Raw genomic sequence first — 141,835 nt, 5'->3', positions numbered from 1 at the left:
AGGCTTATATAGACAGCAAATCGATCTGATTGGCTGTGGCTAGACATGTGGGTAACAGGGCTGACATGGAATTATCTGATTGGCTGTTGACCAGATAAAGAGATTAAAGATTCCTGACATCACATAGCTTCTGACATCACATAGCATCTTACCAGTTGAAACTGGATGCTGGTTACATCAGTTCAAAACAGACGCTTGACCTCACGGTCATGACACAAACATAACCCTTGCATGACCCTAGTCATGACAGTAAGCATAACCCTTGCATGACCCTATTCATGACAGTAAACATAACCCTTGCATGACTCTAGTCATGACAGCACGCATAACCCTTGCATGACCCTAGTCATGACAGTAAACATAACCCTTGCATGACCCTAGTCATGACAGTAAACATAACCCTTGCATGACCCTAGTCATGACTATGCTGTGTACTGTATATAAAATCCCAAGTAAATGTATGCTTTTTTTTTTGTATCCTATGTACATACTAGTATATTGTTAAATAAGTACACGGATAGTTATTTATAAAGAACTAAATTGCACTGCCACCTGGTATAGATTGTCATAAAAAAATAAAAATAAATAAAATGGCTGGAGGGAAAAAAAAAAGCTATAGCAGTCACGTGAAAATAATATCTCTCCACATAACATTAAATCACTATTTAACCAACATTCACACAAAAGCATGTGTCCAGTGTCCATAAATGTATTTATAGTGTTGATATTATGAGTGAAAACCGCCACCCACTATTCCTTTAAATAGTGCAGCCCATGTCAATTTTTTGCTGCAGACCGCTAAAAATGTACGGTGGGTTGCAAATGGCCCCTTGGCCGTAGTTTGGACATCAAATCTTTTAAAATATGCTGACAGTTTGATGTGGATTTTTTTTTTAAACGACATATGTGGTTATATTGTCCAACTTTAAGGACGCAGCGTTGCCTCGTGCATGTTGAGCACTGTTTTGCAGAGCAGCCCCTTCAACAGCGCCGGCTGCGCAGTGCGGTCGCGCAACTCAAATAAACTCCAACACACACAATCTCAAGTCCTGGCTGCAGCTGAGGAGTGGAAAAGTCCGGGAATGGTTTCCCCAGCTGTGAGGCCGAGCCAAGCTGCGTCGCTCTCGTAATGTGGGGGTTTGCGGCTTGCCGGGCGACATCAAATAGCGTTGGCGTAAGATGGGAATCAAACTTGCGAGACAGACAGCGACGGCGCGAACTGCGGCGCTCTAATTGCTGACGAAGATGACAAGCCCAAAACCCAACATGGCAACGCTTTAGTGAGGGTGGTCCCATCGGAAAAAAATAGAGCCCTCCACCCATCTTCGTCTTCTTCTGTGGTAGTCTATGAATACACACAACCACACATTATGGCTTCCTGCTAGATGATGGTTTCATTCTTGGACCGTCGTTGATGTAAATGCAGATGCGCGCCCCACACGGCTCTTTCTTTTTCCCTCTTCTGAAAAAGCCTCTGGATTTTCCCCCGACCGTGTCTGTTAATCCCTCTCCATGATAGCTCCCACATTTGCTCTCTGAAAGATGCTTGCGCATTCCCTGTGACTGCTTAACAATGCTAACGGCACACACAAACATTCCTCTTGGTTCATAACCACATTCAAGTATTCTATGATCGGCTCCCACATGGGGGGGAAAAAAAAATTGGGCTTTGTCTTTGGAAACTGCTCGAACATGACACTGAGCTTCAACAGTGCTCGATCAGCAGACCTCCACCAAGGCCATATATCAAACTAGAGGTTTATTTTATTTTTTATTTTTTATTTTTTTTTTAAGTAGCAGCTTTACAGATGCCATATGTGCATCACGGTTATAGTTTTGGTATTTTCATTATCATATATACAAAGCGGGAGAGAGCGATTGCATGAGTGTTTTTTTTTTTTCTGTAAAAGAATATTTACTTGAAAAAGAAAACTACAGTAGTAAAATTTTTGAGCTCATAGATTCTTACAAGGAATGTTTTGAGGACATTTTACCAATTTATTAAAAAAAAAAAAAAAAAGTTACTCAAGCGAACCAACTTTTGACCATCAGTTTGGGAGACAGCCACTCTACCACCTGAGCCACGCCCTGCATTGCTCGAAGGGATGTAACAATAATGACAATATTGTGATATCGCAACATGAAAATGGCCACAATATCGTCGTCGCTGTGTCACGATATTAGAAGAAGCACATATGTTAAAAAAAAAGGTGAGGTTGTATTCAATTTGTGTCGTGAAAGCACTCTCTGGAGGTTAGTTTATTAGTACAGTTTAATTTTAACTAGGAATATTTTGGCCACTGTGGCGGTCATCTTATATAAATCAGTCATACCAACAAACATTTTTATTTTATTTTTTTGCAATCTCCCCACAATATCATGATATTTATCGCATCGAAATGTTTGGATGACGTTACATGCCTAATTGTTGAGACAAAATGAGACCAAAACTATTGGAGGTAGCAAGGATTCCACCTGACACCATCAATATACGAACACACAGCAGGAGCGGCATGGCTCAGGAGGTAGAGTGGCTTGTAAAATGTACTCAAAACTCTCCTTGTAAAAAAATTTTTTGCAAATAAATGTTCTACATATGTTTAGAATTTTACTTCCTGTTTCAATCACATCGTATCACCAGAATCGTCATATTTATCATCATCGACTGTGGTCCCGCCCATCCTTCCTGGACATGAGGTCAGGTCAGGAAGACCAGAAACAAAAGGATGAGCTCGCCCTTTAAGTACCTCCCTTCTCTCAAAATGTCTCCTCTCGTGAACAGCCAGTAATCGTGAGCCAGTTTCGGCTGGGCTATGTGTCGGAAGTCATCCGCGTCATAGGATCATTTCGAGCAAAAAAAAATCAACAAAAACAACATCATGGAGCACAAAGAAAAAGTTAGAAATCACTGAGACTTACGTGTGACCTTACGCGACCTTGTTTTGTTGGAAAGAGGCGCATCCATCCAGTCAGGAAGAAAAGACTGTGGAGTCAAAGCTAAAAGAAGATGTCACGTGAGCTTAATGTAAACAATCAACTGTCATTATTTACAATCGTTCTAATTTGTGTTGAACTGTCACTTACCTCACTTCAACTTGTGTGCAGTTCAGTTTGTTCGTTCACCGGAGATTCCCGCCTGCTTCTTGACCCGGCACAGGACGGATGGATTGGAAGACACATGGATGGATGACTATGTCATTTGTAGGTGTTAAATGGGTGAATGATTGGGTCAAGGGGTCATAGGTTGAATGCATGATAAATCAAACTGGATGATTAATAGGGGTGTGCGTCCCCTATAAAAGGCAATTTGATATGTATCCTGATAAATGATTAAATTCAGTAAGATTACAATTTGGGTGAAATATGTATGAATTAAACCAAAACAAAAGCGAACTCCAAAAGGTAAGCAAAGAAAGACATTGGGAATACAAGGCAAAAAAAAAAAAAAAAAAAACGGCAACATGACGGGGTGAAAACAACAATGAATCAACAAGGACAGAGGGGAGACAAGAGACTAAATACACACACTAATTGACACAATTAGACACCGCTGGTACCGAGACACAAGTGGCAGAGGATGCTGATTGGCTGACACATGAGGAAGGGCAAGCACATGACAATGCTTGACAAGACGAGGGGACAAAATCTAATTAAACCAAAATGAAACCTGAGCCCAGACAAAAGTAACAAAATCAACCCAAACAGAACCCAAACCATGACAACGTACGTGTTCAAAATGAATGAGCCGATTCAGTTCAGTTCAATCGAAACCAATTTTCAGACAGACTCCAAATCTGTTTTGGTTGCACCTCGTTTGATTAATAAGTTATGGACAGGTCATGAGTGGATGACTTGATGTATAATTGATGGGTGATAAACAATAACAAATGGTTTAATTATTGATGATGGATGATAAGGCAAGTGAGGGGATGAATGGATGAAAAATAGGTAATGATGGGTGGATGGTTAAAGAGATTAACCAATGAGAGGAGAAAAATCTCTAGTTAGATGAATAAAATACAGATGGACCAACAAATAGATAAAAGGCATGAGTGGACTAATGGACACTTGGTGGACATATGGATGAATGAATGAATAATGAATGAGGAACAACAGATTGATATGTGCTACCTAAATGGATGGATGGATGGATTGGATGACCCAACCATGAATGGAAGAGAGGACGTCTTGTGTATAAGATGAAAGAAACACAAACACGTATAAAAACATGCAGTCGATGACAGAGTAGTGCGAGAGTAAACTGGAGATACAAGACGAATGAAAGCAAACCTCAATGTATGCACTGAAGGAAGGAGGGAGGAGAGAAGTGAGAGGATGAGGAAGGGAGGGCGTAGGGAAGAAGGGGTGTGACTTCCAGCCTGCCGACGTCAACTCTTGAGGCAAGACGGGAAAAAAAACAAAACGGCTGCGATGGTGCGCGCTGTGCGGAGCGAGAGCGGCTCGGGGAAGTTTGTCAACCAGGACTTTGACTTCCAAACAAAACTAAAGCTAAATGTCATGTTTGCACTTCATATTTGGATCAACTGAAGCCTCCAAAGTCCTCCTGGTAAGTCTGCTTGACGACATCGGTCTGGTTTTCATTTGAAACTCTGATGCGGCTGGATGGTAAACCTTCAAAGCTTTCTGCATGCAAACAGGAAGTGGAAAAACTGTATCTGAGTGGAAGCATCACTTCTCTCGGCAGACTCCAAAACGATGGATCCTCACATCTACCTGCACTACAACTACACGGGCAAGCTGGAGCACCGGGCCAGCGCGGGCGCCGGCGCCGGAACGGGCACCCCGGACACCAAGACCCTCCTGTTCCTGGCGGTGTGCGGCTTCATCGTGCTGGAGAACCTGACGGTGCTGGTGGCCATCTGGCGGAACCAGCGCTTCCACAACCGCATGTACTTCTTCATCGGCAACCTGGCGCTGTGCGACATGCTGGCCGGCGTGGCCTACCTGGTCAACCTGCTCCTGTCCGGGGAGAGGACCCTGCACCTGTCGCCCGCCCTTTGGTTCGTGCGCGAGGGCAGCATGTTCGTGGCGTTGGGCGCCTCCGTCTTCAGCCTGCTGGCCATCGCCATCGAGCGCCACCTAACCATGATCAAAATGAGGCCCTACGATGCCAACAAGAACTACCGGGTCTTCCTTCTCATCGGTGCGTGCTGGTTGATCGCCGTCTCCTTCGGGGCGCTTCCCATCCTGGGCTGGAACTGTCTCGGCGACCTCCCCGACTGCTCCACCGTGCTGCCGCTGTACTCCAAGAAGTACGTGGCCTTCTGCATCACCGTCTTCATGGCGCTGCTCCTGGCCATGTCGCTGCTTTACGCCCGCATCTACGTCTTGGTCAAGTCCAGCAGCCGCAAGGTGAGCAAGCACAGCAATTCGGAGCACGCCATGTCGCTGCTGCGCACCGTCATCATCGTGGTGGGCGTCTTCATCGCCTGCTGGACGCCCATCTTCGTGCTGCTCCTGGTGGACGTGGCGTGCGGCCAGCGCCGACGCTGTCCCATCCTGTACAAGGCCGACTGGTTCATCGGCTTGGCCGTGCTCAACTCGGCCATGAATCCCATCATATACACGCTGGCCAGCCGCGAGATGCGAAGGGCCTTCCTGGGTTTGGCTTGCTGTCTTTGCCGCCGGGGGAAAACGTCGACGCCGGGCAGCGGGAACAGGCAATGTCTGGAGGCTAGCCGTAGCCGGAGCAAGTCGTGGAGCAGCCAGAACAACCACAATCACAACCAGCAGGGCAGCAGGGAGGCAGGGCCGGACGTGGAGGCGGACTCTGGACCCGGGAAGGTGTCGGTGGTTGCGGGGACGAGCGGGGTTGATGTTGACAACTTCCTCCAGAATGACGGGGCTGAGTGAGAGGTGGTCTTCACGCTAAGAATGGACTACAACATACAACGACATCTTGACTGTGAGGCACATCATGTCCAAATCAGTCTAAGCAATGCACCATCTTGACCTGGGACAGTTGGAAACTGGACCTTTTTTCTAAGTCCCAGAATGGGTTCTGGGGCACTTCGATAGGAAACAGATTCACAAACAACTTTCACTACATGGTTAAAGTGACCCAATTCTGATTTCTCTCTCTACAAAAAGAAAAAAGAAAAACTATCAAAATCAGACATTTATATATCAGAATTAGGTTACAATCCTGTGGGGATTCAAATAATTCCCAGTCCAAGTAATTTGAAGTATATGTCATTGGGTGAACACTATGGTAAATAAAAAATAAAAAAATGCATGCAAGCAAATCACAAACCTGATAACCCGGGTCCGTATCAGGTCTTAGTCTTAGTGGATTAAAAACAGATGAAGCAGATTCTTGCCCAGGTAACTGCAGTGTAAACAGGATTGATCTGGATTAAAAACAGATATTAAGCAGATTCTTGCCCAGGTAACTGCAGTGTAAATGGGATTGATCTGGATTAAAAACAGATATTAAGCAGATTCTTGCCCAGGTAACTGCAGTGTAAATGGGATTGATCTGGATTAAAAACAGATATGAAGCATTCTTCCCCAGGTAACTGCAGTGTAAATGGGATTAATCTGGATTAAAAACATATGAAGCATATTCTTGCCCAGCTAGCTGCAGAGTAAACAGGATTGATCTGGATTCAAAAGAGATATAAAGCAGATTCTTTCCCAGGTAACTGAAGTATAAACGGGATTGATCTGGATTAAAAATGGATATGAGGCAGATTCTGGTCCAGGTAACTGCAGTGTAAACGGGATTGACTAGATCCAGATGTGAGTCACTGAAAACATCATAACCAGACATTCACAGATCAGAATTAAGTTTCGATCCTTACTGAGTCAAATAATTTGCAGTAAAGTGATTGCAGTATAAATGGACAGATATAAATATAACACATAAATAACAAATATAGTCATTGGGTGTTATCAAACAGTAGAGGCAAAATGCATGCAATCAGATCATAAGATACCCACCGATCTGAATCAGGCTTTAGTTTTATTGGATTAAAAACAGATATGAGATTTTTGCCAATGTGACTGCAGCGTAAACGCGATTAATCCAGTCACTGAAAAGTACCTCGGGTGAAAATCAGACCTGGATCAGACACAGATAAAAATCTGATATGATTCAGAAGTGTCTGCAGTGGAAAGAGAAATTATATAGCCTATGATTGCAAGTCAGCAAAGAATGGGAAGGGCGTAAAACACTGTTTACCCCAGATCAGAACCGGGTTGGAATTGCGTGCAGATAAAAATTAAATGCAGTCCTACATTGTTATCAGTTTGCTCCGGTAACCACAATCCTAATGTAGCATTATCGTCGTGATTGTTTGAAACAACCACAGCTTATTTATGATACTCGTTCTGCACTAATTATGACCTTGTACATCTCCACAGCATCATGCTTGAATTAAAGGAGCGACAGAATGGTAAGCCATGACTATTGGTGCGAGGGTGCCACCTGCTGGTTATTGAAGTAAATCCTCTTTAATGCTGCACATTTTTCTGTGGATAATTTTTTTTTTTTTTGTAAACAAATTTATCTATTTAACTTTAAAAGCATGAAGCTACACCCTTGACAGGTATGTGTGTTTTTACGTGCATATGAAGACAAAACAGTGGCTATTACCTCATGTGGCCAGCAGAGGTCACAAATCCTCCTTGTGATGCATCCAGGGCCAGCCTTAAAATTCTTCTTTATGGAAGATACTCTTCAAAATAAACTTCACCTGACTTACAATGCGGTCATGGAGAACTTATGTCCCAAAGAAAAAAAAACAAAAAAACAATTACATATACATTGCATTAAAAAAAAAAAAAAAAAAAAAATTAAGACAATCAATGAAATAAACAAATAAAAAAAGTGTAACTTTTTGAAAATTTTTACTAAAAATATATTACTATTAAAAATAGCATAACAAATACAAAAATATATATGCAACGTAAATCACTTTAAAATAGCATAATAAATACAAATTACAACAAATGCAAAAACAATTTACAGATAAAAGGTATATGTATACTAAAAATATAATTAACATTTAAATAGGGGACTAAATCAAATAAAACTATGTAAATAAAATATAAATGCATTTAAACCTACACATAAAAAAACAGTAAAAAGTAAAAAAAATAATAATACATCAAAGTTTCAAAAGTAAATGAAAATTACTGTAGTGGAATTTAAGAAATAACTATAAATAAATATTTTTTTTAAAATGAGAAATTAAATGGTACATGAAATGAAAACATACATAATTAGAATTTAAAATAGGGGGGTTTTTTTGTCTGTAAAAATAAATTGAATAATTAAAGAAGGAAGTACAAATGGTGTTAATCATATTTTTCAAACCAAAAGCAATCTGAATTATTAATTTAAGTTTCTTTTTTTAAGATGAATATACTATACTAGAAAGCAGAGGTTCTACACATTCACGGTTTTATTGCCAACAGTCATACAGAATAATGTGAAACCATACAACCAAAATATTAATCTGTAAACATCATCTGGACTTTTTGTTTTTATGTCCTCGTTTCTTTCGCTTTATCCATTTACTGTTCCAAAAAATAGTGACCTCTGTGTGATTCTAGTTGTATAATGCGGGGAAAATAAACATTACATTTATACTCCATGTATATACCGTAATAACAATAATAAGAGAAGGAGTGAGGTGTCAAGCAGCAACACGCAGCAGGGCCAAAACACGAGAGCTCCACAAGTGGAGAACAGGCATGCTCCATATTGAACATCACCTATTGCACTTTCAAGGGGGGAAAAAAACACACACAAAAAACATCCAGTAGTTTGTACAAAGAAAAGGCACGTTTTCATCAACTGAAAGCCCCACTAAAGAATGACATGTTCTATTATTTGCCTCTGGTTTTGTCTCGGGATTAAAATAACTTGGGGGGGAAAACACACAAAAAAACACACAAAAAAAAACACAGGAATCCATTTTTCTGAATTCTAAACAAGTTTCAAAGTTGGACACTTTTTACAAAACAAAACTGCAGGCCAGTCTGTAAAGGGTTTAAAAAAAATAAAATAAAAAAAATAAAATAATAAAAAAAGTCTACACACCCCTTTTCAAATGCCAATTTTTTTAGATAAAAAATGAGACCAAGGTAAACTATTCCACTCTTGATTTGACGTGCTTGTTTTAAAATCTTTTTTGAGAAAGGAAGTGAAAATAAGCAATACCATTGCAAGAAGTGCAACGTGGCTGTGTTCAGAATTAACCAATCAGATCAGCGCATACTTGCCACCATATAAACTCCTTTCACCCCCCCCCAAAAAAATAAAAATACATCTGATAATTAAGAAAAGTGTCCAACGTTGACAATTATCCCCAAAACTTCCCAAGTTAAACTTGCCGCGGATTGTTTCCAGGTTTTCCCAACAGCAGCCGATTCTATTGAATGGATGTATTAAGTGACAACACAGTGCAGCAAAATACAAAATACAGGCATCACATTGCATTGGTCTCATCAAAACCCACTGAAACGCATGCCAATTTTGGTTAGACTGCACTTGAACGCACCCCGTTCACTTGCCATTAATAACGGGTTGAGAGAGAATGACGTTTTTTGCTACTATTGTGAAGAAATGAGGCTAAATTCGAGTAGAAATTCACCGAGAGGAGGCCCTGCTTCTTTTTCTTCCGTCTTTGGTGACAAAGCAAAATGACGTCTCATCCAACGCTGCGATTGTGCTATTCACATGGGGGGCAGTAAAAAATAGTCACAACTTAGTCGTGTTCAAAACAATAAGATCAAAGCCACTCCGAACCAATCACTAACAGCTACAAAAGAATCCAAATCGTGCAAATCAAAGCGGGGTTATTTTACAGTGTTAGCGCACACAAGCTGAAAGGGCATCGACGACATCACTTTAAGAAGTCATGCAAGAAAGTATTAGGGCCTTGCAACGGAAGTATTGGAAAAGAAAAAAAAAAAAAGTGGTGAAAAAAATAGAAAAAAAATAATTTGTTAGAGAGAATTAAGTGGAATTTTTCTGTTAAAAAAAAAACAAAAAAACTTGAGAATTGAATGAGAATTGGTGTAATTTTATGTAATCATTTATGCAACATGAGAATAAAGTCATAAAAAAAGTTTCATGAAGGAAAAAAATTTTATGAAGGAAAAAATAAATTCATAGAAGAAAAATAGAAAAAACAGAATATTACATTGATTAATTTTAAATACATACCGCATAAATAAAGTGGTAGCATTTTGACTACATATCAAAGAAAGTCTTCACTTCATGAGTATACATGAGACTTTCTGAAAATGGCATGACTTCATAAAGACTGTTAATATTACAACTTTTTTCCTCATTTTAAAAATATATTTTACGGTTTCAGTGTGGCCCCGCAAGGAAACAATTTGAACTTATCTTTCAAGCCACGGACAACACTATTAGGGATGCGTGTTGGCATTCCGACGACGACAAAGCTGATTTTTCCTCCGCGAGAATCAGCTTTTGTGTTTGGGGCTCCGGCATTTTGTTTGTTTTTGTTTGTCAGTAAAAATGTGGTTGTGCTTGGCGGACAAAAAGTAACTTTTGTAGCTTTCGTACTCTTAAAATATTCTGGTCCACACCTCGTCGAGGTTTGATTTGTTTAAATAAACTACAAGTATCATATCGTTTAAAACAACAAATCAATATATCATGGGTGTCCTATACTGTGTCTTCGCAAAAATATAGCATTTCAGTCGTCACGATAAAATAACAGTTCTATAATAAATATTCTTTTCTTTTTTCCCTGCGTCACCCAAGCGCTATAGACTTTTTTTTCTTTCTTTTTTTAAGCATCTTCCCTCACGCTTCAAGTTTCTGAGTCGGTAGGAAAGAAAGTTCGAGAGCTTCCCGTTTCCGTGTGGCGGTCGCAGGGTCATTGCTTCCATACGACCGGTTGCAGCAGACATAGTTCGCTCCCCGCAGACACGATTGGCAGGTTGTTGTCACGGTGATGGCCAATCAGGTGGCTAATGCTGTCGAACACGTGATCTTTCGTCCGAACCTTTAAAACGGAAAGAACGAGATTAGTTTTGGCGGGAGACAGCACGGTAGCAAATCATTAGCAAGTCTGACAATATATATATATTTTTTATAATAATAATAATAATAATAATGATGATAATAATAATTAATAATAATAATAATAAGAAGAAGAAGAAATAATAATAATAATAATTTTTAATATTATTAGTAGTAGTTGTAATAGTATTCTATTATATAATATATAATATGATTATAAATTATCATTCTTTTAATAATAATTCTTATAATATTGATTATTATTATTAAAATAATAAACAACAACAACAACAATAATAATAAAAATATTATTATTATTATTATTATTATAAATATATTATATACCAATTATTATAATTATAATGAATATATTATATAATAATAATTATTATATAATAATTGTAAAAATAAAAAACATATAATTACTATAATTCTAAATATTATATAATAATAATAAGACGGAATAATAATAATAATAATAATAATAATAATAATAATAAACGCTTTTTTTCTGGATACTAATATGTGACTGCTTTGACAGCAGTCACATAATAACATTAATAGTAATAATTATTATAATTCTAATAATTAATAATAATAATAGTAACAACAACCACAACAACAACAACAATGATAATAAAATAATAATAAAAATTATCATAATAATTACAATAATTATTATCCAGAAACCACACACACATCCCTACAACACGTTTTGTTGTTGTTGTTGCGCGTGTGATCCTCACCGTGCCTTCAGGGTCCACCAGCAACAGATGCTTGGCGATCCCGTTGTGCATGCCGGTCAGCACGTACGAGCCCGGGTTGGTGGCGCTCTTGCGCACCAGGAAGTCGCCGTCATCGCGCAGCAGCTTTTCGGCGTCCCGCCGGCTCATCTTGCCGCGGTACCACGCCTGGCCCTCCAGCTCCTCCTGGGCCCGGAAAGCGATGGAGCGCGCCAGCAACGGGCTGGCGTTGTCCACCGACGTCGCCTTGTGCAGGGCCGACACCTGCGAGGGCGCTTGCGGCTGCGACTGGATGGCATCCTCGAAGGGTTCTGCTCGATATTCATTCAAAAACAATTTTATTACTATTTTTAGTTACAAAAATGTGTAGGTGTCTCAAACAGTGTATTTTATGGAAAACAGACTTACAATAATTGCAAAAGATTGTAATATCATTTTTTTTTTGCATTGTTCTGCCAGAAAAAAATTGAGGTACACACAAGCTTCAGTTAGTCGGTCAAGTTAACTGGCGGGAATTTTTTTTTTTTTGTAATTAATGTAGTGTGGAACCTTGGTTCACAAACACCAACAAATCCGTCAGTTAAATCTACTTAAACAGTGGTTACAAAAAAGGATTTGAAAGCATTTACTTTTAGGGGTGGGTTTAAAAAAAAAAAAAAACAATAATAAAATAAATAAATAAAAAATAAAATTACAATTTTTTATCGATTTTAATATTTTTCCCCCCATAAATTTATAAGTAAATAGAATTTTAAAAGCCTTTTTTTTTTTTGTATCTTATCGTTTTTCTTAAATTAGTATTTTAGATATAGTATTTTCTTAGATTTATGAAAGACCTTACTTATTGCACTTTAAGACATTACAGAATCCTTTTCATTTATATTCATTATTGAATTAGAATTATGAAAATATTTCCATCTCATCTTTGTTGATGTCAATGTTTGTGTAACACTTAAGTGATTATAACGTGTTACTTTAATTAATAAACTACATCATTTAACCAGTTACTTCCTCCGCAAAATTAAATGTGGAATTTAATGTTAAAATTGAATTAAACTGAACTCTTGCGAATCAAAATCTAATGGATTGAGGAAATCAGAATCGAAACCCAGCCCTATTTACTCTATTGGCATCTTTTGAATATTTATTCATTCATATTAATCACTGATAGGATGACACCAGCAAATCAGAAATGCTAACGTGCACCAAGACGTACTTACTCATGTCAAAGAGATCCGTGGAAGGATTCTCCCTCGCCGCGGTCGCCGTGCCCTTGGTCACGTGCTCCGCCTCGGCCTGCAGCGCCGCCAGGACCTGCTCGTCGATCTGCTGGGTGTTCATGTAAGTGGGCATCTCTCTCGCCTTTGTCATCGGACTGCTCTCGCTGCTTATATCCAAGGACCCTGGAGAGGAACAGTCAGCAATCGGTAAAATAGAAATGCACGGCTGACTATAAAGTGGTCCACCAGGTATCACGATGGCATTGCTACGCCATTATCTACAAGATTTACATTAACATCCAATATTTCAGAATGAAAAAGTGGAGGAAATACAAGCACAATTACCGAGGCAGTTTGTTTCTTTACATATCAACTGAGTAAAAGTGTTTTCAAATGTTTCTACCTTGTTGTATGAAGATAGACTTTCTCTCCTTTGGCCAGTTTTCTCCACAATGCCGCCCTTGGTAATATGTCTGATCCACAGAGTTCGATCCCGTCTAAAGGCAGTCAGACAATCTGCATTCTAGTACGTCTCCAACTGTTGCTCTGCAATTGGAGTTAATGCTCCTACGTGACACACCTGGCTTCCGTCTGAGGGCGCATTCTGATTGGTCAGCCGCGTGTCGATGAAGCCTCCAGGGGGCGGCATCTTCCCGGGGATGTTGTTGTAGTACGGATGCTCCGCGGACTCTTCGTCCTCCTCCGTCCACGGCAACTCCTCCACGTTGAACACCCTGCACGCAAGCGCACACTTGTATCAGTCCGTGCTGTACTTAATTGAAGTGCATCTCTTTTACTTAAAAGAGGAGTACACACAAATACGCACTTGATGCCAAATGTTTTGTTAAAGCCGATAGTTTGAAAAATGAACCGTCTGTGTGGATAAATTTTTACTATTACCAAAAATGAGTAGTCCCCCAAGCAGGGATGTAACGATAACAGCAATATCATGATATTGCGATATTAAAACAGCCACAATATATCGTCGTCGTCATTTCATGATATTAAATTAAAAGCAACACATCTGTTAAAAAAAAAAAAAAAAAAAAAAAGGCCGGTTGGTTTCTATTTGTGCAGTTCTAGCACCCTCTGGTGGCCAATTGTTTCGTGCAGTTGACTTTTCACAAGGCATGTTTTGCCCTTCTATGTTTAAAATCCGCGCTAATGGTCAGATGAAGGGACACATAATATGCTTGTGAACCGAGTCAATATGTGGAGGTACTCAATGTGTGCGTGCATTCGCAAGTAAGTGACTCAATATTAGATTTTGGGTTGTTTATATGCATTGCTGTAATGTACAAACGCACAATATTGTGTGTATTTTTTTAGTATGAGCTTTTTTTTTTTCTTTTTACAATATTGTGACTTTTTTTGTATCGCCAACCTCCCCACAATATTGTGATAATTATTGTATCGTGACCTTCATATCATGATAAAATTCTATAGTAATGTTTGGATATTGAAGTGCTCTCCCCCACCTGCACAAAATTTGCCTTTTAAGATGTGTAGCGATGAGCACAACTTGAGCGTTCATACTGCAGATGCATCAGATACATATCGGATTTAAATCCACATATGAAATAGATATGAGTCCAATTTGAAAAACATCTGAATTGTTACATTAAAAAAAATAAAAATACTCATGACATACGGGGGGAAAAAAAAAATGGTAATGACCTGGCATTATGAACACAAAAGGACTCACCTGTCATGCTTGCTGGAAGGACACTGCATGTACTGCTGGAAGCGAAGGTCGAAGGCCTGGCCGATGGTGCTGATGACATCCTGGGCCAGCCCGTCTGAGCACTCCAGGATGTGGCACGCTAGAGAGACAACAGGATCAGACATTAAGGTCCAAATCCACTAAGAACGCAAAAATTGCTGTGCATTTGCACCCACAGTTTGCTCCAGTCACATTCACAAAGTATGTTGCTTACTTGTGTTGATACGTCATGCCTTGCACATTGCAAAATTACATTTCAATCAGGATTTGTTATTAGATTATTGGTGAAATTACATTATTTGGTTTTATTCCGTTTTTGATTAAGTTAAAGGCAAATTTGAAAACATTCACGAGGTTATTACATTATAAGGTCTACAACCCTGGACAAAATGATAATAATGGAGTAATGAAATGGTTGAAGGACTTAATTCATACCTCTTCTGTTAACAGGATCCTTTGCCACATACGCCACAAAGTCTGTTGTGTCCTGAAAGAAGGACAGAATAATTGTAAGAAGTGTATTATAAAAAAAGATGCACTTCAGCGTATGAGATACTTACAGGGTCTCCACCGGATGCGAAGGAGATGGACTGCATGTGATGATTGGCTATGATCTGCACAATAAAATGATACAGCAGGGAAAGACATTTTCATATTGCTTATAAACAGCGCGTGACTATGATTCAAATAACTTTAAAAAAGAAAAAAGAAAACGCTGGTTGAGATGACTGCTGGGGACGTAGCTACTAAGTAACCTTGTGACAAATCAGACTATAATTTTCAAAAGGAGGAATGTCCAGAGACAAAGTCGTACTGTATGGACAGTTTGATAGTCAGCAGGTTGGATTTTACAATGCATTCATTTGCTTGGTTAGTGATGCTGGGACAAGAAGCTCTTCAATTTTTACTACTCATATTTGGGAACGTGCGGCCACCAACTTATCAAAACTTACTTATTTTCACCTACAGGACATTAATTTTCAAATCGGATGAAGCCATGTTCTCATGGTTACGACTGTTAGGCCTTGGCAGAGGTCGGCACACGATTAGACTGCACCATTTTAGCATCTTAGTTAAAGCTTCTAATAATCTGTGTTGTATTTTTTTCCCAATATCTTTTCCAACTTTGTAAATAACTGTAGGCGGAAGCAACTGTGTAAAACAAGCCGCGCTGATCAGGAAAAGGAACAACCGGGGAGAACATGCAAACTCCACCCAGGAAGGCCGGAGCCTGGACTCGAACCCGAGTCCTCAGAACTGGCAGGCGGACACGCTAAACACTCATCTAACATACCACCCTTCTTCCAGCATATAAAACTCAAGTGTCTGGAACCCATCATGCGATTTTTAAAAATCATGGTGTATTGTACTCAAATTTAAGTGGCCATTTCACACTCAGCATTCTGAGAGAATCATTTTTGAGAAATCCTGTCACGTTGCTAATTACAGAGGCATAAATATGGCCAACCTCTTGTTGCCGGGCTTACTTGTTTGCAGTCCAGCGTCATGAGGTTGAGGCTACTGGTGGAGATGTTCAAGGTGATAGACATGCCGGCAAACTGCAGATTGCTCTTCCCCAGGATGCTGGACAGAGCTTTGGATGGAGGCTGCCACACAACAAGAATTCAATTAGAAAAAAACAACCTTTAGAAGCGTGTTGCGGTGACATGGCAAACATTTTACATGAGAACAGAACTTGAAAAATATCACAAATATCTAAAAAACTATTGTTCAAAGGCAGACAACGCCCATCTGAAGTTGTTGATGAAGAGAAGCCTGGATAAAATTAGCCAAAAGTGATCCGGAGAGCTCCGACAGATGACGTCCACAGCCCAAATAACGTGAATTAAATGTGAAATAACATGAAATAGAGCAACTACTATTGTTTTGTTTTTTGTTTTTGTCTCCACGAACATTGGAACGAGCACTACACAGTGCAGGCCGACGCTTCGTTTCAGACAGCGTGTGCTATGTGAGTCATTCAGCAATGAATGCAGCACGGGATGTCGCATGCCATCCCTACGCTCACGTGCACGTGCACAGACGGACACACGGCGCTGGCACGTCTCATCATTTTTCTGCTCTCGTTATCATGACATGTTATCTGGACAGGAAGGATGAGAGGAAGGTAACGGGCAGGGGCCACGATGCTATAAATAGACTCGAAATGAATATCTAATGATGTTTGTTTTTTTTCACCAACATTCATATACATACGTGACTCTGCCTCCTTTTTCCACGGCTTGTTACTTTTTGCCTTCCTCAGTGCATCCGTTCTTTCCCTTCCCCGCTCCTCTTTTTGCCTTCCACAGTCTCACTTCTCATCTTCCTCAGCGTCTCAATTCTTGCCCTGTTCATCATCCCTCTCCACAAACCTGCCCCACCCCCTCTTTGCTGCTGACCCCGCCCTCTGTGTCATTGTGTACTCCTACGTACCTTTCGCTTCCGCAGCGCTGCTTTGGTCCCCGGAACAGCCTCACAAACCAAGCTAATGGCCTCCCTGGAGGGATGGAGAGACAATGGAAAATAATATGAATACTATGGAATAATAATAACTACTTTTCTCAGATACCAGTACGAGTACTCAATTCTTCTGTAGTCCCCAATGCTGATACAAAGGGCCAATGCGCCTACTTTTGATACGTAAAAATGTCTCCCCCAAAAAAGTGACAGATACTTTTAAAGTACCTATATGTCCCAATAAAGCATTTTCCTTAAATTTGCACAAAAATAATAGCAACTTACTATTTTTCAAAATTTCTAATTCATGACCGTAAAACGGCCACAAGAGGGCAGAATATGAATACGAATAATGAAGAAAAAGAAGTGGATGGACCATTCTAGAAATGAACGATCTGACAAGTGTGTGGCCTTGCCAGCTGACATCGATGCAAGTGAACCAGAAAAGTGGACACGACACAAAGCGAATCATCAACTTGTGGTTCAATAGCTGCACAGATATAAATAGAGGCGTGCACAACATTGCATGAAAACAAAACAGGACTTGAAAAGGTTCTAATCGCAACTAGACTGGTGAAGACATGCCTCAATGTACAGTACAGAGATGTGGAATTACAGGTTAAAGTGAATACAATTAAAACGTGGACTTACCTTGTTATTTGAGATCGTGTGGTGAAATCTAAAGATCTCATTGACCGCAGCACTTCAATGCAACCCAGATACTGGAAAGATTGAACAGAAAGTCGTTACAAAATTTTACATCAAATTCAGTTAGTGAGAGCATAAGTGTTATGTTTTACCTTTGGTTATTTTGCATTATTTTCAGGATGTTGTTTTAACATATGGAGGACCAAGAAGGCCAAAATAAAAAAATAAAAATAGGATATAAAAATATAATTCAAAAAATGAATAAATTAATATACATATATACATAAATAGTAAAAATTCAAGACACAAATAAAAATGAGACTCAAAATGAAAAATATACATATAAAAATAAATGTGGAAATAAGGACAAAAATATATAGATTTAAATATCAACAAATAAATAAAAATGCTCTGCTCTAGTATTTATTAACACAGACCTGAAATTCAAAATTTCAAAGTTGCCAACTGTATGAAGGGAACTAGTTTCCATCGTCTCTTACTTTGTGTACTAACTTGTTTTATATCGATGGCCTCGAAGTATTTTCCTTACAAATATTTGCTGTAATTTTAACTTCATCACTGTCTTAATGATAAACTACGAAAAGTTACGTACAACAGCATCTACAGTATATTGAATTCCGCAGTGTTAGTACGCCTCATGAGATCCTCCTGTAATCCTCTTCATTAGCAGCCACCTACTCACAAAGAGCACAGACTGGGAACACTTTGTGCTGATGAGGAGCGTTGCATTCATCGTCGGGTTTGTAAACAAAAACATTTCCGCCTCCCCTCGCTGCTTAAGTTGGCTAAATGCTCAGGATATAAGATCATTTTTGAAAAGATGCGGCCAGAAGATGGTCAAGTGTTGACGACAGTTTTCATTTCGTTTTGGCTTTTGTTTTTTTAATTCAGTTGCCGTAGTTTTCATTCATTTGTAGAGCAGATTTATTCATTTTTTTTGTTTAGTTTTTTTTTTTTTTATGTAATTTTTGTCACTGTGCCATTTGTACAAATGCATTTACATTAGATCCAAGTGTTATATGTCAACGCTATGGCCAAAGGTGAGTTATTTTTCAAAGTTTGGGTCTGCTTAGCGGAACTGAGCTGTTAAAGGGATTCATTGATGTGCATGTTGTGGATGACATCGACGTCCATTGAGACTAATGGCACATGATGGGTGAGGGGGCGACCATGTGATGCTAATTTGAAGCGACGTTGAACTCACAGGACCGAAAGCCCACAACGGTAGCCGCGTTCATTGACGCAGACTGGCCTTAATATGGTTAATGTGACACGGCACACAGACACTTTGTGTGACAACTTGTCACTGTTCTCTCATGCTGCCTTACGCACATTAAAACAAGAGGATTTCAGTGTAAAAAAAATAATAATAAAAATATTTCTATTCATTTCACACATCGGCATCATCAGTCCTGCCGGTGACTCATTGCCGGCATGATGACATTCACAGCTCGGCACCAACGTGTGCTTCTTTCGAATGATGCATGCTTGGCGTTGACATGAGATGCTGTCTTTTTTTTTTTTTCTTTCTTTTTTAACCCCTGCTGTTAGAGCCACAGCCCACAGGGGAATACAGATGTCGTCGGCATGGTTACAAAACCACTACACAGAGGGCGAGTGCAAATGTGGCGAAGATATCATCCACAGATGACCTTCTGCAGGAGGCTTTCCTCATATGGTGCTGATGATGGTCAACCAGGTGTACTGGTGGGGATGTTCAATGCCACTTTTTCAGTCTAATATGCTGGTACTCGATTCAAGTAGTCACCGATACAAAGTACCAATACCACTAGAGTCAGACTATTTTTCTCAAAGCCAATACCAAAACCAATTATTAGTAGTCAAGGAGGCTGATAACCAATATGTGGACTCGATGTTCATTTTCACTAAAAGGAAAAATATTGGTGGCAAAATTTGTACACCTTAAGGGTGTAGTCGGCCTTTTGCCCCAACGTAGCTGAACATGACTGACTGGACATGTAAAAAGAAAAAAGAATGAGAAATGGATGCATGGATGTTACATTCACCACCTACCTTAACGATGTACGTCACTCCTGGCCCAGAGATCTTCTCACTGTTGTGCAGCCACCCTCTGAAATGTTTGCCCACCGGGCCACCGCAGCCAGGGTTCCAGTCCTCGCCGGCGGGCGGAAGTTCATCCAGCCTGCTCTTCTTGCTCATGCCCGCGGCAGGCTCCGGCGTCGACAGGCAGGCTGCCGCCCCTGGTGTCGTCACTCCGGGGCCCGACCCCGAGTTGCCGCCGCCGCCGCCCTGTAGCTTGGCCACCGCCAGGTCCTTGACCGCCGAGGGCAGACCCTTGATGCCGAGCAAGCTGCCCGAGTTGCTGAACTTCAGGTTGGACACCTTGTTGATCAGGGCGCACAGGGGCGTACCGCCATCGTCCGAGTGGTCGTGGCCGGCAGCGGCGGCGGGGGCGCCGGGAGCGTTGGACTGGACGTCGGCCGGGGGCGCGTAAGGCGTCTCGGGGCTGGCCGACACCTTGGGGTTCATGGACAGGCCGTGGACGATGTCATCGACGGACGTCACCGACTCATTCCTGAAGCGGTTGTATTTGGTGCGGTGAAGCATACCCTTCGCCTCTGCTCTCTCACAGCGCCTCAAGCGACACGCACCGCCCGCCTCCTTGCCGCGATGATTACCCACTCCTGTAACATGGCAGCAGCAGACGTAGCGACGGTGGTGGTGGGAAACGTTGCAGAGCAATCGCAGGCCACCTTTCTCGATTCCTGATCGGTAAAATCCGGCGTGTCAATCCAGTCAGGAGACAAAAACACAGCGGAAATCCATGTAGGAGGCAGAGGAGGATGGAGAGGTCGTTGTTGTGGTTTCCAGTGGTGATGCTTCAGCTGCTGCTGACAGCAACAAGCATGATGAGGATTTCGAGCCTCCCAAAAAAACAACGGAAAAATCCACAAACTGCGTGGAAGGTGATGGCGACGGAATCGAACTGGCTGTTTCCTTCCTGCCGGCTCAGAGCTGGAGCATGACTCACTGATGTGAGAAAACCTTCTCGACAAAAGGCTTGCTGAACACTGCAAATCACTTCCTGTTGGAGGGAGGGCAGCACGGGGGGGCAACTCCCACTTACAGCACTCTAGCAACAATCAGTTTGTTAAATCTCAAACTGTTTAATGTAATTGAGTTTATATCATTTATATGAATGTAGTTGCAGTATTTAATATTTATTTAATTGCAAAAATATATTTTCAATTGAGTAACGTGAGGTAGTTTGATTATCTATTGGTAATGGTTTCAATTCATTACAAAAAAATTGATAATATATTTTTTTTCATTATTCTTCTGAGGCGAACGGTGCAGTGAAACTATCTGCGATTCAAAATGCTCGCTTCCGAGGGCGTAAAATGCAGTTAAAAGAACAGAATTCAACTCAACTATATTTGTCAGCCATTTCAAAACAGAGAATTAAATCCATCACCAACATCAAATCCCCATCATAATCATAAATATGAAGTTGAACACTAGGAGCTTAAACAAGGCAACTACAGCGATGTGGACGATGCATCCCAAATAAACCCGCTATGGACGTCATCTTCCTCAGCCGAAGATGAGTCAATGAAGAGGAAAAAGCGCAAAAGCAGAGTCTCCTTAAGAGCGGTGCCGCTGCTGCTGCTGATGATGATGATGAAACATCCGCGGTCGCCGTGGCAGCGGGGAAGAAAGCGCTCAGCGCCGCACTCACGCACACAAACACAGACCATTCATGTCAAAAATGTCCTCTCGCCTTCTAGAACGGGAGCGAGCGACGCTCATTCATGAGCAGCTTCCGCTCTCGCTCACTCTGCTGCATTTCGCACTGCAGTCTCCCTCCCTAACATAGCAAATATAGAAGACAGGAGCGGAAAAAAATGCCTTTTCCCCTCAGAAACAAAGGCAAAACAAAAAAAAAGAGCTAATTTGAAAAATCACAAAAAGAGCGAGGGCTGGGAGGGTCAAAAGGCAACGCTTATAGTCCTGGCTGTGAATGAAAGAGCAGGTTGGCATACCAACATTTCTGTGAATGGAAGCAAGGCCGCTCCGCTGTGCTGCTGCTGCTGCTGCTGCTGCTACTGCAAGGCAATCCCTCGGGACGGTGTGCTCCCGTCCAATGAGCGGTCGGCTGGATGACTCATTCAGGGAAGGCTTGCAGGATAGTGGGAGAAACCATTCCCGGGCAGAGCAGGTGAAACGGTCATTTTTCACTCTTTATGAAAAAACACAAAAAACAAGTATTAACTCAAGAAACACAAACATCAGATTACACGTCTTCATCTTCTTCAAAGATGCTTGCATTATAAAAACCTAGAAATCATCCATGCTAGAGTAATGGTAAAACTACATCCCCTTCTCCCTTCCACAATGATCTTTCCTTTAACCAGTATTATTAGCTCACTGTTTTCAATTGAACATTCAAGAGAACATTTAATTCTAAATCTACTGGGTGGGTGTGCGGGAACAGAAGAGCACATGCTGACTTGTGGATTTTCAATTAAAAGTTACCATTTTTATCTTCAAGCATGTCTTCTTGCTATTCAAAACACAAATATTACTAATGTTTGGGTATTGAAATATTTATTGATTTCAATGTCACTGCGTGTAAATGGATTTTCAGTGTCAAAAAAATTTGGTGACCGCCTGCCTGCTCTGGTGGAATATTAATGAACAAACCAAAATGAGCCGAAACTGCATAGAATCTTGGTCGTGTGCTATCATGCCTGTACTGTAATGGCTGAACATACTCAGGAACAATTCTGAACAGCCAGGCCTTTCTGATATTTACGCAATTGCCTCACCAAGCCTGGTCATCGAGGGTATTAGGTTCTATCAGGTTCTAGATGTTTCCGTCCTCCAACGCATCTGGTTCTAAAGATCGGGACGTTTATCAGGCTTCTGCAGAGCTGCCTGATGAGCTGATTATAGGAATCAGATGTGTTGGAGTACGCAAACATATACAAAGCTGAAAGACTCCGGGGCCTCTGCCATTGGGGAAGCCTGCTTTACACGGTGAAAACAAATGGCGTCTTGTTTTGCTTTTGCCTATGACATGCATACAAACAAGGCAGATTGTTACAGTAGTCAAACTCAGGACATTTTTAAAAATAAAATAATCCTCACAAACAATCCAAACTAACTCCAGTGCATTTCAATGAAGAGTGTCCTTTCACTAACTAGAATGTGCCAACATTTTGATTCGTGATGTAAACTCGGAATTGTCCATTTAATAGATTATATACACAGTGAGCTTCAATGAATGTATCATAGCCCGTGTGAGTGAATTGGGTTAAAAGAATGCAATCACAGGGTACAAAACAAATCGATTTTTAAATTATAAAAGGCTTTGCCACATTTATTGACTTCATTTTTAAAAAATATATCTACCACCATTTCAAAAAGTACGCTCGAAATATTACGGATATTATGGTGACACGGTAGGGGGGGGGGGGGGGGGGGGGGGGGCGACAAAAAACAAAACAAAACTGATGATGACCGGAAGTGTTTACGGAGCCCCCAAGGTATAGTAGAGAAATTTGCGTTCCCTCGCAAAAAAAAAAAGAAAGAAAAAAGAAAAAGAAAAAAGGCGTTATCTCGCAATCTTTGTGAGAGAACGCCGTTTTTTTATTTATTTTATTTGAGAGGGAACGCACTATTTGCGAAAGAACGCAAAGGTTGTTGTTTTTTCCCCCATGTCACCAGGGCTCCGTAAATAATGTTCTTCTACAATAAAATTATCTGACATATATCATCTTTGTGACACAACCCATAAAGTTTAGCTGAAGATATTTAAAAACAAACAAAAAAAGATTAGCGGCGCCGTCCTCACCTGTTTTGACACGAAACAGCCATGTAAAACTCCTTGGCAGCATGTGACATCAATTATCCAATCATGTGTCATGCTGATTCTAAACAAGATGGCGGCTCATTCTCGCATTTTCCGATGGCCTTTATCCATAATTGATTTCAAATATAGACTCCTAAATTATTATTTACCAGCAATAGGAAAAAGACTTTATAGCTGAAAAATGAACGATTGACTAAGAACAATTAAATGGGAATTGGGAAGCTGAAATTTTATGCAAAGAAAGCAACAAATGGCAACACAAGCGCCTGAGTGGAGAAAAACAACCTCAGAGTTCTGAGGTTGGGTGTTTCAATTTGTTTCCTCCACATTACTGTGTAGAGTTGAAGAAAAAAAAATGTTCTTGAGTGTGAATGGTTAAATGGCAGAAGGAAGGATGCATGAATTAAACAGGTGAAAAGGAATGAAAAGATCCCTCTTCGACTTCAAATGTAGTAAAATGACAAATGTCAAGTCGTCTCTCTTTTTGTCCCGCTCTGTCCAACCTATAATACTAAGTAGTTGTTGTTCTATATCTGGACACCAGAGGGAGGCAGAGTAGCATTACACAGAGTGCGAACAACAACGGAAAAAGGGCACCAAGTAGCACAAATTGGTTTCCTTTATTCCCGCATTCAAGACATATGGCTATGTTGGAGAAATAAGACCAAAAGCAAACGGTAAAAGGAAGTGAGTAACAACGTTGAATTAATTTAAACTGCCACTTTTGAATGCTGCTGCTTTTTTTTTTCTCAATGCAGCATTATCACACCAAACAAGCTCCATAGAGCCTCATGTCCTCCATTTTTGTAGTCCCGGTGCGTCCATCGCCAGTCTCTTATCCACTTTCCCTCACGTACCCCAAAAATAGGCCTTTAACTGGGACCTCCAGGCTTTCTAGTCCCCCTAAAAACTGAAAGAAAAAGAGGCATTGCTTCCTGTGCCTCCAATTATGAAGTGATGCTTTGGTTTTGGCAGCATTCAGTGGCCATCACAGCTTTCCTGTGGCGTGGACACAGAAGAGGTAGAATGAGGGGTCGAAACGAGAAACGCAGAAAAAATGGACATCCTGCAAATGTTTTTGCTTCCTGAGCATTGCAACTTATCCGCTAAACTATTCCAGCGAGGCTCATGGCAAAATGCTAAAATCATGCTGAGACTCGCTAACAAGCAATGCAATAGAGAACAAAGTACTGTATTTACTTTTGACTATAAGGAGGCAGCTTGTGTCCAAGAGCAGACTAAGGACACAAAGTGAAAATTTAGTGGATCCAAAGATTACAGCACCCGGAGGTAAGGTGCAGCTAAGTTAGCATACATTTTGATTATTGTCATCAGAGGGATTTATTAAGATGGTGTAGGTCTCAGCATCACAAACAAGATTTTATTTATAGCGAGACTAAGGGCAATTTCAGCCAAGTGGAGACTCTGGAGTGTAAATAAATTGCAGCATCCAAAGTTACTGTCCCTTATATTTACAGTGCACATTTGATATATGTTGCCAGATTTTATCCAAGAGGAGACTAAGGACTGCTGCAGCAATGTGGAAATGTTGGAGCGTAATACGCAGCAGAGGTAAGGTCTCGTGAAGCAAAGTTGAAACTGCTATATGAGAAGGTAGCATCCAGAACTCTTCTGCATTTGATTCTCTGGATTAAGATTATTATTATTTGTTTTTCCCCCTCCAAGAAGAAGCAATGTGGAGATTGTGGAACATACATCAACTTAGAAGTTGCAAGTCTTCTCCATGGAAGGAGCCATATTTTGTCCTAAATTGCTACTGCAGCAATTTGGAGATTATGGAGTAAGATGAGTACCTAAGAAAAATAATGTGAGCATGTATATTTAGTTTTGTCATTTGTTGACAATCAGAAGTGTGATGATTCAATTCTCCTGTATTTCCTTTTCGGCATAAGCAGCCAGATTTTATTGAAGGAGACTAAGGGCCGCTGCAGCAAAGTAGAGACTGCGTATATGTACTTTTGTCATTTCTACCCATGCATCCTCTGATGGCACGAGGTGCGAGTCCCTTGTACTTAATTGATCCCATGGCCGTGGCAGCAATGTGGAGACTGTGGAGCATAATCACAAAGTACTACTGAACGATTTAGAAAAATAATCTAATTGCATTTTGTCCGTTAATATTGCGATTTATTATGCAATTAACAAACAGATCATTAATGAATCTCTATTATCTTATTTATTAGACATTGGTTTTATAGGTTAGAGTCATGCTAAAATAAAGGCAAATGAACCATAAATTATTGGAGAATAAATACGCATTTCCTCCTCAACACAATTAGCCAAATGGGGTTAAAAGAGTAGATGATTAGCAATGACAAATTAAAAATCCAGCTGGTTAAGTGCCAGGTTAGAAAAATAAGCCACTTGTTGCACCTACCCAGGACTTCTCCCATCTTTTTAGCAGCTGCTCATGCTGCGTGAGCGCACTCCTCCATTGGTTCAAATCCCTGGACGGAGCGCTCTCCTCATCTGTCGAACAACCAACAATCTCATAGCACACCAGCCGTGACACAGCGCCGCCGTCGGGCAAAAAAAAGGTACCTCCGACGGCGAGGTGGAGGTCCACCTGCGACGCGTCGCTCCCCGCGCCGGCCTGGGCCACGCAGCCGTAACGGGCGTCCCGGAGCAAAGGCCCGGTTCGGAGCCGGCTGCTCACAAGTACCGTGTTCCCGACCAGCGGGAGGCGGTACTCTGTTACGGCCGTGTCGGCGCTGCGCCCATTTATGAGCCAGTCAACGTGGGTGTCGCTAGGACCTGAGGGACACAAGCGGACTTTTTTATGTTGACCCAATTATTACTGGTTACTTTTGTTCAGTGTCCCATGACTCCCCCGCTCATTCGCGATTTTCTACTCGCGGACGTACTGTTAGGAGGTACATTTACGCAATTACTGTACTGTATCTAGGAGACCTAGATAATCTTAAAGATGATTTAAAATTCGTGAAGGAACAGCAAACGAAGATGGCCCAAGCTGATTTTCTCACTCTCTGATTTAACCAAACAGGAACTATTTCTTCAACCACAAAATTCACTCAACAGTTTAGTCATTAGTCGACATTAAGCAAATGTGCAAATGTGAAACATAGTTTTTTGCTTTTTACAAATTATTTGTTAGGGCTGTGAAGAAGTTGAGATTGGATTCACATTACCCACTTTTGACTAGACAATTGGAATTAATCAAATATTTTTGCATTTACCAAGGTTATAATAGTTCTGTATTTTTCGTTTGTTTTTACTTTTTTTTTTTTTTTTTTTTAAATTCAATACATTTTGTTGTTTAACAGTGGTTTTGTTAGTTTTTCTTTTTCGCTAATGCTTTCAGTTTTCTAAAAGTTTTAGTGTCGTTTTTTTTTATAGAGCATAGAGTGAAAGACATTTTAAAAAAAAAAGTAATATTAAAGTAGTTTGTAATAATTCGCCATAAAATAATTTCATCAATTTATTTTCCATTTGCTATTAATCCAATGTGTTGTGACTTGCTGATACATGTCCAAGGATCAAGTGAATGAGGCATCTTCACAAACCACTTCACTGTTCCACATCTAATATGGCTGCGGCTTCGACGTACCTATGATGGCGTCTATAAATATCGTTTATGATGATTCAGTACTTGCCGACAATTGTTACAAAAGGTGTAATTCAAGTTTATTGACTGCTAGCGGCAGTGCTGCAAGAATATAATACGATAGCATCAAACATATAAGTATGTTTGTCGGGTATTAACATTTGGGCTCCAATTGGACTGGCCCCGAGCAACCCCCGAAATTCCCGATTGGGATGTCCCTGCATGGTAGTCAGAGTTGTTTTCAGAGGTTTACGTCTGTGTTATTGGACTAGAGGTTCCACTGTATTTACCATACAACACTGGGTGAACGACATTGTCACAGAATGCTTGTTATACAGCAGAACAAACAGGGTTAGGTATTAAACCCACAAGGTCTCCTCAACTATTTTCTGTTATTCTGACCAAACCAGCAAATTAAAAAAAGCAAACAAGCCAGTGTTAGACACATTTGACACCTTTTATTTGTCTCCCTATACCTACCTACTGACAAGCTCCATTTATTTACATGTTTTCCCCCCCCCCATATATACACACACAAATATCTTGACAGGTTTGCAGGCACAAAAACGGCCCAGTTGGCATAGTGGGATGTAACACAGTGAGCCTACCATAGATAAAAAATAAAATAAAATAAAAATACCACTGCACCCCTTCTCGGACATTCAAAGTCGGCGTGTCAGCTCCTTCTCACAGTACTTCAAAAGTTGAAGAGCTCACAGCATAGGCCACAAGGTTAGTCAGGCCATGCAAAGGAAGTCCAGACACAAATGAGCAGCAGAGTTAGAGGTGGGGGGGTTTGGTGGGCGGGGGCACATAACTCACCCAGGGCCAAACAGAAGAGTAGGAAGGCCTCGTGGGCGTGAAGCCCCCACGCCTGGTCCTTCAGTAGGGGGGGCAACAGTCTCACTTTCGCCTCCATGTGAGGCTTCACGGAGGAAGAGGAGGAAGTGAAAGTAGAGGATGGGAAGACAGATGAAGAGGCTGTGAAGGCAGGAAGGAAATGGTGGGGAAAGGGAGGCGATTAAAGTAAATTGAGGAACACAGGACACGAGAGATGTGCAAGAGACAGAATGGATGCTGGAAAAAACAATAAATAAAATTCACCTTAAATACCAATTTCGCGCAAATATGGATGACCCAAAAAAGTTTCAGTTAGTGGATAAAGAGTGGATTATTGAGAACAAGTGATAACAGCAAACAATGTGGCAGTAAAACTGGAGAAATTCCTCTCAACACACGAGTGATTTGATTTGTGCGATAGATTTCCATTCCATCAGCCATCGTCCCCCTCCCGAGAATCAAGCCGGGCTGCAGCTTGCTGAGCAAAACCTTCCCTGAGAATTGTTGAAGTCCATCGGCCCAGGATGCAGACAACAAAACGAGACTAAACAAAAACGATGACTTACTCAGCCTGTACAAAGAAAACTGAGTCCAATTTGGAAAACATTCACGTAACTTACCAATTTGGTAAACAATGTTTCCAATTTGGAATTTGGGAATGAGCTTTTCTTGCTGGACCAAAGCTAAAACGGGGTACACACATACACATACCGACAATGGGGATAAATTAAGAGTATTTTTCCTCCCCTGGATCAGTGAGCAAATGTCCGATTGGATAAAGGTTATCGATTAACCTCTAGTGTGATGTGAGGTGTGTTAAGACGAGTGATATTTCTGCCCGATTCGCTCGGAAGATCCAACAATAATAAATGTTAAACCTGTGCAATATTTACAATCACATATCATCAAGACACTGACACCTGATTGCAACATCAAATGAAATAACTGCCAATTAGCTGTTGGTGGACACAAATAGAGGAGCAACTGGTTGTGTTGAGTGTTTGCATTAAGTCATTCACCATAATAAAAATGAAAGCTTTCTAGAAAATGTAGCATTGAGCCTATTACCGTTTGTATTTTCAAGCAACGTGGATACCCTGTGGCACTGTACTGCCTCTCCAAGGTCAGTTTTGGTACTACAAAAGGCACCTGGTTTGTTTTGAGAAGACCTTGGTGCAAATATTGTGCTGTGTTGGTCAACTGGAACTGTATTAAGAGCAGTAAGAACACGCATGGTCATGTATTGGGTTTCTCACCTTTTCAAAATTAGTTGAGTAAAATCGGTACATGTGTATGTACTAGGGTTGCAAAATACTGCGTTGGAAATATTTAATGGGAGTTAACGGGAATAAACCAGGAATTGACAAAAGTGAAGGTTGACTCTTAGTAGGAACTTATATATAGTTCAGACATAAAAAAATTGAAGTATATTTTATCATAAACCTGACTTAAACAACATTTCATTAGCTTTGCAATGATTAATCGACAACTAATCAATTATCAACATATTCCGATAATTAATTACTATCATTAAATGCACAAAGTCCTCAGAATTTTGGCCTTTCCACTATAAATATTCTCAGATTTCTGTATTCCTCCATGAAAGCAGATTTATTACAGTATCGTTGTGTTGAATCAAAATCACTTGCAAAAATCAGCTTTTACTTTGGAAAACAAGGAATTATATATCTGACATGTTACAGACTGGTATTTGAATATAGGGATGAAAATTAAACTTTTTTTTTAAATCATATTCATTGATTAATTGACAAAATAATCAACATATTAATTGAAACGCAAGTGGGACCTTGACTTGTGAGTTTTTCAAGATCTGTCGAGCACCAGCTTTCTATATGCTGATGTGAGCGGGCAATCAAAAAAAAAAAAAAAAAAAAAAGCTATCAAATTACTGTCATGCACTCGCATGTGGGCAAGGAAACCTACAGGGATCCATTTTGTATCGCTGCCTACTTTTATGATACCTTTCCATGAAAATACCCTCAGATTCCAGTTAATTCCCATAACTCCCACGGAAAGTTGGAAATTTTGAATATTTAAAAAATTCTCCATCTTCAAGGCGGGGTCTTCTGTTTTCACTCAGGAAAATACACTTTATAAATACAGGATGTATACCCATGAACTCCTTCTCAATCGACACCTCTGGGCTTCTGTTAATGTGTGGTGGTGATTTTTTCCATAACCCCCACCCCCCACATCCTGTATTTATAAAGTGCATTTTCCTGAGTGAAAAAGGAAGACCCTAGCCTTTAAATTCCAACGGAAACTTTCTGGCAACCCTAGTATAGATACCCCGCTTTAGAGGACGCAACAGCTTCCTGAACACAAAAAGTCAAAAGACGACGTGCACCTTCCATTTTGTTTCTAGCAATAAGGCTCGTCGGCATCAGCGAACTGGATGGACTGGGAGTCGCAGTCCACGTCGAAGGGTTTCTGCGGGGACGGGCTTTCGTCGCCGAAGTCGTGAGAGGGCACGCGCCCGTTGCTGCACTCGGGCTCCGTCTCGTAGCCGGTATCGCGCAGCGCGCGTAGGTTCTGGCTGCTGTTCTGCGCCGGCCGCTCCATGGCGGCGACTTTGCCTGACACGGCCGGCGCCTCCATGAGGCCCGCTTCGCAGGCGCTGTACTCGGGCCCGACGGCCTCGCTTTTCTTGTGCGAGCCCAAGAGGGCCGCCCGCAGCCGCAGGCATGGAGCCGGGAGGTACCGCATGTAGCAGTTGTAGGCCACGGCGGCCACGAAGAGGACGAAGAAGAGCAAGAAGAGGAGGAGGAGGGCCATGGCGTTGCCGCGCTGCAAGTACTCCGCCTCCGGGGGGACGTGTTGCTCGGTGGGCTGATCGGTGCTGCCGCTCGGGGTTAGCGATGAGCGGGGCGGGGACGTGAGCTGCACGGCGGCGGTGAAATTGGGCGGAGCGAGAGCTGATGTTAGCGCTCGGTCAGCTTTACCTTCCACGCCGTGCGTGATCTCCTGGCTCTGGCGGGTGGTTGCGGCTTGCCGGACGTCAAGGGTCAGGATGTATCCGGCCAGGAGGCGAGTGAAGTTCTTCCCGACGGCGGCGGCGAACTCCACGGACCAGCACTCGTAGCGGCCCTGGTCCTCGGCGGCCACGCTGTAGATGAGCAGCCCGTTCTCTCGGACGAAGTGGAAGCGCGAGGCCTCGGTGAGGAGCGAGCCGTTGGATCGCCACGACACGTGCGCCGCGTTGGAGCGCACCAGGCACGGCAGCTCGGCGGAGCTTCCAGGCTTCACCGAAACACGTTGGTACTCCTTCAGGGGCACAACGGGAGCTACCAAAGGAAACGTGATGTTACTTTATAGTCACAATTTTAAGGTCTGGAAGGGTAAATGAACCTCCCTGCTGCTGTGCAGAAAATCTTTTCTTCCTCATGGAAGGGCGTAAAAAATAACTGAGAAGCACTGCTCTAGCTATATGACTAAATATTGCAACTATTCTAGCTTCATGGCTTTAAATCTACAAAAAAATTCTTCTAAATTTACTGCTATCTCCGCCCACAATGATGACATCGTTTTTTTCAATATATATTTTAATACAGGAAATACAACTTGATTCTTGTAACTTTAGAAATTTTTATTCCAAAATTGTTAATATATAACTTAATGACTATGTAAATAAAATACCACTTTATGTAGTTATTATTACAACTATTCTAGCATTTCCCACAATTTTAGTACCCCAGTATTATTTTTATTACTACATCTAATCCCCCCCAAAATAATGCATCATGATCGATGAATGGGCTTTTTATCTTTTATGGCATCTTACCTTTAGGACATATGTCTGCATCGCCACTCAAGCTCTGAATTAGTCTCCTGGAAGGAAAAAACAAACAAACCTTTTTATTTAAAAAACAAAACAAAAAAACAATAGGCACAAATGTAACGCCAGAAAAAAAACAGAGTCAACAGTGAGCAATATTTAAAGCTTATGTGTTGGTTGAAATACCTGAGCTGCTGTCTAGCCGTGTCAGAGATTTTGACGCAGAGAGCAGTGCGAGGGTCCCAGGCACAGTATGGGTCTCGGGCCAGTATACAGTCATCACAGGACTGGTAGCTGCTGCAGAACGCTGTGGGCGACTGAACAACGCCCGAATCGGAACCAGCGTACAGCGATTGCATCTGTGAGGAGGGGGTGAGAATCCCATTTTTTTTTCTCTGACGTGAAAAGGAAGCAACTAGGTGACGGAAGTGTTTAATATATGACAATATTAACCTCGGATGACAACACCAAGTTTTTGATGGGCTCGGAGTTCTTCAGCAGCTGGATTTCCTCAACCATATGGACCTCTCCACCGAGGACCACTGACTTGTGGAGGACCCCCTTATCTAAAGTGACGAGATCGTAATTAGCGTGGCCTGGCTCACATTCTGGGAAATGTGTTACCTATTGACTCTAAATGTTTCATGTTTTGTACCCGTTCCGGTGAACATGACATCGAAGATGCTCCCGTCGAGGGCGTGGACCCGCTCCACGACGACCTGCGTGTAGTTGACGTCCTTGGTGATGAGGCGGGGCCTGTTGCCCATGGGCAGGACGGGGTCTTCCAGCAGGGGGTGGTCCTTGACAAATTGCAGGGTCTTGTCGGGGAGGTGCAGCGAGCTGGTGATGTTCTGCTGCCGCATGCGGCTGTTGATACACTAAAAGAGCATACAGAGATGTTTTGAAATCAGGAGGAAATACTGTATTACGGAAAATTGGGTTGTATTTGTTGGATAGAAATAGTTGGCTCTCTGGAGTGTCTGCCCAAGTGTCTGAAAAGCTTCTAAAACAGTGTCTGACTTCTTTGACACTTCACTTCAGATAAGACCTGTCCTACTCCACATAATGGGGCTACTTTCGTCAAGAAATTTACATTGTGTCTTTAAAATCATAAATACTTGATGTATATTATGAACTTACTGCGCCAGGGCGTGGTGACGGAGTGACGCCATTGTAGCGAATCCACTTAGTATGGGACTGCTCCACAGTGGCCTTCTGCATGTACTTGCCCTTGGAGAAGAGCTCATCCACGGTGGACATGTTGTAGGCGCATACAGCCGACAGACCAACATTTCCCCTTTGGAGACAAGATGGAGGGTTCAATTATAGAGACGTAATCATACAGTTGATGTTAGTATAAGAAAAGCAATATAAAAAATGCAATATTAGATTAATTGAAGACTAAATTTTCCATAGGTGTGACTGTGAATGCTTGCTCTCACAAAATGGATGGAGAGATGATATTCAAATGTGATGTAAACAAATGCGACTGACCACTGGGAGGTGAAGACCCCGTAGATGACCGTGTCCCTCAAGTGCGCACCCTTCAGGATGAAGACATCATGCACCACGTTGAAGACAAAGTTGAGTTCGGGCATGGAGCACACCAGCTTGGCTTTCAGGAAGGACGTCCACTTCTTTTGCAACGTCCTCTGACCTCCCTGGTCACCCTGCGTCAAAGATCAACAGAGATGAGCTTGGGGAAAAGAGATTTACGATGACGCTGCTCAGAGGGCTATGATGAATGACACACCCACCTTACAAACACGCGCCACCCTTGGAATGAGCAGATTGCCAAAGAACTCGTACTCCACGGATACTTCGGTGAAGAAGTAGTAGATTTTGTCGTCCTCGCCATCTGCAGGGTTCTCCCCTTCCCTGATCACGTCAGCGAAAACAAAACTGGGCTCTGCAGAAAACATGTCGGGAAGGACACGGATAAGGTTGAGTAAAGTTTCGTTCTTGAGTTGCAGTTTTGAAGAAAACATCTCACAGATGTGTTTTGACAGCGTAAAATTTAAGTAAGGCCATTGTCATGATACTTAAGACCTTTAAGGGAGGATGTAGGCCTAATGAAAGAAAGTGTTTGGAACGTGCACATATCAACATTTATTCACACAAACAATAAAAACTACCCAATGACTGATATTATAATTTCACTTTGAAAAGTGGATTTGAATATATTTGAGTAAGGATAACGGAGGCCTTCATATTGGAAAATCAAATGCTAGATCCACCAATGATCCACCATCCATTGTTTACTGTTAAGAAATGTTGACAGATCACTTTTTTCAGGGAGCTCACCATTGAGCCATGATGTGGAATACTCCGTCCTCAGCAGGTATTGTGATGGAGAGTATTTCGAAATAATGGGCTCGCTACCTAAGAAGTTATAAGCTGTCCCAGAGTACAGCTCTCCATCTGATGAAAAAAAAGGGATTTTATTTCTGTGGGAGGATTATCAATTATGAACATGTCTTTTCACGTAAAAGGGTCCTTAACTCACCAACCATGACGGTGGTAAAGCTTTGCGAGGGATCGAAGGAGCACTTCCCCCTGCCGTCTTCTGCTCGACCTTCCAATGAAAAGTCAGCCAAAGTCTAAAAAAGAACAATATCAAGATGCATAAAAAAAAAAAAAAAACATTTTTGGGAGAAGGCGGGGTTAAGGCCTACAACCGCTACCAACTGCTTTTCACCAGGATGACTGACAAATTTGGTGAGTAAATGAGTATGGCAAAGCACTCAAAATGCATAGAATATAGAAAGTTTATATCTAATAAAAACAAAAGCAAAAAAAAAAAAAAACTAAATACAAAGTAAAGGAACTCAATCACAAAAATAAAAGTAATAGTAATAGCTGCAAGTTGTGATGAACAGACACGTGTACCCACTCTTTCATTGCAAATCCGCAAAAAGGATCAAACTTTGATGACAAGCAATGTCAGTCAGAATTGGGAAAATTTGGAGTTTGTCAAAGTACAAGCCCTCCAATTTGCATAAAATGGCTACTTTTAAACAAAATGGATGCCTCCCTGCTTAAAATTGGACATGGCCCTTGAGATTTTTTTTGTGCATCCTGCTACGATCAATATGTCCAACCAATTATGTGTCGATCGGCTAACTGCCGCTATTTTTTTTACAACTTTCCAGAGAGGTGTTAATGAGTGACTTTTGAGCAAAAATGTGAAAAAAGGTAGCAAACAACTCACCAAATAATCACACTGCGGTTGAAAGGCATGTGTACCACAGACATAGAGCCGCTTGTCGTCGACCACCTGCAGCACTCGGATGTAGTTCAGACAGTCGGTCTATTTCCCAACAGAGACGCGTGGATTGAAATACATTGCATATTCTTTGCAGTACAGTGAGGGGTGCCTTGACTTATGAGTCTTATTCGTTCCTTGAACAAGCACGAGATTCATTATACTCGTGTATCAAATTAATGTTCTCCAAATGAATTGAAATGTCGTAACTACACTCTCCTCCCCAAAAATGCACCACCATTTTTTAAAATTGCCTTTAAATCCTCATACTGTATGTGGGCAAACAGAATTGTAGCTGTCTCACCTCCTTCGATTTTCCTTTAAGAGTGCACATGGCTATGGGGGTCTCGCCAACTTGCCACAGAACCTTGAACAGAGCAATTTTTAAAAAGTTTAAATACAAAACAAAATTTTTCTTCATACTGTATGTATTAAAACTGTCTGTATGGCCGGACAGAAGATTATGGTGAAAATGATCTTTGGAAACGATCAACCCCTCTCTATCCATGCACATGGGCACAATAAATGATGACAAATTTCCATCATACCTTGTTGTTTCGGATGGTCACATTCTTCTTGCTCAGCTCAAAGATGGCCTCCCGGGCGCCCACATAGAGTGCGTCCCGTTCGTCGCTAAGCAGCAGCGTGGAGTAGTTGAAGATGCCTGGCTCAGAGAATTCCATCAGCTCCAAGTCTGAGCACAGGAACCACAAAATTACACTGAAAAATAATCAGGTTTTGCTTTTTCTTTGGCTTTTTGTGTTTCCTGGGAAGTCTTGAAATTCCGGGCAGTAACACAGCTTTTAGATCTAAAAATCAAATCTAAACCATGACAGTAACATCCTGGTGGGTCGCTAGGCAACAGCCTTTACATACTCTATACGTTGATTGACACCACCGGTCCCAAAACAAATAAAAATGGATGAATTGCATCAGGAAGCCATCCAGTGCACTTGTGGTGATCCCTGACTGGGAAAATCTGATTGCTTGACTGCAGCTTTAACTTTCCATCAATAGAGGGCGGCAATAGACTGTGAAACAGTGATGAGTAGTTTGAACAGAACATGTACAGGTAGACTGCACTGTGTTGATGCAGCAACATGGTGACAGCGAAGCTTCAGGACAAAAAAAAATAATAAAAAAAATATATATAAATAAAAAAAATAAAAAAAGTCTGTTAACCTTTTTTGTGATTGACTTATCCAGCTTTTTTTCCGAGCCCTAACTGAAGTGTTAAGAAGTTAAAATGTTAAAAATTACTGATCCATTTTGATAAAGGTATTGTAATGACCACAGATTGACACTAGAATTGATTAAATCACTTCATATTACTTATTAATTTGCTGGATTTATGGAGAGTCATTGAATTTTGCTGCATTGATCTGCCCAGCACAAGACAAGACAAACACTTGAAACTTTTGCCATTTAACATCACCCATCTGTTAATAAAAGGATCAGATTGGTAGCCCAAAGCTATTGGACAAACATTCTGTGACGCCAGTGAAGGAGGTGTCCTGGAAGGTGACCAAATTATCTCAAACATCACTGCTTCAAGACAAAGCAGCTGGCTTCCTGTGTATTTCCAGGTGTTTTTTTTTTGTTTTTTTTGTCTAGTATGCGAAATGGGCAAAATGACCTTGAAATAGCTCCTCCAAAGTCAGCAATCCTGGCTAATCAGTGACAAAGTCAACAATAAATAATAATAATAACAACAATAATAACAATAATAGCTTAGTAAGGAAAATGTACTCTAAAAGGTCAAAGGTTTATATTTTTCCCCCTTGCTTGTATGGGTTCAGGTTATTTTCGCTTAAGACATAAACACAATGCACAGACAACATATAAAAATAGTTTTTCTGTCAGCAGGAAACACAAAAAAAGTTCTGTCAGACAAGTTGCTGACCAATTTATCACAGTGAGAAAAGATCAGCGTGTATTTTCTTTGTCAGTGCAAAGCCGTCCTTGTGGTCTGACTCCCAACATCGGGTTCTGACAAGATAAACAGTTATTTACAGGGAATTACATGCTGAACCATCAATTAAAACATGATGTAGGGTGGACAGTCCAGACACCAAGGAAGGCTACTATGCTCACTATGCAACTGCTTCACACTTCAAGTGCCTTCTATTGTGACTTTTCTAGGCATTGTGACAAAGAACTACCAGACTGTGCTTACTCATGAAAAAAAAAAAAATGACTCAAGTCGCATGCATATGCACAATCACACAGTCTGGAGCACTTGTTTGGCTCCTCATGGTGCCCGCATACTCCAAAAATGGAATGTGTACAATACAGTGATTTCCGAGCTATCCGGATGGATGGGGATTGAGCCACTGCTGTAAATAGCGAGCAACCATGAGAACTGCACCCCCAAAAAGAATTTGGAAAACTCTTAAAACAGAGAATCATAAAGCATCAACACCATGCATCTAGCATGCACACAAGCATGAACCCATGTTACATGAACTGAATTAGTATATTATTAACAGAAATAAACCATTCTTCACATGAGGCTCATCAACTGCAATAGCTAGCAAAATATTCTAAATAACAGATATCACACAGGCACGACAAATGTGCACACTAGCACTTTACACCAACCATTAAACCATTAAAATCACCCTTTTCCCTTTAAACACAAGAATAAAAGTTACTGGCACATTGTAATGGGAAAGTTGACTAAATCAACTATTAAAAGTGATAGGGAAGCAGGTGAAGGTATATTCAAGGTTTGCAAAGTGCCAACTATCAGGACTTGGACATTTCAAACGCAGATGAAAAACATAATCAATGAACTAAACCCAACAAGATTCCACTAGATGGCACCAAAATAATTATTTCTTTGACATTGGTATGGCACAAAAACAGAAATTTAATTTAGTCAGCTCATCAGGAAGCTATGTAGAAGCTTGATAATGATCTTGATCATTGAATCGAGGACCAGGATTCCCTACCCCAGTGAAATAGCGAATTGGCAGACAGAAACAGGAGCTCAGAACATTCGCAAAGACTATAATGAGTTCAGCTACGTTAGCGCATCAGTATCACTACATTACTTCAACTATATTTACATTTGCTAGACTGACCATCATGGAGTTGGACGACCAGGAACAATCATTTCCATGGTCTTCTGTTGACTTATTGAAAGTGACGCACCATTTTGTCTCGAAAATGAGAAAATGATCAATGATGTCTTAGTTTCAAAAGTATAAAGTTGAAATATGAGGATAAAGTCATACAATTATAAGAGCTGTTTTTAAAGAGAAAAAAAACAATATGAAGACTTTTTTTGTTTTAATTTTGTTTTACTTGGCTTTGTGCTCCACTAATTTATAATTGTATATTTTTTCTCTTTTTGGTACAGCCTTAATAGTTGCGTGGATGTGCCTTTTCAAAAGGATTACTTTTTTTTTTTTTTTTTTTAAGGTTGACTAGTGCTAATACACAAAAATGAAATACGTGTGTTTCGAAAGGACTCACCTTGGTGTCTCCAGGAAGTTCGGGGCACAGCATGGGGTCCATGGGTGGACACCTCCAGGAGCAGTCCCAGGAAGACACTCAGCACGCCATACCCCATGTTGGACTCCGACAACTTCGGAACGGTGAAGTTTCCTCTGCAAAACACAACGGTGAAAGTGAGACAAATGCGGTCGCAAGCCAAAATATATTTCACAATTCAGACGAGGTGAAGAAAGAGGAGGAAGACGTGCTTGCAGGCTTATCTTCTCACGCGCCGTTAACCAAAAATGGGATGAGAACACAAAACCACTTCCCTACTGAAATGTGTCATGACTGATTCAGTCTCATGTTGCTTGTCACATGCAGTTGAAGAAATTCAATGCAACTGTAAATGTTAAATGGCATAGACTAGAGATAATAGTTTTGATTTAAACTCTAAAAGATGTCAATTTAACATGATCATTATTGCGGCTATTGGACAAAGTGGCGGACAGCTGCACTACACACAGAGATACCACTTTTGGTTCATGTTGTAATTTCAAGTACTGTTACATGGTGGTTGTTTGATGCCATCTGAAAATCTGGGGGTGTGGGGCGACTTAAAAGATTAAGTAGAAATATTAAAATAAATCCCCAACTCTGTTCTCAATCTCGGTTCTGGCCAAGCGTGCCTTCCAATGGCTGCATGTATAAATCTTCAGGTCAAGTTTTACAAGAATCTGACGCGGCCTGAGACGAGATTAACGAAAGTTGGATTTACTTTATCGCTCAAAGTGATCAACTGACATAATTCCATCCCAAGTGCTTCCAATTTCTTTGGTCAATCATGTGACGGGAAAGCTGCATAACTTGACTTTTGTGTGTTGATGCTACATGCTAGGCTAGCAGAACTCACTTTTCCTCACTGTCGGTGGCACCCTAGTCTTCACACGACATCACATCAACAAATATTGTGACGAACACAGAGGGTAGGTGACTTGTGCACTTATTCACAAACAGAGGGTAAAGTGATCCGGACAAAAGCGGGTTATTCTTGTTTTTCCACAACACCATTAAAAGATACCCACAGCAAACGAGTGAGTCAGCCACATGAAGGTAGAGATAACAGGTTATCAGGTGTCTTGTGAGAAGAGGACACATATGGTAGGTTTTAGCAGTTACCTTGTTAAGAGAGTTTATTGTGGACATGTCAATGTGATCTCCAGCAAAAACGACTTAAAAGGATAAAAACAATGACATTCGCCCATTTGTCTACAGACTATTTGTGTTTTCACGTTCCTAAATGCTATTATGTTTTTAAAATTTGTTTAAACACAATGAATTCTCCGAAACGCTTTTATAAAAACAAAGAACCAAAGCAATACTGTTTCTATCCACTTTCATTTTGTCTTATGTTCCATTTGTCTGCCCCTAAATCATAATAATAGCAAACATATTAGGCTTCTCTGGTATTGGAACAAACCAGAACAAATAATCCATTGTCTATTGTGGCTGAGAAGGACCAAGTTCTTGTCTCGTCCCCCCCAACCCCGTTTCCATTTACACAAAATGTTTACATTAATGCAAAACAATGTGGTTTTGGTTAGTTGCTTACAGATGAATGTTTGCATTTTCAGGTATTTTCAACACAGCAAAGCAGTTTTACACCGAAAATGGATTTTTCACGTCAGTTGTTCATTTGCGAATGTTAGCAATTTCAGGGTTATTAAAAATATATATATATAAAATAAAAAAAAAGTGAAAATGGTCTAAAGGAGTTTGTGATATGAAAACTTTTTTTGGATGAAAACACAGACTTTGCCATTATTTTTTTCAACAGTACATTTGTTACGTTGGTCTTCTGGTATTAGAGCAATCGAGAACAAATGATCCATTGTATGTTGTGACCCAAAAGGACCATAAAGGCTAATTCTAAATATAGGTTAGTCATTACTTTTAATAACTAGGGTGTTGATGGCAGGAGGGTACATAAACAATCAATCATTTCTGTTGGGAAAATGGTGTGGGTGGGGGTTGTTAATTCATTATTGATTCTCTAGTAAATGAGCACAAATTGCCTAAGGTGTTTTCATCTCCCAAACCTTGGGATCACCAACCAGTTTCAGTTTCAGGCACAAACTCTGTAATAGAAGGGGTTAAAGGGGTGTTGCTCCAAGTGCACAAGGACCAATTGTTTACTGAAGATGGCCTGCACTCACTCTGCCGCCAGCCAACCCCCCACCTCAGTCCCTCTACATCAACACTCCAGAGTAGCAAACAATGAACAGAGAGGAGAGGACACAGTCTTGCCAAGCTAAATGCCGGCACAGTTCGGCTTAGCAGTGAGTTCACAGATTGCAGAATTGTCAGTCTAAAAGAAGAGTGAAAACAAAGACAAACGTCTTAATCACAACTTTCTAAGTTTCTATGAACTTCAATTCAAACCAATCTAGCTAGCACTGTGCATGCGCCCCATTTAGGTCAAGGCTTAGCAAAAGCCTTAAAAGCCCATTTGGAGGGCTTGGTGGGTTACAGTAGCAGAAAGAGCAAAACTGGCAGCCACCCTACGCCCGCTGACAGATTTAGAGGAGCTGCCATACCGGGCGTGGATATTCAAGATGGTTACCATGTTGGCAGGCCTCTTTGAGCCCTTTGTGCTGCCTTTTCGGCTCCTTGGAGTTCACAAGGAGGCAGACACCTGCTCAGGGCCACGGGGTTCCTTCCCAGTACCGCACTAGTGACTAAGCACTGATTTTGGCTGGATGCCAACTTGGAGCAGAGAGGGTCGAGTAAGGAACATTTTCTTGAAGAAGAATCTTGGCTGCACGATTTGGAATTATGTACAGTGTTTCCCAAAAAGTCTTTACAATTGTAGGCCACAATAAGGTCCAAAGGAATGTCAAGTTTAAATAGAATGAGGTTGGGGAATATTTATTCATTAGGGAACCAATGCCTTGAGGACTGTGCATTCCTGTAAACAAGAGCAGAAAAGACAAATAAGATGGTTGGTTGGTGGTACCAAGCAACATAAGCTAACGTTTTGTGAGATTTGGAAACATCATAGACGACGTCATGCCTGGCCCTGGCAGTGGTACAAATTATTGTTGCCGCCGTAACAAACAGTCGTTCCATCCCACAATACAAGATGGTGTCTTCCCACATTTCAAATACGCTGTAGACAAGACTCTGGGCATCCGGAGAGCAGAGCAGTGAAGGCGGATGCTACAGAATTGGTCATTCACTAGTTGCCAACCTCTCAGAGCTCTCACTGGCTTACACATCAATGCATCAACAACAATGCAAGAGAGATGAACAGCTTCTTATTCTTCCTCATTCGCAAAAAATAGTGGTTTTTTTGTGTGCCAACACAATTAATTGAAAAGAGACAAATGATTTGAAAATGAAACAGGAGATAAAAATACCTTGAACCCATTCTCATTTTGTTGAAATTTTGAGTTTTTTTTTGTTTTGTTTTTTTTAATGTTCAATTGGTCAATAAAAAAAAGAAAAGAAAAAAAAGAAAAAGATTTTCTAAACTAGGAAGAAGAAAAAAAACTTAGCCAGGATGTATGTTTAAATATTTGAATATATTTTTACAATACTTATTAAGCATTTTTTTTATTTATAAAATGAATGGAATTATTTAAAAAAAAGTGATTAGTTAATTTAATTAGACTAATTTGGGGATTTTTCTTGCAAAGCTTTGATTTGATTTATTTTCTTGTTGCAAACCATTGTTTTCAGCGCAGTCGAAAAATGTATACATTTTTACATGTACAGTACCTAACCAAACATTACAGCTCTCAAGAACAGTTCAGTGTGTAGAACAACTCCGATCCTATCAACACATTTAAGGCATTTAAGAGGAAGTCGGTAAAACTTTTAAGTTAAAGATGTAATTATTTTGTTCATTCTCACACATGGTTTAGCCTGTCTCAGTTAATATTATTTTATGTACCGTACTTTGACGAAACAGCTGGATTATCAATCTCCAATCCCCAAATTTTATGAGCAGGATTTGAAAGATCAAGCGGTGAATCACACATGGCTTTCCTCCTTTCATCTGACCCCAGGGGGGGATCGGCACAGTGCAATACCAACATTCATGAGGACTCCTTGGATTATACCCGTCCAGCTCCCTAAAGTCACCATGTGAACCAGAACCAGAAGCAGAGCTTCCACAGGTTAGGGCAAGGACTGCAGTAAATGATAACGGGAAAGACGACACTCACTTGAAACGAAATCCTAAGGAGGGGACAGATTTAGGGATTACATGCAAGTTTGGCTACGAATACGTGAGTGGACGTGATACTGTAAACTAAGGGGTGGGGGGCGGTGACCACACAGACCAAGAGCATTAAAACAAATGCAGGCGGCTTTTAGGTTCCCCACAGCATGATGAACTGATTCTGTCAGTCCAGCCGAGGCTTTAACAATCTCAGCGTCTAGGCTTAACCAAGCATTACAATTCCAGCTGGCATTCATTCATTTGTGCGATCATTGAAACTTTTGCCCCATTCCAGTATAGTGGCTACAGGTGGAGAAGTGTGTTATTTATTTATTATTAATTAATTAATTAATTTTTTTTAGTGTTTGAAAGGCTGCCTCATCTTAATTACTTAATTACTGTGCAATTTATGTGCGGCTCGTAAAAAGATTTCCTAAATGCACCGGTGTGACCTCCGGTGGTTGGCCAGCCGCTGAGAGATGACACAGCAGTCTGGATGCATTATCCACTCAAACCTCACCAGATGACAGATGGATGGTTGGATGATTACATGATTAGATACAGTCGTATGCCTTAAAGCTTGTAAAATATGCCTGAAATGTCAGACAAATTTTGGACTGTCATGTCATCTCACTAAACCTCATTTCAACTCGTATGAAAGATTAACTTTGCGTTTGTTCTGCTTTTTGGCATCATGGGACACTTTCTGTGGGAACAGAGCTGTTTCTGACTAAGTGAACTAGTGGTTAATACATCTGGTTCTGGGTTTGAATTTCGGTTCCATCCTTTCTGTGTTTTGTGTTCACGCCAGCTTTCTCCCACATTCCAAAAACAGACACATTAAGTTAATTTAAGAGTCTAAATTGTTCACAGGTGTAAATGTGAGTGACTGGTTGGTATACCCGCCTCTCACCCAAGTCTCTGGGTAATCTGGTTCCCTCATACATTCCAAAACCATACATGTTAATTGAAGCCTCTAATTTGTCCATTGGTATGAATGATTGTTTGTCTATATGTGCCCAGCCATTTGCTGGCGACCAGTCAAGGCTGTACCTCACCACTCGCCCTAAATAATTTGGGAAAGCTCCAGCTCCTCTGCAACCTTAATGAGGAACTTGCATAACAGAAAATGGATGGATGCATATTTGACAAGCAGCAGCACTGTGCGAAGTTGTAGACTGCAATGTTAGCTTCTCATTAGGATTGCATGGTGTACCAGCACTAGAAAAGCACCTTGATAGCTTGCCATCAAACATGAGACAATATTAAGTTTTTCAGTTTAGACTTTTGACGTCTTGCACCAGCAAGGCTTCTATATTTATTACTTGAGATAAAAAGATAGGCGGGTGGTTAATGTCTGCTAAACCTTTAATGTTACTTAAAACACTTACAGACTATGCTTTGGTTTGTTTAACCAGCATCATGGAACCGTCAATGTACATTCATATAATCCATGCCCTTCCTCAACGATCAAGAGAACACAAGAGAACCGAAAACAAACTATTCTTGGTTATATTAAAAAGTGTGGCCGAACGATCAATGACTGACCTAAAAAGAATAAGAGCTTGTGTGAAGGAAACACCATACAGAGGATGTAAAATGGAAGCCCTCTTATATAATTACTAGCTGTACGGCCATGGCGGAGCTAGCATGTCAACCTAAAGTGGCCACAGCAAAGGCAAATGAGGGGTCAGGTCCTGCAAAGGGTATATTTAGTATGCCGATGGTGAGTTTTTTTTTTAAAAAAATAACACACCCTTCCTTTAGTCACATGGCCAAGGAGGATCTGAAAAACTTTGAAGAGTGAACATATGGGCAAATGATGTGTGTGGCGAGGATTTCCATGCAGTGTTGCCTCCCATTCTCAGCACAGTAAGTTCCTCCTTAGCCAATGCTCTAAGTAAAAGGAAAAGCCAGAGTTTTGAGCATCCGCAATGCTGGTAAAACAAGCTAGCAGAGATGTTAACGTTAGCAGTCTACATTATCACTCACTGCTGCTTCTTGTCAAACAGCACAAATGAATGGACATTGATTGGACACAAATGCTTAACACCAGTCAAAGAAGACCCAAGTTAGAGTCCAATAGCAGGTCCTTTTGAGCCAAGAGTAATAGTGCAATGTACCGTAAACATCAACTTCTGAGTCTCACCTAATGCCTGCTTTGGCTAGTTCGGTCGGTCGAAAGTCACGACACATCTAATTATGTGAATTGGTGGCGCCGTAGCAGCTGTGCGAATGTGCAATGCCCTGACAACCATAGATTTTTACACTAGATGGATAATACGCGCTGTGAGCCAATGCAAAGTAACGTTGTCACAGGTCGGCCATCTTGGGACAGGGCTGCTCGATCACTCATAATGTTACAGTCAATGGAGCATGGACTTTGAAAAAACTGTAGAGTGCTCAACTCTTCCAAATTTTCAACTGATTTTCAATTTTGTTCAAAAACAACTATGCCACATTAAAAAAAATAAAATAAAAAATAAATCAACAAATTTAAAATTCAGCCTGAATCATAGCATTTTAATAAGGTTTGTAATAAACCAATCCGTTTGTAAATCAGTTGAGTTATGAATATTTACTTTATAAGTAAAATCTTACCACCGACTACAGCACAGCGCACCGGAGCAGTCCCCCGTCTTAACTCTTTGACTACCAGGCGTTACAAAAACAAAACAAAAAAATCCACAGTGCCAGCCGCTTTTGAGCATTTTAACTCATCTTTCAAGGCAAAAAGAATATTTTTTGCCTTTACTACATATACAATGTGGCTACTCAATGAAAGATCGCATTCCATTCATTGGAATTTTACTAATCATCATGAAACGTCTTTGGCAGTCAAAGAGTTAAGATGGCCAACCAGTGACGACGCTGCTGGCTCCGCCTGGAGACATCTAGTGTAGATATCTAGGCTGATGACAACCCTCAACCGTTGCGCTAACTCTAAATTCTTAATCCTAACCCCTTTCCCTTGTTCTAAACCTTTGACCCCAAGTCCTTTCCTTTGCCCCAACCCTAAACCAACGCCTCAATTTGGTGACTACAGTCTGAGGTCACCACGCATTATCTGAATGTACTGAGTGAGAGACACCAGCTGCATGAGTGCGCAATGTCCCCACTCTAACCCTAACTGTAACCCAATGACCTAGTTCAGGCACTTCCATCTGAAACAAGTGAATACATTACAACTGAAGTAGAAATTAACAACGAATGCAATGTGAAAGCAGCTACCGAACCACTGGATAACAAGTGGACAAATTTATTTGGTGTCTTTTCTGAGTCCAGTTACTTGCCTGTGGATATTCTTCTCTCGGTGCCAATCTGTTTATTCGATAAAGTGTTGTAAAACCAACCCCCCCAAAAAAGCAAAACACGTTCAGTTTATCCTTTGATGCTGGCTGAAATACGGTCTAGTGAAGTACTGATGGCTGGAGTGGTATGCAGGAACAGTGTAATGATTCATAAAATAAATGGAAGATGACAGAACGAGTAAAATTATAGCTTAAATATGTTTTATAACGTTGCTGTTGTTCCCATTGTTTTATTACAAGTAAATACAAGTACATCAGGAAAATCCTGATATTTAATTACCATAATTTTACCCGATTCACTTACAAGAAACAACAGTAAGAAACTTCTCCTACAATGTCCAGTGTCCAGGTATTTATTTCAAAACCTCACTAGTTTATTTTTGGGCAAAAAAGTTACTGAATCAATTTCACCTCACCCATTTAAAATTTAGATCGATATGATCTGATATGAGGGCGGCACGGTGGTCGAGTGGTTAGCACGTCCGCCTCCCAGTTCTGAGGACTCGGGTTTGAGTCCAGGCTCCGGCCTTCCTGGGTGGAGTTTGCATGTTCTCCCCGTGCCTGCGTGGGTCTTCTCCGGGTACTCCTCCCACATTCAAAAGACATGCATGGCAGATTAATTGGGCGCTCCGAATTGTCCCTAGCTGTGCTTGTGAGTGTGGATGGTTGTTCGTCTCTGTGTGGCCTGCGATTGGCTGGCAACCAGTTCAGGGTGTACCCCGCCTACTGCCCAGAGCCAGCTGAGATAGGCGCCAGCACCCCCCGCGACCCTTGTAAGGAATAAGCGGTCAAGAAAATGGATGGATGGATGGATGATCTGATATGTGGTTGCCTATTGGTTTCAACCATGCCTCAAGAAAACCGCGATTCACAGACAAGTCATTCACTGCAAGTAATTTTACTTGGGGCCACTATAATGGCAGCCAGGCCTCCGGGACACATTACGCAGCCTATTTTGGGAAGCCGTGAAAGCCTAAGGTTGAAAGCCTTGCAGTCTCAAGTGTGTGACTGGTAGTCCAATCTGTGTGTTGTTTGGTTTTCTAAGCAGTCCACGGCAGGTGACTTCACTCAATGTGGGGCAAGATCCATTTTGGTTTTTATAAGTCCTCCAAGGGTAATACTAAATCTGCATTGATCAAACAAATGTTTTATTTAGTATTTGTGGGTTAATGGTTTGGTCCCTTTTCATAAAAATTCCTCTGACGTTCTGTTTTGAAGACTGCATGGAAAAAAAGTAATGATGGAGATTGAATGTAGTAGTGTTTTTAAAAATTAAAAAGTAAAATAATTCACAAGAATAATAACAAATAATGTTAGAGGAAAAATGTATTCAATCCTGCTCGATTGTGTTAAAATGTTTGGAGAAGGGGGACAAAGAAAATCTTTTGAGAATAAAGTCCTAATCTGAATACTACATGCAAAGTCATGTAAAACTGGAATTTTTCAACAAAAAAAGAGGTCACTTATGAGAATAAAGTTGTAACATTACAGGAGAAGGGATTCATCACTCTTGTGTTTAACTATTTTGTTTAAATTTAATTAATCCATTTGTTTTTACAATTTCATAACAAGCTGGATCAAATGCTCTCACAGTCCGTTTACGCCCCTTTTGTAGTGCACAATTAATCCTTCAACTCAACCCAACTTTATTCATAAAGCGCTTTAAAAACAGGCATTGCTGTGTACAAAGTGCTGAAACAGAAATTGGTTGTGCAGTAAAGAACAGGTTAACAAAACAAGAATGAAACAAACAAATCAACTCTCCCACCAGTCACTTAAAAGAGTAGCAAACATCCCTTAACATGATCCTACATCTCATCGTCTCTGCTTCCAGTTGGCACTCATTTCCCTCCCTCTTCGTTCTCTCAACAGTCTTTAGTGGGCACCAATTTCACGGTGGTAAATTCTTTCCCGGCATGGACAAATACGAGTACTTCCCTTTGGAGTTGTGTGTGAAAACTCACGGCATCACCCATAAAGGCTGCCACAGTATGAGTCCTGCCAAATTTGGCAAACCAACAGTTTGTGGGGGGGGGGCTTCACAGAGCGCAGTGGAGACAAACAACACACATAGGAGCGCAACAGAGGGATTCTCATGATCTGTTGATCATTAAGGAAGCAACTGTACGCATTTGGAACACACAAAAATAGGTAAGTTAGGTGAATTAGGGAGAGGAACCAAAGGAGTAATGGGGGCCAAATTTTCATTGGTAGCAGTTGAAGAAGCATCAAATCATTCCCTAAAATCATCTTATGGCCATATTCTCTTAAATTTCTTGTACTGAATATATTAAAAGGTGAATGCAAATACAACACATATTCCTTTAAAGTAGCCTGTAGATGAGACGTGCAAACATGACTGGCGAAGATTAGTATAACTTCCGGATCTACTATGCAAGTTAGCATCACAATCCAAGTGTGGCACATTTTCAAAATAGCTCTCTATGGAATTCATGCCTCATTTAAACTCCACAAACCGTAAATTAGGGACAACCCGTAGACTTCATTGAAACAAAATTCTTTGGTGGTTGCACCTAACGTGCAAGAAAGGCGCGTAAGAAATTGACTTGTGCGCATATGGGAGATTTTGAGCATAATACAAGTGACAACATGGCAATGGCAAATTTTTTACACATTTTTACACTGGAGTTTTTACGCACAGCCGCTATTTAACTTCTGATACTACCTCAGTAGGTGGAACAGTTGCCAGATCAACTTCATCCAGCATGTCATTTAAACAGAATATCAGGACACGAGTAGGATAATGGTGCCTTTTACCGGTAAGGTAAAAGGGACTTTACGTTCAGGTGCAATTCCATGATCCTAAAAAGGTCTAAATTGCCATCAGCTTGTTTCCAAGAGGAATTGAAGATCAGATGACAGCCAATCAAAAAGCACCAAAAGAAAAAGCGGGACGACATCAAAGTGGCCAGGTGTGGTCATGCAAAAGGGAGCAAAAATGAAAAAGGAGAGCAACGCCCCAAGGTGATTACAGGAGCAGGGGAGGAGCAAAGGGTGGTCCGGCGGGGGATGGTTGGGCAAGCATGCGTTATTCGTGCTGGAGCGTGCAGGCGCATGAGCAGCTCAGTCATGGTCTGCACAGCACAGCAAAAAATCAGGGAGTGATGAGTAACATTTCTGACCTGTGGCTCCTTACAAGATGTGACGCTCTTCCTCTTGGGTGAATTATAAAATCCTCAGGCTAGGCGGAGAGGGCGAGAAGAGAAAGATCAAACAGGACAGTTATGAAGGATATGTGTGTGTGCGCGTCTTGAAGGCTGTTAGGCCAAACGTTAATTATCACAATATCACATTCACCCAGGAAATGAACACAATCCAAAAACTTACTCGAGGCCTGGGGACCGGATCAGGCCAACCACATCAATTAACGTGGCTAGCGAAAGCCAATTGTGTGCGTCAACTTCATGTTTCTTTCTAAAATACTAAAATTGCAGATTTTCACATAAAAAATGTTGAGAATTGCAAGCATTTGTTAACAGTACCCATTTTAAAATAATGAGAGTAATAGCTTAATAATGTTATTTAAAAATTACTTATGTCATCAATTTGCTGTGTTTTTGTAATAATATGCGGCGACCATACGTTCACATCGTTTCACAGTCATAGAGGCCCTCTGATGGGGAATCATTACTACAGTGTGGCAAACATGCATTTGACAGCCCTGGTCTAGCAGATCCAGACATTTTATTTATTTATTTTTACCTCAACGTGTCATCATTTTTAAGGATAATTGATCCTGGAACATTTAGATTTAAAACCTAGGCATCTGCTAAACTAACCTAACCTTAAACTCATCACGCCTCAGAACTTTCGTTATGTTGAAAATAGTTTGGTTCACCTCCAAATTTATTGGCCATTTATTGGTTCTCACACAGCATGATTTCCAGAATTTTAGCTTTTAGCCTTGTTAGCATGCATCATTAGATATCAGCATCACGCTCCACAAGAACTGTGAGCTGGAGAGTTCCATTATTTTGTTGACTGTAGATAAGGAGACAGAAACATTGTGGCAGATGGTTGGGTGTGCATTCATGACTCTTTGCAGTCTGTTCCATCAGACCGCTTCCCTGAGCCAGAAGAAATGCATTGAATGCCCTCTCCTTGCACAAATACACAAGCTTTTATTCCCACAGACCAACAACGGATTAAACATTTGCCCTTTTCACTGTTCGGTTTGTGGCTCTGGCTCCATTTCCACTGTTGTATTATTAACCTCGGAATTAGAAAAACAGAATTTGGTTGGCAAACAAACAAATACAACAAATTTAGGTCATAGGAAAAAAACAAACGTAGCTTTGTTAAGATGTGTGCATATATAATCAAACGATATCAGTATACTTCCATTATAACAAATGAAACCGGAGTTTAAAACAAAATGAAAACTATTATGGAGTAATGCAGTATTAAACAACATTGTGGTGATCAAATCTCATCTTACTGGAAGACTAAACCTTGTTAAAGACATCATCGCCATACGATGTAAGATCAGTACTGTGCAGGGAACTCATTTATGATTTATGAAAGGACTCCATACTTAAGTAATCTAAAAGACTTGAGCTGCTTGCCTTGGCAGGGGCTACTGTTTTGAAATAGAGTTCAAATTTTGGGATTTATGGTAAGTGAAGATCACAGTAGCGCAAAACAGTAAAAATGTAGAGAGGGCATAATTGATTAATTTATTGTCATGAATATTTCCAATTGTGCAGAGTTAATGATGAGTTGAGTCTTGAAGCAATTGGAAATGGAGTGCATTACTTGGCTGCAAGGTGCTGTTGACGTGTTAAGTTACTGAAATAGTTTGCAATCCCAAAACAAAACAAAACACACACACAAATAAAAACACACACACACACAAAAATTGTGATTATGAAAATGAAGAGTTGGATACCAAAACAAAGTTAAAGCCAATTCATCCATGAGGCATTATACAACAATGACACCTGAACAAGAGTTCAGAACACGTTTGCTTGTTCAAAAATCACAACTGTTAATTTATTTATGGCTGCTGTCACTATCAAACATTTTCTTTATTAAATGGGTGCAACAAAACAGTGTTTATCAAACTTTTCATTGTATCTCAAATTCAATTACGGTAAGTAACCTACCGGCAATCGGATTATATATTCCTATATGAAAACAATATCAGCTCAAGGTCAGCTAGCAAGATATTGCACGCCGCCCTTCAATGTGTACTCCAGACTACACACCATTGTTGATCCCCACACAAAGAAGCCAAACACAGATGCAAGTGAGCACAAACAAACCATACAACAAATCCTTGCCTCCTGCTCTACTCTGACAGCTTCAATTGAGATGAGCGAGATGACGACATTGGTGAGAGATTGATGAGCTTCGGGTCAAAGGCTACAACCCCTTCGACATGGTTAGGAAGCACTCGGACTGCTACCCGCTCAGCTCCCACAAAACCCGCTGACAGCTGATGCAGAGCTTTTCCCTGTGTGATTCGGAGGATGCCACGCCTTCACGCCTATATCATGGCCCGAGTGTGAGCTCTTTGGTGACATCGGGGTCTGGAGAGGGCACCGAGAGGAAGTGGAGATCCTAAAGGCGTGGTCTTGAATGAGGTCTCTTCAGACTCAAAACTAATTTATCAAATGGTTCCCACTCCAGAAAGTCAGTGAGTAGGAAACATAATGACAGGTGACGAACTAAGGTCACACCAGTTTGACACCAGACTTCCCACTAGGGACAATGATTCTTCCAGTTAAAAAAAAAAACAGTCATGACTTTCGTCAGGTTTCCATCCAATTGTTTAGAATTTTTTAAGCAAATTTACTGAATACGTGCAAAACAGATATACGACTTATGGCCGTTTCCATCTGTTCTTCTTTTGTAAATATTGAGAAGGGACTCCGCCGTTGTAGGTGGCTGAGTTAATAGAAATGTGATCCCCACCAGTAATTTGAAAAGAAAAAGAGGAAAAAGAAGAAAAAGAAGAAGAAGAAGAAGAAGAAGAAGAGGAAGAAGAGGAAGAAGCGACTGCGCTTTGTGTTGACGTCGTATGAGTTTCTGTCAGCAAGGCAAAAAAACAAGTGGCAAAAGTGTAATGCTTGGGGTATTTTCATGAAAGCATGTCATACACCTTATTGAGCCATCTGTGAACTGTTTAAAATTGAGGAGAAAATGTATAACATGGCTTTTTTTTTTTTTTTTACGGAATAGTTTTCCAGAGAACTTAAAGGTTTCACTGTATTCTGTCTTCATTGGGAATCAGCTGTCTTTCCAAATCGTCCACAACAAGAGGAAAAACTTGTTCTAAGAGTGCATGAAATTCCTGTTTAGCGAAATCCTTCTCAGGAAGGGAGAAGGGGGGCTGCGTTGAAGAGGATTACAGAGGCAAATCTGGCTTTTCAAACTTTCCTCATCCCAAAAAGCTTCTGTACCGCTGGAGGCCGAGCTTTAATGCTAGTGGATGTGTGAAAAGCACACAAAATACAAGTGGTCAAAACAGGCAAATATGAGCAAGGTCAACTCTGTTTGGGAGGTTGGACAGGAGCTCTGGAGAGCAGCCAGTTAGTATCTGGGAATACCGAACGGAATGCTTGAATCTGAGAGGAATGTGGACTGATATCCCACACTCAACTAATGTTTTTTTCAAAGAAATAAGAGAACGTTTGTTTGCGTGTTTTGCAAATTGGAAAGCAAATAAGACGCATCTACTACTTTCCTTTGTATGGCTGTAGTAGTTCTGTGTTTAGGAAGGGGGCCTTGTTCCCTGTAGGTGGGGGGAGGGCGGATGGGGGGCGGGGGGTGGAGGGTACCACCTCCAACTTTTCCCCTCACTTCCTTTTGAAATAACATTTATCATTCTTCGCTATTGAACAATCATATGACAAGTGCCAAACAATAAAAAAAAAAGGCCCCTCCCCTCCTTTTCGATCATTCTTGGTTGCCCAGATACCTTTTCATCCGAGGCACACAGTTCAAATGTTTTTTTTTTTTTATTGGTCACAAGTACTTCAAGACAAGACAAGCTCTGGTCACAACAACTTTGTTTTCTTCAGATGATTATGAGCTCAATACAACAACCACGGGTAACGAACAAGTTTTAACTGATCGCGAGAACTGCCCCTAAAAAAACATACTTCTGCTTCAGACACTCTTGAAGACATGCAAAGCTTGCATCATCAAGACAAGAACCTATCATCGATTTGTTACTTTGTTTTGATAAACAGAGGCAACATTGAACAATGAAAAATGTAGTTTAGATTGAATGTTTTACGGAATCGAGTCTGATAGATGCTCACAGGTCATGTTCAGGTTAGTGGTCAGCCACCGATTTTGATCGGCCGATTTCTGTGGTAATCGGCATGCCTTTCATTGCCAATCACAAAAAAAAAAAAAACGATCACTCACAGATCGCATTTTGCATCCAGCAGCCAAATAGAGATCAGCCTTTGTGCAATATAGCGTCCTGCCGTCCTTCCTCCATTTCCTTAACACTGCACGTTTCAGATCAGACCAATAACTGAAGGATGATATGACTGTTTTGAACAATGTGGCAGATGTGCCAACCAGTAAGTAGACCATCGTGCCTCTTACAGTTCACATTGTGAGTAACAGGTTGTGCTCAGCATTCTTAAGGCCGCCTTATAATTGGAGCGGCCTTGTTGTTTGCGAAGATCCTTTTCAGCTGACCGGCTTCTGGCGCTTATTCCGCTTATTCTGAGCACTGATGGCAGACTGTTTTTTGCTTACCGCACCCCAATCCTCCAACCCCACATGGAGAGATGGAAAGAAAGTTGACAAACGAAAGCAGGAAAAAATGAAAAGAACTTAATGGCGAGGGAATTACAAAGAAAGTAACAAAGCCTCAAAGGCCTTCAGCTTGCCGTTTTGTCAGTGGTAACAAGAAATGCAAATCAGCCTGCGTGCAAATGTCATACAATTTCAGTCTTTACAGCCCCCACTCCTCTCAACACCCACACAACCATAACCATTTACTCCTCTGTGTTATGAACTCCCTCACCCCATGCACCCCTCTGGTGGTGCACTGGAACACTCAAACAACACTTCGCAGAGAGTGAGTGGAGTGTTATTGCTTGAGCCACAGCAGCAACACTGCAAGGATGTCTTAAGTTCACACTGAATAAACAGGCTAGCTAGACAGAGTACAGCCAGACACTTGCATGAAGAGGACACGCCACTTACTTATCGGTCATGGCGTCAACTAGCGTGTAGTGGTTCATGAAATTGTCTTCTCACTTCCCCCCTTGCACAGTTAAAACAGGTTGAGGACGAGGCCCGGGTCTCTCAAAACGTCAATCTGCCAAGACAAAAAAGAAGAAAAGAAAGTTAAGCATGAATTGCCTTATCACCCTTGAAATTCCTTCCACTCTGATTAGTCATATACACAAAATGACAATCAGGCCAGCGGACGATTCTGAACTTAGCAGACATGCTTCAGTGGCTCACAATTGCCATAACGAGGCCTGCTCTCAGAGACAAGTTCTGTGGGATACTGTTACCGTGGAGACTGAAGCACCCCCCCTCCACCAACCTCCACTTCCCACCCAGCTAGCTAAACAGAGAAAAGTAATCCTTGCGGTACAGAGCAAACAGTATACTGCTATCGAAGAACACACAGGGCAAATGCTGATAGAAAAAAATAAAATAAATCAGACTGGACTGATGTCACACCGTTTGCTGTCCGTTTTTATGGCGAACTAGTGCATACAAAACAAAAACAAACAATTGTTATTGGCCAGCATCAGTACCAGGAATCACTGCTTAGGTGTTGTTTTTACTTGTTTGAAAATCTTTGTCCAAAAAATAGGATGTGTACATGTAATGTCTCCCTATGATGATCTCGATAGTGCCTTTGTTTTGTTCCGCTAGCAACAATGGGTGTAGACAAAGTAAAATAACATTTTAAAAAACCTTGCATTGTTATCAGTGCTTTACATTGAAATTAGCACGATTTGATAAATAGCTACTTGAGCCAATTAGTGTTGACAATACATCTGTACAATAGTCAGACTTGAAAATATACTGTATGTATTTGGAAAAATATCAGTTCAAATTTCAAAACATTTCATTCATAAGCCAATCCAGTGGTTGTTAACAAGTGTTTTACTATGTCAAAGTTATGGCAAACATCTTTTGTCTTGCTAGAAAATCAGTCTCAATTCTGTGAAAATAACTGCCACTCTTTCAAATCCAACATTGTTGGCATTTGGGTTTATTAAATCAAATTGCCAGCATACTGCTTCTCTTAGCTAGTAAAGCATCATCAGACTCGTTCTGTGAAACATATTTTTGCTGATCTGCGAAAATATTACGTTAACTACAGTATCTGAGGTTGTCGTTGGCACTAAATGAACACAACCACAGCTCGTCTTGACAAAAAAAATGAACAAGAATCAATCAGACATGTCATTGTCACTCATAGTGCTCAAACCTTTTTAGGTTTTCAAGAAGAAAAACAACAGTGACCAGTTATCTCTTTGCTCACCTTCAAAACAAAGTGTCTGGGACAGGTAGGATGAAGTTCTTGTACAAAGCAATGTTGCGATGGCAAATGGAGATACAGGACCTGAGCTGTACTCATAAAAACCCTTATCATTGGTTGTTGAGCTTAGTAGTACATGCATGCAGGAGAAGACAAAGAATATCATTCATACCAATCAGGGTTTTTGGAAGAGGATATTTTAATATGATGCATCCTGTAGCCGACAGGAAAATCAGGCATTAGCTCTTCATCTCATCTGCCTTTAAGGGATTACAATAGCTACATTAGATTCCTAGATTAATACTTTGTTATGTGTTAGCGTGCTGAAATAACACAGATTGTGGGCCGCCAAAGTGGGATTTAGGCCTCCATAAGCAGATAAGTGTTGGTATACCAATTTTTGAAGCACCCGACGCTGAAAAAATGAGATTGACTTTTTTAGTCATGTTTTACAACATTACTTTAAAATGGACAGTAAGTACATAATCCAAAACAGATTGCCCAAACCATTTTTTTATGACTATGACTGGACAGGCAGTCGAATGGATCCCACCCAGTACGATCAGACCCTACACAACACCAGGCAGTCACTTGTAAGTATATATAAATCGTTCAAAAAATAGCACATTTGCTGCCTGTTCTGATGTTCCGCTGCCTTCCACACTGAGGCTTTCATGTACAAGCGGCAGCTCCTTAACCTGACATTCTTTTATTAGCCATGTGCATTGTGGGTTATCACTTTAGTTCTGCTTCCTTTGGTCTCTCAACCCAATGTTTTTACAGGGGTGGAAAGAAACGCACTGCAATGATGGTTAGGTTACCTCCAGAGAAGCTCAACTTTTTGAGTCCTCAGTTACTCCCATTTCTTAAAATAATAATAATAATAATAATAATACCAATAAGTTATAACCAATTATAGTATGTCCCGATTTGCATAGCCAATACTGATAAATTTATATTTTTATATTCTAAAAAAACTGATTAATATATATTTAATATTAATGCTTCAAAGAATAAATCCCTCACAAATTTATTTACTTAGCAATGACATTGCAACAATGCACCGTGCACACACATAGACGCGCAGTCACAGGCACACATTTTTTATTTTATTTTTTTTTAAGTAAATAGGACCCCAAAGGACACCAAACATGTTAAGGCTACTATGGATACATTTTCAAGGACGAAAATAAAAACAAATGATTAAAATGACAAATGGTTCACTGCTACTTCTTGGACTCTTAAAAAGACAGCAATTAGATCAATGTTAGTGTATTCGGCAGCTTTCAATATCGGTCTAATTTTGCAACATCGGACTGTTATAAGTGGCATCATTTTCTCCCAATATCTGGCCAACAATGATCGTTCCAATATATATTATGCATCCCTAATTTAAAATACATCACCAAACTGATACATCAAGGAAATGTTGTCAAGTGTTCATCCCTAGTTCACATAGCTTACTGTGTTCCAGCTAGCAACCTAGCCAATCAATAAATCTGCAGTGACCCAAACAGGATTAGTGGCACTGAACATTTTATTACATTTAGTGTAAAGAACTATAGATCCAAGATGGTGACTTGAAAAGAAATGACTTTCCAGAAGCCCTGTTACCACATCGAACCACACATTTGTCACCTATGAGGGCATTTCTCCTCCCGCACAATAAAAAGTCCCACACATACACGGAAAGTACAATCCACCACAATACTGAATTATTGAATTCAGGATGGGAGTAAAAATAGCACACACTGTGCAAGCGAGTCTCCGCAGCACAAAATCTGATTTCTGTACCAATAATGCAACGACAGGAGTCTTACCATGACAAGTGCGGGGGAAGGATCCTGCAGGTGGATAGATTTTCCTGCTCGGTCACATGTGTGCATGGCAGACAAACGGAAACAGAACCATTTGAATCAAGCAAATATGACATCTTCACCCACGCCGCTCTCTGTCATCCGCCATGGAAAAAGGGCGGGGAGGGACAGCACTCATCTGCTACTGTGGAGGAGCGGTCTCGTCTCTGGAAAACCTCAATGCACACAATCGACACGAGGAGGAGGAAGCAAGTGAGAGAGGGGGAGGGGGGCATATGGGAGTGTGTCTATTGTGACGGGGGTCGCTTTCTTCTCTCCTTTTACCACAAGGGCCCAGCTGTTAAACACTGTAGTGGGGGAACCAGCAGTGCTATGGGGAATGTGCAATGCGCCTTATCAGATCATGTATCCACCATTTTGGAGGTGATGGGACTACAACGCAAAACAAACATCGCAAACATCGTTTGACGGCTTCATCATCTGGAGGAGGACCTCACCTACCCGTTGGTAAACTACATATGAGCGATTTATCATTTTTAAACTGCTCTTACGTGTAGGCACTAAAACACACGAGGTCAGCGAAGAGATCCAACACAAACTTGCCGGTTTCTGTTCATACCGGAAGTTGTGCCCATAATAAACGCAAAGGTTGATGGGGCCTGGGGAAAAGATGGATACTAACTGTTTTCAATGCCATCACTGTTTGTTAGTGAACCATTCCAGAGAAAAGATTCAAACCTGCCACCTGTAAATGTCAATGTTGCCCTGCATGCAGATGACAGTAAGACAAAGATAGGAGGAGGAGGAACAAGACAAACACAACAAACAGAATGTACTGTATGCGGGCTGCCTTCCCGCTGCCATTCCCTTCCAACTCTGTGCCCTCGGCAACACTAAACGCATGGGAACCATTTCAAGAAAAGAAAAAAAAAAAAAAAAAACACAGCCAAGCTGGTTGCCAGCGACAATGCATCAGGAGCTGTGCACTGCACCCAGCTTTGTCGTCAGCGAGGCCTGGGATTCTTTAGCCTTTGATAGCACTTATAGCGCAACCTCTTTGGAGCAGATACGAGAGCATGTTTTGAGGTAAAACGATAGACGTCAAATCAAATAGCCCATATAGCCAATGAGATTGGTGTTAAATCTAGTAAAAACACGGAGAATCTGAAGGTCTGAATGTTCTGAACTCCTGCTTAAATAAGAGCTATAAGATGAGAAAGAAGAACATGCATGTAGCCCAACTTCCCAGAGTTTGTGCCATGTTGTTCAAAGCTGATAGTCAGACAGGCGGGACACTGAGGTACTCGTCTAGTAGTTAGCAATGCTCTGCCTCAGAGTCAAGAGGTTGCAGGTTTGAATCTAGGCTCAATCCTGCTGTTTTGAAAGACATTGTATACTCTTTTAGTTTATTCTTTTAGAATACATTACTTTGGCGTGATCTCTGCATCCATCTCCGTCCTTGTTATCAGTTTATTCTAAGGCTTGATCTACTGTATGGTTCACTAAAATCACTGTATGGTTCACTACATCTTTGGAATGCAGTAACGCATGGCCAGTAACATACACACACACACCAAATGCCTCTACAGGCATGTGTGCTTGGTCTATGGAAGCAGATGGCGCCCCTCCCTGCCAATAGCAAATGATTTCAGCCTGGGGGTGGGAAGGGGTACAGTGTTGTTGTGGCTGGGGATGGGGAGTATATGTGGTGTTCGGTAAGGGGGTGGTGTGGGCTGGTCCAGATGTCTGATGTGTGGAGAAAAGAAAGCACCGGACACCTCAACATCAGAGTACCAAAGACTGCCCCTTGATCCAACCCTGCATGGCTAGAACAATATGGGTGGGCTCACGCCGTATGTCAAACTACTCCCATGGACAAGCCAGTTGGGAGTTAAATCCAAGTACAGAGGTTTGGTGATAATTAAATGGGCCATTTAATTATTTGAAAGCTTTAAAAAAAAAAACAACTGTCGTATTAATCATTCAGTTACAAAAGACTATGGGCGAAAGGTAAGATACACACTGGACTCTTCATCAACCATTCACACCTACTGTGTGGACAATTTAGAATCTTCAGTAGAGGGTACCGAGCTTTTCGGATTATCCAGAATGCACTGCCTGGGTCCATATCAGTTGGAAAGCCCCGCTACCAAAGCGACATTTGTTATTGTTCGGCGAAGCAGAAGGAAGTTTGTTATTCCTTCTTCGTGTGTAATCATTGACTGTAAGAGTCTGGAGGAAAAGGCGGTAAAGGTTTTTTTGACTGCCGAAAATGATTACATATCAGGGATTTAGAAGCCCAGAAGAAAAGTGAACGACGAAGACAAGCTTGGCTGGCTGCGATCAACAGATCAAATCTACCACGCCACGAGCGGCGTTAGAATACACTGCAGAAAAAACAACAACATATATCCGCATGGTTTTGTTGTGATCCGGAAACTGGTGAATTTTGAAATTCGACTATAGTTAATCATCATTTCCATGATCTCTTGCTTTAACGAGTATTTCTACTTTTAATTTAACATATTCATGCACGAAAGCAAGTTGTGTCACAAATTCACAATTACAATCGAGGGTGTTAAACGCTCCTGTTTACATGTGAACCCCTCCAATCACCAAGAAAGTGACAGTATAGCGTGTCGGGAATTAGTGGAAAACATTTTAAATGCCTTGTATGTAATAATGTAATTTCATAATGTAATTAATGTAAGATCAATATATATTATGCTCCGCTCCAGTCTTGTGTCAGAAATCAAGTCTCTGTTACGTATACAAATAACCTATCAAACACAATTTGTAGGCATACTGCTCTCTCTCCATGTCCTGTTCCATCGCTACAGATTGTCAAAGTCCACTAAAAACTTTTCCTTGCACAAACAAATCTACTGTAAATATTTACACCAACCAGCGTACCAGCGTTCACATTAAAAAGGGGGACATACCTACTGCTCTGGTCGGTCGCATGGGATTGTGGGATGTTGCTATATTTAGCACTGAGGTCGGAACCCACTATTGACTTAAAATGTTTTTAAATTGTGGCAGGAAGTTGGAACACCTGTTGAAAACCCACACAAGCATGGGAAGAACATGCAAACTACACACAGGACGGCAGGATCCGAGATTTGAACCCAAAACCTCAAAAATAGGACAACTTATACTAGGGGGTCAACATGCGGGACCGTTGTTGTTTCGCTCATGATAATCATCTATCCCTAACAGCGGCCTAGAAAAAGGTTGATAAATCTTGGCTTTGAACAGGCTGTGCAAAAGAAAGAGTTGTCCTTTGTGTTAATGTTTTAACAAACATGGGAAAAACCATTTCATTGTCATTATATTGCTTGGTCATTGTTGTGTAAACATACCCAAGTAGTAACAATCTTGCAAATGAGATGGAGGTGGAGGGAAGCATTGATTTGGGGGTGTCAGCGTTAAAGACTACATCTTTGACAGTGCCACAGTAGGAGTCGAATTGCAAGAATGGCAACTAAATTTTGCCTGAGATGCAAGATGGGCCGGCGCCATTGCTGCACAAAGTTCACGTCTGGAACATTACTTGTTTTCATCCCATTGATGAAATTCCCCTTTTTCCTGACCACTTTAAATTGATTAAGACTGGAAAACAAGGAGCCTCTAGAGAAGGCAAGGTTATCGTTAACAAGAGAACATGTCATTTAATTTAGCCCATGTCTGCTGGTTCAAGTGAATATTTGAAAAACAAGTGATAGGCTGTGACCAATACCTTACAGCACTAATTAAATTTCCATAAATCAGTCTTGAAAAAAAATGTACGCAAGTCAACAGGAATAGAAACTACTGTATATTGGCTATCTTGTTACATTCCTAAGCCGAAATTTTTGCTCAATTTTGCGTTGTGCAATCTTAGGGTGCCCGAGAAAAAAAAGGGAACTGTTAAACGGGTAGGGGGAATCAGTGTCTGAAGAGCAAATAGAAGCAATTCTCCTGTCATTTCATAATCTTTCAAAAAGGCACCAGGACAAACTCACAACACACAAACACAACCTCTAACCTGAGGCAAAGTCAGGACAAGCAACAGAACTGCCTCAACTGCCAGCTGTTTAATGATTTGTCTGCTGGTAAAAAGAGTACGCAGCAATATCCTGTTAGGGCTAGCTTCTAGCCAACCCCCTACCACGATGATTTCGAATGGCCCGGGTGTCACATGACACGAAAGGACAGTCCATCATATCAACAAGGCCCGAGTAAATGGCCCGTGAACCAGGCAAAGACCAGTGCAAATAAACTTAGCGGTGTGGAAGACTTATGCAACAAGGAATGGGATGTCGTGGCCTGACTGAAATTTTGATTAGGATTGCGGGGGATGCAGCACTCCGGCCAGAAAGGCTTGAAGGAAAATGGTGGGGCCAAAGTGGGTTTAAACAACAACAAAAACAACAACATCTTGGTGTTTAAGAATTACACAGCTAACATTTTATTAACATACGAAGTAAATCTTTCAAACAAAATGAAAAATTATACTTCGGTTGGGTGACTTCATGGCTAGTTAGAAGCAGTGAAGCACATGTGCATGCTGTGCAAAATTGACTTTCCATTGGTTTTAAATTGCCAGTTTTAAAGCATTGGTACTGGTACAGTACATGGAGCTGAAGCATTGAGCGAGGTTGTGGCCTATAAATGTCAGCCTATTGTCAAGGTTGAAAGAGCATCCTTAAATTTATGCATATCAAGGGAAGAAACCCCCCAATGACCTTTGGGTTCTAGAATGGCTTTTCTGAGGAGTGCAAAAAGTTTGAAAAAGTCAGCTGCTTATATTATGCTCTGGTATTACTATGCAGTTTATTATTATGCATTCACATAAAGTGAATATTTGACACTTTTAAATACTTTGTACATTGCAGCATATTCTTTAAAGTGGCTGTTAATAGTGAGGCGAAGTTTGCTGAGAACTTAATTGCAAAAAATTCAAATAAAATGCAACCATCAAACAAAAAGTCTAAATAATGAGAATGAAGGCAAAATTTCACAAATAATTTCAAGTAAACTTCTTGCTTCACTTCTCCTTGCAAAAATTACAACTTCAATCTTGTGATAATGTGATATTATAATGCGTTTGTCCTTGAAAGTCAGCCACACGGGGAGGAGGTGGGAATTTGGTAAACCAGACGTCTTACTTACAGATTAAAAGAGTAGCCACCAAAAATAACACTTCACAAGAAATTGCATCATCATTGTGCCAGCCAAAGCTAATATATAAATAATAGGGGTGTGAATTGCCTAGTACCTGACGATTCGATTCGTATCACGATTCACAGGTCACGATTCGATACCGATTAATCCCGATACGAATTTATAAGTCAATTGTTGCGAATTTTTTTCATTCAAATTTAGAAAATACTAATCAGTAAGCTTGTAGAGTGTAAGATTTATATGAAAATGTATTATTTATTTATCTGAAATTTCAGTCTTATAGAGGTTGTAATCTGTTTCATGTTTGAACAGCATTAAAATAAAATATTAAGGCTTAATGTTCCGTTCATATAACATTCTTCCATGCTCAAGGTGTGAATCCTAACCCGAAGTCAGACGTTTTGTTGAATATTTTTCCATTAAAAATGGAAGTTTAAAAATCGATTCACACACACAAAAAAAAAGAAAAAAGGCAATGATGATAAGACGTTGAATCGGTAAGACTACCGAATGAACAATTCTGAGCTCTTAAAAAAAAAAAAAAATCGATTTTTTTTTTTTATTGAATTGATTCGAGAATCGCGCGATGTAGTATCGCGATATATCGCCGAATCGATTTTTTTTAACACCCCTAATAAATAATATACATGATTATTGACAATTCCGAAGATCTGGGCATTTCTGATATTTCTGCAACACAACTAAATGCAAATGCTTCCTTTACATGGTGAAAACACACAGCATATTGTATTTCTTTTGCCTGTCACCATCTTACAAACCAGGCAGTTTGTTATAGTAATCAAACGACATTTCATCAGATTTCAAAAGAAATCAATATAATCCTCAAATCAAATTACAAATGGTCCAAATCCAATGCTTATCAATGAGCAGAGAGTGTCATTTCACCAAATGAGACCGCCATTTTGGCTTTTAACATAAGATCAGAATTGACCATCCATCCAGCCATCCATCCATCCATCCATTTTCTTAACCGCTTCCTTCTCACAAGGGTCGCAGGGGTGTTGGAGGTTATCCCTGCTGGCTTCGGGCAGTAGGCGGGGTAGACCCTGAACTGGTTGCCACGAATAACCATCCACACTCACAAGTACACCTAGGGACAATTCAACGCGCCCAATTAACCTGCCATGCATGTGTTTGGAATGTGGGAGGAGACCGGAATACCCGGAGAAGACCCACACAGGCACGGGGAAGACATGCAAACTCCAGTCAGGAAGGCCGAAGCCTGGACTCGATCTCGTGTCCTCAGCACTGGGAGGCGAACGTGCTAACCAGTCATCCACCGTGCAGACTGCAGACCATGCTCAGAAGTCAAAAAAGACATGAGTGAAGTGTACTATACGTTATTATACATGCCATTCCATAAAAATAATTACTTTTCATTCTTGTGTGATTCCAACTATAGTTCTCAAAAAGTGCTATTATTACTGGCATAGGATTCTGACAATATTCTCGTTACATTTTAGCCTTTCTTCTTAAAAAAAAAAAAAGTATTATCATTAAATAGCCATGTATTCTCATTTTATGGCTTTTTAATTGATAAACGATTCCCCCCAGAATAAGGCAAATCAATTTAAATATTCTAACTTCAGTGTCATATAATTATTAGTCAGCATTCTTCGCCCCATCTGGCCTTGATCTAATGCTCTCAGTGGACAGTAAATAGCCCGCGCACCATACGTTCCTCAACTTGCCCGTAACCCTTTTGAACTGTTTTAACTCAATCTTTAACAATCTAGACTCCGCACTTTTGATTTGAAAACGATGCAGCCAAGTCTTGTGAGACTCTGAAAGAAGGAGCGGTTTATGAAAAATGATAACAAGAACGACTAAAATAGTTTTCTCTTCTCCGTAGGGGAGCAACAAGTGCAAGCGAGATTCAAGTGCACAACCACACGAACCATAGCAGCGTTTACAGCTGCTAGCTAGCGAGCTAGCGCGACAGGGGAGGAAAACATGGTATAAAGCGGATTTCAATTAACGTAAACTCACCGCGGACGCTTGTTTCCCCCCTCCTTTCTTCGTTGTCCCGGTGCGGGAGGAAGAAGCGGCGTGCCAAAGCTTGCTGTGTATGTGCCTGGTAGCGAATCCGCATGGGTGACTGAAGCCAGACTGGTTCAAAAAGTGTGACGCTCCGGGATCTCATAGCGACTGGCTTGTGGGGGGTTAGGAGGAGGAGGAGGGGGGACGAAGGAGGAGGGATGGAGCACGGATGATGTTAGTCAATAGAAGTATCCTCCTGCCAACCAACACTTGACTTTTACATCTATTTCACTGTTAAAGGTTAAATTTCCAAGTTAACACATAGTTTAAACATTTAATTCCCCCTCATACATTTCTTAATGGACTCAACTCAAATCATTTCAACTTGAAAATATTCAGTTCATTCAGGACATCTTGGGAATGGGAACTATCCAAAAGTCTCTTAATTTTATGAATCACAAATTAAGACATATTCTACAATGACAGACCAGCACGTCATGGAAACTATCACAGTTCACATTTTAATTCATTCTTGGGCAATCCATCCATCCATCCATCCATCCATCCATCCATCCATCCATCCATCCCATCAATCCATTGTCTTTCATTGAATTAATTATTAAATTCTGAAGGAGAGGGGGGAACAGGAGAAACTCTTTTAGGGTGATGATGTGCAGTTCTTTTTAATTGAATACAGTAGATAGTAATACAAAATTTAAAAAACAAAACCTTTCATTAACAATATTTATAGTTCATGATGTCAGTTAATGAATTGTTTTAATGCAATTATTTCTGATGATAATTTACATTTTGATTAATGAATTGATTACTTAAGGCCTTGTACATACCCGAAGTATATCCTGGCTTGGAGTCTTGGAGTCTTAAAGAAGTAGAGGGGTGCAATAGAGACAGAATGACTTGAGTCACTGAGTGTGCCTTTTCTGTGAGTGGCATGAACACAATAACATCTTTATAGTAGACGTGGAAAAAAACGTCTACCTCTGTGGCTCCTTTGTGACTTGTAAAATAGCAAATTATTCCAAATTTGATGGATGCAATCATTTGCTAAATCAACCATTCATTTGGTGAAAGCGCTTTCACCAGATGCACGTGGAAAAATTTAAATGGGCCATGAGAAGATGTTATTCACCTTGGCCACATTCAGAGTCACGTTAAAACAAATCCGGTTTAGACCACAGTGGTGAAGTGATCAGGGCAAGCAAGGCCTTTCCTGCAGAAGCACCGACTACATTTACAATCTAATTTCTAAAATGTGTTTCACAAAATTCTATTAATTCATTCTTTTCAGTTCTTATGTGTTTCTCTTGGCCACACTGTTTTCAGTACATGTGGATGTTGAATTTTTTGGCCAATCAGATTTCAGCCTGTATGTGTTGCCAATGCCACGTCATTCAAATCTGTCCAGAGCCTTCAAAATCACTGGTCCTGGCCCATGAAACTTAAATTATATTTGCCATGGCACTGTTTCCTTAACTAATCAAATTTCAAATTCGCCAACTCATTGACTCTCGTTGACATCAGGATTTTTTTTTACCTTCTGAATGGCTGATTAAAAACCAGGTGAATATGATGTTGTGACTATTTTATTTCTATTCTGTGATTTTATTGTGTTTGTGTAAACAGTGTCCTGCATTTGTTTTCTTTTGCAATGTTGTTTTTGCTACCTACCTACTGATGGTCAACTCAGTTGTTTATAAATTGGCTTTATAAATAAACTGATTTGAATTGGATTTATTTATTCAATTCTTTTTTATTTAGCTGATTTTTACTACCACTCCTGAGTTGTACTATATTGGTACCCCAGATTACACACTTAAAGTCTCTAGCAATAGTACAAATTGTTCACTTCACTATTATCTGCTGGTGATTTGAGAGTTAAAGGCAGATGATATGAGATGAACTTGTAAAGCAGCTGACTTTGTCTTCACTCACTCCCTGACATGTGTTGCTAAGAGGAAACAGGTGACCGAGGAATGTGCACTGAAGTATCGGTGGCACACAGATGATTTGTTGCAACTTGAGATGGTCTCCTGCTTTTGAAAAGATATACACATACTGTAGTGTGCAAAAGTCCTGAGCCGCCGCATGCTTTGTTGTTTTAACGACCTTTTTCCTAAGCAGCCAGTCAATAATAGGGCACATGCGGTATATGTCCATCCACAAATAACCATTCAAACTCACATTCACACCGATAGACAATTTTAATTAAGTTAACATTAATGTTTTTGGAATGTGTATGGAAGCCAGAGAAAACCCACGAGAACATGTTTTTTTTGTTGTTGTTGTTGTTGTTGTCTATAGCCCTTTGAGATTGTGCTGATGAAAAGGGCATTACAAACTGAATCTATTATTATTTGTTATTATTAAATTCCACACAGGAATAGTTGGCTTATGCATAAAAAAAATGCTTTATTATAATAAAGATGCAGTGTGAAAATGAATTGCAAAATGTAAGGTTTGCAAAGTCCAGGTTCGAGTTCATGTGTAGGTCAAAGCATCGGCTGGAAACAACGGTTGCTGCAAAACGATGCTTGCACACCAAAAACCACAAGCGTCTGACACCAACTTCAACCCACCCATCTTCTGCATAGCAACGACACATCAATGGACCCTGGACCAACAAGATGAGGACAACTTCGCACTTCCACTTTGAAAGATTGTATAAAACTGGGTCGAGAAAAGATACAGTAGTATTGTCATTGTTCAGTTGGCTTCTAACTGGTTGGCTTCTAACTGGTTGTTGTTTATTATAGTCCCTTCATAAAAACGAACACGCTTGGAACCTCGAAAGTTAATAGGCGATTTACCTTTAATATATATATACATTTAAAATTTTAGGTGTTTGGGTAAAGGAAGGTCTGAAAATGGATAGCATAAAAATAAACACCCCCATCTCCATGCACAATGGACGGCGCATAGTACGGCAAGGTGTGGATTTCCAGTCTAAGTATATTATCTGTATGCCAGAGCTCTTCAGACACACCAGTCAGGTATATTTAGAGTCTCGAGCTGGTAGTATCCATGCTGCAAAAGCAGACTGTGCAATTATTCTCAGCCTGGCAATGGTCAGCAGCGACTGGTCCTGGATCAGTCTCAAGAGAACACTGTCTGGTGGTCTAGCTAAAATTATTAGATAAAAGTCACAGGTTTCGGCAGACTGTCCTTTCCTTTTAATGCTGCAAAAGACAAAAGTCAGGGGTAGAAATGTATGCCAGTTACTTACAGTGCTGAAGAGTTTTTACACTTTAAAATCATCCTGGGTGTTTTGATGACGTTTGTGACATGTTTTTGTCAAAATACCTCGAGCATAAAGAATTGTATTTCTCTTTCTATTTCTTATCTCTCCAGCAAATGTATACATCACCAAACTGCTGAATTACACTTTGTCAATTAATGTAGCGGTGCGGTGCATGACATCACCAAACACCATTACACTGTGAACCCCCATGTCCACAATTTAGTAGAACATTCGAATAAGCACCGTTCATCAACAGCAAATTCTGAAAACACTGTTAGCTAAGGCTAATCTGTGCTAACACTGCAGCTCTGCTTAACTTTTACGTTTGACATAATAGTGCTTCAGCCGCTGCTTGAAAGTGGTTCTGAAACTTTGCTCAGCCTAGCTTACAAGTCACTTTCTGAGAAACTCATTGTGGGGGTGGTTATTCGCTGAATATGGCAGAACAGCTCAATGACACATATTTAGAAGTAGGCATAAACCTTTATTGGCTTGTTTAATTCATACTTAAAAGTACTTTAGCGATCCTATTTATTTGTACACATTAAAAACAAAAAAACAACAAAATATAACATAAGATTGACATATACTGTAATGATAACCGCAGAGGACAGGAATTTTGCAGTTAACGCTCATTATAGGACCCATTCTGTCTCCTCAATCTTACTTTGGTAAGTAAAGTAACCATGTCTTGCAAAAAATAAAAAAAAAGTGTTTCCCACACTTCTTGTGCAGTGTGCACTGAAGCAATACGTACAATCATCACTGAATCATGTCAGGACAATGCGCAACCAAGATCGTCTCATCATTCGAACCTTGCCCTGCCTGTTGTTGAGCTGATCAAATATCATTATTTCGTACATTTCCTGTTGAACAGACACAAGATATGTTGGCAAAAGGAAATATTTGTGTTCTCACCTGAGGCTCTCCCTTCTCACATGTCCACTGACACTGCATATTTCTGGCTTATTATCAGTCTTCTTTTTCTATGGGAAACCCCATAATGGTGTCATATGCTTAATTGAAGCTTTAGGGGAACTACAAGTTTAAAAGTTCAATTCTCTGAGTTCAGCATCATGTGACAGTATTGACAACGCAACACCATCTAGTGGTAAAACCGTGAATGTCACGCATGTCACGTTGCAAGAAGAAGTATTTAAAAGCTTAAGTTGTTTTGAAAGGTTAAATAAGGGAGCACGTGGGGATTTGTTGTTATTTTCCCGACAGGAAATCTGCCGTAGCCGAAAGAGCTCTAGGGGAAAAATAGGAACATTGCGTTGCAAGCCTACTCTCATATGTTTGCCGACTGCACTCTCTAGTGGATGGCTAATTTATAGCAACCAAAATCTGATTTTCCATGCAATGGGCGGAGCTACGCAGTAGTCATCTAATCAGTCGTTACAGGCACGTCACATGTTACTGCTTGACCAATGAAAATCAATTAGACGCTTGGCCGCACCCAAGTCGGGATGATGGTGGTGGTGGACAGGGAGGAGCCAAACTAGGGGGACGACCAACTCAGCGCAGGGGCCGAAATTTCACCCTGCTATCGACAGATTCTGTGGACCAAAATAGCGGAATACGTCTGCCTTCGACTGGCAACGGTTACATTTCATCACCTCGTCTACGAGAGGGTAAGCTTCGAAAGGACGGGTTTTCGTTGTTTGCCCGACGCAACATGGCTCCTGGCTTGTTTTGCGTGCGCCGTATGTTTTAAAAGTGGACGCGAACAAGCTAACGTTGTTTTGCTAATGTGTCGCTGCTTGATCAATGGAGGCTGCAGGGAAGTGGGTGTGCGCTTATTTTTGTTGCAACACCCTGGCCGAGGAGAACATATATTATTGGTGTGTTTTTTTAAATCCATAATATCTTTATATTTAGCTAACACAGGCCTGTGTTGATGTGTTCTGTATTTTCAACAGCTACTTGGATCGGTCCCTGTAGTTTTTGCATTTTATGCAAAGATTCATACTATATTTACAGGTACATGTATTTTGATGCACTATTTTGTCATGCATTGAAGTATTCCCGCATGTTAAAGTTTTTCAATTGATTACTAATCAAATATGACCACTTGTAAAAATTTGTTACAATGAGGTTCTGTGAAGTGTTTGTTTCTAACCGTCTTACAAATTACATTCCTACGTTAATCATGAAGACATTGTGAGGATAAGTGGTTAGGAAAATGGATGGATGAGTCTAAATTAGGGATGTTCAATACCACTTTTTTCCCCTCCAGTAAGAGTTTTCTTTCTCAACTCTTTAGTAGTCACCGATAATGATACTACTAGTAGTTTTTAGATACATAAAATTTCCCTTAAAGCCTAAAACAGCAATGACATTGCATGAAATGAATGAAAATGTCCTAGTCTTTTTATTTCTAGTGACCGGCACTGGTATCGGCCACCGTCTTGAGTACCGATACTGATGGTATGGGCCTGATACCTGGCAGCGGTATTCACCCATCCCTATTCAAAATAGTTAAACAGCTAGTGTTTGGCAAGTTCAATGCACTTCATTTACTCTGCATGCCTGTGTAATGAGAAGTGAACATAAATATAATAAATACAACTCAAACCAAAGTAAAACAGCTCACCATATTACATTGTTGTACAGGAAAATGCAATTTAGCTTAGCATCTATTTGGAAACAGGAAACTGTTCCAATCCAGTCATTAGCGCTTGCGCTTCGGGCTATTTTCGTTGGCATGTACTTGGTAAAAAATCAATTGCGTGTCCACTTGATATTGAATCGTATTCCTCCTACTGTAAAAAGCTGCCAGACACTAAGTGGGTTTACTGGTTTCATGGCTATCATCACACTTATTTTATTTATTTAGCTACTCCTCATCTTGGTTGTGGATGAGCCCTCTTCGGATTGTGTATATGGTTGAAAAACTCCCACGAGACTGAGTCGGTCTGGCTGTGTGTTGCCACCACCACAGTCACTACACACATCACTTATGCATGGTTGTGTGTGTGTGTGTTTTTTTTTTTCCCACACCCTCGACTGCAGTGCATTTTAAAATGTGGCCCTTGTTTCTGTCCATCCATCTATACATTTTTCTGTCACTTATCCTCACTATTGTAATGGTAAGTTGTACACCCTGGACTGGTCACCACAGTGACCACACCAGTCAATTATAGTGCACATATGGACAAACAAGCAGCAGTCACACCTATCACGTATGATCAATTTAGTCTTCAGTGAATGCATGTTTTGTGAATGTGGGAGGAAGCCAAAATGCCTGGTGAAAACCCACGCAAGTAGGCCTGAGGTGAGATTCAAACTCATGAACTCAGAACTGTGATGCAGATAAGCTAGCAGCTTTCCAACTGTGCTGCCCATCCTTGTTTCTAGTGTTGCACGTTCCAAAATAAAACTTAAAACCGATAATATTGATTTAGTTTTGTAGTATGATTCCCTTCCAAATAAGTCATGCTACCACTGTTGTAGTGGGGCCGCGGGGGTGTACCCACTATGAGTTTACCATTGAGTGCATGAATGAATCAATTTTCATTTGTGAACTATACAGTCCATTTTAAAGTATGATGTTAACTTTATTTTTTGTTTTTAAATTGGAATTGGAATGTACTTTGGATTTGTCATCTTCAAACTAAATACATGTAACTAACAAAATTTATGCCATCTTAAAATGTTTATTTATTGAGCATTCTATTTTAACAGAGCATTTTAACACTGTCATGATTGTGAAAACAAGTTTAGCCAAATAACTTGTGTGTGTGTTTAGCATCTTTCAACTCCCAGTCTCACAGTCAAGTTTGTTGTTTACCTGCACCCCTTAATCCCCTTTGTGCAATATGGCATGCGGCAAATAGATAAATGTGCAGCCGCTGCATTTAACACAACACTATACCACATCTGGCCTGGCCTCTGCAGTCAGCTACAGATAAAAGCCTTGACACAAAAGTTGCGTGCTATCCTTCTGGCCAAGCTGTAGTACAAAATGCCTGACATTGCTAGTGAGCATGTGTTTGTGTGTGTGTGTGTTACACATCTTCACCATGTTTGACTGGAAAGCATCAGGTTGCACGTTTGAACCTGCCACTTTGACCTTGTTTTTGTACACGACAGTGAGTTGCAGCAGGTCAGTCTATCAGTACATGCGTGAAGCTAATGACAGAAATCTCATGAAGTCCTTCATAAACAAACAAATTGTATTAAAAAACAAACAAGTGATTATTTATTTAGGTAAGTCCTATTAACTAGTTAACTTACAAATAAACACAAGACGCTAATGTTAGCAGTCAACATCTTTACTCTGTGCACCTTGAGTGCAAACAGATGGACTTTAAATAATTTTGTTTTAGTTTCCTTTATTCGCAGTGCAAGCAGATGGACTCAAACCAGCTACAGAATATCCACTGAGCTGTTTTTCACTGTTGTTTTGGAGTGAGCCTGTCAGGTGGCTTTTACTGTGTTTTCTTTTCTTCTTTCCCCCTCCCCATGTCAATATCATAAACTACACCGATTTGCAGGCTGGTGCATCAGCTGCAGCTTTTCACCACCACACCCTTGGTTCTAATCTGTGGCCATTCCGGCAGAGTGTGCCATTATTTACTTATGTTTCACTCCCATAAAAAAAGGCAAGTTCAGTCATACAAGTTAGCTGTGTGCGCCTTTTAACACCGACTGTACTGCTACGATCTTAGCCCACAGCTGTTCTTACATAACAGTAATCTTCACAAGACCGTCCTGTCTCCATGGCAACGTGGTGGGTCTCCATAGAGATGACACTCTCAAACAGGACTGGAGATCCGCCAATGCCCCCCCCCCTTTGCCATCTCTGCGCCCACGTTTTTGAGGCAGGATGAGGAGTTGTGAGTGTGAGATGACGCATCAGAGCTGTGTCGTGGGCGGGAGAATGCTTCAATACACAATGCTTATCTGTGAACCCAACAAAACTATAGCACCTCTGCTAACATTTTGGCATATAGGCTTTGATATAATAACAAGGTCACACATGTGACTTATGTGGGTATCCCTGCATGATCGTGCCCCTGCAAGACGTTTCAGTCAGTGAAGCCCAGTGGCTGTTGTTTCAAAGTGGCTCCGGATCTTCACTCGGATTACCCATGGGCGGAGAAATTTGCTGTGGGGTCAGTATTATGCAAAATAAATGCAGGATGGATCGACTATATAGAATATTTATATAAATATTCAAATTTTAAAATTAGTCAAACTGTGGACAGATAAATGGTTTACTGAGGAGTTTAATTGCACAGTTGTTGGTTGAACAGGCACTCTACTAGACATAACGTTTGTATCCAACCTTTAAAAAGTCATTTTGTCAAAACATGTCCTTTTAACCATGCTTGGCGGAAACTGGGTTCAGGATGCTTAAGTAGGCATTGAGTGCCCAGGTTTGTGTTGAAATATATTGAGTCAGGACAGACAGAATTGGATTGTTTTGGTTCGGTGCAGCATTGTCACCAAACCTTGGTCTGAACATTTAATATTATTGATCCCCAACTGTTGCACCAAGCTTATTAGCCTTGCATGTTTGCGCTCGCACAAGCGGAGCTGTCCGTTTAATAATCAGTTTTCTTGCTTCATCTCATGAGAATGCTCACCTGTTCTATTGACTTGTTTTCTGTTTGTTTGTTTGTTTGTTTAAACTCACCTTGTCGCGATTCCAAGAAACACAAAAGGGAAAATCAATGGCAAACCTTTCAGGGCAGTCAGGTGACAGGAAGTACCATTTACATCTGATGATAAGCGATGCTGACTTGCAGATACAAATTTTGTCCCAACAGCATTTTACCATCCTTCACTGGTTCCATATTTACCACATTTGAGAAAAATAGACGGGATTAAAGTAGATGATATTAAATACACTTAATATACAGGTATATCCATCCAACCATCCATTTCCTGAACCGCTTATTCCTCACAAGTGTCGTGGGGATCACACAGGTATTTTTTTTTTTTTTTTACAGCTGTTTTTGTATATTTTGTTATAATTTTACACTTTTAAGTCAAAAAACAAGTTCATGCTCCAACTGGATTTATTGAACTGTTTAAATGACTGAGTAACCTTACTGCTGGTGAGACCAGTACAGCCAGAAAGAAAGAAAGGTCATTGTTCACAATAAATATTTATCAAAAGCATTAGAGGTCCTATAGGTTCTCAGTACCTGTGAGCACTCTACTAAATACTCAAACTGGTATCCGTCTCAAAAAAGATCAAGTCCCTGATTATTAATTAACTGTCATACAAGTTAACCACAATATGATAAAACTAAACTAAAGGAAACACTCACCTCTTGAAGGTGACTGAAACATGATTGAGCAGGAATAAGAAGGTTTCAGGCCCTTTCTGAGGTCGCAAATGGTTTCCTGCTCACCAGTATGTCTTTACAAAAAAGCCAAAGAACTTTCACTCTCTCTTGCAGGAGGCCAGGCCAGGATGAACGGCGAATCAGGTGCTGGAGTGGTGACGGCCCACCCTCCCGCCACAGTCCCCCACAAGGAGCGCTACTTTGACCGGGTGGTGGACGAGAGCAGCCCCGAGTACCTGCGCGAGAGGAACATGGCGCCCGCCCTGCGCCAGGACTTTAATATGATGGAACAGAAGAAGCGGGTCTCTATGATACTGCAAAGCCCGGTCAGTGGGAGAGTTAGTGACAACCACCACAGCTCATGATGTGATATATGCATGGGCATTATGAGACAAAATTTCCTTGATCAAATATACCAGATGTTTCCAACACGTCAAGGCCAGTTCCATTTGCTCGCCAAGGAGTTAAAGATACAAACCAGGGGTGTCAATGTCTAATCGTCCTATCGATTATTCCCTTGATTAATCGAGTAATTAAATGGATTTGCTTTGTTTGCATGTAACAAATTATGCCAATCTTAATTTATAAGTTAAAGTTGACTTTGTTCTTTGGTTGACTGCAGTATCAATGTTCCACCGTTAGAGGGTGCTAATAGACTGTTAAACGGTCTTGAAGATGTAACAGTGGTGCTACCGTGCTAACAAGAATTAAATCTCTTTGGATACCATAACATGGTGCCAGTGATGCTTCGGTGCTTGCAGGCAAATGTTTTGTTGACATATTTTTGTGGTTGACTTATCCAACTTATTCAAGTTTTTTTTTGCCGGATTGACACTCGCAGCAGAGATTCATCCGTAATGCGATGTATTGAAACATGTTTCGATTGGTCGCTTAACTACCTCTTTCTGCACCGACATTTTCACTACACTAGCAACAAATTTGACAGCCTTCCAAATAAATCACATGTTGATTCCTCAACAGCATGCCATGAGTATGACCAACTGAATTCTCAGCACAAAGACACCCACTGTTTTAATAACGGTCCATTGTGATGTGTGAAAAGCATCTTTTTAGGAGTGCGCGATAATAAACAGTATATTCAATAGGATGTATGAATTTGCCTGAAGGTAGAGATGTGGACCCAACAGGCCAATCGCGGTAACGCATGTTCATTAAGTCTTTGTATCCCCGTCTGTGCTCACTGCTTTGTTGTCACAGAAATGCTCATATTGTATGGCCAGCCACAGGACCAGGTGGAAAAAGACCTCCATTAAATGTCTACAATATACTATTTCTTTTTGTCTTCTTAAAAAAATAAAAATAAAAAAAATGAGCAATTGATGTTGACAACATTTGGACTAATTTGTATTAAGCTTGTTGTAGAGCTGCTTTATACATTATGGACCATTTGGATTTTGTTAGTTAGGTAAATCACTGAATGCTAAAGTTGTTCCAGATATTTAAAAAACAGTCCAGCGTCTGACATGAACGGTATCCCCGAGCCAGTATGTCAATGTGTTGTGCCACCAAGATGCTTCATACGCTAGCCAATACAAATTTAATAAATTAACTCAATGAAAAGAACGTCCACATTGAACTACCTACAAACTATGGCTGGCTAGCTTACGTGACTAAACATGATACGACGACAAGGAGGCAAAAGCTTTGCATCCAATGTCACCATAGAATAAGTCACTAATCATTGCCTCCAAGGCATCAAAAAGGCTACGCTTCTGTAATTATCATAAAGTCAGGATCAGCTATGTATGTGCCAAGAAGGGATGCAATATACACCATGATATAAATTTGGGGCGCAGGCAATCCATGGAGGAATAATGTTGCATTTTCAATGGTTTCACTTTGCAGGTGTTTTGCGACGAGCTGGAGTCCATGATCCAAGATCAACTGAAGAAGGGCAAGACACCCACCAGCCTGCTAGCGCTGCAGCAGATTGCCGACTTCATGACCACCAGCATGCCGTCCATGTGTCCCGCTGCGCCGCAGGGTGGTATGGCAGCACTCAACATGAGTAAGTCCCCACCGCTGCCTCCTGGCATCGCACCCGCTCAACTATTTGAGGACTGGTTTAAGGTCTATAGCACCACCTGTTGACATGTTTGGCGATATCTCCCTTTTGCGCTCCTTTTTTTAACCCTTTTGTTCAGGTTTGGGTATGGTGACTCCGGTGAACGATCTGCGTGGCTCGGATTCCATCTCGTATGACAAAGGCGAGAAGCTCCTCAGATGCAAGCTGGCGGCCTTCTACCGGCTCACTGACCTGTTTGGCTGGTCGCAACTCATCTACAACCATCTCTCAGTAAGATGATTGACAGCAAAAACAATTGGTGGAACATCCGGTGTAATGGGACTTATTCCTTGTCCTCCAGGTAAGGGTGAGCTCAGACCAAGAACGTTTTCTTATTGTCCCTTTCGGGCTCCTGTATAGCGAAGTCACCGCGTCCAGCTTGGTGAGTCTTGATCACGGTTTCTGCTTGGATGTTCTGTTTATTGCTCTGTTTAATCATTACATTTTTAATCTTCTGTCCTTCAGGTGAAGATTGACCTCTCGGGTGACATCGTGGATCGGGGAAGCACTAACCTTGGCGTTAACGGGGCCGGCTTTAATCTGCACGCCGCCATCTTTGCTTCACGGCCAGATGTCAAATGCGTCGTCCATATACATACGGCTGCAGGCGCTGCGGTAAGTCTGTAAATAAGCTGATGAAAATGTTTACGTTTGGGGTCCTGACCACGACTCTACCCAAAATTCCCTCAGTAGTGCTGTCTGGCAAGTTGGAAAAAATGAGTTCTTTGCTTCAATTAAACAGGAAGTCAGACATTTTTGTTTTAAGCAGTCATTTAGGCCAAATTCCAGGGTTGGTATTTTGACAAACTCTAACTAAGGAATTTGCCCAAGAACCTAATTCGAAAGCAGCTATTTTTTTTTTTTTGCCAAATTACAATGTTGTTGTTGTTTTGTTTTGTTTGTTTTTTTGTTTGCCAGTTCCATTTCATGTCGGCATCAAATTTGACTATTTTGTGAGTTTTGTGAGTGTAAGGTCACAGATCATTAGTATTGCAATTACAATTTCATTATTTATTTATTTATTAATTAATTAATTTTTATTTATTTCAGTTACAAGGGGTCTCACATCAAAAAGACAAATTCTTAAGTGGTGAAGTGTCCCTGTAAATTCTGAACAACATAACGTAAACTTCACCAATTTTTGTTTAAACCAATTCCAGGTATCTGCTATGAAATGCGGTCTGCTGCCCATCTCGCCTGAGGCTCTTGCCCTTGGTGAGGTGGCCTACCATGACTACCAAGGCATACTGGTGGACGATGAGGAAAGCGTTGTCATTCAGAAGAACTTGGGCAAAAACGCCAAGGTGTCATCTCAGTGTGTGCTGTTATTTATATTGTTTGGTTTTCATCCTAAAACACGTCCATTTCCTCCTACCTCCTCAGGTGCTTATCTTGAGGAACCATGGTTTGGTGTCTGTGGGCGAAACTGTGGAGGAAGCATTCTATTACATCAACAACCTGGTCAACGCATGTGAGATTCAGGTGAGGGTGATTTTATTTTAACTTCATTGATTATTTCTTATTGTTTTATTTTTTTATTGTTTTGTTTTATGTTGTGTCAAGTGGCAGCTACTTTGAATACCAGCCATTTCATGAATTGCAAGGCAAATGCATGTGCCCAGGTGTGGCTGAGTGCGCCTGAATTATTATTATTATTTTTTTTTGGGTCGTGAGAAATTTGTAGCAGTTCTGTTTATTTTGTGCAAGGCGGCAGTTGTCATGAATAACTGGTGAGATGGCATTGAAGGTAGAGTACACAATTAAAAACAAAACAAAACAAAACACTTCATGTCATATGTGTTAAAATAGAATGACTTGACAGTAGAGTACCATTCAAATGATCTTTAGGAAAATCTTCCCACTCTGGCCCCATCTTGTGGCACCAATTTAATTTTTGATTATTATATTAAATGTTGTCATGAGTAACAAAACTAGCAATCATGCACACTGCCACTTACGGAGCCTCACGGGGACACATGCAGACTCTAGAAATAGCTTTTCTTGGATAGATTATTTAATTCCGGTCAGAACAAAAGTTCAAAAGAATGAATAGAACAGCGTTCTACTACAAATCAACATATAAACAGCATAATAGCTGAATATGGATGGCTATCACCACTTAACTAGTCTTGAGTACTGAGCAGATCTTTCACACTAGCCATGAGTACCAGACGTGTCAAGTGGGCTCACGCACAATATAAAATGCCAAGTTTGGGTACTAGCTTGTTAAGGCATATCTCATCATACACATACAGTATATCTCATCTGTTGTCTTTTATAATATTCGATATCATGTTCCATTAATTTTTGTTGTAGGTGCGAACACTGGCCAGCGCTGGAGGCCCAGATAACCTTGTGATGCTTGATCCGGGCAAGTACAAGTCCCGTCCTCGCGTTCCCGAGCCTGCCGGCGACGGGTCCTCAGCCCATCCCAAATGGCTAGTAGGGGAGCAAGAGTTTGAGGCGCTCATGCGAATGCTCGACAACCTGGTACGTCAACCTGAAACATGGGCATTTTTTAGTTTTGCAGGATGCACCGTTATTCATTGCTTATCTGGTCCCCATCAGGGCTACAGGACCGGTTACCCTTACCGCTGTCCGGCACTGCGAGACAAAGGTAAAAAGTACAGTGACGTGGAGAACGCTCACTCCGCCGGTTACTCTTACGGCGAGGACAGCGACTCGGGCACTCGCTCCCCAATGAAACACAGCTTCCAGCGCGGCCAGCGCGACAAGACCCGCTGGCTCAATGCCGGCGGTCGGTCCGACGAGCCCGGCGAGGACGGGCCCGACGGCGGCAGTCCCAAGTCGAAGCCTAAGGTGTGGACGAACATAACACACGATCACGTCAAACCCTTGCTGCAGTCTCTCTCGTCCGGTGTCTGCGTGCCAAGCTGTATAACCAACTGCTTGGTCTGTGCCTACCTTATTGTTCACATGTGTGTGTGTGTGTGTGTGTGTGTGTGTGTGTGTGTGTGTGTGTGTATTCAGTAGTTGCCTTGTTGGTGGCAGTTGGTTGACATCTTAATGGACTGGGCTGTGAGGGGAAAAGTCTTATTGCCTTATTGCAAACAAAAAAAAAAATGATAAAACAGTCTTCACAGATTGTGAAGACTTTTTTATTTGCAAATTGGGGCATTGTAATCTCAATATGCGAACAATGGCATTTTTAAAAGCATTTTCACATTTGTTAGGTCTTTTTAGGTTACTAAAAACAGAATTAAAAATTGTGGCAATTTCTGAAGCTCAATTTTTAGCGTTCGAGCTTAACTCTTATTAAGATGAGATATTTTTTTCCATTTATTTTTTAAAATGAACTTGACAAGTTCAATATTCATAAGTACATCACAATTTTGTCCCTCATCTTGTTGGTGTTTATGCCCTTTATGGAAATTTCCCGATTAGTTAAAATGTGTGGATGGTGTTGGGAGTACAAAATTCTGTTCTGATGTGGGCAAATATATATATTTTTTACTTGTTCATTTGCAAAAAGGCAAAAACACTCAAAGTAAAATCTAAGTGAATCAGAGTTAGCTAACTCAAAATTCACACTAAATAAACAATATCTAACCTGTATAAAAAAATACCCTGATTAATTAATACAAGACTAAGCCTATTCTTTAATATATAATAGCATGTACAGGTATTGAATTTAGTCAATTGAGTGGAAGTAGTTTATTTTTCCCCCCCACAGAGCTTGAATGTATCACGACGGCCCACCAGCTGCCCCACCGCATGCCCCACCACATCTGTGGGTAGTGAAATGCGTTGTTGATGTTTGTTGATGATGTTTTTCCCAGAGGAGCGAGCAGCAGGGGGTGCGCACCACTCTGCTGCACATTTTATTTTTTATTTCTTTGTTAAACTAAAACAGTAAATTGCTTGCATACTTAAGACCGGCTGAATGCCCTTTTTCAGGATTATGCCGCTTGAATTTATGATTTGCCTTTTCCCACCCAAAAAGAAAAAAAAAATGCAATTGCTTCCTATTGAGTTGATTATAATTTTCTTTAAACCTGCATGATTGACAGCTTGGGGGCGGGGTAAAAAACACTAATTTGATCTGGCTTTATAAAAATTAATTATCTCCTGTTGGAAAAGTAGGAGATGTTGTGTTGTGAGGCTCTTCCTCAGTGAGTATATATATTGTTTACATGTCCATCTTCATGCTCAATCCACCTTCCTTCCCTCCTTCCTCATATTTAACTCTTAATACTGCGTTGAAAAAAAAATCATGGGCTTCCTGCAGACACAGTTTGTAATGAGAAAAGAATTCTTGCATGAAAGCTCAATTTTTCACCTGCTGCTCATTCTTCTTTTTGTGTTGAAACTGATTCAGTTTTATTACAATCCTGCTGAGCATTACCAGGGTTTTATATAAAGAGGATCCTGGGGTTACTACTTCTAGAAAATCTGTATTTCTGTGAATAGTGCTGTTGATCAGGTAATGTTCATTACTCAACAGCAGATGTGAAGAGATGATTATTAAGGGACATTTATTATGTGTACAAATAGTCATAAAAGGTATAATTTGGGGGAAATTAAGCCAAACGGAAAGAACCGAGGCAAAACTGAGCGGACTAAATAACATAACTAACATGATACTGCACAGTCGTTTGGCGGGTTGGACACATAACACAAGGCAACAAAATGGTGCTATACACAGAAAATTCGTAGTATTTTACGGAGGAAAATAAAAACTTTCGGGTAGGAATGACGCCGTTTACAAACAAATTAGGTTATGCACTTTTTTTTTTTTTTTTTTTTTTTTTTTAAAGAAAAACTACCTTGACCTACTCACTATTTTCAATGTGCAAATCACCTGTAGCATGGTTGGAAAAATAAGTTGTACTTGTGCTGCATAACCATCTCACATTGCAAACAAGGTAATATATCTTTTTTTCTTCTTTTTTTTTAAAGCAATATCAGAACATCTGTATTATTGTAATAGTAACATTGGTGCATAAAAAAAAAAAAAGAAAGTAAAAACAAACCTTAATACTCAGGACACATCGCTATAGTTCGCCTGGGAAACTTTTCAGGTACCGGTACTCCTGTTTTGGTTAGTAACAGTGCAAAGTAGCAGTGCAAATGTGTGCAGTTGACTCTTTAAAAGCGTACAGACTCACCGAAGTAATTTCTGTTGGGAAAGTGAAATAGATAGATGACAACTGACTGGGTTGAAGTATCTATTTGAGGGACTATTTTGAGGCAATGTGGGAATTCCACTTCCAAAACAGGGGTGCTCTCTCTCTTCTTCTCTCTTTTGTCCATGTTGTTGTTGATGATGTTGTCTAATCAGCTTTGAAAACGACTGGTGATGCCAGCTCACCCTCACTGCCCACCCTCCTCACTTCGTAAGCGCCATTGTCTCCCGCCCGATCCTCACCTCATCCTCTCTTTCTACTCTTCATCCTCATCCTGGGATGTTAACACCTCATGGTCTTTTTTTTATTTTTAATTTTTTTTTTTTTTTTTTTAATGAGTTTCTAGTTTATTCAACGTATCACTTATGAACAAAGACAGCTTTCTTTAGCCTAAGAGCATCAATTCAATTTAGGTCAGTATAAGGTTCTTAGTTACAACTCATCATGCAAATAAGTTAGATCAATAGCATCATATTTGTGTAATCTTAAACTTATTGATACCAACTGTGCGCCTAATTTCGGATTCTGCGTGGGCCTTTATTTACTCAACTGCAGATGGTGCCAAATGTTCTCAAGGGGTAAAGAAGGGGCACGTCTTTATTTTTATGAATGCATTTTATAGTAAGATTGAATCAAGAAGTGACTTTTGGCAATATTGCATATACTTAGCAGCTTTTACAGGCCTTTCTTTTTAAACACCACTGTAGATGTCAGCTGAAGAGATGCCAAGTCTGCTCTGCAGGCGGTTTGTGTTGTGCCAAAGATATCTCATGCAGCTCAGCGATGGTATTTTAGTTTTTACAAAGCAGGTCTTTATTTATTCAACTGTGGATAGTGCCAGGTGTCCTCTAGATTTAAAGCATATATTAAAACGTTTTTGTTTTTTTCTATTGATAAATTATAATCCATTTAATGATCAAATAAGCATTCTTTGACGTCTAATCCCATTCATGGTGGTAACAGGCATAATAAATAATGACAGCAACCTAGAGGTATAATTTAGTTTTTACAAAGGTTGTCTTTATCACAACATACACTGCCTGCAAAGCTGCCGCAGCACACAAAGTTGTTATTGATGTGCTGTGTTTATTTAATCACGTTTATCAGTCGCTTAATTGTGGCACTGTCGCCAAGAAGGGAGGCCACTATTTGAGGATATTTGGTACTCAATGACGTATAAATGTTTTAAATAATGAATTACATTAGTGGCTAATACCAGTGATTTATCAGAACAAAATATTTTTTTTTGTCATCATTGACTCACTTCTTTCAATTAATTTTTTTTCATGCCAGCCCATTTTTGTCTTTATTCAGTTGAGCATGTTTATTTTAGTTATGGTCAAGCCTGCGTAAAAATGTTTGTGAATCGTTTCAGTTTGGTGCCTAGCATCTTGCTTCTCTTTTGTGTTGACTTTGTGTTGTTGTGTGGCGTTCACAGTGGACTAAAGAGGAAGGAATGCGACAGGCCGCCGTGGCCAATCAGTTCATCCCGTTGAACACCAATCCCAAAGAAGTGCTGGAAATGAGGAATAAGGTAGCCTTGGATTATGTTCCTGTTTATTCTTGATCATGTTTATCATTATAGTATATTCTTACTTACCATTTATGTGTCTTTGTAGATCCGTGAGCAGAATCTGCAGGACATTAAAACCGCGGGACCTCAGTCTCAGGTTCTGTGCGCTGGCTCAGTGGTGGAGCGCAACTTTCAGCAGGTCGGTGCTGCAATGTCATTTTTCTCCTGACCTGGAGAGGAATATTTGCTCCTATTTGGTTGTATAATGACTTTTATTTGGTTTGTACATAACAAAATGATCAAAATATTTGTGTCTGTGTGTATATAAACAGAAACGCCACATTTCCACCAAGTAGGCAGGATGTAAATCCTGTAACTTGACATCAGACTGCCAACCTGTTGGAGGAAAGTCAAAATGAGACAGACATGCACATCTAATTCCCAGTTCCACTCCAGTCTTGTAGATGTTAATGCACATTACAAAATGGATGCAAACTGCACCAATGCACACTACTTGTCAACACAGCTCTTGTTGAGTTCCTGCCCTACTGCAAGCAGACTGAAATATCAAAAAGTCAAAATAAATTCCTTAGTGTCCACCTTAGCCAATGTCTGTTCTACACTAAATATGTAAATGTTTCATGGATGTAAACATCACCTCCTATAGCTCATGATTTGTGGGAAAGGAAAGTCTTCTGTCGGCTATTCTCCTGTGCTGACCAATTAGTTGGACATCCACCCTTTTAGGTACAGTGGTACAACTGGTAAGTTGCCAAAAACAGGTCTTTTTTTTTTGGTACCTTAAGAAACCTTTAACAACAAAAACAAAAAGAAATAGGTGGTTCTTTGGCGGAAATGTGGCTAAAATCTATTCTCTCCAGGTCAGGAACCCTTAATACCAAAAAGCCCATGAACATTATGCATTATATTATTACGTCATAATTTTATACATTTTTGGATGCGCTTCGGCAGGCTTCATGGATTGCTGAGCACAAAAAAACAACAACACTTTTTATGTTTTTCGTGCATGCGTTCATCGCCATTATGTCGGGTAGTTTTTCTGCTTCAAAGAATCAAGCAAGAGCAAGACACGAGGGGAATTGAACAGATTTGCTATATAATCGAGCTTGTTGATATTAAAATCCACTTTCAAAAGAGCCGATACCGCTTTGGCGCATGGTACCGCCTCACTTTGCATGTGTGCTTTTCTGCATGTTTGCTCTAGTGGATGCACAGGTGTGAGTAAACTGAATATAATACCAGACCTATCAAATGCAATAAAGTCATCCTGTCTCCAATCTCCAGCTTCAAATAAATCCAATGCTGTGTTTTCCTTAAATAGCGGCCTCCAGTTGATTGAATATACCTCAAATCAACACCATCTCTGGAATAAAATAACCGATGGTGGCTGTTAACTACCTTTTTCTGTGACTCCTGATACAGCCATGGGTTGTTGTAAAAGTAGACGTGTATATAGTCCAACACACACACTGTCTGCATGGCTGACGTGGATTCTGTAAAGTTGAGTTTTTCGCTGGAGATTAAAGAGGAAGTGGCCTGATTCCATGTGAGACAAAACCCCCTACTGAATAACCCTGATATACACTGGCTACTCTGCAGTGAAGTAAATATATCCCTCTGGCCACTATTAGGGATGTAACGATAATGGCAATATTTGGATATCGTTACATCCCTAGCCACTATATGAGGAAATTTGGGAGGAGAGGGAGTACACTCAAGTGAATTGTGCAGTGATGATGATGCTTGCGTGCAACCTTTCCGCTTTTGCATGCGTGTAATCCGTGTGTCAAGATTCCCGGTTGCTAACATGAGTCTGCTGCCCCTCCTATCGCCTTCTGCCCTCACTGGGTTTACTATTGCAGGACGCCCCTCTGTCTGACTGTACAGACACTATTGACGGCCTCGATGCCTCCGAGGGGTCCTATAGTCCTGCTAGATCTATTAGAAAGGTACTTGAAGCTCCAGTCACTAATCTGTTACTCACATCGTATCTCTCAGGAGAGTCTGTAGCCATGTTTGAATGATGTGTGTAAAGGAGGCTATGCTCTGTACAGGAGTGACTTTTGCCTCTTTTATATGGAGGTCCTGCAAATTTGAACCATTTTATTCAGCTTTGTGTTTTACCAGAACCCAGCAAAGTTTTGTTGCCGCAATAAGTGTGCACTTTTACACAGCAACACAGAATCCTACAATCTGATAATTAGATCGTGCCAGTGACAAGTGACATAAAATACTTAAGATGGCAACAATTGATTTTACAGTGATAGGACAGGAAAAGTGAGTGTCCAGTGTTTTACTTCATATCCTGGTCTTAATATTACAGAATTCCTTTTCACACACACTGTCCCGACTCCGTCAGTGCTCTGCCCTGACAAGGCAGTCAACTGTTCTTCACCACTCATTCCATGTCTCCTCTCTATGTATTATAGGAATAGTATTTTTCTTCCTACTCCTTTAAACGCTATTGTTAAGTTTAAAAGGGGAATTTTTGCACACTGTTTTATTGAATAAGACAAGTGAAAATAGATGCTAAATGTGAATGGTAAAAATAATTTGCTGACTATAATGCTGGTTTGTGTATCACACCCAGTCAGAGTGGTTCCTAGCTACAAATGTTTTTTCCTAGTTAGTAGTGACTATGAGCAGCATATCGACATCTTGTCGATTTGACATGGACAATTTGAATGGATTGTTTTCATTGTCTAATGAAATTTGTTGAAGTTAAATAAAATCGGTTCTGGTTGCTCAAGAAAAATATATGAGTCGCTAAAATCCATGTTAATGTCAAATTTCAGCTTGTTTTTGAGGTATCTTTTTGTTTTTCCTCCCTTCCCTTCTCTTGTTTGTCCTAAAGGGAGAACTGGTGACCGCGTCCAAGGCTATTATCGAGAAGGAGTATCAGCCCAAAGTGATTGTCAGCAAGCAGGGCCCCAACCCCTTCAACAAGCTAACCGACCAAGAGCTGGACGAGTATCGTCGAGAGGTAGAGCTGAAGCAGAAAGGACCTGAAGGTAAATACAGGAGCTAATGCAATCCCTATGGATGTTGTACAGCTCCCCTAGAGGCTGTGAGGAGCATATGACCTCGGAGTAATCTGATTAGACAGTCTTCCATTTGCCAGTGCCATCATTTGCTGACAAAGTAGTTTGGAAACGTGCTCACATTGAGAAAACGTTACATTGTGTTCTGTTGGAGTTTGAATTTGTCAAGAAAAGGCGACACGTTTGAACATTTCAGACATGGACTAAACTTCGGAATTAAAAACAACATAGAATTGGAAAAACATTGAGTTTTGAACTTATTCACTCCCAGCCATCTTCAAGAAGCAACCCCCCCTCCCTGCCGGCTGAATGGATGACGCACCAGGTAGACTGGGATTTCAGGACTGCCACAACTTAATTTTACGCTTACATAACAATTTTCTTCGCATTTGACTTGTTACTATTGCGAGAGTATGAAGTTTTGAAATCAAAGCACATTTGTTGCTGCATTACAACAGCATTGTTCCATATATGAAGATTGGTTGTATAGCTGGGTAATGATGTCTCTCCACCTACACGTACGCTGCCAACTTGGATACACAGTGCAGGAACCTGGTGATTGTCAGGCAGCACTGTCGTCCGAGCTGGAACGTGTGCTGACGATTGAAGCCCCCGATCCCCCTCCTGTGCCCTCTGCACCCGGCACAGCAACAGCCTCCGGGCAGGGCCACCCGACCCTTGGCCTTACAGATGTAATCCAACCGGACTCCCCCCATAAGGAGTTCCACTGCGCCGTGCTGCGAGCCCTCAGCAAGGAGCCGATGGAGGCGAATCAGGCTGAAGGTACATGAGGTGAAGCGGAGGCGATCATCCCTGCCCTGTCCTCTCTCCCCTTTCTGGGCGGGTCCTGAGTCTGCTGCTCCCCTCCTACCTTCCCCCAAATCCCCTCGCTCTGATGCCAAAGGCATCCGAGGATTCTGCAGATTGGAACGAGGAGCCGAGGACGCCCGGGTGCTCGCTCCTCGCATCCAAACGTGCCTTTTGCTGTGGTGTGCTGTGCTTTAACCTCTCCAATCAGAACAGCCCATATTTGGACTGCAAACAGTGATGCTTCTTCCTGCTAACCCTTCCTGGATGGATATCTGTTGGTATCCACTCTCTCCTGCACCTTTGAAATTAATTACACACGTGGACAAAGTTGTTGGTACCCTAAAAGAAGACAACCTATCCATGTCTTTAGCACAGTGGCTAAATTAAATTCAATTATAAACCTGTAATGGGAACCTTGGAGTAGCAATACTATATTGTCCATAATGCATACACTACTAAATAACGATGTGGTACCGGTAAAGGTGTTTGATTTTTGCTACTGAATGTATCTGTAGATGAAAGTAGTTTCTATCGGGCACAGGGTGTCTTGAAACGTGGTTCAGTTTACTGCATCCAGCCAAGCAGGCCTTGAATATGTAAAATCTCAAGACAACCAAGGTGATGTTGACTGAAATATGGTGCCAGTGTTAGAAATGCTGGGGTAGCAAAACCCCATTGGACTACAATTAAAAAAAAAAAAGAAAAAAAGTAATTGTATTTATTTATGTGATAGTAAAATATATTCATAAAGCCATGGCTTGAAAGCAACCATGTCCGAAAGATACATTACAAAGAAGAAAACACATGGAGGAGGGTTCCGTTTTCTTTCGGGGCTGCCACTGCATGTCTTGAGACTTGGTTCCGTTTTGGGGCTGCTTTGTGCAATCGGCATAGGGTGTCTTCAACCTGTGCCAGATGCATTTAAATCACCAGACTATCAAGGGATTTTGGATTGAAATGTACTGCCCAAGTTTTTCATGTATTATTATGTATTATTAATATTTTTATGTTTTTATTTTTATTTTATTTTTTTATTTTTTTTTTATTTTTTTTATTTATTTATTTTTTAGATATTTTGGACCGCAAAAATAAAGCAATGTCTGTTTTTTATTGACTAAATTTCAGTGCATTTTTATGTACTGTGGTATATTGCTTGATTGCTTGTCAGTTTTTTTTTTGTTTTTTTTGTTTTTTGTTAGCGATAGATGTGGGTTTTTCTTTCTACCAAGGATTTTGTCCATGTGTCAATTTGTTCGGCTTTTTGGGATATTTTTTTAGGGGGATTTCAACTGAGCCTTAATGGATGAAGCCCTCTTGCCTTAAATCAATCGGTCTTTCCTATTTAGTCTGGTCGTCAAATTAATTTCTTTTTTTCTTTTTTCCACCCCCAGATCAAGAGCAATTGGCAGAACCAGAGGGAGATGAGGAGGCCAAAAACCCAAAGGCCACCTGTACGCCACCCAGTACTCCAGTCAGAGCAGAGGAAGGTAAGGTTGGCCCAATTAACCTCCTGGGGCTCCGGCTGGCCCAGCTTGGTTTGAACTTGGGGTTTCCACGAGTCCTCCAGGCTGGATGGATGACATCTGCTCTTCCAGTGGGCAATGTGGAGTCTACTATGCATCCGTGTGGCTGTTTAAATGTTTTAATCGCATTTCTATTGTTCTGTGTTTGAGTAATAACAGACCAAGAGGAAAAATTACGTAGTACAATTGTAAAACAATCATAAAAAGGAATTTGAACATTAATGGTGAGGTCAAGTCAAAAGATTTCTTTAAGATGTTTTATGCACCCCCATTAGTCTGAACATGACATTCATGTTAATATTGCATTTGTGGAGTATAAATTAGCATTATTATATAAATCTCCGGGGGCATTTTGCCACATGCTGTTGACTGAAAATAACATCACACTTGGCCAGTGCTCAGATAACGACCAATCACGGCTCATCTGTTTTCTGAGTTTGGTCATATGACGTTTGCAAGCTGAGCCATGATTGGTCATTAAGTGGTTGCTGAGACACGGTTAAAGCTTTAGAGTTTCTATAAGTACCAAAGTTTTTTTTTGTGTGTGTCACCGCTTGGGAATACAATAACACGATAAATTACACATTTTAATCTTTACACATTTTTAATGTCTTTCTGTCTCTTACCATAATCAATCAACACTAATATATTTGGAGACAGTTTTTTTCAACTTACCAAGAAATTATCAAACAAATTCAGCAAGAAATCAGAATATTTTCCCCCCCACGATACATCCTTATTATATATCATTAGTGATTTGCAGTATACTGTAGAATTGTTGCTAAAATTTAACTTTCCAATATTTCCTGTGAGAAAAATAGTTGTAAAAAAAAAGAAAAAAAAAAAAGGTATTTCTCATGCTAAGTTGATAAAATATAAACATATGAGAATGTCCTTCCTCTTGGTCTTTATTGCAATTGGATTACACCTATGTCACAGAAGCATCCAAAGTGATACTGTATAATTATTTTGTAATTGTCTAATTAGTTAAGTCAAGATAAGCGTTAAATGTGCAGCTTTGACGTCAGTTGTAATCCAAGATGTGAGCTGTTGTTCTATTACATGTCTCCCCTTTGATCCTCCGCCTTCCATCTTCCATCTCGTTGGGGCCACTAAGAATGGCAGGCTGCCATTCTTTTTCTTTTCTTTTTTTTTCCACACCCAAATTTTGTTTTTTTATTTTAACACTGTGCCTGTGGTTTGATCTGCATAGACATTTGTTTCTACTTGTGCTTTTCTTCTTTGTGGCTGCGATTACAATCAGGAGATGGAAATGCAAAAGAGTACCTGTTACCATAGTAAGTACGTACAGTTCCACCACCCCTCACCACGTCACCTAATGACTCAACGCCAAACCACCTCCATGCTTGTCTTCCGGCATGCCCTTCCTCTTGCTGCATGGCTATAGTGCTAGAGCTACGTTAGACTAACGACTCCGTGACCCCTTAACTCCTCGTCTGGCTCCTGGATGTGGGTGAGGTTTATTTCAGAGTTCCCCCCAACTCAAATCAGTTATCACGATACCGCTTTTAACCAAAAACGAATAAACAGTTTAGTTGTGGCTGTTTTTTGCACAACTTGGGAGCTGACTTCCCCTTTAACAAAATGATCCCGCCAACCAATGATGGCTGGGTGAGTTCCACGTATGGGGCCGATACTGCCCTTATCTTAAGTTTCGAGTACTTGTGGAGGCTGCCGATACCAGCCATAGATGCTAAAGGCAAAACAAAATCTGACATTAAGTCCTCCTCGCCAGTAGTTGGCACTATACCACGGCAATTTGACACATTGGTGTATCATCATCGGCATCAAAAAGAAATTGTATACATCAAAAGTAGTAGAGGTATTGGTACTTGATATATGTGAGTACTCCAGTGAATACTTGTACTAGCATTGGTCCGGAAAAAAGTGGTATCAAACTTATATAGAGTAGTAGATGGCCCTGAAGTAACCCTCACCACCCACCTTTTCGTTATTAGCTAACCTCGCTCCTTGCCAACGACGCACTGTCGAAAAATAACCACATTTTCCTTCTCCAAATGGTTAGGTGAAATCCTGAATTTTATTTTATTTTTTTTTTCATATTACAGATGTCTTCTTCACCAGGTACACAAGTGCCTTATTTGAGTATCTGTGTGCGGCTACCTGCTGTTGGCTTTTTATGCTGTCGCGCTTGGAAACGCTGCTCCAAGGCCAAAGCTGTCGCTATATTGTTATATGTATCTTGTGTGTGGGTGTGTAGGAGACGAATGGTTGCGTAGTGGGCTGAATAATATTAGACTAACATTAAAACTGGTGTTTTTGGTAGCAGTGTGAGCTTCATGCGACTGGTTACCGATTGTTTGGCTGCCGGTTGCGCCTTCATTTCAGATTCAATTATCCTCCTGCGACCCTTTTTAATCAGACAGATTTCCAACTTAAGAGTTTGAGAAGTTTGATGATGATACACTTTTAGATTAGGATCATTTCTGTTTTACTAGAGCAAGTAGTATTAGGTCTCAGGAGGTTAAGAATGTTGCCGTGTGGTGGTGTGACCTCACTTGTGTGATTTTCCTTAAAACCTTTGAAAGCACCAAAGTAGTCTGTAGCAGAGTATTCAGTAATATACGTGTTTTTGTCTATATACGCAGGGTGGAAATGATCAAAGGAATGGCACTTGTTAAGATTTTGCTGTTTAAATGAAGGTAAAACTAATCTACATCAACAACAACAAAAACAGTACTCTGATTTCCTCATGAAGTGGCCGGGCCTTTTTATCTTCTCAACTGGAAAGTGTGCCCGACATCAATTCTACTTCTATGTACGGTGTCGTCTTCTCTGATTCTTTTGGGTTTTTTTCCCTCTATCTTTAGAGATATTTATATTCATAAAATATAAGTAAATATTCTTTACAATAGCATATTGTATGTGCCCTCATTACTCTGCATGAAGGTTATATTAGTTAATGAAAATTAACGAAAAAACTAAAACTAAAATTCAAAAAGCAATTTTCTTAACATGTCCTTCGTTTTAGTCCTTGTTACCATTATTAATTTAATGCAGATGATTTTGAATATATTTATTTGATATTAACCAGAATAAGGACGTTTGAAACTGTGTCACACAGAAGTGATGTCATCTAGCTGCAGTCCGCTAGGTGACTAATGTTACTTTGTTCATTTTACCGTGGTGTTTACTAAATATTGCGCACACGTAATACACTTAAAAAAAAAAAAAACTAGTACAGAAACTAACTAAATCTAAACTATAACTTAGCATTTTTTTTTAAATAACTACAATTAATAAAAACTAACAGAACCACCCAGAAAATTAATTAAAACAAACTAAATTTAAAAAACAAAACTCAAAACAAAGTAAAAACTATCTAAAATGAAAATTCCAAAACTATAATAACCCTGCTCTGCATTCTGATCGGTAGAAAATGAATGAAGCTGCAAAATCCACCTGTTTTGAGCCATCTCAGTGGGCGGCCATTTTGACACTTGCTGTCGACCGAAAATGCAATCACAATTGCTCAGGGCTCAAACGCCAATCATGACTCACCTGTTTTTTGGCGTTTGATCATGTGATGTTTGCAAGCTGAGCCATGATTGGTCGCTGCCTGAGCCCCGAGCAAGTGTGATGACATTTTCAGTTGACAGTAAGTGGCAAAATGGCCACCTCCTGGGATGGATAAAAACGGGTGGATTAATTCATATAAACGTAATATTAATCAGAATATCATGTTTAGACTACTGGGGGCGCATAGAACATATTGTTAAGAAAATTTTCTTTGACTTCCCTTTTAATTTTGTGGGCACTTACTTTCAAAACGAAACTCAGCTTTACAGATGACACTTTGGTAAATATCCTTAGAAAAATATGCCAGTCGTAATTTTAATTGCAACCCACATGTTATGGAGAAAGCAACACTATTTGTGTAGCGATTTACTTAATTGTGGTGTGGTGGTGCGAGCGGAGGCCATTGTTTGAGGAAATACAGTGTTTTAATGCTGGCAGAATCTCGGGAGCTCAGGTGCGATTGGGGCCTAAAGCTGTTCTTTTTCAGCTAGCGTAAAAGGGGCTTGTTTCTTCCAGCGCCTTAGTTGGTGTGAGTGAGAGCTCAACAGCGGCCATTTTCTGTCATTAACCGTTGCCGCTGTCCCCCATCAGAGACCTTGCCGGAGCCGACGTTTAAGGACGACAGCGACGCCGCCACCCTGAGACAGACCCTGCCCGACTTAACCCCCGACGACCCGTCCGATGCCCCAGCGCTTCCTGCCGAGGACTCCGATGCCGTCCCTGCCCCTGCTGCCACCGAAACCGCCGACGACGTCGAGGAATCCACTGCTGCTGAAGGTGACGAGTCTCCCAGCAAGTCCCCCTCCAAAAAGAAAAAGAAGTTCCGCACTCCTTCCTTCTTGAAGAAAAACAAAAAGAAGCCCGAGTCCTAAATATGAGCTCCGTCACGCGTTTAGCCCCTTTTATTGTTTTAACACCACTAGTCGCTGGCTTTTTAACCTTTAATTTCCCTTTAGCGCGTGCCAATTTTGTATACAGTGTAAAAAATAATCATTTAGGGTTGGATGCCTCCTGTCTTTGTCCACTCTGCTGGCCTTTTTTTTTTTTTTTTTTTTTTTTTTTGGTTTGTTATTTTGTTAAATGCATGTCTTATAAGAAGCACCCAGTGTAAAGCAAAGACACTTATTGTAACCACAAGAATGTATTTGGATTGTATAACAATATAAGAAAGTGTCTTTTAAGAACAAAATCAAGTGAATGCAGAAACAAAAACCCTCTCATTTCAATGTTAAAATGACAAAAACTACTAATTTTGTGACTGCGGCTAACGTATACGAGCATATTAACAACCTGTCGTTTATGGGCTTTATTCCAGTAGTTGGATTACTATGAATGAATGTGTACAAAGATAAACATTGATTTTTTTTTCTCTGTGTGTGTGTGTGTGTGTGTGTGTGTGCATTATTTTTATGAATATTACATTTTAATTTGTCACATGCTATAGACGAGCCATAATTAGCTTGCTGTGAGAGAGCACTGTGAACCACTTTTTTTTTTTTTTTTTTTTTTTTTTTTCTCGTCATCGTTAACCACATTGCAAACAATTTTAATGTATATGCTTTTTAGGTTATGTATGTGCCGTAGAAATGAACACACCTCTGTTTCAGCTCCACCATCTTTTAATAAAACCATAATAAAGTAAAATGACTCACCCTTTCTGTAACTGTTTGCATTCTATAGTCATCACATATTACCTCTACATGGTACACAACAATTTAGGCAGATTTGCATTTAGTTTATGTGCCATATTAATAAACAAGTTTGTTTGATACCTTTTTTTTAAGATACAGCTAAATGATGAAGCTAAATGACTCTCTTTAAATAAGCCTGAAAGACATGTAATTTTGTTTTGTTTGTTTTTGTGTTTTTTTACTTACTTGCTCATTTCCCTAACTAGCAGTATCATTAGCATCTTCATATTTTTCTCATTCTATGTTCTATGGTTGCCATCACGTTCTCTTTGCCATTGGCGATAAATTTGTATGGTCACACTTAGCATCATCTGTACATTCTGTGGAGTTTTTTTTATTTTTTATTTTTTTATTTGTATTTTTTTTAAAGTACTGCACTTCTTTATGTACCACACAATTGAAAAGTAACTAAAAACATCCCACAAAACTTCTACATTTCGCAAAACATAAAACAGATTGACATATTCAATTGTCAGTTGTTGAAAATGTGAGTGTACATGGTTGTTTGTTCATCACCCGCGCTGATTAAGTTTTGAAATGGATGGATACATACATTGTAGATAAGTAATTAAAGTTTGGTCCAGAATCACGCAATAGATGGACAAAAGATGACCTCATGGGAAAGTTTTTACCTTTAGATTTATCATTTAAATGTCAGAATTATAATAAACAATAACGTCATTAAACAATGTAATATTATATCAGTTTAAAATCTCACACAAATCTCACACAACTGCACGATTCGTGTCTGCTCGTGTCAAACATGTAATTCTATTTATGAACGCTATAGTGGCGCTGTAGGTAAGCGCGCGACAGAACTGCTCGCTTTCCTTTGTTTTTTGAACTTTCACCCGTGGCGTCTACTCTTCTCGTAGGCATGTGGTAAACCTGAAGCGAAACAACGTGGATACTACATTAAATTTGTTTTTCGTCATTGAAGTGTACTTCGGCTTCATTTAGCGAATAAATGTTGTCTTCGCGGTGGATATAATTGGTCTCTTCGTGACACACGGTAATCTCTCAAGTGATTGTTTGTTTATGGTTTAGCTAACAAAGCTAATGTATTTGTTCAGAAACAGAGACATGTACTGCAATATGATCGTGTTCCTGTAGAGATTTCGTGTGAATGCTGAAGGTCTGGCGCGGAGTTGAATCTTACTGGAAGTGGAAAATTACAACTTGTAGCCCCAATAAATGGAAGTTGTAACTTGGAAAAGATGGGGTAAATTTGTAAAACGTCTTGAAAAGATGGTGTAAATTTGTAAAACATCGGTCTACCTCAATTTGGGCTATTTATAAGGAAATGTGTCATTGGGATTTTTTTTTTCACGAAAAATATGGACATAAGTGATATGTGTGAATTTGCCGAGCAACAGTAGTTGCTTGTTTGGCGTAATAATAAATGTAATAATACTAATAATAAAAATTTGGGAGTGCAGAAATACATTACTGTTCAGCATTTAATAATGACTGTTTGTTATAAGCGCTGATGATAAATGACTTTTCCAGATGGGGAAGGTGCCCAAAAAGCGGAGCGCGGCCGACAAAGTTCGCAAAGTTAAAACCTCCTCCGAGATCAAGAACAACCCTTTTGAGGTAAAAATCAACCGCAAGAAATTCGATGTGCTTGGGAGGAAAAGCAAGCATGATGTGGGCCTCCCTGGAGTGTCCCGCTCCAAAGCCATCAATAAGGTGAGACTCCAGAGACAGCAATTGTACATTTTTCATCCCCCCCATAGGGAATCATTTAAATGGAAACAATCTGTTCCATGGTCACTCAGTCACATTTTGTTAACCCTTTATTTTTTTTCTGCGCTAGTTGACATTTTGACAATGCCGACTGTAAAGTATTTTTTGGGTGGCACTTAATTAATTAAAAAAAAAAAAATTGACAACCACTGTAATAAAAAATAAGAAAAGAGTTCTTCATGCTTCAGTGCCATGGTTCACATTGAATGAGACGATGTTTTCCTTCATCCAATAGAGGAAGGAGACACTCTTGAAGGAGTACAAGCAGAAGAACAAAAGCAACAAGTTCATAGACAGGCGCTTTGGGGAGTACGACACCAAAATGGCACCTGAAGAAAAGATCCTGCAGAGGTTTGCCATGGAGAGAAAGGTGAGCCATGCCAACATTTTACTAACTAATTGTGTTGAAGTCTCTTGAATGACTTTTAAATGACGCGTTTCAGCGCGCCCATGAGAAAAAGGACATGTACAACCTGAACGAGGAGGAGGAGCTGACTCATTATGGACAATCTCTATCTGAAATGGAGAAGTTCACTGACATGGTGAACAGCGACGACGAGTCGGAGGAGAAAGGACTTTTGTCAGGTAAGAACACTACATGCATATTAATGCTGATGTTATAGCAAATGAGAGGAGTCTTTATTTTACGACCACATTCTCTAAAGTTAAAATAAAAAAAAAAAAACTGATAAAGAAATGAATGAATGGGAGGGGACTTTTCCATAACAAAGAAAGAAATTGAAAAAACAAAATAATGACAAAAAAGCTATACAGGCTTAAAAAAAAAAAAGTCTACAAAATATTTGATGCCATAATTCTAATGTATTGGTCAAATAAAGAAAAGAAAAACATATACATTTGAATAAATAAAAAAATACAACACATTTAAGCTATCTTAATATATTGCTAAAATAAAATAGTCATACATATATCATAACAATTCTCTGCCTTAATCAATAAAATGAAGACAAAAGTGAAAAATTACACAAAAATGACCATTGTTAATAATACCAAATGTAAATTATTTAAATATGATGATAATGACTACAATGAAATCCAATAAAAACTACAAATTAAAAAATATCTGTCATATACTGTAGACATGTTAAATAAAATAATTAATTAAATTATACCCAGGAAAAATTCTCATAACCTTCTATGAATCACTAAAATGAATAATGAAATGAAATGAAATGAATAATGAAAAAAAGTGAACTAATAACTTCAATATTAAATAATGAAAAACAAAATAAATTTAACTATAAAACAAACCAGGTTGCACATTTATTCAAATGTTGAAAGGTCGCTTGCTTGCGTGGTGCTTAAAACAGTTTGCAATTATCCAAATTATCTTTTGGAATTTTTTAGCCGAGCTGACAGCCTCTCACTTCGGCGGTGGCGGTGGCCTCCTTAGGAAGAAGACGGCCGGGGAGCACCCAGACGATGAAGAAGGTCCGAAGGCCAAATCCAGGCAGGAGCTGATCGAGGAGCTCATCCACAAGTCCAAACAGCAGAAGGTGAGTGGCCTCCTTGCCCATGGGAATCATGAGAACATGACAAATAAAACAGTCATCCTCCTCTTTCTGCTCAGAGGGAACGACAGGTGCAAAAGGAGGAGGCACAGGAGCTGACGGAGAAGCTGGACCAGGAGTGGAAGAGCATCCAGATGCTGATGGTGCATAAGAAGCCCAAAGTTCAACGGGAGGACATGCCGGTGGAAAAACCAAAGGTGGGAGCAACAACTCGACTCGTGGTTGGTCACCAACAGATGTTTTCCTTAACATAATAACTATTTTTGTTTAATAATAATAATTAATAACTGTGATTATAATTTTGGCTATAATCATGCACCCCGATGTGGCGTTGATCACTCAGATGCTCCCTGGGCTGACTTTTCCCTTTACATTAATGCAGTTGGAGGAGTACGACAAGATGGTGAAGGAGCTGGGCTTTGAGATGAAGGCGCAACCCTCGGAGAAAATGAAGTCGCCAGAGGAGCTCGCCAGAGAGGAGCGGGAGAAGCTGCAGAAACTGGAGGTACGTTCACAAAATGGCCTTCTGAAGTTTCTGAGTTTTAATGCAAGTTAACCGCTGGGTAGGAAAAAACATGGAAAAAGGTGTCGACTGATTGGAAATTTTGCACTATACTGGTGGAATTAATCCTTAAAATGCTTGCATTTTCAGATTTTTCCATATTTTTGACATAATGGTCAAGATGTTCTAGGGGGGGAAACAGTACATTTGAAATACCAAAATAAACATATATATTTTTTAAGTAAATAAAATATTTTTGGTGGAAAAAGCTTTATGTTTTTTGGGAACGAAGTTGTTTATTTTCTAAGTAAAAAAAAAAAAGGTGGATTTTTAAAAAGAAATGTCATATATTGTCGAGTAAGAAGTTGTATGTCATGAAAAAATAAAGTCGAGTAATTAAAAAAATAAAGGAGTAGTAAATTTTCAATGAAAAAAATATATCCATTTTTTAGATTAAAAAAATTCTTTAAAAAAAGTCATACGTTTTTGATAGAAACATTTTTTTTTTTAATGTTTCATCATTCCCCCCCAAATAAATAAAACTCATATTTCTTTGGATATTAGTCACATATTTTCAGGAGGAAAAAGTAAATTTCAAGGAAATTAAGACTTCAGAGGTGACCCCCAACTTCACCGCCCACCTTGATTTCCCTCTAAGGCGGATCGACTAAGGAGGATGATGGGTGATGAAGAGGCGGAAGTAGCGCCAAATCGTACATACATGTCTGCCGACGACCTCCAAGATGGATTCATCCTGGACAAAGATGACAAGAAAACTTTAGCTTATAAGGTGACACCAGATACTGTACATGAACACAATATATGTATTATTACAGGAAATATGTATGTTTTACCTGTTTGCTCTGTTATAAAGGATGGCAAATGGAACCTTGATGAGGAGCCAGAAGAAGATGGAGAAAAGGGTGAAGAAGAATCTGAGGAAGAAGAAGAGGGTGATGGTGGCAGCAATGAGGAGGAGGAAGAAGAAGAGGCGGATGGTGGCAGCAATGAGGAGGAAGAAGAAGAGAATGGGGAGGAGGAGGAGGAGGAGGAGGAAGGGGAGAAGGAAGATGGTGGTCATTCAGACTTGGAGTCAGAGCAAGAAAGCGAGGAAGAGGAGGTGGAGATCAACCAGAAGAAGAGTGAAGAGGAGAAGAAGGCCCAGCAGGAAGCAGCCAAAGCCGAACTTCCGTACACGTTCACTGGTAACAAACGCCTCTGATTAGTCTGTTAGCAATGTATCGTTAGCTACTGTTAGCGTTCAGTTACATTATTAGATTGACAAAACTTTATTGATCCCTGTGGGGCAATTAAGGGAGAAGAGAGCGGCACAGTGATTTACAAGTTAACAACATAACCCAAGTGTAACCATGACCACTTATTTTACAACCTTTCCACCATTAATCTCAATATTTTCAAGTGGGGGAAGTAAAAATAAAACAACTGAGGTAATGTGTTTGCACAAGTGTACACAAACCCGATGTTTTTATATCTACTGTACGTTTCTTAGCAAAGTTTCGGGCCCCTTCCATGTTCTTCTGACCCAAAAACTTGAATTAATCAATTATATTGACGAGTTAGCACAAGCAGTATATTAGGTTTTATGAGCTGTCTGTTAGCAGTGCGATAGCTGATATATTAGCTTTCTTTCAGCATTTTATTGGCCTGTGTTGGCATCTTTGATTAGCAGCTGCCGTTTAGCGACCATTTAGCACGTATTTAAGTTGCATTAGCTTTCTGTTAGCTGCTTTTTTTATGCTTCACTGTTAGCATGTATAGCATTGTTTATGGTTGTTACAGTTCCAGAAAGCTCCAAAGACCTTGAAAAGCTACTTCGCGGTCACACTCCAGACAACCAGCGCCTTATCATAGCCCGGACTCAAAAGTGCAACCACCCCAGTCTGGCTGTGGGGAATAAGCTCAAACTGCAGGTACAATAGTGTATTTATTTAGTTTTATTAAGCTTATGTAATATATGAATGAATAATATCTGTCCTTCAGAACCTGGTGGGATTTCTGTTGGAGTACCTTGGAGAACTGGTCTGTCGGAGACCGCCTGAACTTCCCACCGTTGACAAACTAATTCCGTGAGTGGATTGTTAGCCTGCTAATTTGAAGCTGGTGCTTCAATAACTGAAGTATTGCTTCTTTATCGTCTGTGTAGAGAGGTGTACAGCTTGTGTCAGATGTTTCCAGAAGCAGCCTGTAAGTCTATGCAGACCATCATTGGAGATGCTGCTCACAGCATGGAGGAAGTGCTTGAAGTCAAAGGGAATGCTGCCTTCCCAACACTAGACATGGTATGACTATCCACTATTTGTTTGCCTATTTTTGTCCTATTTTGCCAATTTTATGGGCCCTCAACATATGTTGTATTTTCTGAACCAGACAACACCTAATGTATCGTGTTATCCATTTTTTAGACACTAAATTAGACTTTATGTACTATAGCATCATTGGACAACATAGGACATTTGGAGAATTGTGAAGTCTTACAATTTACAATGTAAAGTTTAACGTGTATAAAGTAGGAACCGTGAATATGTTCATGTCAGTTCAGTCGTACTATGGAGCAAGATAGCTTTGTGTTTGTTGTTAGTTATGAATATTTTTGTGTGCTTCTAGCTAATTTACCTGAAGGTGGCGGCATTGCTTTTTCCTACGTCTGACTTTCGACATCCCGTCACCACACCAGCGCTACTTTACATAGGCCAAGCTCTCACGAAGGTACATTAAGTCACAGTATTGAATACATATGTGATGGTCACTATTCGATATAAACATTCCAAATGATGTGTGTGCAGTGTCCGGTGAGGTCATTACAGGACGTGACGTCGGGTTTAGTGTTGTGCTGTGTGGCGGCGGAGTACGTCTCCTTTTCTAAGCGCTTCCTGCCCGAGCTCATTAACTTCCTGTCCGGAACGCTGCACTTAGGCGTGCAGGACAAGACGTCTGCAGGTTGGCGCCATCTCATCTTCGAGCCGTCGCATTGTTGCTGCCAACAAATTGATATATTTTTTTAAACTTGATAATACAGGTTACAGAGTCGTTCCACCTTTTCGAAGCACGGGGAAATACAGCAATCTGCTGGTGCTGTCGGACCCGGAATCCTGGAAGAGCTGGAGTAGGAAAAGCCTGCCGCTGTCTGCCACGCAGCGCCTCACATTAAAGAACGATGTTGACGCAGATCACTACAGGTAGCCGTTGGTTGTTGTGATTTTCGAATTGTCCCGTCAGGGTTTGCCCACAGTCAGTCACTCTCATTATTATTATTATTATTATTATTATTATTATTATTATTATTTATTTATTTTTTGTTTTCAAGACAAGTAGCAGCCAGTTGTTGGGGTACTGGGAATCGAACCTGCGCTGTCTATGCGTCTAGTGCATTTACTTTTATTATGTTCTCATTTATTATTTTTAATCTAACTTTTTTATTTTACAGGGAAGTCAACTCAAAAATATATTTACAATATTTTGTATGTGCCACCTTTAGTCCAAACACGGCATTGTGATTAATATTGTTTTTGTGGAATATGAGTTAAGCAGCAAAAGCCACTTGCTTTTTATCCATCTCAGGTGGCGGCCATTTTGCCATGTGCTGTCAACTGAAAACGACATCACAGTGTGCCTATGGGCTCAGCTAACGATCAATCATGACTCAACTTCGGAACACTGGTGAGCTGTGACTGGTTGTTTGAGCCCTGAACAACTGTGATGTCATTTTCAGTCGACAACAAGTAGCAAAATGGCTGCCCCCAGACGGTTGGATTTGTTTTGCTTTTTTTCCATTTAGCTCATATCCCACAAATGCAGTATTAATGAGAATGCTGTGTTTAGATTAGAGGGGCCACACAACATATAGAGAAAATTTTGCGGTTGACTTAAAGCACTATTTGTTTCATTTTTTTTTTATTTTAGATTTTATTTTTAAACTGAAATAAAAGATTTTATTGATTGATTTAGTTTGTTCCTCCATCGAAGTTTAAAAGCAAATTCAAAGTAATTTAAAACAAAAACCAAAACGTTTTTTAATTATTTATTTTTTCAATAATGTAATGTATTATTATTATTATTATTATTAGACTTGGTTTTAGTGAAAAATAACTACTTGACACTTGTATGCGAGTATGGAATGTTAAATTGTGACTAAAACATCACCTTTAAGGTTTTTTTTTTCCAACTTTTTGACAGTTGGCAGTTTTGCAATCTCATGTTGTGCGTTTGTTTATAAGTGATAAAGAATTGTGCAATGTCGTTCTTGTCAGGTTGACGTGCTTGTCCACATGCATGGCGCTTCTGAACAAATGCTGTGTGCTCTACAAGGACCTGGACTGTTTCACACACGTCTTTCAGCCAATCACGGCTCTGCTCTCGCAACACCTCTCCTCAAACTCACTACCGGAGCCTTTAAAGGTGGGTTACCTTTAACTTTGATCTTTATCTTGTTTTTTTTTTTTTGTTTTTTTAATGATTTGAACAGAACTGTTTCCCTTTTGATTATAATGATTTACATATTATCATGTATGGGAAAGATGGGAAAAAAAGTTATTTTGAACCCAGAAATATTCCAGTTTGGATGAAATGTTAAAATGTAAATTTGAGCAAAAAAATAAAATCTGTCCTTAAATTGAACTGCAGGAACTTCGAGCGGCGATCCTGGAGGTCCTCGGCGGCGCGCCGCTCGCTCACGGCCGTCTGGTATTCGATAAGAAGAAGCCTGTCCCTCTCAAGCTGTTTACACCCAAGATTGTGCAAGTGTACGTAAACATCAAAAGAGGTCATAATAAGTCGTACGTGTGGTAATTGAGTCAGTTCTACATGTTTCTTTCCTGCAGGTTGGATTACGGGAAGAAGCGTGGCGTGACCAGGGAGCAGAAGGAGGAGCACAGATTGCGTCACAAGTACAAGAAAGAGTTCAAGGGAGCGCTGAGGGAGATCAGGAAGGACACTCGCTTCCTGGCCAGCGAGAAGCTCAACGACGTCATGAGAGGGTACGCGTCGTCGTCACGCGAGAATCACGAAGCTCACGGAGGCCGCTCACCCTCAATTGGCTCTTTGTTATCAACAGGGATGCGGAAAGGAAGAGGAAGGTTAAGGAGCTCTTCGGCAGTTTGGCCACGCAGGAGGGAGAGTGGAAGGCCCTCAAGAGGAGGAAGAGGAAATGAGAGCTCACATGGACGGTTATGTACTTTTTTTTTTTTTTTTTTAATGACAACTACACACTTATGGTCCAAGTACATAGTAGACATGTTACAATACACAATCAGTAATCAATTCATAAAGTGCCAATGAATCAGTTTTCCTCGTCAGTCTTTTATTCGGTCACTGTTTTAGTGAAGCTCATCAATAAGTGAGCAGATGAGAAGGTCCAGGTGTAGCTAACGAAGTGCCTGATGCAATAAGATATTTTTTAAATGCACATCTCAATGTCGGGTAAAATGTTAACATTTCAATTTCTTTAGCAAATGTCTTGAGGATCTTTTTAGAACCACATGCAAATATATATACATATTTTTTTTACATTGCGCAATGCGCATATATTCAGATATGCAATTTGCAAGTAAATGTCGACTGAGAATTGTCTATTCTCATTCCTACCCATTTTTCATGTACAATAAATATGCACTGTAAATTAAAAACTGCCGTAATTTACTGCGCCTCAGTAAAGCTTTCACCATTCAACAAAGAAATGCTATTTTGAAGGGAAAACAAATATTTAAATATATTTCACGTTTTATATCCTTATTTGTGAAAATGTTAAAATTTAAAAAAAAAAAGTTTAAAATGCGCTAATTTTACAATATTTCTAAAAATAGTGGCCACCACTCTTGCACCATTTAAATACGGCACCTCAAAAAAACTCCCTTTTCCCTACAGCACAAATATAATTTTATAAAAACAATTTTTTCCCCTTTTTAAAAAAAATATATTTTGGCATCATTTGTGGGAATAGGATATTAAAACTACAATAGATTACGTCTAATCCCCCCCCCCAAGTCAGGACAAAAACAGTTATGTGCTTTTTAAAAATATAGTTGTAAATGAATTATTTTACATTAGTTGAATTTTAAATATTTTGTGTTTGACAGTGTGGTAAAAAATATATGCAATTAACTCATTCACTGCCAGTCATTATAGAAAATTTTTACATTTCCAATACTCACGTGATATTACATTCAATAATTATATATAAACCGAATCTACCAAATAACAGAATAGACTCCCTACTTTTTGTCCCGTCCCGTTCTTTTATAATTGACAGCAGAAAAATGTAGGTTTGCCAAAATACAGCCATTTCTCCCATGGACTCTGAAACTGTGTTTATTTCCTATAAAATGGGGCAATGTCATCTACCGGTGGTTGGGCATCAGTAAAGTTGTTTCCAAGTTTGATATTTACAGTGGAGCATGCTCAGATTCGCCCCCATTTAGCACCGCTCTAAAAAAATACAATTGACAAGTATACTTGTCAAAGGCAGTGAATGAGTTAAAGATCATAACTTCACAGATTATACATTTAACATATACTTTATTCAACACTAAATCCCAATATGACATCATGCTTATTACAGGGCCATACTTTTGCTTTCCAATTTCATAATAAAAATACAACATAGATACATAAACAGACGCCATAGCAAAAAATAGAGATCATCATGGTCTTTGTTCATTTAGAGACATGTAAGTGGGTAATTGTGGTCCAATTCTTTGTGCTAATTACTGACAAATACACGCGCGCACACACTCACAGTGATAAATTAGAATTATCACAGTCACAAACGAGACACCTGAGGTCAATTTGCTGATATGCAAGAGACAATACAAATACACACAACCCAACAATTTTACACGCACACGGACATTATTGAAGACCAAGACGAGGCACGACGGGACTTGGCAGGAATGTGGACTGATCCGATCATCCATCTTAAAACATGTTCAGTCTGTATCATCCTGTGAGACAAAAAAAAAAAAAAAAAAAAAAAAAAAAGAGACCAGGTGTCATCGATCACATCCACTGGAAGTGTTTGTTTGAACGTGAATGTCGTCTCACCTCCGTGGTGTCGGTATCCACCGGTGACTCTGCCGCATCTTGCGCTGCGGCGTTGTCGTCGCTCTGGAAGACAAACGGAAAGACAAATTGGCACTCAGGACACTCAATTTCTCTAGTTTCGCTCAGCATAGCTTGATGAATCTCGCTTTGGCACAGAAAAGACCCTTTCCTCAAACTGTTCTTACCAAAAGTTGGAAGACGCCTGATTGAATACCTCTGCAAACATCTCATATTGATCCTTCAGTTTCCCCTCTGCTAGTTGCCTGTCAACGCGGTGTCGCTTTCGAAAGATAAACGGCCACGGCGTCTAAAGGATGACGCTCCGACTGTCAGTCTGTCCATCTGTCGCTCCGTCCCTGCCGCCAGCTCACATTCCAGGTGGTGTGTCGCATCCCCCGGGGTGTCGAGTCTGATTAAACGCCGCGTCTGTGCGCGTGTAATCTCGTTAAAGGACATTTGCAAGGACAAAAAGGACTCGTCACTTCTCGGGAATCTTCTCGCTTGATGGTGATGCATTGTGACTCCTTGAAGAGACGCGTCACCTCCAGACATGTTCGACACGTAACAAGTGTCAATGGTCAATTATGTTATTGATTTATTTGGAGGGGCGAAATCGTCCTCCTGACTGAGGAGCAATACGGCAAAGCAAACAACAGTAAAGATGACGACTAACGGCTCAAGGTCATGCGGCCATTTTGAGTGGATGTGCACAGGCACGAGATGGAGGATGAGTCAACAGAGATGTTAATCCGCCTCTAATGAGGACAGATTTGGGGAAGGTCCTTTTCTGTACCACAGTGCACAAAGCAAGGTCTATTATTACATTAAGACATGCTCAGAGGAGTTGGCTTTCCAAGAATTGAAGATTTCTTTCAATGTTGCAACGTGGCGTCTCAAAAAAAATAAAATAATAATAATAATAATAATAATAATAATAATGCCGATTACATTATCATAGTTACCATAGTAGCATTCTTAAAGCAATGTGTCACGTGACATGAAAATGTTGCTATTTTATGAAAATGATAAAGCAGTGTAGAATTTAAAAAAAAAACCCATCATTTTACACAAAAAAAGTTGAAAGGTTGAAATGTTCTAAGTCACATTTGCAAGAACATTCAATTATGACAAGGGGGAACTATTTTTACACAAAAATGTACAGTAATTTATGAAAATAACTTTTACTACATTTGAAAGTAAAGTCAATGCAATTTTACAGAAAAACATTTTAAAACAAAATGGAATTTCAAATTAATTCCAACATCACACCAGTCATGAGATTTCTTTAAGTTAGAATTTATGAAAATTATTTACATGCAAAAAAGGGGATGAGAATTCAGTCTACAGGACTGTCCCAGAAAATCTGAATATTGTGATAAAGTCCTTTATTTTCTGTAATGCAATTAAATAAGCAAAAATGACATACATTCTGGATTCATTACAAATCAACTGAAATATTGCAAGCCTTTTATTATTTTAATATTGCTGTTTATGGCTTACAGCTTAAGAAATTCTCAAGTATCCCATCTCATAATAGAATATTTCCTCAGACCAAGTAAAAAAAAAAAAAAAAAAAAAAGTGCCATAATCAGCAATACTAAAACAATAAAAAAAAAAGGCTTGCAATATTTAGTTGATTTGTAATGAATCCAGAATGTATGACATTTTTGCTTATTTAATTGCATTAGAGAAAATAAAGGACTTTATCACAATATTCTAATTTTCTGAGACAGTCCTGTAAATATGATTTGAATCAAGCTGTCATTTTACAAGAAAAATGTATTTTTCGGCAAAGCTTAAAAATATGAAATGAATTTAAAATATGACAAAGTAACAAGAACTTTGAGTAAACCAAGATTTGATTTGTTCCATGCTTGGTTTAACCAAGCAGATTTAGATTTGATTAAACCTTGGTGTACTTGTTGGTAGTTATGGCACAGCGCAAAATCTCAAATTTTAGGTCAGTCCGAGCAGGTGTTTGGGATCTACGGCCCGCCGAATATTGACTTTTTTGGGTAAAAAAAGATGTACATCTCACACAAAACAGGGAATCATTCAAACAGTAATTCAACAAATATTCCAAATCTTCAATCGTTTAGAAGATCGGTGCATATTTCGGTCACCTTTTGTTTTAATTTAACTTGAAATTGACCTTCCATCCATCCATCCATTTTCTTGTGGATCTTAACATTTTTTAATTTTATGTTACATGTTGATGAGGATCTGGATCAAATGTAGCTATCGGATTCTCTTTTCACCTTTTCACTGGAACTTTGACCTCGGCTGAGGTTAGCGCAACCTTGTTACATTACAGGTCGTCTTATATTCAAGTATTTGTTCTCACCGGTTTGGCGGGATCCTTCTTGGTCAATCCGGTGGCGGCGACAATGCTGCCTGCCCCCTCCACGGTTTTATGGGCCACGTTGGTCATCCCGGTAACCACTGCCCCGCCCACATGGCTCACCCCCTCCACCGTTTTACCTGCAACTGTCGGGGAAATGAAAAGAAAATAGGGCGTCACACACTTTCAATTGTTGTTCGGCTTTCACTTGCAGAACACACGACCACACCCTCTACTGTCTGTAGCCTTTATTCAATTAGCCACTTTGCAGATCCGGCACAGCTTGCTCTTCTTCACCTTTCTGTAAAAGGCGTTCCTTGCATTTAGCCTAACAACATGGACGGTGGAGCTCTTGGGGTTGCCTCATAGGAAGTCACCATGGGTGCCACTGCTTGTTTGTGACAGCCACGCTTTGCCCTCCCAGGGGGTCCGCGAATGGAAATATGGCACCTTGCTGCTCACCTTCATGCCAATTTGTGTCATGTTTATTGTCAGATCACTATAAATACCTGTTGTGGCTCCTTCCACTGTTTTGGTGCCTAAAAGTAGAAAAAAAGAATGATGGTTGAAATCTAACAAAATGTATATTTGTGAAACGTGAATAAATCATATTTTCAGAATAAAATTAGTAATAAGTAGATATTGATAGTAAACAAAATGATGTTTGTTTTCTTTAATTAGAATACTGCTAATATGAGTAGGAAATAAATGTAAACACTAATGTTATATAAAGTATGGATATAATGGTACAAAAAAGGGCTACATATTTTTTCAAAAGAAAGAAAAAACAAAGGCTGCAATACAAATAGTTTTTTTAAAGGATACAACAGCAAGTGATAATTTATTATAATTACACTATATTAAAAAGGAATATAATTATTAGTTACGTTGCTGCTACCATTAAGAAAACTTAATTTTAACTAAATAAGTTACAGTAAAAAAAAAAAAAAAAGAATATTTAAAATGGAAAACCTTTTTTTAAAGACACTTTTTGTAATTGAATAAGTATTGTAACAGGCCGTAAATACTACTGTTGCTCATAGTGAGAAATTACGTAAAATGTATTGACATTTTTTAGCTTGTGAAGATTAAAAGGAGCCAGTGTCGAAAATTTAATTAACTAGAATATTTAAAAAAATTAATAAATAAAATCTATACTAATGCCTGATCCTACTACCAATTATAACTAATGTTAAAATTAAATAACATGATCTAAAAATTGTCGGCTTCAATAGCGATAACTGGAACCTCTTTTGAGATCTTGAAGAGAAAAAAAAATCAAAATTAAATACACCTGGCCAGTTTAAAGCAGCAGGTGATCCTAATTAGTGCGACTGAAAGTGCGATGAATCAATTGAACGCCAATGAGTTGATCAATAAGCCGATAGTAATTGGGGACCCACCGACGTACTGGACCCCATCTATGGTCATTCCGGCCGCGGAACTCACTCCCTGCTTGGTCTTCGTCGCCGCCACAACCACTCCTTCCTTGGCTTTGTTCAGTCCTTTCTTCAACGCCTCCATTTTAGTCCTCTCGGGGCACTCGTTCTCTTTCTTTTTTGGAAACTAAATTAGAAAAGAAAAAGAGGCTCAATCAACCGCTGCCGAGATGTCACTTGAATTAAATGTGTGCTGAGCAGCGCACTCACTCTCAAACACGACGACGGCGCCCTACTTTTTACCGCGGATGTAGATCCTTACCACCTGTGGAAGCGTCGAATCGAATGGGATGGGGGAGACCTTTTTTTTCTTTTCTTTTTAAATTAAATTACATCTCTACTTAATACATGTAGTGGCCATAAAACCCATAATGTTATAATATGATTTACTAAATAACGCTTAGTATATGTTGTTATTTATTTTATTTTATTTTTTTAGTTTCGATGTCAGGCGAGGCGACTCACCTGTTGTGTGTCAACGTCCTCTCAGTTCCGGGTTGAATTCCCCCCGAAAAACCTGTTTGCCCACTCCAAAATTCACTCGACTCAGCACATACAGACACGCCTCTTTGACAGGCTGTGATGCTGAGAGGTTGCTTCACACGCGCGCGCGCTTGTACTGTAGTGTTTTGCATAGGCGCGTAGGTGCCGCAGCATCATCATCAGCCAATGGGATGTCAGCTTTATTGAGTTGAAATGAAAATACTCTAATGATCAATAGGTATCATAGTTGAGAGTGGATGCTGAATGGTTGATTTTCACAATGTAATTCCCGTAGATTGAACGGCAAATTCGGAAAATGTCACATAAGTAAAATAAATAAATAATGTAATGTCTTTGGATTTTTAAACTAAGCAGTTTGTCATCCATTCCAGTCATACTCATAATGGTGTGACGTGTAATACTTCTAATGGCCACTTGATGGAGCCAGAGTACATCAAACAAACGGATTCCTTCGTTCACATGCAGCATGCCTAAGTGCCAATACGTGATATAGGCTACTGGATGGTATATATGAGTAATATGTCATTTGTCATTGATAGGTATGTAATATGGTATGAAAGTAATCAAAAGTGATACAAGACAAAATGCCTTGAAATCACTTTAAACTTTAAAAATTTCTCTCCTTGTTTTTTTCCTTTGTTTTTCTTCTCTATCGCAATACTTCTGTTTTTCTTTATATTATCCTCAGTTTTGCTTGATTTTTTTTTATTACTATAATTCTGTTTTTGTTTTTTATGCTTATTTAAAAATTTCCTATCTATTTCTAATTATTTTCTTGTTTTTCCCATTTTCTTCTTCAATTGTTCCAGTATTTATTCTAATTTACCATTAGCTTAAATTTTCTCTCCTCCTTTGTCAGATATTTGTTTTTAAAAATAATTTCCTCACATTTTCATTACGTATTACTTCTACTTTTTGTCATTTTCCCCCATGCGTCGCTCGTTTTCTCTCTTTATCTTCTATATTTTGTATGCCTGGCTATAGTTCTTTGAAGCCAGCCAAAGGGGAATTCAAGTAAAAAAAATATTCTTTAAAATAAATGCACAATATGTGGCCAACTAGCCTAAACACTGTGTTCTGATCTGTTTGTGGAATATTAATTTAGCAGCAAGATCCACCCATTGTTATCCATCTGAGGGGGCTCACCTGTTTTCTGAATTTGGTCAGGTGACATTAACAAGCTGAGCCCTGAACAAATTTAATGTCATTTTTAGTCGACAGCAAGTGGCAAAATGGCTGTGTGAATGGTTGAATGTGATGCCTTGCAAAACGCCTTGAACGCCATATATGCCTCGTGTCAAAAACACTATATAAGTTCAGTCTATTGGAATGAAAAAATGGGAACATTTGATCACATCATGCGTTGTGGGCGCCATGGTAACCACCGGCTGCTTTTCATTGCAGGCCTGCTTGTACATCCACGTTTCTCACACTTTCTATTTTATTTCTCCACATTACCCAATTATTGCACATCTAAATGTAATGTCAGTCGTGGAACAATGTACACATGTGCCCTGGCCCCCAAAACGTCATCATTGACGTGACCAGATGAGGCGCTACATACAAACTCTGACAAGTGTGCGTGCGTGCGCGTTGTTGATGTTGGAAGTGTTCCAGGCATGCAGATGGCGCTGCTTTGTGTTTGCAGCTCGCGGCTGCACGCCTCGCGGCTCCCTGGCGGCCATGACTAAACCATGTGCACACTCGAACACGCAGACACACACGATTGTGCAGTCTTCAAGGGTTAGGAAGGACGCAGAAAAATGTCTGCGGGATGCCAGCACGCCACACGTTCTTTTGATGTTAGCCAAATGGATTCAAATTCACTTCATTCCATCAAAGATGTGAACGTAACCACCATGACGTCAACACGCGAGCTTGTTTTTTTCGTGCTTTCAGCCTTCGCGTCTGCTCCTTTTTGTTGTTTCTTATTTTGGTTGGTCTAAAAAGGGAGGAAGAAACATCAAATGGAAAGACAATATAACGTAGCATTCGAATGCTAATGCTAACTAGCCGGCTAACAGAACGTTTAGGAAGCAAAGTCAGATAAAAAGTGACTAAGCTGATTGACTGGCTGGATAAAGATTTAGCAAAAAGGCAATAATAGGAATTCTAAACATGCTACGGATAACTACATTAGAGTGAAAAAGATTTTTTATTAAAAAAAAAAAAAAGATAAAATAGTAGTACTAAATTGAAATCAGAATAATTATACTGAATTTAAAAATATAAATTTCAATCAAATAAAACACCAAATTGATAAAATTTAAATACTGTAATGTCTGCTTTGTATACTGATATACAAATGCGCAAAACGACAAATTATACTAATTTAGACGAAATAAAAATCCATGTATTTGAAAAAACATATACTAAATTTAAACAACAAATGTGCATCTGTGCCTTGTGATACAAGTGGCATGGCTTCTGAGTTTGTTTTTAGATACTGTCATCTGGACAATTATGTATTTATTTTTGCCTTGTCTTGGGAGCAAAAACTTGAGATACGAGCGCTGCAGGGTGGCAGTGAACTCATCTCAATTCACGTTCCAACACGAAGCAGCTCTGCTAGCTCCATGCTGTAGAGAGTGCAGCAACACATGTAGACAGACAATGTAGCAATTCTTACGGGCATATATTCTTTATCCTCTGCAAAAACAACCACAATTACTGCACCTGGTTCATTAGTTGTGAAACTATTGTTCATTTGTATCTTGCATGACTGCATTTTACTGCCCCCTGGTGGTCAAGTCACACACACCAGTCGAAGCCGCAATGAACTATTAATTAAGCACAGTGTTTAAATCTTTATTTTAAAAAAACACATCACAATTTAATGTTGTTGTTTTTGAGTTTTGGGCAGCTGAAACACATTCATAGCATTTCTATTCATTTCAATGAGGAAAGAGGATTTGAAAATTGAAATTTGTTACTAAATTTGATTTTAAATTTTCATCGGCAAAAGTGTCTTCAGCTCTTTTCACTTTAGGTCGAAGGCCGATCAGCAGTTGCTATGTTGCTCAACTGTAGTTGACATTGCAAACATGTCAGCCAGTAATGATTTGTGTTATGGAAAAAAATAGTCACACCAGCTGTGACCTCACTGAGGCGTGCAAATCAAAGCCGCCGTTTCTATTTATATCTCTGTCCCGTCATAAGAAGCAACCTGCTCTCACCTGTAGCACGCCCGCCACTACTATAGCAACAACAACAACAACAGGTCGAAGAAGCGCTGCAGGGAACCCTGTAGACTTCCTGGGAGTCCTCTGGCATGCCGCCTCACACTCAGGCCTGCTGTTTGTCTGACGGTTGCCGTGGCTACTGCAGAGGGAGGGGGGTGCCTTGGGGAGGGAATTCCCTTATCTTGCTGACACTGTCGAACCGGCGTCACAGTTCAAAGGGCTGCTCTGCAAGGAATGAAAAACGGTGAACACACCTTGAAGTGTTGCCCTCCATCCGGTGCGTGCGTCGCCATGGTGACCGGAGTGTTTGGCGCGTTGAGGGGCGTGGGAGTGCCAAGAATGCTCATAATGCTTTAAGCTCTGAGTCAGCACTTGACAGTTCATCAATGAGTTGCTTGTCATTTGCTGCACACTAGTGGTTCTCAATTATCACCTTAAAAAAAAACAACAACAAAAAACGCCTTACTATACACGGTCATTTAAAAAAAAAAAAAAAAAAATAAAAACGCCTTACTATACATGGTTGTTTTAAAAAAACAAAAAAACAAAAACAAAAACGCCATACTCTACATGGTTGTTAAAAAAAAAACAAAAAAAAAAAAACAAACGCCTTATTATACATGGTCTTTTTAAAGAAAACAAAAAAAAAAAACGCCATGCTATACATGGTCGTTTTTTTCTTCTTTCTTTTCTTTCTCTTAATTTTTACTTGCTATTTGTTTATGTTTATATGTTATGTTTACATGTTCAATAAACTTCAAACTTCAACTTTAACTTAAAAAAAACAACAAGCCTTTCTATACATGGTCGTTTTAAAAAACAAAACAAAAAACGCCTTAGTATACATGGTCGTTTTTTTTTTTTTTTTTTTAAACGCCATACTATACATGGTTGTTTTTAAAAAAAAAAAAAAAAAACGCCTTAGTATACATGGTCGTTTAAAAAAAAAAAAAAAAACGCCTTAGTATACATGGTCGTTTGAAAAAAAAAAAAAAACCGCCTTAGTATACATGGTCGTTTTTTTTTAAAAAACCCCGCCATACTATACATGGTCGTTTGAAAAAAAAAAAAAACGCCTTAGTATACATGGTCGTTTAAAAAAAAAACAAAAAACGCCATACTATACATGGTCGTTTGAAAAAAAAAAACGCCTTAGTATACATGGTCGTCTTTTAAAAAAAAACGCCATACTATACATGGTCGTTTGAAAAAAAAAAAAAAAAAAACCCGCCTTAGTATACATGGTCGTTTTTAAAAAAAAAAAACCCGCCATACTATACATGGTCGTTTAAAAAAACAAACAAAAAAAACGCCTTAGTATACATGGTCGTTTTAAAAAAAAAAAAATGCCATACTATACATGGTCGTTTAAAAAAAAAAAAAAAAAAAACGCCTTAGTATACATGGTCGTTTTTTTAAAAAAAAATGCCATACTATACATGGTCGTTTAAAAAAAAAAACAAAAAACGCCTTAGTATACATGGTCATTTAAAAAAAAACAAAAAACGGCATACTATACATGGTCGTTTGAAAAAAAAAAAAAAACGCCTTAGTATACATGGTCGTTTTTTAAAAAAACCCGCCATACTATACATGGTCGTTTGAAAAAAAAAAAAAAAAAAAAAAGACGCCTAAGTATACATGGTCATTTTTTTTTTTTAAAACGCCATACTATACATGGTCGTTTAAAAAAAAAAAAAAAAACGCCTTAGTATACATGGTCGTTTTTTTTAAAAAAAAAAAAAAACGTCATACTATACATGGTCGTTTGAAAAAAAAAACAAAAAAAAAAACGCCTTAGTATACATGGTCGTTTTAAAAAAAAAAAAAAAAACGCCATACTATACATGGTCGTTTGGAAAAAAAAAAAAAAAAAAAAAAAAAAAAATGCCTTAGTATACATGGTCGTTTTTTAAAAAAAAAAAACGCCATACTATACATGGTCGTTTGAAAAAAAAAAACAAAAAAAAAAAAAACGCCTTAGTATACATGGTCGTTTTTAAAAAAAACAACAACGCCATACTATACATAGATGTTTGAAAGTGGTTCTCAATTATCACCTTAAAAAAAAACAACAACAAAAAACGCCTTACTATACACGGTCATTTAAAAAAAAATAAAATAAAATAAAAACGCCTTACTATACATGGTCGTTTGAAAAAAAAAAAAAAAAAAAAAAAAAATGCCTTAGTATACATGGTCGTTTTTTAAAAAAGAAAAACGCCATACTATACATGGTCGTTTGAAAAAAAAAAAACAAAAAAAAAAAAAACGCCTTAGTATACATGGTCGTTTTTTAAAAAAAAACAACGCCATACTATACATAGATGTTTGAAAGTGGTTCTCAATTATCACCTTAAAAAAAAACAACAACAAAAAACGCCTTACTATACACGGTCATTTAAAAAAAATAAAAATAAAATAAAAACGCCTTACTATACATGGTTGTTTTAAAAACAAAAAAAAAACAAAAACGCCATACTCTACATGGTTGTTAAAAAAAAACAAAAAAAACAAACAAACGCCTTATTATACATGGTCTTTTTAAAGAAAAAAAAAAAAAAATGCCATGCTATACATGGTCGTTTTTTTCTTCTTTCTTTTCTTTCTCTTAATTTTTACTTGCTATTTGTTTATGTTTATATGTTATGTTTACATGTTCAATAAACTTCAAACTTCAACTTTAACTTAAAAAAAAAAACAAGCCTTTCTATACATGGTCGTTTTAAAAAACAAAACAAAAAACGCCTTCGTATACATGGTCGTTTTTTTTTTTTTTGTTGTTTTTTTTTTTCAAACGACCATGTATAGTATGGCGTTTTTTTTAAAAAAAAAACGACCATGTATACTAAGGCATTTTTTTTTTTTTTTTTTTTCAAACGACCATGTATACTAAGGCGTTTTTTTTTTGTTTTTTTTTTCAAACGACCATGTATAGTATGCCGGTTTTTTTTTTTTTTTCAAACGACCATGTATACTAAGGCGTTTTTTTTTTTTTTTTTTTTAAACGACCATGTATAGTATGGCGTTTTTAAAAAAAAAAATGACCATGTATACTTAGCCGTTTTTTTTTGGTTGTTTTTTTTTCAAACGACCATGTATAGTATGGCGGGTTTTTTTAAAAAACGACCATGTATACTAAGGCGTTTTTTTTTTTTTTTCAAACGACCATGTATAGTATGCCGTTTTTTTTTTTTTTTTTAAATGACCATGTATACTAAGGCGTTTTTTGTTTTTTTTTAAACGACCATGTATAGTATGGCATTTTTTTTTAAAAAAACGACCATGTATACTAAGGCGTTTTTTTTTTGTTTTTTTTTAAACGACCATGTATAGTAAGGCATTTTTTTTTAAAAAACGACCATGTATACTAAGGCGTTTTTTTTGTTTGTTTTTTTAAACGACCATGTATAGTATGGCGTTTTTTTTTTTTTTTTTAAAACGACCATGTATACTAAGGCGGGTTTTTTTTTTTTTTTTTTTCAAACGACCATGTATAGTATGGCGTTTTTTTTTAAAAGACGACCATGTATACTAAGGCGTTTTTTTTTTTTCAAACGACCATGTATAGTATGCCGTTTTTTTTTTTTTTTTTAAACGACCATGTATACTAAGGCGTTTTTTTTTTTTTTCAAACGACCATGTATAGTATGGCGTTTTAAAAAAAAACAAAAAAAAAACAACCATGTATACTAAGGCGGTTTTTTTTGTTTTTTTTTCAAACGACCATGTATAGTATGCCGTTTTAAAAAAAAAAACGACCATGTATACTAAGGCGTTTTTTTGTTTTGTTTTTTTTAACGACTATGTATAGTATGGCGTTTTTTTTTTTAAAAAACGACCATGGATACTAAGGCGTTTTTTTTTGTTTTTTTTTTAAACGACCATGTATAGTATGGCATTTAAAAAAACAAAAAAAACAAAAAACGACTATGTATACTAAGGCGTTTTTTTTTTTTTTTTCAAACGACCATGTATAGTATGGCATTTAAAAAAAAAAATAAAAAAAAACGACCATGTATACGAAGGCGTTTTTTTTTTTTTTTTTTTTTCAAACGACCATGTATAGTATGGCGGGGTTTTTAAAAAAAAACGACCATGTATACTAAGGCGTTTTTTTTTTTTTTTTCAAACGACCATGTATACTAAGGCGTTTTTTTTTTTTTTTTTTTTAAACAACCATGTATAGTATGGCGTTTAAAAAAAAAAAAAAAACCCGCCATACTATACATGGTCGTTTAAAAAAACAAACAAAAAAAACGCCTTAGTATACATGGTCGTTTTTTAAAAAAAAATGCCTTACTATACATGGTCGTTTAAAAAAAAACAAAAAAAAAACGCCTTAGTATACATGGTCGTTTTTTTAAAAAAAAATGCCATACTATACATGGTCGTTTAAAAAAAAACAAAAAACGCCTTAGTATACATGGTCATTTAAAAAAAAAAAAAAAAACGGCATACTATACATGGTCGTTTGAAAAAAAAAAAAAAAACGCCTTAGTATACATGGTCGTTTTTTAAAAAAACCCGTCATACTATACATGGTCGTTTAAAAAAAACAAAAAAAAAACGCCTTAGTATACATGGTCGTTTGAAAAAAAAAAAAAAAACGGCATACTATACATGGTCGTTTGAAAAAAAAAACAAAAAAAAAACGCCTTAGTATACATGGTCGTTTGAAAAAAAAAAAAAAAAAAAAATGCCTTAGTATACATGGTCGTTTTTTTTTTAAAAAAAACGCCATACTATACATGGTCGTTTGAAAAAAAAAAAAAAAAAAAAAAAAACGCCTTAGTATACATGGTCGTTTTTAAAAAAACAACAACGCCATACTATACATGGATGTTTGAAAAAAAAACAAAAAATAAAACGCCTTAGTATACATGGTCGTTTTTTTTTTAAAAAAACGCCATACTATACATGGTCGTTTAAAAAAAAACAAAAAAAAAACGCCTTAGTATACATGGTCGTTTAAAAAAAAAAAAAAATGCCATACTATACATGGTCGTTTAAAAAAAAAACAAAAAAAACGCCTTAGTATACATGGTCGTTTTTTTTTAAAAAAAAAAACACCATACTATACATGGTCGTTTAAAAAAACAAAAAAACAAAAAAACGCCTGAGTATACATGGTCGTTTAAAAAAAAAAAAAAAACGCCATACTATACATGGTCGTTTGAAAAATATAACAAAAAAAACAAAAACGCCTTAGTATACATGGTCGTTTTTAAAAAAAAAAACGGCATACTATACATGGTCGTTTGAAAAAAATACAAAAAAATACGCCTTAGTATACATGGTCGTTTTTTTTTATAAAAAAAAAAACGCCATACTATACATGGTCGTTTGAAAAAAAAACAAAAAAACAAAAAAAAAAACGCCTTAGTATACATGGTCGTTTTAAAAAAAACCAAAAAAAAAACCGCCATACTATATACATGGTCGTTTGAAAAAAAAAAAAAAAACGCCTTAGTATACATGGTCGTTTTTAAAAAAAAAAACGGAATACTATACATGGTCGTTTGAAAAAAAAGACAAAAAAAAAACGCCTTAGTATACATGGTCGTTTTTTTTTTAAAAAAAACGCCATACCATAGATGGTCGTTTTTTTTGTCGAAAAAAAAAAGCCTTACTATACATGGTCGTTTTTTGTCAGAAAAAAAAGCCTTACTATACATGGTCGTTTTTTTGTCGAAAAAAAAAAAGCCTTACTATACATGGTCGTTTTTTGTCAGAAAAAAAAAAAGCCTTACTATACATGGTCGTTTGAAAAAACAACAACAACAAAAAAAAAACGCCTTAGTATACATGGTCGTTTTTTTTTAAAAAAACCCGCCATACTATACATGGTCGTTTAAAAAAAAAAAAAAAAAAAAAAACGCCTTAGTATACATGGTCGTTTTAAAAAAAAAAAAAAATGCCATACTATACATGGTCGTTTAAAAAAAAAACCAAAAAAACGCCTTAGTATACATGGTCGTTTAAAAAAAAAAAAAACGCCATACTATACATGGTCGTTTGAAAAAAAAAACAAAAAAATACGCCTTAGTATACATGGTCGTTTTTTTTTTTTTTAAAACGGCATACTATACATGGTCGTTTGAAAGAAAAAAAAAAAAAAAAACGCCTTAGTATACATGGTCGTTTTTTTTTTTTTTTTTAAATGCCATACTATACATGGTCGTTTAAAAAAAAAAAAAAAACGCCTTAGTATACATGGTCGTTTTTTTAAAAAAAAAACCGCCATACTATAGATGGTCGTTTTTTTTGTCGAAAAAAAAAAGCCTTACTATACATGGTCGTTTTTTGTCAGAAAAAAAAGCCTTACGACACATGGTCGTTTTTTTGTCGAAAAAAAAAAAGCCTTACTATACATGGTCGTTTTTTGTCAGAAAAAAAAAAAGCCTTACTATACATGGTCGTTTTTTTGTCGAAAAAAAAAAGCCTTACTATACATGGTCGTTTTTGTGTCGGAAAAAAAAAGCCTTACTATAAATGGTCGTTTTTTTTGTCGGAAAAAAAAGCCTTACTATACATGGTCTTTTTTTGTCAGAAAAAAAAAGCCTTACTATACATGGTCGTTTTTTTGTCAGAAAAAAAACCCTTACTATACATGGTCGTTTTTTTGTCGAAAAAAAAAAAAGCCTTACTATACATGGTCGTTTTTTGTCAGAAAAAAAAAGCCTTACTATACATGGTCGGTTTTTTGTCAGAAAAAAAAGCCTTACTATACATGGTCGTTTTTTTGTCAGAAAAAAAAAAGCCTTACTATACATGGTCGTTTTTTTTGTCAGAAAAAAAAGCCTTACTATACATGGTCGTTTTTTTGTCAGAAAAAAAAGCCTTACTATACATGGTCGTTTTTTTGTCGGAAAAAACAGCCTTACTATACATGGTCGTTTTTTTGTCAGAAAAAAAAGCCTTACTATACATGGTCGTTTTTTTGTCAGAAAAAAAAGCCTTACTATACATGGTCATTTTTTTTTGTCAGAAAAAAAAAGCCTTACTATACATGGTCATTTTTTTTTTGTCAGAGAAAAAAAGCCTTACTATACATGGTCAATTTTTTTTGTCAGAAAAACAAGCCTTACTATATACATGGTCGTTTTTTTGTCAGAAAAAAAAGCCTTACTATACATGGTCGTTTTTTGTCGGAAAAAAAAGCCTTACTATACATGGTCTTTTTTTGTCAGAAAAAAAAAGCCTTACTATACATGGTCGTTTTTTTGTCAGAAAAAAACCCCTTACTATACATGGTCGTTTTTTTGTCGAAAAAAAAAAAAGCCTTACTATACATGGTCGTTTTTTGTCAGAAAAAAAAGACTTACTATATATGGTCGTTATTTTTGTCAGAAAAAAAAAGCCTTACTATACATGGTCGGTTTTTTGTCAGAAAAAAAAGCCTTACTATACGTGGTCGTTTTTTTGTCAGAAAAAAAAAAGCCTTACTATACATGGTCGTTTTTTTTGTCAGAAAAAAAAGCCTTACTATACATGGTCGTTTTTTTGTCGGAAAAAACAGCCTTACTATACATGGTCGTTTTTTTGTCAGAAAAAAAAGCCTTACTATACATGGTCGTTTTTTTGTCAGAAAAAAAAATCCTTACTATACATGGTCATTTTTTTTTGTCAGAAAAAAAAAGCCTTACTATACATGGTCATTTTTTTTTGTCAGAAAAACAAGCCTTACTATACATGGTCGTTTTTTTGTCAGAAAAAAAAGCCTTACTATACATGGTCGTTTTTTGTCGGAAAAAAAAGCCTTACTATACATGGTCGTTTTTTCATCTGAAAAAAAGCCTTACTATACATGGTCGTTTTTTTGTCGAAAAGAAAAGCCTTACTATACATGTTTTTTTTTTTTGTCAGAAAAAAAAGCCTTACCATACATGGTCGTTTTTTCGTCGGAAAAAAAAGCCTTACTATACATGGTCGTTTTTTTTGTCAGAAAAAAAAGCCTTTCTATACATGGTCGTTTTTTTTTGTCGGAAAAAAAAGCCTTACTATACATGGTCGTTTTTTTGTCAGAAAAAAAAGCCTTACTATACATGGTCGTTTTTTGTCAGAAAAAAAAGCCTTACTATACATGGTCGTTTTTTTTGTCAGAAAAAAAAGCCTTACTATACATGGTCGTTTTTTGGTCAAAAAAAAAAAGCCTTACTATACATGGTCGTTTTTTTGTCAGAAAAAAAAGCCTTACTATACATGGTCGTTTTTTGTCGGAAAAAAAAGCCTTACTATACATGGTCGTTTTTTCATCTGAAAAAAAGCCTTACTATACATGGTCGTTTTTTTGTCAGAAAAAAAAAGCCTTACTATACATGGTCATTTTTTTTTGTCAGAAAAACAAGCCTTACTATACATGGTCGCTTTTTTGTCAGAAAAAAAAGCCTTACTATACATGGTCGTTTTTTGTCGGAAAAAAAAGCCTTACTATACATGGTCGTTTTTTCATCTGAAAAAAAGCCTTACTATACATGGTCGTTTTTTTGTCGGAAAAAAAAGCCTTACTATACATGGTCGTTTTTTGTCAGAAAAAAAAAAAAGCCTTACTATACATGGTCGTTTTTTTGTCGAAAAAAAAAGCCTTACTATACATGGTCGTTTTTTTGTCAGAAAAAAAAAGCCTTACTATATATGGTCGTTATTTTTGTCAGAAAAAAAAAGCCTTATTATACATGGTCGGTTTTTTGTCAGAAAAAAAAGCCTTACTATACATGGTCATTTTTTTTTTTAAAAACGCCATACTATACATGGTCGTTTAAAAAAAAAAAAAAAAAAACGCCTTAGTATACATGGTCGTTTGAAAAAAAAACAAAAAACGGCATACTATACATGGTCGTTTGAAAAAACAAAAACAAAAAAAACGCCTTAGTATACATGGTCGTTTGAAAAAAAAAAAAAAAAAAAAATGCCTTAGTATACATGGTCGTTTTTTTTTTTAAAAAAACGCCATACTATACATGGTCGTTTGAAAAAAAAAAACAAAAACAAAAAAACGCCTTAGTATACATGGTCGTTTTTAAAAAAAAAACAACGCCATACTATACATGGATGTTTGAAAAAAAAAAAATAAATAAAACGCCTTAGTATACATGGTCGTTTTTTTTAAAAAAAAACGCCATACTATACATGGTCGTTTAAAAAAAAACAAAAAAAAAACGCCTTAGTATACATGGTCGTTTTTAAAAAAAAAAAATGCCATACTATACATGGTCGTTTAAAAAAAAAAAAAAAAAAACGCCTTAGTATACATGGTCGTTTTTAAAAAAAAAAAAAACACCATACTATACATGGTCGTTTAAAAAAACAAAAAAACAAAAAAACGCCTGAGTATATACATGGTCGTTTAAAAAAAAAAAAAAAACGCCATACTATACATGGTCGTTTGAAAAATATAACAAAAAAAACAAAAACGCCTTAGTATACATGGTCGTTTTTAAAAAAAAAAACGGCATACTATACATGGTCGTTTGAAAAAAATACAAAAAAATACGCCTTAGTATACATGGTCGTTTTTTTTTATAAAAAAAAAAACGCCATACTATACATGGTCGTTTGAAAAAAAAACAAAAAAAAAACAAAAAAAACGCCTTAGTATACATGGTCGTTTTAAAAAAAAACAAAAAAAAAAACGGCATACTATATACATGGTCGTTTTAAAAAAAAAAAAAAACGCCTTAGTATACATGGTCGTTTTTAAAAAAAAAAAACGGAATACTATACATGGTCGTTTGAAAAACAAAACAAAAAAAAAAACGCCTTAGTATACATGGTCGTTTTTTTTTAAAAAAAAACGCCATACCATAGATGGTCGTTTTTTTTGTCGAAAAAAAAAAGCCTTACTATACATGGTCGTTTTTTGTCAGAAAAAAAAGCCTTACTATACATGGTCGTTTTTTTGTCGAAAAAAAAAAAGCCTTACTATACATGGTCGTTTTTTGTCAGAAAAAAAAAAAGCCTTACTATACATGGTCGTTTGAAAAAACAACAACAACAAAAAAAAAACGCCTTAGTATACATGGTCGTTTTTTTTTAAAAAAACCCGCCATACTATACATGGTCGTTTAAAAAAAAAAAACAAAAAAAAAAACGCCTTAGTATACATGGTCGTTTTTTTAAAAAAAAAAAAATGCCATACTATACATGGTCGTTTAAAAAAAAAAACAAAAAAACGCCTTAGTATACATGGTCGTTTAAAAAAAAAAAAAACGCCATACTATACATGGTCGTTTGAAAAAAAAAAAAAAAAAAATACGCCTTAGTATACATGGTCGTTTTTTTTTTTAAAAAAACGGCATACTATACATGGTCGTTTGAAAGAAAAAAAAAAAAAACGCCTTAGTATACATGGTCGTTTTTTTTTTTTTTTTTAAATGCCATACTATACATGGTCGTTTAAAAAAAAAAAAAAAAACGCCTTAGTATACATGGTCGTTTTAAAAAAAAAAAAAACGCCATACTATAGATGGTCGTTTTTTTTGTCGAAAAAAAAAAGCCTTACTATACATGGTCGTTTTTTGTCAGAAAAAAAAGCCTTACTATACATGGTCATTTTTTTGTCGGAAAAAAAAAAGCCTTACTATACATGGTCGTTTTTTGTCAGAAAAAAAAGCCTTACTATACATGGTCGTTTTTTGTCAGAAAAAAAAGCCTTACTATACATGGTCGTTTTTTTTGTCAGAAAAAAAAGCCTTACTATACATGGTCGTTTTTTGGTCAAAAAAAAAAAGCCTTACTATACATGGTCGTTTTTTTGTCAGAAAAAAAAGCCTTACTATACATGGTCGTTTTTTGTCGGAAAAAAAAGCCTTACTATACATGGTCGTTTTTTCATCTGAAAAAAAGCCTTACTATACATGGTCGTTTTTTTGTCAGAAAAAAAAAGCCTTACTATACATGGTCATTTTTTTTTGTCAGAAAAACAAGCCTTACTATACATGGTCGTTTTTTTGTCAGAAAAAAAAGCCTTACTATACATGGTCGTTTTTTGTCGGAAAAAAAAGCCTTACTATACATGGTCGTTTTTTCATCTGAAAAAAAGCCTTACTATACATGGTCGTTTTTTTGTCGGAAAAAAAAGCCTTACTATACATGGTCGTTTTTTGTCAGAAAAAAAAAAAGCCTTACTATACATGGTCGTTTTTTTGTCGAAAAAAAAAGCCTTACTATACATGGTCGTTATTTTTGTCAGAAAAAAAAGCCTTACTATACATGGTCGTTTTTTGTCGGAAAAAAAAGCCTTACTATACATGGTCTTTTTTTGTCAGAAAAAAAAAGCCTTACTATACATGGTCGTTTTTTTGTCAGAAAAAAACCCCTTACTATACATGGTCGTTTTTTTGTCGAAAAAAAAAAAAGCCTTACTATACATGGTCGTTTTTTGTCAGAAAAAAAAGACTTACTATATATGGTCGTTATTTTTGTCAGAAAAAAAAAGCCTTACTATACATGGTCGGTTTTTTGTCAGAAAAAAAAGCCTTACTATACATGGTCGTTTGAAAAATATAACAAAAAAAACAAAAACGCCTTAGTATACATGGTCGTTTTTAAAAAAAAAAACGGCATACTATACATGGTCGTTTGAAAAAAATACAAAAAAATACGCCTTAGTATACATGGTCGTTTTTTTTTATAAAAAAAAAAACGCCATACTATACATGGTCGTTTGAAAAAAAAACAAAAAAAAAACAAAAAAAACGCCTTAGTATACATGGTCGTTTTAAAAAAAAACAAAAAAAAAAACGGCATACTATATACATGGTCGTTTTAAAAAAAAAAAAAAACGCCTTAGTATACATGGTCGTTTTTAAAAAAAAAAAACGGAATACTATACATGGTCGTTTGAAAAACAAAACAAAAAAAAAAACGCCTTAGTATACATGGTCGTTTTTTTTTAAAAAAAAACGCCATACCATAGATGGTCGTTTTTTTTGTCGAAAAAAAAAAGCCTTACTATACATGGTCGTTTTTTGTCAGAAAAAAAAGCCTTACTATACATGGTCGTTTTTTTGTCGAAAAAAAAAAAGCCTTACTATACATGGTCGTTTTTTGTCAGAAAAAAAAAAAGCCTTACTATACATGGTCGTTTGAAAAAACAACAACAACAAAAAAAAAACGCCTTAGTATACATGGTCGTTTTTTTTTAAAAAAACCCGCCATACTATACATGGTCGTTTAAAAAAAAAAAACAAAAAAAAAAACGCCTTAGTATACATGGTCGTTTTTTTAAAAAAAAAAAAATGCCATACTATACATGGTCGTTTAAAAAAAAAAACAAAAAAACGCCTTAGTATACATGGTCGTTTAAAAAAAAAAAAAACGCCATACTATACATGGTCGTTTGAAAAAAAAAAAAAAAAAAATACGCCTTAGTATACATGGTCGTTTTTTTTTTTAAAAAAACGGCATACTATACATGGTCGTTTGAAAGAAAAAAAAAAAAAACGCCTTAGTATACATGGTCGTTTTTTTTTTTTTTTTTAAATGCCATACTATACATGGTCGTTTAAAAAAAAAAAAAAAAACGCCTTAGTATACATGGTCGTTTTAAAAAAAAAAAAAACGCCATACTATAGATGGTCGTTTTTTTTGTCGAAAAAAAAAAGCCTTACTATACATGGTCGTTTTTTGTCAGAAAAAAAAGCCTTACTATACATGGTCATTTTTTTGTCGGAAAAAAAAAAGCCTTACTATACATGGTCGTTTTTTGTCAGAAAAAAAAGCCTTACTATACATGGTCGTTTTTTGTCAGAAAAAAAAGCCTTACTATACATGGTCGTTTTTTTTGTCAGAAAAAAAAGCCTTACTATACATGGTCGTTTTTTGGTCAAAAAAAAAAAGCCTTACTATACATGGTCGTTTTTTTGTCAGAAAAAAAAGCCTTACTATACATGGTCGTTTTTTGTCGGAAAAAAAAGCCTTACTATACATGGTCGTTTTTTCATCTGAAAAAAAGCCTTACTATACATGGTCGTTTTTTTGTCAGAAAAAAAAAGCCTTACTATACATGGTCATTTTTTTTTGTCAGAAAAACAAGCCTTACTATACATGGTCGTTTTTTTGTCAGAAAAAAAAGCCTTACTATACATGGTCGTTTTTTGTCGGAAAAAAAAGCCTTACTATACATGGTCGTTTTTTCATCTGAAAAAAAGCCTTACTATACATGGTCGTTTTTTTGTCGGAAAAAAAAGCCTTACTATACATGGTCGTTTTTTGTCAGAAAAAAAAAAAGCCTTACTATACATGGTCGTTTTTTTGTCGAAAAAAAAAGCCTTACTATACATGGTCGTTATTTTTGTCAGAAAAAAAAGCCTTACTATATATGGTCGTTATTTTTGTCAGAAAAAAAAAGCCTTACTATACATGGTCGTTTTTTTGTCAGAAAAAAAAGCCTTACTATACATGGTCATTTTTTTTTTTTAAAACGCCATACTATACATGGTCGTTTGAAAGAAAAAAAAAAAAAAAACGCCTTAGTATACATGGTCGTTTTTTTTTTTTTTTTTAAATGCCATACTATACATGGTCGTTTAAAAAAAAAAAAAAAACGCCTTAGTATACATGGTCGTTTAAAAAAAAAAAAAAACGCCATACTATAGATGGTCGTTTTTTTTGTCGAAAAAAAAAAGCCTTACTATACATGGTCGTTTTTTGTCAGAAAAAAAAGCCTTACTATACATGGTCGTTTTTTCATCTGAAAAAAAGCCTTACTATACATGGTCGTTTTTTTGTCGGAAAAAAAAGCCTTACTATACATGGTCGTTTTTTGTCAGAAAAAAAAAAAGCCTTACTATACATGGTCGTTTTTTTGTCGAAAAAAAAAGCCTTACTATACATGGTCGTTATTTTTGTCAGAAAAAAAAGCCTTACTATATATGGTCGTTATTTTTGTCAGAAAAAAAAAGCCTTACTATACATGGTCGTTTTTTTGTCAGAAAAAAAAGCCTTACTATACATGGTCATTTTTTTTTTTTAAAACGCCATACTATACATGGTCGTTTGAAAGAAAAAAAAAAAAAAAAACGCCTTAGTATACATGGTCGTTTTTTTTTTTTTTTTTAAATGCCATACTATACATGGTCGTTTAAAAAAAAAAAAAAAACGCCTTAGTATACATGGTCGTTTTAAAAAAAAAAAAAACGCCATACTATAGATGGTCGTTTTTTTTGTCGAAAAAAAAAAGCCTTACTATACATGGTCGTTTTTTGTCAGAAAAAAAAGCCTTACTATACATGGTCATTTTTTTGTCGGAAAAAAAAAAGCCTTACTATACATGGTCGTTTTTTGTCAGAAAAAAAAGCCTTACTATACATGGTCGTTTTTTGTCAGAAAAAAAAGCCTTACTATACATGGTCGTTTTTTTTGTCAGAAAAAAAAGCCTTACTATACATGGTCGTTTTTTGGTCAAAAAAAAAAAGCCTTACTATACATGGTCGTTTTTTTGTCAGAAAAAAAAGCCTTACTATACATGGTCGTTTTTTGTCGGAAAAAAAAGCCTTACTATACATGGTCGTTTTTTCATCTGAAAAAAAGCCTTACTATACATGGTCGTTTTTTTGTCAGAAAAAAAAAGCCTTACTATACATGGTCATTTTTTTTTGTCAGAAAAACAAGCCTTACTATACATGGTCGTTTTTTTGTCAGAAAAAAAAGCCTTACTATACATGGTCGTTTTTTGTCGGAAAAAAAAGCCTTACTATACATGGTCGTTTTTTCATCTGAAAAAAAGCCTTACTATACATGGTCGTTTTTTTGTCGGAAAAAAAAGCCTTACTATACATGGTCGTTTTTTGTCAGAAAAAAAAAAAGCCTTACTATACATGGTCGTTTTTTTGTCGAAAAAAAAAGCCTTACTGTACATGGTCGTTATTTTTGTCAGAAAAAAAAGCCTTACTATATATGGTCGTTATTTTTGTCAGAAAAAAAAAGCCTTACTATACATGGTCGTTTTTTTGTCAGAAAAAAAAGCCTTACTATACATGGTCATTTTTTTTTTTTAAAACGCCATACTATACATGGTCGTTTAAAAAAAAAAAAAAAAAAACGCCTTAGTATACATGGTCGTTTGAAAAAAAAACAAAAAACGGCATACTATACATGGTCGTTTGAAAAAAAAAACAAAAAAAAAACGCCTTAGTATACATGGTCGTTTGAAAAAAAAAAAAAAAAAAAAATGCCTTAGTATACATGGTCGTTTTTTTTTTAAAAAAAACGCCATACTATACATGGTCGTTTGAAAAATATAACAAAAAAAACAAAAACGCCTTAGTATACATGGTCGTTTTTAAAAAAAAAAACGGCATACTATACATGGTCGTTTGAAAAAAATACAAAAAAATACGCCTTAGTATACATGGTCGTTTTTTTTTATTAAAAAAAAAACGCCATACTATACATGGTCGTTTGAAAAAAAACCAAAAAAACAAAAAAAAAAACGCCTTAGTATACATGGTCGTTTTAAAAAAAAACAAAAAAAAACCGCCATACTATATACATGGTCGTTTGAAAAAAAAAAAAAAACGCCTTAGTATACATGGTCGTTTTTAAAAAAAAAAACGGAATACTATACATGGTCGTTTGAAAAACAAAACAAAAAAAAAAACGCCTTAGTATACATGGTCGTTTTTTTTTAAAAAAAAACGCCATACCATAGATGGTCGTTTTTTTTGTCGAAAAAAAAAAGCCTTACTATACATGGTCGTTTTTTGTCAGAAAAAAAAGCCTTACTATACATGGTCGTTTTTTTGTCGAAAAAAAAAAAGCCTTACTATACATGGTCGTTTTTTGTCAGAAAAAAAAAAAGCCTTACTATACATGGTCGTTTGAAAAAACAACAACAACAAAAAAAAAACGCCTTAGTATACATGGTCGTTTTTTTTTAAAAAAACCCGCCATACTATACATGGTCGTTTAAAAAAAAAAAAAAAAAAAAAAAACGCCTTAGTATACATGGTCGTTTTTTTTTAAAAAAAAAATGCCATACTATACATGGTCGTTTAAAAAAAACCCCAAAAAAACGCCTTAGTATACATGGTCGTTTAAAAAAAAAAAAAACGCCATACTATACATGGTCGTTTGAAAAAAAAAAATAAATAAATACGACTTAGTATACATGGTCGTTTTTTTTTTTTAAAAAACGGCATACTATACATGGTCGTTTGAAAGAAAAAAAAAAAAAAAACGCCTTAGTATACATGGTCGTTTTTTTTTTTTTTTTTAAATGCCATACTATACATGGTCGTTTAAAAAAAAAAAAAAAACGCCTTAGTATACATGGTCGTTTTTTTTAAAAAAAAAACGCCATACTATAGATGGTCGTTTTTTTTGTCGAAAAAAAAAGCCTTACTATACATGGTCGTTTTTTGTCAGAAAAAAAAGCCTTACTATACATGGTCGTTTTTTTGTCGAAAAAAAAAAAGCCTTACTATACATGGTCGTTTTTTGTCAGAAAAAAAAAAGCCTTACTATACATGGTCGTTTTTTTGTCGAAAAAAAAAGCCTTACTATACATGGTCGTTTTTGTGTCGGAAAAAAAAAGCCTTACTATAAATGGTCGTTTTTTTTGTCGGAAAAAAAAGCCTTACTATACATGGTCTTTTTTTGTCAGAAAAAAAAAGCCTTACTATACATGGTCGTTTTTTTGTCAGAAAAAAAACCCTTACTATACATGGTCGTTTTTTTGTCGAAAAAAAAAAAAAGCCTTACTATACATGGTCGTTTTTTGTCAGAAAAAAAAAGCCTTACTATACATGGTCGGTTTTTTGTCAGAAAAAAAAGCCTTACTATACATGGTCGTTTTTTTGTCAGAAAAAAAAAAGCCTTACTATACATGGTCGTTTTTTTTGTCAGAAAAAAAAGCCTTACTATACATGGTCGTTTTTTTGTCAGAAAAAAAAGCCTTACTATACATGGTCGTTTTTTTGTCAGAAAAAAAAAAGACTTACTATATATGGTCGTTATTTTTGTCAGAAAAAAAAAGCCTTACTATACATGGTCGGTTTTTTGTCAGAAAAAAAAGCCTTACTATACATGGTCGTTTTTTTGTCAGAAAAAAAAAAGCCTTACTATACATGGTCGTTTTTTTTGTCAGAAAAAAAAGCCTTACTATACATGGTCGTTTTTTTGTCGGAAAAAACAGCCTTACTATACATGGTCGTTTTTTTGTCAGAAAAAAAAGCCTTACTATACATGGTCGTTTTTTTGTCAGAAAAAAAAATCCTTACTATACATGGTCATTTTTTTTTGTCAGAAAAAAAAAGCCTTACTATACATGGTCATTTTTTTTTGTCAGAAAAACAAGCCTTACTATACATGGTCGTTTTTTTGTCAGAAAAAAAAGCCTTACTATACATGGTCGTTTTTTGTCGGAAAAAAAAGCCTTACTATACATGGTCGTTTTTTCATCTGAAAAAAAGCCTTACTATACATGGTCGTTTTTTTGTCGAAAAAAAAAGCCTTACTATACATGTTTTTTTTTTTGTCAGAAAAAAAAGCCTTACCATACATGGTCGTTTTTTCGTCGGAAAAAAAAGCCTTACTATACATGGTCGTTTTTTTGTCAGAAAAAAAAGCCTTTCTATACATGGTCGTTTTTTTTTGTCGGAAAAAAAAGCCTTACTATACATGGTCGTTTTTTTGTCAGAAAAAAAAGCCTTACTATACATGGTCGTTTTTTGTCAGAAAAAAAAGCCTTACTATACATGGTCGTTTTTTTTGTCAGAAAAAAAAGCCTTACTATACATGGTCGTTTTTTGGTCAAAAAAAAAAAGCCTTACTATACATGGTCGTTTTTTTGTCAGAAAAAAAAGCCTTACTATACATGGTCGTTTTTTGTCGGAAAAAAAAGCCTTACTATACATGGTCGTTTTTTCATCTGAAAAAAAGCCTTACTATACATGGTCGTTTTTTTGTCAGAAAAAAAAAGCCTTACTATACATGGTCATTTTTTTTTGTCAGAAAAACAAGCCTTACTATACATGGTCGTTTTTTTGTCAGAAAAAAAAGCCTTACTATACATGGTCGTTTTTTGTCGGAAAAAAAAGCCTTACTATACATGGTCGTTTTTTCATCTGAAAAAAAGCCTTACTATACATGGTCGTTTTTTTGTCGGAAAAAAAAGCCTTACTATACATGGTCGTTTTTTGTCAGAAAAAAAAAAAGCCTTACTATACATGGTCGTTTTTTTGTCGAAAAAAAAAGCCTTACTATACATGGTCGTTATTTTTGTCAGAAAAAAAAAAGCCTTACTATATATGGTCGTTATTTTTGTCAGAAAAAAAAAGCCTTACTATACATGGTCGGTTTTTTGTCAGAAAAAAAAGCCTTACTATACATGGTCGTTTTTTTGTCAGAAAAAAAAAAGCCTTACTATACATGGTCGTTTTTTTTGTCAGAAAAAAAAGCCTTACTATACATGGTCGTTTTTTTGTCAGAAAAAAAAGCCTTACTATACATGGTCGTTTTTTTGTCGGAAAAAACAGCCTTACTATACATGGTCGTTTTTTTGTCAGAAAAAAAAGCCTTACTATACATGGTCGTTTTTTTGTCAGAAAAAAAAGCCTTACTATACATGGTCATTTTTTTTTGTCGAAAAAAAAAAAAGCCTTACTATACATGGTCATTTGGTTTGACTCAGCCTGGGATCGAACCCACTACCTCAGTGTCTGAAGGTAGACACTCTACCACTAGACCACAGGGCTGTTAGCCTGTTTACTGGAAAGAGGGGCAATTTAGTTTAGTAAGTATGACTAGGATTTGGAAAAAAAAAAAAAACAAAACTTACTATACATGGTTTTTTTTTGTCGGAAAAAAAAGGCTTACTATACATGGTCGTTTTTTTGTCAGAAAAAAAAGCCTTACTATACATGGTCGTTTTTTTGTCAGAAAAAAAAGCCTTACTATACATGGTCGCTTTTTTGTCAGAAAAAAAAGCCTTACTATACATGGTCGTTTTTTCGTCGGAAAAAAAAGCCTTACTATACATGGTGGTTTTTTTGTCAGAAAAAAAAAAGCCTTACTATACATGGTCGTTTTTTTTTGTCAGAAAAAAAAAGCCTTACTATACATGGTCGTATTTTTTGTCAGAAAAAAAAGCCTTACTATACATGGTCGTTTTTTGTCAGAAAAAAAAGCCTTACTATACATGGTCGTTTTTTGTCAGAAAAAAAAAGCCTTACCATACATGGTCGTTTTTTCGTCTGAAAAAAAAAAGCCTGACTATACATGGTCGTTTTTTTTGTCCGAAAAAAAAGCCTTACTATACATGGTCGTTTTTTTGTCAGAAAAAAAAGCCTTACTATACATGGTCGTTTTTTTGTCGGGAAAAAAAAGCCTTACTATACATGGCCATTTTTTGTTGGAAAAAAAAGCCTTACTATACATGGTCGTTTTTTTGTCAGAAAAAAAAGCCTTACTATACATGGTCGTTTTTTTGTCAGAAAAAAAAAAAGCCTTACTTTACATGGTCATTTTTTTGTCAGAAAAAAAAGCCTTACTATACATGGTCGTTTTTTGTCAGAAAAAAAAGCCTTACTATACATGGTCGTTTTTTTGTCTGAAAAAAAAAGCCTTCCTATACATGGTCGTTTTTTTGTCCGAAAAAAAAAAGCCTTACTATACATGGTCGTTTTTTTTGTCGGAAAAAAAAGCCTTACTATACATGGTCTTTTTTTGTCGGAAAAAAAAGCCTTACTATACATGGTCGTTTTTTTGTCTGAAAAAAAAAAAGCCTTACTATACATGGTCGTTTTTTTGTCAGAAAAAAAAGCCTTACTATACATGGTCGTTTTTTTTTTGTCAGAAAAAATGCCTTACTATACATGGTCGTTTTATTGTCGAAAAAAAAAAGCCTTACTATACATGGTCGTTTTTTGTCAGAAAAAAAAGCCTTACTATACATGGTCGTTTTTTTGTCAGAAAAAAAAATGCCTTACCATACATGGTCGTTTTTTCGTCGGAAAAAAAAGCCTTACTATACATGGTCGTTTTTTTGTCGAAAAAAAAAAAGCCTTACTATACATGGTCGTTTTTTTGTCTGAAAAAAAAAAGCCTTACTATACATGGTCGTTTTTTTTGTCGGAAAAAAAAGCCTTACTATACATGGTCGTTTTTTTGTCAGAAAAAAAAGCCTTACTATACATGGTCGTTTTTTTTTGTCAGAAAAAAAAGCCTTACTATACATGGTCGTTTTTTTGTCAGAAAAAAAAGCCTTACTATACATGGTCGTTTTTTGTCAGAAAAAAAAGCCTTACTATACATGGTCGTTTTTTTGTCAGAAAAAAAAAAGCCTTACCATACATGGTCGTTTTTTCGTCGGAAAAAAAAGCCTTACTATACATGGTCGTTTTTTTGTCAGAAAAAAAAGCCTTACTATACATGGTCGTTTTTTTTTTTTTGTCAGAAAAAAAAGCCTTACTATACATGGTCGTTTTTTTGTCAGAAAAAAAAGCCTTACTATACATGGTCGTTTTTTGTCAGAAAAAAAAGCCTTACTATACATGGTCGTTTTTTCGTCGGAAAAAAAAGCCTTACTATACATGGTCGTTTTTTGATCTGAAAAAAAAAGCCTTACTATACATGGTCGTTTTTTTGTCAGAAAAAAAAGCCTTACTATACATGGTCGTTTTTTTGTCAGAAAAAAAAGCCTTACTATACATGGTCGTTTTTTTGTCAGAAAAAAAAGCCTTATTATACATGGTCGTTTTTTTTGTCGAAAAAAAAACCTTATTATACATGGTCGTTTTTTGTCAGAAAAAAAAAGCCTTTCGATACATGGTCGTTTTTTTGTCAGAAAAAAAAAAGCCTTACCATACATGGTCGTTTTTTCGTCGGAAAAAAAAGCCTTACTATACATGGTCGTTTTTTTGTCAGAAAAAAAAGCCTTACTATACATGGTCGTTTTTTTGTCGAAAAAAAAAAGCCTTACTATACATGGTCGTTTTTTTTGTCGAAAAAAAAAAGCCTTACTATACATGGTCGTTTTTTGTCAGAAAAAAAAGCCTTACTATACATGGTCGTTTTTTGTCAGAAAAAAAAGCCTTACTATACATGGTCGTTTTTTGTCAGAAAAAAAAGCCTTACTATACATGGTCGTTTTTTTGTCTGAAAAAAAAAAGCCTTACTATACATGGTCGTTTTTTTGTCAGAAAAAAAAGCCTTACTATACATGGTCATTTTTTTGTCAGAAAAAAAAGCCTTACTATACATGGTCGTTTTTTTGTCAGAAAAAAAAGCCTTACTATACATGGTCGTTTTTTTGTCGAAAAAAAAACCTTACTATACATGGTCGTTTTTTGTCAGAAAAAAAAAGCCTTACGATACATGGTCGTTTTTTTGTCGAAAAAAAAAAGCCTTACTATACATGGTCGTTTTTTTGTCGGAAAAAAAAAAGCCTTACTATACATGGTCGTTTTTTTGTCGGAAAAAAAAAAAGCCTTACTATACATGGTCGTTTTTTGTCGGAAAAAAAAGCCTTACTATACATGGTCGTTTTTTTGTCAGAAAAAAAAAGCCTTACTATACATGGTCGTTTTTTTGTCAGAAAAAAAAGCCTTACCATACATGGTCGTTTTTTCCTCGGAAAAAAAAGCCTTACTATACATGGTCGTTTTTTTGTCGAAAAAAAAAAAAGCCTTACTATACATGGTCATTTGGTTTGACTCAGCCTGGGATCGAACCCACTACCTCAGTGTCTGAAGGTAGACACTCTACCACTAGACCACAGGGCTGTGAGCCTGTTTACTGGAAAGAGGGGCAATTTAGTTTAGTAAGTATGACTAGGATTTGGAAAAAAAAAAAAAAAAACCTTACTATACATGGGTTTTTTTTTGTCGGAAAAAAAAGGCTTACTATACATGGTCGTTTTTTTGTTGGAAAAAAAAGCCTTACTATACATGGTCGTTTTTTTGTCAGAAAAAAAAGCCTTACTATACATGGTCGTTTTTTTGTCAGAAAAAAAAGCCTTACTATACATGGTCGCTTTTTTGTCAGAAAAAAAAGCCTTACTATACATGGTCGTTTTTTCGTCGGAAAAAAAAGCCTTACTATACATGGTGGTTTTTTTGTCATAAAAAAAAAAGCCTTACTATACATGGTCGTTTTTTTTTGTCAGAAAAAAAAAGCCTTACTATACATGGTCGTTTTTTTTGTCAGAAAAAAAAGCCTTACTATACATGGTCGTTTTTTGTCAGAAAAAAAAGCCTTACTATACATGGTCGTTTTTTGTCAGAAAAAAAAAGCCTTACCATACATGGTCGTTTTTTCGTCTGAAAAAAAAAAGCCTGACTATACATGGTCGTTTTTTTTGTCCGAAAAAAAAGCCTTACTATACATGGTCGTTTTTTTGTCAGAAAAAAAAGCCTTACTATACATGGTCGTTTTTTTGTCGGGAAAAAAAAGCCTTACTATACATGGCCATTTTTTGTTGGAAAAAAAAGCCTTACTATACATGGTCGTTTTTTTGTCAGAAAAAAAAGCCTTACTATACATGGTCGTTTTTTTGTCAGAAAAAAAAAAGCCTTACTATACATGGTCATTTTTTTGTCAGAAAAAAAAGCCTTACTATACATGGTCGTTTTTTGTCAGAAAAAAAAGCCTTACTATACATTAGGGGTGTTAAAAAAAAATCGATTCGGCGATATATCGCGATACTACATCGCGCGATTCTCGAATCGATTCAATAATTGGCAGAATCGATTTTTTTTTTTTTTTTTTTTAGGATTCACACCTTGAGCATGGAAGGATGTTATATGAACGGAACATTAAGCCTTAATATTTTATTTTAATGCTGTTCAAACATGAAACAGATTACAACCTCTATAAGACTGAAATTTCAGATAAATAAATAATACATTTTCATATAAATCTTACACTCTACAAGCTTACTGATTAGTATTTTCTAAATATGAATGAAAAAAAATCGCAACAATCGACTTATAAATTCGTATCGGGATTAATCGGTATCGAATCGTGACCATTCGTATCGGGATTAATCGGTATCGAATCGAATCGTGACCTGTGAATCGTGATACGAATCGAATCGTCAGGTACTAGGCAATTCACACCCCTACTATACATGGTCGTTTTTTTGTCTGAAAAAAAAAGCCTTCCTATACATGGTCGTTTTTTTTGTCCGAAAAAAAAAAGCCTTACTATACATGGTCGTTTTTTTTGTCGGAAAAAAAAGCCTTACTATACATGGTCTTTTTTTGTCGGAAAAAAAAGCCTTACTATACATGGTCGTTTTTTTGTCTGAAAAAAAAAAAAGCCTTACTATACATGGTCGTTTTTTTGTCAGAAAAAAAAGCCTTACTATACATGGTCGTTTTTTTTTTGTCAGAAAAAATGCCTTACTATACATGGTCGTTTTATTGTCGAAAAAAAAAAAGCCTTACTATACATGGTCGTTTTTTGTCAGAAAAAAAAGCCTTACTATACATGGTCGTTTTTTTGTCAGAAAAAAAAAAGCCTTACCATACATGGTCGTTTTTTCGTCGGAAAAAAAAGCCTTACTATACATGGTCGTTTTTTTGTCGAAAAAAAAAAAGCCTTACTATACATGGTCGTTTTTTTGTCTGAAAAAAAAAAGCCTTACTATACATGGTCGTTTTTTTTGTCGGAAAAAAAAGCCTTACTATACATGGTCGTTTTTTTGTCAGAAAAAAAAGCCTTACTATACATGGTCGTTTTTTTTTGTCAGAAAAAAAAGCCTTACTATACATGGTCGTTTTTTTGTCAGAAAAAAAAGCCTTACTATACATGGTCGTTTTTTGTCAGAAAAAAAAGCCTTACTATACATGGTCGTTTTTTTGTCAGAAAAAAAAAAGCCTTACCATACATGGTCGTTTTTTCGTCGGAAAAAAAAGCCTTACTATACATGGTCGTTTTTTTGTCAGAAAAAAAAGCCTTACTATACATGGTCGTTTTTTTTTTTTTGTCAGAAAAAAAAGCCTTACTATACATGGTCGTTTTTTTGTCAGAAAAAAAAGCCTTACTATACATGGTCGTTTTTTGTCAGAAAAAAAAGCCTTACTATACATGGTCGTTTTTTCGTCGGAAAAAAAAGCCTTACTATACATGGTCGTTTTTTTATCGAAAAAAAAGCCTTACTATACATGGTCGTTTTTTTGTCGGGAAAAAAAAGCCTTACTATACATGGCCATTTTTTGTTGGAAAAAAAAGCCTTACTATACATGGTCGTTTTTTTGTCAGAAAAAAAAGCCTTACTATACATGGTCGTTTTTTTGTCAGAAAAAAAAAGCCTTACTATACATGGTCATTTTTTTGTCAGAAAAAAAAGCCTTACTATACATGGTCGTTTTTTGTCAGAAAAAAAAGCCTTACTATACATGGTCGTTTTTTTTGTCCGAAAAAAAAAAAGCCTTCCTATACATGGTCGTTTTTTTTGTCCGAAAAAAAAAAAGCCTTACTATACATGGTCGTTTTTTTTGTCGGAAAAAAAAGCCTTACTATACATGGTCTTTTTTTGTCGGAAAAAAAAGCCTTACTATACATGGTCGTTTTTTTGTCAGAAAAAAAAGCCTTACTATACATGGTCGTTTTTTTGTCAGAAAAAAAAAAGCCTTACTATACATGGTCATTTTTTTGTCAGAAAAAAAAGCCTTACTATACATGGTCGTTTTTTGTCAGAAAAAAAAGCCTTACTATACATGGTCGTTTTTTTTGTCCGAAAAAAAAAAAGCCTTCCTATACATGGTCGTTTTTTTTGTCCGAAAAAAAGCCTTACTATACATGGTCGTTTTTTTTGTCGGAAAAAAAAGCCTTACTATACATGGTCTTTTTTTGTCGGAAAAAAAAGCCTTACTATACATGGTCGTTTTTTTGTCTGAAAAAAAAAAAAGCCTTACTATACATGGTCGTTTTTTTGTCAGAAAAAAAAGCCTTACTATACATGGTCGTTTTTTTTTTGTCAGAAAAAATGCCTTACTATACATGGTCGTTTTATTGTCGAAAAAAAAAAAGCCTTACTATACATGGTCGTTTTTTGTCAGAAAAAAAAGCCTTACTATACATGGTCGTTTTTTTGTCAGAAAAAAAAAAGCCTTACCATACATGGTCGTTTTTTCGTCGGAAAAAAAAGCCTTACTATACATGGTCGTTTTTTTGTCGAAAAAAAAAAAGCCTTACTATACATGGTCGTTTTTTTGTCTGAAAAAAAAAAGCCTTACTATACATGGTCGTTTTTTTTGTCGGAAAAAAAAGCCTTACTATACATGGTCGTTTTTTTGTCAGAAAAAAAAGCCTTACTATACATGGTCGTTTTTTTTTGTCAGAAAAAAAAGCCTTACTATACATGGTCGTTTTTTTGTCAGAAAAAAAAGCCTTACTATACATGGTCGTTTTTTGTCAGAAAAAAAAGCCTTACTATACATGGTCGTTTTTTTGTCAGAAAAAAAAAGGCCTTACCATACATGGTCGTTTTTTCGTCGGAAAAAAAAGCCTTACTATACATGGTCGTTTTTTTGTCAGAAAAAAAAGCCTTACTATACATGGTCGTTTTTTTTTTTTTGTCAGAAAAAAAAGCCTTACTATACATGGTCGTTTTTTTGTCAGAAAAAAAAGCCTTACTATACATGGTCGTTTTTTGTCAGAAAAAAAAGCCTTACTATACATGGTCGTTTTTTCGTCGGAAAAAAAAGCCTTACTATACATGGTCGTTTTTTTATCGAAAAAAAAAAGCCTTACTATACATGGTCATTTGGTTTGACTCAGCCTGGGATCGAACCCACTACCTCAGTGTCTGAAGGCAGACACTCTACCACTAGACCACAGGGCTGTTAGCCTGTTTACTGGAAAGAGGGGCAATGAGTTTAGTAAGTATGACTAGGATTTGGAAAAAAAAAAAAAAAAAAAAAAAAAACCTTACTATACATGGTCTTTTTTTGTCGGAAAAAAAAGGCTTACTATACATGGTCGTTTTTTTGTCTGAAAAAAAAAAGCCTTACTATACATGGTCGTTTTTTCGTCTGAAAAAAAACAAAGCCTGACTATACATGGTCGTTTTTTTGTCAGAAAAAAAAGCCTTACTATACATGGTCGTTTTTTTGTCAAAAAAAAAAAAGCCTTACTATACATGGTCGTTTTTTTGTCGAAAAAAAAAAAGCCTTACTATACATGGTCGTTTTTTTTGTCGGAAAAAAAAAGCCTTACCATACATGGTCTTTTTTTGTCGGAAAAAAAAGCCTTACTATACATGGTCGTTTTTTTGTCAGAAAAAAAAAGCCTAACTATACATGGTCGTTTTTTTGTCAGAAAAAAAAGCCTTACCATACATGGTCGTTTTTTTCGTTGGAAAAAAAAGCCTTACTATACATGGTCGTTTTTTTGTCGGAAAAAAAAAGCCTTACTATACATGGTCGTTGTTTGTCAGAAAAAAAAGCCTTACTATACATGGTCGTTTTTTTGTCAGAAAAAAAAAGCCTTACCATACATGGTCGTTTTTTCGTCGGAAAAAAAAGCCTGACTATACATGGTCGTTTTTTGTCAGAAAAAAAAGCCTTACTATACATGGTCGTTTTTTGTCAGAAAAAAAAGCCTTACTATACATGGTCGTTTTTTGTCAGAAAAAAAAGCCTTACTATACATGGTCGTTTTTTTGTCTGAAAAAAAAAAGCCTTACTATACATGGTCGTTTTTTTGTCAGAAAAAAAAGCCTTACTATACATGGTCGTTTTTTTGTCAGAAAAAAAAGCCTTACTATACATGGTCGTTTTTTTGTCAGAAAAAAAAGCCTTATTATACATGGTCGTTTTTTTTGTCGAAAAAAAAACCTTATTATACATGGTCGTTTTTTGTCAGAAAAAAAAAAGCCTTTCGATACATGGTCGTTTTTTTGTCAGAAAAAAAAAAGCCTTACCATACATGGTCGTTTTTTCGTCGGAAAAAAAAGCCTTACTATACATGGTCGTTTTTTTGTCAGAAAAAAAAGCCTTACTATACATGGTCGTTTTTTTGTCGAAAAAAAAAAGCCTTACTATACATGGTCGTTTTTTTTGTCGAAAAAAAAAAGCCTTACTATACATGGTCGTTTTTTGTCAGAAAAAAAAGCCTTACTATACATGTTCGTTTTTTGTCAGAAAAAAAAGCCTTACTATACATGGTCGTTTTTTGTCAGAAAAAAAAGCCTTACTATACATGGTCGTTTTTTTGTCTGAAAAAAAAAAGCCTTACTATACATGGTCGTTTTTTTGTCAGAAAAAAAAGCCTTACTATACATGGTCGTTTTTTTGTCAGAAAAAAAAGCCTTACTATACATGGTCGTTTTTTTGTCAGAAAAAAAAGCCTTACTATACATGGTCGTTTTTTTGTCGAAAAAAAAACCTTACTATACATGGTCGTTTTTTGTCAGAAAAAAAAAAGCCTTACGATACATGGTCGTTTTTTTGTCGAAAAAAAAAAGCCTTACTATACATGGTCGTTTTTTTGTCGGAAAAAAAAAAGCCTTACTATACATGGTCGTTTTTTTGTCGGAAAAAAAAAAAGCCTTACTATACATGGTCGTTTTTTGTCGGAAAAAAAAGCCTTACTATACATGGTCTTTTTTTGTCAGAAAAAAAAAGCCTTACTATACATGGTCGTTTTTTTGTCAGAAAAAAAAGCCTTACCATACATGGTCGTTTTTTCCTCGGAAAAAAAAGCCTTACTATACATGGTCGTTTTTTTGTCGAAAAAAAAAAAAGCCTTACTATACATGGTCATTTGGTTTGACTCAGCCTGGGATCGAACCCACTACCTCAGTGTCTGAAGGTAGACACTCTACCACTAGACCACAGGGCTGTTAGCCTGTTTACTGGAAAGAGCGGCAATTTAGTTTAGTAAGTATGACTAGGATTTGAAAAAAAAAAAAACAAAAAACCTTACTATACATGGTTTTTTTTTTGTCGGAAAAAAAGGCTTACTATACATGGTCGTTTTTTTGTTGGAAAAAAAAGCCTTACTATACATGGTCGTTTTTTTGTCAGAAAAAAAAGCCTTACTATACATGGTCGTTTTTTTGTCAGAAAAAAAAGCCTTACTATACATGGTCGCTTTTTTGTCAGAAAAAAAAGCCTTACTATACATGGTCGTTTTTTCGTCGGAAAAAAAAGCCTTACTATACATGGTGTTTTTTTTGTCATAAAAAAAAAAGCCTTACTATACATGGTCGTTTTTTTTTGTCAGAAAAAAAAAGCCTTACTATACATGGTCGTTTTTTTTGTCAGAAAAAAAAGCCTTACTATACATGGTCGTTTTTTGTCAGAAAAAAACAGCCTTACTATACATGGTCGTTTTTTGTCAGAAAAAAAAAGCCTTACCATACATGGTCGTTTTTTCGTCTGAAAAAAAAAAGCCTGACTATACATGGTCGTTTTTTTTGTCCGAAAAAAAAGCCTTACTATACATGGTCGTTTTTTTGTCAGAAAAAAAAGCCTTACTATACATGGTCGTTTTTTTGTCGGGAAAAAAAAGCCTTACTATACATGGCCATTTTTTGTTGGAAAAAAAAGCCTTACTATACATGGTCGTTTTTTTGTCAGAAAAAAAAGCCTTACTATACATGGTCGTTTTTTTGTCAGAAAAAAAAAGCCTTACTATACATGGTCGTTTTTTTGTCAGAAAAAAAAGCCTTACTATACATGGTCGTTTTTTGTCAGAAAAAAAAGCCTTACTATACATGGTCGTTTTTTTGTCTGAAAAAAAAAGCCTTCCTATACATGGTCGTTTTTTTGTCCGAAAAAAAAAAGCCTTACTATACATGGTCGTTTTTTTTGTCGGAAAAAAAAGCCTTACTATACATGGTCTTTTTTTGTCGGAAAAAAAAGCCTTACTATACATGGTCGTTTTTTTGTCAGAAAAAAAAGCCTTACTATACATGGTCGTTTTTTTTTTTTTGTCAGAAAAAATGCCTTACTATACATGGTCATTTTATTGTCGAAAAAAAAAAAAGCCTTACTATACATGGTCGTTTTTTGTCAGAAAAAAAAGCCTTACTATACATGGTCGTTTTTTTGTCAGAAAAAAAAAAGCCTTACCATACATGGTCGTTTTTTCGTCGGAAAAAAAAGCCTTACTATACATGGTCGTTTTTTTGTCGAAAAAAAAAAAGCCTTACTATACATGGTCGTTTTTTTGTCTGAAAAAAAAAAGCCTTACTATACATGGTCGTTTTTTTTGTCGGAAAAAAAAGCCTTACTATACATGGTCGTTTTTTTGTCAGAAAAAAAAGCCTTACTATACATGGTCGTTTTTTGTCAGAAAAAAAAAAGCCTTACGATACATGGTCGTTTTTTTGTCGAAAAAAAGAAGCCTTACTATACATGGTCGTTTTTTTGTCGGAAAAAAAAAGCCTTACTATACATGGTCGTTTTTTTGTCGGAAAAAAAAAAGCCTTACTATACATGGTCGTTTTTTGTCGGAAAAAAAAGCCTTACTATACATGGTCGTTTTTTTGTCAGAAAAAAAAAGCCTTACTATACATGGTCGTTTTTTTGTCAGAAAAAAAAGCCTTACCATACATGGTCGTTTTTTCCTCGGAAAAAAAAGCCTTACTATACATGGTCGTTTTTTTGTCGAAAAAAAAAAAAAGCCTTACTATACATGGTCATTTGGTTTGACTCAGCCTGGGATCGAACCCACTACCTCAGTGTCTGAAGGTAGACACTCTACCACTAGACCACAGGGCTGTTAGCCTGTTTACTGGAAAGAGGGGCAATTTAGTTTAGTAAGTATGACTAGGATTTGGAAAAAAAAAAAAAAAAAACCTTACTATACATGGTTTTTTTTTGTCGGAAAAAAAAGGCTTACTATACATGGTCGTTTTTTTGTTGGAAAAAAAAGCCTTACTATACATGGTCGTTTTTTTGTCAGAAAAAAAAGCCTTACTATACATGGTCGTTTTTTTGTCAGAAAAAAAAGCCTTACTATACATGGTCGCTT

At 38.0% G+C, this 141,835-nt stretch overlaps 7 protein-coding genes across 32 annotated transcripts; 3 read left to right on the top strand and 4 right to left on the bottom strand.

The window, feature by feature from the left end:
* The first annotated feature begins 4,436 nt into the window (after positions 1–4,436).
* On the top strand, positions 4,437–7,664 carry s1pr3b (sphingosine-1-phosphate receptor 3b). 3 transcript variants are annotated; one of them, XM_077497500.1, is made up of 2 exons: positions 4,437–4,567; positions 4,706–7,664. In XM_077497500.1, the coding sequence occupies exon 2, from the start codon at positions 4,717–4,719 to the stop codon at positions 5,872–5,874; it is 1,158 nt and encodes a 385-aa protein (XP_077353626.1). In that variant the 5' UTR covers positions 4,437–4,567; positions 4,706–4,716; the 3' UTR covers positions 5,875–7,664. The 3 variants fall into 3 exon arrangements, with proteins under 3 accessions (XP_077353626.1, XP_077353627.1, XP_077353628.1); XM_077497501.1 differs by having other exon boundaries at positions 4,659–7,664; XM_077497502.1 differs by having other exon boundaries at positions 4,514–4,571; positions 4,688–7,664.
* A 747-nt stretch (positions 7,665–8,411) lies between these two features.
* On the bottom strand, positions 8,412–23,785 carry shc3 (SHC (Src homology 2 domain containing) transforming protein 3). Its single transcript, XM_077496884.1, has 13 exons — positions 23,684–23,785; positions 19,879–22,064; positions 17,827–17,897; positions 17,152–17,215; positions 16,203–16,322; positions 15,276–15,329; positions 15,151–15,202; positions 14,698–14,815; positions 13,573–13,726; positions 13,396–13,489; positions 12,993–13,175; positions 11,776–12,083; positions 8,412–11,012 (listed from the first exon to the last, which is right to left on the bottom strand). The coding sequence occupies exons 2-13, from the start codon at positions 20,431–20,433 to the stop codon at positions 10,884–10,886; spliced, it is 1,902 nt and encodes a 633-aa protein (XP_077353010.1). The 5' UTR covers positions 20,434–22,064; positions 23,684–23,785; the 3' UTR covers positions 8,412–10,883.
* Positions 23,786–25,248: 1,463 nt separating this feature from the next.
* Positions 25,249–28,227, bottom strand: LOC144002049 (uncharacterized). Its single transcript, XM_077496885.1, has 4 exons — positions 28,110–28,227; positions 26,264–26,476; positions 26,100–26,191; positions 25,249–25,515 (listed from the first exon to the last, which is right to left on the bottom strand). The coding sequence occupies exons 1-4, from the start codon at positions 28,204–28,206 to the stop codon at positions 25,468–25,470; spliced, it is 450 nt and encodes a 149-aa protein (XP_077353011.1). The 5' UTR covers positions 28,207–28,227; the 3' UTR covers positions 25,249–25,467.
* On the bottom strand, positions 27,806–64,855 carry sema4d (sema domain, immunoglobulin domain (Ig), transmembrane domain (TM) and short cytoplasmic domain, (semaphorin) 4D). Of its 5 annotated transcripts, none has more exons than XM_077496880.1 (17): positions 64,652–64,855; positions 54,359–54,473; positions 49,309–49,367; positions 38,669–38,802; positions 35,737–35,882; positions 35,493–35,555; positions 35,135–35,233; positions 34,430–34,523; positions 34,228–34,344; positions 33,681–33,832; positions 33,418–33,593; positions 33,064–33,220; positions 32,579–32,801; positions 32,377–32,489; positions 32,110–32,282; positions 31,930–31,976; positions 27,806–31,432 (listed from the first exon to the last, which is right to left on the bottom strand). In XM_077496880.1, exons 4-17 carry the CDS (start codon positions 38,763–38,765, stop codon positions 30,510–30,512), a joined length of 2,580 nt encoding a protein of 859 aa, XP_077353006.1. In that variant the 5' UTR covers positions 38,766–38,802; positions 49,309–49,367; positions 54,359–54,473; positions 64,652–64,855; the 3' UTR covers positions 27,806–30,509. The 5 variants fall into 5 exon arrangements, with proteins under 5 accessions (XP_077353006.1, XP_077353009.1, XP_077353007.1 ...); XM_077496883.1 differs by having other exon boundaries at positions 49,323–49,367; XM_077496881.1 differs by lacking the exon at positions 64,652–64,855 and adding an exon at positions 57,479–57,699.
* Positions 64,856–69,372: 4,517 nt separating this feature from the next.
* Positions 69,373–92,928, top strand: add1 (adducin 1 (alpha)). Of its 17 annotated transcripts, none has more exons than XR_013278828.1 (19): positions 69,373–69,535; positions 74,318–74,529; positions 76,070–76,232; positions 76,369–76,520; positions 76,591–76,671; positions 76,755–76,904; positions 77,450–77,593; positions 77,673–77,771; positions 78,606–78,779; positions 78,858–79,202; positions 82,875–82,970; positions 83,056–83,148; positions 84,833–84,919; positions 85,825–85,981; positions 86,555–86,794; positions 88,213–88,308; positions 89,609–89,642; positions 90,975–91,028; positions 92,497–92,592. XR_013278828.1 is itself a non-coding variant. In XM_077498484.1 (19 exons), the coding sequence occupies exons 2-18, from the start codon at positions 74,332–74,334 to the stop codon at positions 91,024–91,026; spliced, it is 2,343 nt and encodes a 780-aa protein (XP_077354610.1). In that variant the 5' UTR covers positions 69,373–69,535; positions 74,318–74,331; the 3' UTR covers positions 91,027–91,028; positions 92,497–92,643. The 17 variants fall into 17 exon arrangements, 14 of the variants coding, with proteins under 14 accessions (XP_077354610.1, XP_077354611.1, XP_077354612.1 ...); XR_013278829.1 differs by having other exon boundaries at positions 89,609–89,646; positions 92,497–92,586; XM_077498484.1 differs by lacking the exon at positions 89,609–89,642 and adding an exon at positions 90,435–90,450 and having other exon boundaries at positions 92,497–92,643.
* Positions 92,929–94,443: 1,515 nt separating this feature from the next.
* Positions 94,444–102,679, top strand: nop14 (NOP14 nucleolar protein homolog (yeast)). The gene is made up of 19 exons (XM_077498482.1): positions 94,444–94,608; positions 95,106–95,288; positions 95,581–95,715; positions 95,789–95,930; positions 96,714–96,862; positions 96,937–97,074; positions 97,260–97,382; positions 98,038–98,169; positions 98,254–98,584; positions 99,180–99,310; positions 99,381–99,466; positions 99,544–99,679; positions 100,005–100,106; positions 100,184–100,337; positions 100,417–100,576; positions 101,648–101,795; positions 102,021–102,139; positions 102,218–102,373; positions 102,451–102,679. Exons 2-19 carry the CDS (start codon positions 95,106–95,108, stop codon positions 102,545–102,547), a joined length of 2,622 nt encoding a protein of 873 aa, XP_077354608.1. The 5' UTR covers positions 94,444–94,608; the 3' UTR covers positions 102,548–102,679.
* A 1,211-nt stretch (positions 102,680–103,890) lies between these two features.
* Positions 103,891–112,039, bottom strand: LOC144002864 (uncharacterized). Of its 4 annotated transcripts, XM_077498497.1 has the most exons (7): positions 108,681–108,758; positions 108,426–108,480; positions 108,180–108,342; positions 107,286–107,315; positions 106,780–106,922; positions 104,436–104,498; positions 103,891–104,335 (listed from the first exon to the last, which is right to left on the bottom strand). In XM_077498497.1, exons 3-7 carry the CDS (start codon positions 108,298–108,300, stop codon positions 104,321–104,323), a joined length of 372 nt encoding a protein of 123 aa, XP_077354623.1. In that variant the 5' UTR covers positions 108,301–108,342; positions 108,426–108,480; positions 108,681–108,758; the 3' UTR covers positions 103,891–104,320. The 4 variants fall into 4 exon arrangements, with proteins under 4 accessions (XP_077354623.1, XP_077354626.1, XP_077354625.1 ...); XM_077498500.1 differs by lacking the exons at positions 108,426–108,480; positions 108,681–108,758 and adding an exon at positions 111,896–112,039; XM_077498499.1 differs by lacking the exon at positions 108,426–108,480 and having other exon boundaries at positions 108,681–108,845.
* Between the last annotated feature and the right edge of the window lie 29,796 nt (positions 112,040–141,835).

The sequence above is a fragment of the Festucalex cinctus genome, chromosome 15, assembly GCF_051991245.1.
Source record: "Festucalex cinctus isolate MCC-2025b chromosome 15, RoL_Fcin_1.0, whole genome shotgun sequence".
Lineage (NCBI taxonomy): Eukaryota > Metazoa > Chordata > Actinopteri > Syngnathiformes > Syngnathidae > Festucalex > Festucalex cinctus.
Note: the sequence above shows the minus strand (reverse complement) of the source record. Positions and strands in the feature narration are given on the sequence as shown.

Coding starts and splice junctions, on each gene's coding strand:
- s1pr3b (XM_077497502.1), top strand. CDS start 4,514: ATGTCATGTTTGCACTTCATATTTGGATCAACTGAAGCCTCCAAAGTC. Junction 4,572..4,687: donor CTCCAAAGTCCTCCTGGTAA/GTCTGCTTGACG, acceptor TCTGAGTGGAAG/CATCACTTCTCTCGGCAGAC.
- shc3 (XM_077496884.1), bottom strand. CDS start 20,433: ATGCTTCACCGCACCAAATACAACCGCTTCAGGAATGAGTCGGTGACG. Junction 17,216..17,826: donor ACACGATCTCAAATAACAAG/GTAAGTCCACGT, acceptor CCATCCCTCCAG/GGAGGCCATTAGCTTGGTTT. Junction 14,816..15,150: donor GGATCCTGTTAACAGAAGAG/GTATGAATTAAG, acceptor TTGTCTCTCTAG/CGTGCCACATCCTGGAGTGC.
- LOC144002049 (XM_077496885.1), bottom strand. CDS start 28,206: ATGGAGGCGAAAGTGAGACTGTTGCCCCCCCTACTGAAGGACCAGGCG. Junction 26,477..28,109: donor ACTCTTCTGTTTGGCCCTGG/GTGAGTTATGTG, acceptor TGTGTCCCTCAG/GTCCTAGCGACACCCACGTT. Junction 25,516..26,099: donor AAAGATGGGAGAAGTCCTGG/GTAGGTGCAACA, acceptor TATTTTTCTTAG/GTACTCATCTTACTCCATAA.
- sema4d (XM_077496878.1), bottom strand. CDS start 54,396: ATGAACCACTACACGCTAGTTGACGCCATGACCGATAA. Junction 35,234..35,492: donor TTAAAGGAAAATCGAAGGAG/GTGAGACAGCTA, acceptor GTTGGGAAATAG/ACCGACTGTCTGAACTACAT. Junction 31,433..31,929: donor TGCAGACATATGTCCTAAAG/GTAAGATGCCAT, acceptor TTCCTTTGGTAG/CTCCCGTTGTGCCCCTGAAG.
- add1 (XM_077498483.1), top strand. CDS start 74,332: ATGAACGGCGAATCAGGTGCTGGAGTGGTGACGGCCCACCCTCCCGCC. Junction 74,530..76,069: donor CTATGATACTGCAAAGCCCG/GTCAGTGGGAGA, acceptor TTCACTTTGCAG/GTGTTTTGCGACGAGCTGGA. Junction 76,672..76,754: donor AAGTCACCGCGTCCAGCTTG/GTGAGTCTTGAT, acceptor TCTGTCCTTCAG/GTGAAGATTGACCTCTCGGG.
- nop14 (XM_077498482.1), top strand. CDS start 95,106: ATGGGGAAGGTGCCCAAAAAGCGGAGCGCGGCCGACAAAGTTCGCAAA. Junction 97,075..97,259: donor TGCCGGTGGAAAAACCAAAG/GTGGGAGCAACA, acceptor ACATTAATGCAG/TTGGAGGAGTACGACAAGAT. Junction 98,585..99,179: donor ACTTCCGTACACGTTCACTG/GTAACAAACGCC, acceptor TGGTTGTTACAG/TTCCAGAAAGCTCCAAAGAC.
- LOC144002864 (XM_077498500.1), bottom strand. CDS start 108,300: ATGGAGGCGTTGAAGAAAGGACTGAACAAAGCCAAGGAAGGAGTGGTT. Junction 107,316..108,179: donor AGATGGGGTCCAGTACGTCG/GTGGGTCCCCAA, acceptor TTCTACTTTTAG/GCACCAAAACAGTGGAAGGA. Junction 106,923..107,285: donor AGTGGAAGGAGCCACAACAG/GTATTTATAGTG, acceptor TTTCCCCGACAG/TTGCAGGTAAAACGGTGGAG.